The sequence below is a fragment of the Pleurodeles waltl genome, chromosome 3_1 (assembly GCF_031143425.1).
Source record: "Pleurodeles waltl isolate 20211129_DDA chromosome 3_1, aPleWal1.hap1.20221129, whole genome shotgun sequence".
Taxonomy (NCBI): domain Eukaryota; kingdom Metazoa; phylum Chordata; class Amphibia; order Caudata; family Salamandridae; genus Pleurodeles; species Pleurodeles waltl.
Window position 1 is genome coordinate 189,821,912 of NC_090440.1, and position 144,179 is coordinate 189,966,090.

Sequence of the window (144,179 nt, forward strand, 5' to 3'; positions counted from 1 at the left end):
TAAAATGGGCTTAGGGAAAGGAGTATGATTGCTGTCCAGCCAGTCAACATAATAGAATCCTAGGTGGTCCAGGAAAAAGATCTGCCAAATCTAGTGGGTCTAAAAAAAAAGCATAGCATGAATTATGTATTATGACCATCCTTTCCCTGGTGTGTTAAGGCATCTGTTACTTGTCTTTCCCTATTTGTGATTTTATATTTATAGTGGCATGATAATGGGTCGACTGTGTGTTGACTGCATGTACTCATGCACTACAGATTGTTGTTGATGTCTGATGAGGACTGTGTTGGGTAGGAGCAAGGCTGGAGTCTCTCTGAATCCCAGAATGCAGAAGAAGATCTACCTGGGAACCCAAGGGCTTTTTCCCAGCAGTCAAATGAATATCTCATGTTAATAAGAAGGAAGACATTGGAGTGGGCATGGGCCTTGTGTCTAACAGACTGACTAATGGCATTTTATGTGCAGCACCAACCCTTTGCTGCCTGAATGGTTCACAGCAGTACAGTTCTGCTTGAGCAGAAATGACACCTTCAGAGTTTTTGCACTGATTTAAACCCAGGAGCATATTTTTGGATTGGTTTGCGTCGCTCTTGCATCACGCAACGTGGTGCAAGAGCGACGCAAACCTTAAGTGAGATTTATGAAGCCCCACAAGGCCATCTTCGGCCAGATGTAGCAAAGGGTTTTACCTATTCTGTGTCTTTGGGAAAATGTGTTCGTACATATGGCCCCTTGAGTGGCCCTGCGTTGCTTCATAAATCTCGAGTAATGTAACGCAACGCAAATTGCTGCGTTACATTACTCTGCACCAGGGAGGTGTTTCCACAGGTGTTGCACAGGTGTTCCCATGCAATGTCCATGGATTTTGACACATTCCCAGATTTACAAGAACAAGCAAACCTGGGAATGCACTAAAAATATACGCCTCGCCAGGAGAAGCGCAACGGAGAGAAATATTTTTATTTCTCCTCGTTTTTCCTCTTCCTATGTGTGTTGCATTTTGCAGTACACTTAGAAAAATGGAAAAGCCTCTCATGATTGTTTTTGTCAAGGAAGGTCCCCCACCCTGCACAAAAACAATCCTGCATGCAACAGAAGCACACAGTGCAAGGGTGCCTGCGTTGGTGCTAGGCTACCAAAAGGGCACCAGCACAGAAGGAAACAATGGGAATGCGCAATAATGGATGACCATTGCGCATCCCTGCCCTTTCCCTGTGACTTGCTGCGTTGTCTTGCACCACAAAGCCCATACACATGGGCCCCAGTGTCTCCACTACTCCAGCGCAGGCTCCACCTCTTTCTCTCACTGCTGAACACTACCTGGTGATCTGATGCAAACATAGACCTCTGTTTAGTCATTTACAGAAAGGCTCATTATTTTAATTAATCTGGCATGTTTCCACAGTCTGTGCAGATCAGCAGCAGGGTCGTGCCAACGCTGTAACTAACCACATTGTAAACTGTAGCTAATCCTCTCAGCAGAGTTGGCTGTCGAATTAGACGTGACAAAAATGTTAGTGAAATATGTAGTACCAGTATGATCCTTTGATTGAACCCCGAAACGATTTGTGAGAATTGATGTGCTTTCTGCACGTGCAGTTCGGTCACAGAATGGAGAAACAAAGGTCTGGTTTTACAGAATCTTGTGTTGCTGCGTTCGCCACTCGTGCATTGAACAGTTATATCCCCTAATTTGGCACCTCATTGAGCTAGACGAGAGCTGATGCTCTACCAGGTCCTCTGGCCCCTCCAGTTCTGCTTTTTTAGGTCGAGAGCGCAAGTGCTTTGACCTGTAGTAAGCATTGTGGGCTTTTATGGGAAGCCGTTCACGTCAAAATTACAGCTCCCCATATTGGACACCTCCTGAAATGCATAAAGTGCTGCAAAATGAATATGACACACACCAGAATGAATGTACTATGTGTCAAAATAGTTATGAAACCTGGCAGAGTGAATCTGAATTGAACCAAAACAAATATGAAACCTGGCAGAATGAATATGCTACTTAGTGATTAATATGAATAACACACACCAAATTGAATAAGAAATATACTGAAATATATATAAATCACACTGAAATTAATATGGCCCTCACTGTAAAGAATAAAGCAATCACTGAAACAAATACAATATTCACCAAAAAGAATGGGGCACTTCTTGAAATGATTGACTTATGCCAAGAGAAATATGACATACATTGAAATTAATATGGCAGATTGAAAACAATATAAAGCATTGAAACAAATATATTATATTCTGAAAATAAAACAATGCACATTGAAACTAATACAATGTACATTGAAATAAACATTAAACATGTTGCAATGAATTTGAATAGTGTTGAAATAGTTATTTCCAAGATGGCAATGAATATGAGATACACAGAAATGAATAGGAGATGATTGAAAATGAATACAGCTTGTATTGAAATTAATGCAACTCCACTGAATTGAAGTTGACATGTCTTCAAATGAGTATCAACACAGCTGAAATTCACATGAGATTTGTTCAAATGAATATGGCACGCCTTGAAATTAACATGACACATATTCAAACTAATATGATACATATTCAAATTAATATGACATATGTTAAAATTGATAAATTGCATCTTAAAATTAATATGACAAGTGTTACTATGAATATGACATCCATTGAAATACACTTAACATTGATTGAAAAGAATATAACACATGTTAAAATGAATATGACCTTCATTGAAATTAATTTGGCATGTTTTAAAATTAATACGAGTAACGTTAAAATGATCGTGCCATTTATCACAATGAATATGGGTTGCATTGAAAGTGATATGATATCCATTGACATGATTACAATATATGTTGCAATGGATATGATTCATGTTAAAATTGAGATGTGTTAATATGAATGAAGCATCCATTGAAAGAAATATGACACATGCTAAGATAAATATGACATACATTGAAACAAATATGAGCTTCACCGAAATGAATTCAACATGTCTTAAACTGAATATGACCAATGCTGAAATTAAAATGAAACTTGTCAAAATGAATATGTTGTGCTTTGAAATTGATATGATACATAGCAAAGTAAATACTGCATATATTGAAATGAATATGACCTATGTTGAAATGGATACGACCCGTGTTAACATTATTATGACAGGTGTTAAGGTGAATATGACATCCATTGAAATGAATGACATTCACAGAAAGGAACATGACACATGTTAAGATGAAAATGAGCCACTTTGAAATGAATATGACACCTGATGAAATTAATATGGCCCACATCAAAAGTTATATGACATTCTGTAACATGAATATCACACTTTTTAAAATGAAAATAAAACTGTGAGATAAATGTAACATGCTTTGAAATTAATTAGGCAAATACTGAAAGGAACACAACCCTTGTTTAAATGAATATGACTACTGTTTAAATGAATATGGCTTGCTCTGAACTTATGTGGATTTGCTTTAAAATTAATATTACATACTAATGTTACATATTCTCAAAGGGTTGCATTACGAGTTTGGCAGTTTGTGCACCACCATGGCGGCGGTGTGACCGCCATCTGCTTGGCAGTCAGACCACAGTATCATGATGCTGGCAGTCCCATAGGGAAAGGCTGCCATAGTCCTGCCAGCACCACCAGGCAGCGCAGACCACCGCGGTGGCGAGGCAGGCCAAAAAGGCCGACGGAGCCAGTGTTTCAGATGGAAACATTATGATGTTGCCTACAGCCACCGTGACTGTGGCATTCCAACCACCACACCCCAGCAGGTGGAAACGGAAAGCATAAAGGAAGCAACTCACCTGCAGGCAGTGTTACATGACCTGTGCCGCCATGGAGCCTATCACACACACGTGCTGCCGCAGGTGCTGCTCATCGATGGACCCACACAGCACCCACATTGCAACACAATGGAAGGTCAATGGGATGCACAATAGGTTGTGAAACGAATATCCAAAGCTCACAATGCAAACAATACCTGCATAATAGTGATAGCGACATCAGGAGCATTCATGGACACATTTCACTTTTCATATGCCCCTAAAACAGCATTTGCATAGGAACTGACCCTTCATGTATCTCAGGGACAAACAATATTTGAGCCAATTGAAATGCCTAGCTGCCAAATGTGTAAGTGCAAGTCAAGAAAGCACATACAACGGCAACAGCATTGTCCAGACATCTAGATGATGTAGATGCAAGGTACACACATCAAAGTGGATACATGGTCAGTCAAATCCAAAGGAAGCTACCACAATTTAACACCCTCCATGTGTGGACAAACAAAACTCTAGCTCCCGCACATGAAACGAAAGTACAATCTATATCAGGGGACAAAGCTACACCATACATGCTGACATTGACCAACACAAGATTAAGGGCCAGATGTACGAAAAACTGATTTTGCGAGTTGCAAAATCGGATGCAGGATGGTGTCCCTGACACCATCTGCGAATCGCAAGGGGGTCGCAAAGACCCACTTCATTAATATTAATGAGGTGGGTCGCAATGTGCGACCACCTTGCGATTCGCAGAACTCACAGGGATGGTGGCCTGCTGGAGACAGCAGACCACCATGTCTGTGACTGCTTTTTTAATAAAGCAGTTTTTTTTTTTTGTATTGCAGCCCGTTTTCCTTAAAGGAAAACGAGTTGTAATACAATCGAAAAAATGAAACGTTTTTGTTTCATTTCTTCAGAGCCATTCACAAAGGGGAAGGGTGCTAACTGTCAATTGCTTTGCGGCCGCGTTCGCATTCAAAAAGCAATGATACATCGCGATGCGAATCGCAAATAGGAAGGGGAAGACCCCTTCCTAGTTGCGAGTCGCATTCCCATTTTGCGAGTTGGTAACCAGGTTACCGACTCGCAAAATGGGAATGAGCATCGCGATGTGCGTTTTGCATGGAGCAAACAGCAAAATTTGCTGTTTGAACCATGCAAAACGCTTTCTACATTTGGCCCTAAATACTTACCCTAGCAAGCATAACACAATGCAATGACACCCCAATTGGATCAACACCCACATATCCATACATCTACCCTTGTGTTGGGTGACCAACACTTCCTACAAAGTCAGATATTCAAAAACAACAGCAAATGTGGTGGATGTGTCTGTGGGTGTTGTGGTGGTGTCTGGGTGTCTGGGGGTATGGTGACTGAGGTGTGTGGGGCTATGGGTTGTGAGCTGTTGTAGGAGGCTGGCCTGGCTTGTAGTGGGTACCTTGGGCACTTACACCTTATACCAGGTCCAGTTATCCCTTATTAGTGAAATGTAGTAGTGTTCTAGCAGCTTAGGCTGATAGAGGTAGCTGTAGCAGAGCAGCTTAGGCTGAACTGGGAGACATGCAAAGCTCCTGCAATACCACTTATAGTTACACAGTACTTATACACAATAAAATACAATACTCAGTGTTACCAAAAATAAAGGTACTTTATTTTAGTGGCACAAGACCAAAATTATTTTAGAGGCAATACTCCTTCTGGAGATAAGTATTATATACACGAGGCACCAAAATTAGGTAAGTAAATAGTCATAGGATAGTGCAAACAATATAAAATACCATAGAATGCAATAGGAAGAAATAGGCCTTGGGGCAAGACAAACCATATACTAAGAAAGTGGAATGCAAATCACGAATTCCCCCCTAGGCAAGTGTAGTGTATAGAGGGGCAAGGGGAGTGTACTAAAACCACAAAGGTTGGTAAAATACCCCACCCCAGAACCCAGGAAAGTAGGAGTAAAGTACTGCAGGTTTCCTTAGAACACACTAAAAGTCGTGAATAGAATTATTGCAAGAACCAAGCAAGACTGCGAGCAACAAATGGTGGATTCCTGGACCTGAAGACCTGTAAAGAGAGGAGACCAAGTCCAGAAGTCACAGAAGATTACAGGAAGGACAGGAGCCCCTGCCAACCTAGAAGATGGTGCAGAAGAGGATTCTCCGGTTGGAAGAAGTCTGCAGAAGAGAACCAAAAAAGATGGCTGTGGGTTCCTGCATGATGCAAAGTATGTCCCACATGGAGAAGTTGGATGCAGGCGAGTTGTAGCGCTGGATTAGTTCAACAAGCCTTGGTTCAAGCAATGCCACGGATTGTGTCAAAATGGCACTGCCTGGACCCAGGAGGGACCTGGGGGCCTCTACTCAGACTGAGGAGACAGAGGGGGCTCCCAACACTGGAGGGAACCCACAGATGACCAGGCAGCACCCACATAGGTCCCAGGACACGGGGACAAAGAAGGTGCAAATTCCGGTTGCTGCAACACTACAAAGAAGGTTCCACGCCGCCGGAGAACAACTCAGAGAGTTGAGCATCACAAGATAGAGTGCTGGGGACCTGGGCCAGGCTGTGCATGAAGGATTCTTGCAAATAATGCACAGAGGCCTCAGGAGGTGAAGATGTCGTGGTGCACAGGGGTACTGTCACAAACGGGGAAGGCAAGCTCTTACCTCCTCCAAATTTGGACAGCTGGATCTTAGGACAGTCTATGTCAAAGGGGTCCACCATCTGTGTTCCAAGGAGCACGCACGTCATCAGGAGAGGGGTCCAAGAGAACCTGTCGTCTTAGAAGGTGCCCGCTGGAGCAGGGAAGTGACTGTCACTCCACAGGAGATTTCTTTGGTCCTTCTGGTGCAGGGTGAAGACAGGGAGTCCCCAGAGTGTGCACACCATGGAAACTGTTGCAGTTGCTGGCTGGAGCTGAAGTTGTAGAGTCACAGTAGCCTTTCTGGATACTTTGTTGCAGTTACAGCGGTTCCTGGAGCAGTATGCGCTTCATCCGAGGTCAGAGGATGAAGCAGGAGTTGCAGAGGATTCCTGGTGGAAACTTGCAAGCCAAATCTGAAAAGGAACCCACAGGAGAGACCCTAAGTAGCCCTGAGAGGGGGATAGTCTACCTACCCAGGTATGCACCTATCAGGAGGGGTCTCTGACGGCACCTGTTGGCACTGGCCACTCAGAGATTTCCAGAGTGTCCCCACACCTTGGAAAACAAGATGGCTAACGCAAGGGACACAATGCAGGAGCTCTGGGCACCACCCCTGGAGTGGTGATTGACAGGGGTGTGGTCACTCCCCTTCCCTTTGTCCAGTATTGCGCCAGAGCAGGAACAGGGGGTCCCTGAGCTGGTGTAGACTGGCTTATGCGAGGAGGGCACCATCTGTGCCCTGTAAAGCATTTCCAGAGGCTCTGGAAGGCTACCCCTCCCAAGCCTGTAACACCTATTTCCAAAGGAAGAGGTGTAACACCCTCCTCCCAAAGGAAATGCTCTGTTCTGCCTTCCTGGGACTGGGCTTCTCAGACCCCAGGAGGGCAGAACCCTGTCTGTGAGGTGGCAGCAGGTGTAGCTGCAGTGCAAGCCTTAAAGAGCTGGTTTGGCAGTACTGGGGGTCCATGGTGGAGCCCACAGGATGCATGGGATTGCCCCCCCCATACCAGTTTTGGAATGGGGGGACAATTTCATGATCCTAGACACCTTACATGGCCGTATTCTGACTTACCATTGTGAAATTACACATAGGTATTGACCTATATGTAGTGCACGTGTGTAATGGTGGTCCCGCACTCACGAAGTCTGGGTATTTGGCCCTGGACTGTGAGGGGGCACCTTTGCTAGTGCAAGGGTGCCCTCAGACTTAGTAACTTTGCAGTAAATGAAGGGTAGACGTATAGGTGACTTATAAGTTACTTAGGTGCAGTGAAAATGGCTGTGAAATATTGTGTGCACTATTTCATTCAGGCTGCAGTGGCAGTCCTGTGAAATGGTTTGTCTGAGCTCCTTATGGGTGGCAAAAGAAATGCTGCTGCCCATAAGTACCTCCTGGAACCCCAATGCCATGGGGGCCCAGGTACCGTCTACTAGGGACTTATAAAGGGGTGTCCAGTGTGCCAATTGGAATTGGCGTATGAAGTCACTAAACTATAGTGACTAATTTGGAAGCAGAGAGGGCATAAGCACAGAAGTTCTGGTTAGCAGAACTTCAGTGACACAGTTAAGCACTAGTGACAACACACACAGTAGGCCACAAGCTATGGGCACTGGGGTCTTGGCTAGCAGGATCCCAGTGAGACAGTAAAAACACACTGACATACACTCACAAACAAGCCAAAAGTGGGGATAACCATGCTACAAATAGGCTACTTTCTCACAGGTGTTGCCTGGTGTATGGTGGGTGTGATGGATGTGTCACTGGGTGTTGTGGTGGTGTCTGTGGGAATGGTGGATGTGGTGTGTGGGTCAGTGGGAGTGTCTGTTGAAATGGTGGCTGATGTGGTGTTTGTGGGTGAATGTTGAGTGCCTGCATGCCGGCGTGCCTGGTAGAGTTTGTGTCGCTGTGTGCTGCTTGTGTGTCTTGAGGTTGGTGCATGCATATGTGTCTGTGTGCTTAGGACAAGCAGGGGAATAGGGAATTTGGCTAGGGAAGAGAGAGGATGTGGGAGGGAGGATTGGGGATAGATTGCTGTCATCATTGAGGAGGCCGGAGCCTGAAAAGATTTCTGTAGGCCAGACACCATCGAAATCATGAACACCATCCACTCTGGCTCTCCATATGACCCCTGCACTCACCACATCCTCAACAAAGCAAGCTCCGTCATCGCACCCCACCTACGGAAGATCATCAACAGCTCCTTCGAATCTGCCACCTTCCCGGAGAGCTGGAAACACGCCGAGATCAACACCCTCCTCAAAAAATCCAAGGCGGACCGAAAAGGCCTCAAGAACTTCCGGCCTATTGCCCTGCTTCCCTTCCCGGCAAAATTAATAGAGAAGGCAGACGACATCAGAACCATACTGTACAAAGGAGAAACCGCGGCCCTCATGATCCTGGACCTCTCGGCCACGTTCGACACCATCTGCCACCACACCCTAAGCTCACGCCCCAGCAGGAATCCGCGACAGAGCCCTGGACTGGGTCACCTCCTTTCTCACCGGCGGTGACCCAGGCAGTCCACCTCCCCCCATTCCGCTCGGAGGCCACCAAAATCATCTGCATCGTACCCCAGGGTTCGTCCCTCAGCCCGACCCTCTTCAACGTCTACATGGCCCTGCTAGCTAACATCACCTGATCTCACAACCTCAACATCATCTCATACGCCAACGACACCCAGCTGATCCTATCTCTCACCAAGGACTCCGCCAAGACCACCCACCACGAAGGAATGAAGGCCATCACTGAATGGATGCCTCAAACTCAATTCCGACAAGACGGAAGTCCTCATCTTTGGCTCCACCCCCTCCACATGGGATGACTTCTGGTGCCCTGCCACTCTCTGAGCTGCTCCGACTCCCACTAACAACGCACACAACCCAGGATTCATCTTGGACTCCCCATTATCCATGTCCCAACAAGTCAACCCCGTCTCCTCCTCCTGCTTCAACACCCTCTGCATGCTCCGAAAGATCTACAAATGGATACCCACCGAAACCAGAAGAACAGCCACCCAAGCCCTAGTAAACAGCAAACTGGACTACGGCAATGCCCTCTATGCAGGAACCACAGCCAAACTCCAGAAGAGGCTGCACTTCATCCAGAATGCCTCTGCATGCCTCATCTTGGACATCCCCCGCCACTGCCACATCACAGACCACCTGAAAAACCTGAACTGGCTCCCAGTCAACAAAAGAATCACCTTCAAACTCCTCACCCACGCTCACAAAGCACTGCACAACACCGGACCAGAATACCTCAACAGTCGGCTCTACTTCTAAACCCCGACCTGGCATCTCCGCTCCGCTGACCTCGCCCTCGCAAGCGTCTCACGCATCCGCAGAACTACAACCAGCGGTAGATCATTCTCGCACCTCGCCACCAAAATGTGGAACACTCTTCCAACCCACCTGCGCCAGACCAAAGACCTCCTTTCCTTCTGGAAACTTCTAAAGACCTGGCTGTTTGAGCAGTAGGAACACTTCCCCTTTCTCTCCCCTCCTTAGCGCCTTGAGACCCTCATGGGTGAGTAGTGCACTTTACAAATTCCTGATTGATTGTTTGACATATCACTATGAATGTCTTCCAGGAAAGCATTTGTCTGAAGTTGGCTTACCAACCCCTGGATGGTATTCACAATGGCAGTGTGCCCCACAGAAGGCTATTGACCTCCTGATACTCCTCAGGAGGTCAATAGCCTTCTCACTCAGGACACCAGGATAACAGGGGCCGGCACTGAGGTACCTAGGGCAAAGGAGATGCCCACCCTCTTAGGTGAGTGGGCATGGCCAATTGGGTGGGGAGCAAAGAGGAAGGGCGCTGCTAGTACTGGGGGTGGCGGACAAGGATGGTACAGGAACAGGCCCTGATGGGTCCCCCACCACTAGGGAGTGGCCACTGGAGGTATAATCTAAAGATGATGAGGTTGATCCTGTGTCCTCGGTGGCACTCCCCTTCCGGGCCACTGGGTCCCTCCGTGTCTGTGGTGTCATGACTGGATGTACCGTGCCCAGATGCTTCCCCACTTGGTTTCGTCCTGTCTTCTTCACTTGCCTGGGATGATGCTCCAAATACAAAGGTGAAAAGGGTCTCCACATGTTCCTGATCACACCTGAACAAAAGCTTTACAAACAGTACCATGACGTCAAGTAGGCCCCAGCAACAAACTACTTCAAGGTGACTCCTACATGAATCATACATATGCATTAATGTCAAATGAACTGTCAGGTCTCAGATCTCCAATTGCATGGGTGAAGTTGTGCAATCATAATAACCATTGAACAAGTAGAAGACCATATCACTTTCAATGCTTTGCGTCATGGAGCATACCTGTTACCTGTTGTGAAACAATAGAAGGCCAACATGAAGTTCATTCCAACAGATCCCACACAAGGTCATGCAGACATCTATTTGTCACATACTCAATAACACAACAATAAGAAATGATGCTCCAAATCCTGCCATGTTGCTGACAGCAGTGGAGTATCCTGAAGAAGGTGACATGGAAATACTCACGTCACAATGGAAACATGTCAACAATGCACACTTCACCATGTGTAAATTGTCCTAATTGAGTCATGGAGGTAGTACTAATGTTGCTCAGATATACTACATATTTGGCAAGGAAATGTAAACTGTAGTCAAAATGTGCAAATTGACAGGGAGATGTGTTGCTGAAATACATAGCACAATGAAACAGCTAGCCCCCGGAAAATCACCACTACTATATGGCACCCCTTACAATGACAAATTCTGATTGCATCAGTAGAAGCCATTAGTTCTTTGTATATTGGAGAGGCCCAGGGATTTACAAGAACTTGTAGAAGGCCCTGGACATGTTGCCCAATGGGAAGCTACATCACTGTCTCCATTTTGGTCCTGCAAACCCAGATGTCCGTGGATGAATGGTTCTACCCAACCACATGTGATTCCAACAAAACTGCAAGTCACTCCATGATGTGTGGCAACAGTCAGGCAACAAATCTTTCCCATTTAACATGTGCAGTGCACTTTGCCACTTGATGCAACATCAATGACATGGAAATGGACATTGTGTGTAAAAAATCTAGTCCTACATGTCATATCTCTCATTGCTACTGAAGTTGTACATGCCAAATGACATGCAATGACGGTGAAAGTATGTGTGAGCCAACAATCAATGGTGACACAATTCTGTCTGTGGCACCACATAAAATGTAGCCGCATAGTATATGTCCAATTCCAAAGACAGGTTGACATGCAACTATATGTGATGGAATACAGAAATCTTCCTGTGAACACAGGTAGACGAAGCATGAAACAGCAGTGTACACATTTTGTTAAAAGAGAATGGGACAAATGCTAACATGTCAGCACAAGGAATTTTGGCAACAGTGAAACAGGGACATAAATCATGTCAATGGACATTCACCACTTACCAAGGGAAAGTTTTGATCTGTAGATGCACCCAAAGAACAATGTATGCTCTGTCACATGTGTGATGCCACCTTCACATGTTAGACAGTAGTGAGGCACCAGCACTCATCACACACTGAAAACAAGCGGCCTCTTGGGAGCAGATGCCAATATACTCACTTAACCAGACACATGGCTGAGGACAATGATCCATCACTTCTTTTTCTTTGGACTGTAACACTGAGAAGTAGTGGTCTGTTGCATAGAATTTAGACCCACTACAACAACAAACCTTCCTTGATTGATCACTGTACAAAGCAATGTGTTGTCCTCTGAGAGCAATTGTTTTGTGGATTGTACTCAGTTCTGATCTAGGTCCCTGGGCTACTAGGCAAGGCACATCAATATGCACCAAATTACATATCTACACAAACAGTTACTCATCTTGTGTGTCACACATGGTCCATCCCCAGTCATCAGGAGGAGATGTCAGAATCTAACACATTAACTTTACTGTGTGACAGGCAGTAATATGTCCTGTACTCATTTTGGTTGCTGTGCTCCTTGCAAATGCCTATCAAGGTCCGGGTATGCTACTGCCAGAATGTGGGCCCTTAGGGGGGTCATGCTTCGAGGTGTGCCCGCCCACGTTGGGAGGAAAGCCCTATCTGAATCTCTGAGAACTTCTGGCCCAGCACCTCAGGTCCTTCCACCTCTTGCAACTGTGGGCACTTTGCCGGCTATGGAACCCCAGGGTCTGCACCTCCTGTGCGATGGCTCTCCAAATCTCCTTCTTTTGATGGGTGTTTACCTATATGGATGCAGGAGACAAATCAAGCGATTAAAAACACAAGTTTTTGCTCAAATGATTGTGTCACACACGTCAGAAACACCAAGCAACAAATGCGCAATTTGTCAACACACCACAAGTGTGAAGCACATGCCAATAAGTACAGGGACATGACTACACACTTTTGGATTCATTTGCAGACTAATCCACTACCCTGCTCAAGGCCTACAATGACTAAGCAAGCCTAATGACATCAGGTATTCGATGCTCCAGCAACATGTACTGTGATGTGAGCCACAATGAAACACCACACAGCAATGTGGTTTCTGAAGGGTAAACTCGTTAGGCCTGACTGGATAAACACATTTACACTCTGCAACACTGACTCAATGCATACAGTCCCTACAGGCAACTATCATAGTACAGACTTCACCCTTACACTTGAGTGACAATCAAAGGGCTGGCATGGTGGGCACGGAAAGTATCTTCCCTGTGCATGTGTGGACATGTGGCCTAGCAAATGCAGACTAATGTCACTTCAGGGTAGGTTTCGTGGTATGTACCTGTACCACAAAACACTCCTTTAAACATATGTTTCTAACCTACAAAGAGAACAACTCAGCGAGTTGAGCGTCACAGGATGGAGTGCTGGGGACCTGGGCCAGTCTGTGCACAAAGGAATTCTGCAAATAGTGCACAGAGGCCTCAGGAGGTGAAGAAGATGCAGTACACAGGGGTACTGTCACTCTCAGGGAAGGCAAGGTCCTACCTCCTCCAAATTGCATCAGCAGGACCTCAGGATAGCCTATGTCGATGGGGTCCACCCTCTGTGTCCTTAGGAGCACGCTCGTCGCTGTGAGAGGAGTCCAAGGGTACCGGTCATCGTCTTGGAAGGTGCCTGCGTGAGCAGGGGAGTGACTCTGTCATCCCACAGGAGATTTCTTTGGTACTTCTGGTGCAGGATGAAGACAGGAAGTCCCCAAAGCGTGCACACCATGGAAACTGTTGCAGTTGCTGGCTGGAGATGAAGTTGCAGAAGAAAAGTATCCCTTGTGGATACTTTGTTGCTGTTACAGCGGTTCCGGGAGCAGACTGCATTTGATCTGAGGTCAGAGAATCTGAAGAGAACCCACAGGAGAGACCATAAATAGCCATGAGAGGGGGATTGGCTACCTCATCAAGTAAGGACCTATCAGGAGGGGTCTCTGATGTCACCTGCTGGCATTGGATACTCAGAGCCCTACAGAGTGCCCTCACACCTTGCAAAGCAAGATGGCTGAAGTCTGGGACACACTGGAGGAGCTCCGGGTGCCACCCCTGGGGTGGTGATGGACAGGGGAGTAGTCACTCCCCTTTCCTTTGTCCAGTTTTGCACCAGAGCAGGGGACAAGGGGTCCCTGATCCGGTGTAAACTGGTTTATGCAAGGAGGGCACCATCTGTGCCCTTCAAAGCATTTTCAGAGGCTGGGGGAGGCTACCCCTCCCCAGCCTGTAACACCTATTTCCAAAGGGAGAGGTTGTAACACCATGCTCTCAGAGGAAATGCTTTGTTGTGCCTTCCTGGGACTGAGCTGCTCAGATCCCAGGAGGGCAGAACCCTGCCTGTGAGGTGGCAGCAGCTGTAGCTGCACTGCAAGCCTCAGAGAGCTGGTTTGGTAGTACTGGGGGTCCATGCTGGAACCCCCAGAATACATGGAATTTGCTCCCCAATACCAGATTTCCTAACTGCGGGTCGCAGTGCAGTGCCAGATTGCTTTGTGACCGCGAACGCGGTCGCAAAGCAATCGCAGTTTGCACCCATTTGAAATGGGTGGTAACCCATTTGCAAAAGGGAAGGGGTCCCCAGGGAGCCCCTTCCCCTTTGTGAATGGAACTGCAAACATTTTTGCAGAGCAGGCAGTGGTCCTGCTCTTGAAAAATGAAACAAAAGCGTTTCATTTTTTAGTTTTGTAATGCATCTTGTTTACCTTTAAGGAAAAGGGGCTGCATTACAAAAAAAAAAAAACTGCTTAATTTAAAAGCAGTCACAGACATGGTGGTCTGCTGTCTCCAGCAGGCCACCATCTTTGTGAGTGCTGCGAGTCTCAAGGGGGTCGCAAATTGTGACCCACTTCATTAATATTAATGAGGTGGGCCTTTGCGACCCCCTTGCGAGTCGCAGATGGTGTCAGGGGCACCATTCTACATTCCAATTTGCGACTGTCGCTCTGACTCGCAATTTGCAAGTCGCAAATTGGAATATACCTACATCTGACCCTTGGTACTTTCCTACAGCAGTATTTCATTATCATGCAAACATGTAAAATAGCCCAGTATATGTCCTACCTTTTAAATACACTGCACCCTGCCCATGGGACTGCCTTGGGCCTACCTTAGGGGTACCTTACATGTAGTAAAAGGGAAGGTTTGGGCCTGGCAAGTGGGTGCACTTGCCAGGTTGAAATGGCAGTTTAAAACTGCACACACAGACACTGCAGTAGCAGGTCTGAAACATGTTTACAGGGCTACTAATGTTGGTGGCTCAATCAGTGCTGCAGGCCCAATAGTAGCATTTGATTTACAGGTCCTGGGCACACATGTTGCACTATACTAGGGACTTACGTGTAAAACAACTATGCCAATCATGGATAAACCAATCATCAGGTCAATTTAGACAGAGAGCACTTGCACTTTATCACTGGTCAGCAGTGGTAAAGTGCTCAGAGTCCAAAAGCCAGCAAAAACCGAATGTAGTACGTAGTCTAAAACATATATTTATTCTAGTTAATTAATTTGTGTTCATATCATGTCCTTTAAGAATATGTCATATTAATTTCAATATGTATTGTTAATTTTAAAGCAAATCAACATCGATTCCAGTCAAGCCATATTTAAACAGTGAGCATTCTAATTTACACATGGCTTGTGTTCATTTCATTAGGTGCTTTATTCATTTCAAAGCATGCTATATTTATCTAATATATAGTTTCATATCCATTTCAATAAGTGTCATATTAATTTTAATGAATGTCATATTAATTTTGATATGGCTCATATCAACTTCATCAGATATCATATTCATTTGAAAATGGTTCATATAAATCTTAACATGTGTCATGTTGCTTTAAATGAATGGCATATTTGTGTCAGTGGATGTCATATTCATCTTAACTCTGACATTATAATTTTAATATGGGTCATATCCATTTCAACATAGGTCAAATTCATTTCCATATATGCAATATTCATGTTGCTGTGTATCATATTGATTTCAAAGCATAACATTCATTTTGACAAGTTTCATTTTAATGGCAGCATGGGTCATATTCAGTTTAAGGCATGTTGAATTAATTTCAAAAGGGCTCATATTCATTTCATGTCATATTCATCTTAATATGTGTCATATTCCTTTCAATAGATTTCTCATTCATATTAACGCATGATATTGATTTTAACATGACTCATACCAATTGCAACACATATTATTATAATCATGTCAATGTATATCATATTACTTTCAATGCAAACCATATTCATTTTTTTATAAATGTAATGTTCATTGCACATTATATTCCTTTCAGAATAATGCATTTTCATTTCAGTACCTTATATTCATTTCAAGCTGTCATATTCATTCCAATGTGTGTCATATTCCTCTTGGCATATGTCTGTCATTTCAAGAAATGTCTCATTCCTTTTGACAAATATTGTATGTGTTTCAGTGATTGCTTTATTATTTACAGTGCGGGCCATATTTATTTCAATATGATTGATATATATTTCAGTATATCTCTTATTCAATTCTGAGTGTGAGTTATTCAGAATGATCACTAAGTAGCATATTCACTTTGCCTGGATTCATATTTGTTTTGGTTCAAGTCAGATTCACTCTGCCAGGTATCATATTTATTTTGCACATAGTGCATTCATTCTGGTGTATGTCATATTTGTTTTGCAACACGCTATGCATTCCAGGAGGTGTCCTATATAGGGAGCTGTAATTTTGACATTAACGGCTTCCCATAGGCTTTTAACCACGCCCGCCACACGCCCATCACTTTCACTCGTTCATTGGCTTGTTCTGTGCTTCTCCCATTCCCATTATAAAGACACACCCCGACGAAGCAGCTGAATTTATCTCTCTCTATATTTGTGTGGTTCCTATAGAGCTTGCATACGAAGCGCTTTACAAAATGACTGAGAGCGATACAGACATGGTGACATTTTAAATCGAGCAGACACAAAAAATTACATAGATGGCGTGATACACACTAGCCTAAAGAAATCTAGATATAACTATGAAGAAACAACATAGCAGGAAGGCGTGAAGTACGGTTGTCAGTACGAGGTAAGGCGGGCCAGCAGGGTGTGATATTTACTGGCGGCGGTAAACACCCAAGGGCATATTTATGTGCTTGTTTTGCCCTGAAATTGCGTCATTTTTGTTTTACGTAAATTCGGTAAAAAAACTAACTAACACGTGGAAACCTACTTTGCATCAATGAGATGACTCTATGGCCTTTGCGCCATATTTATCCCTTGTGTTAAAATCACGCACAGGGGGAGGAGGGGTCAAATAATGGCGCAAAGCTTGCTTTGCACCATTATTTAACGCCTGGGTCAGGGTAGGCATTAGGGGACCTGTGGTCCTATTTCCATGGTGGACCGCCATGGAATTAGCCCACAGGTGCCCTCCCCAAGCCCTAGGGACACCCCCACCCACACCAGACGGACAGCGGAGGATGGAGGACCTCATCCCAGGTAAGTATAGGTAAGTAGTGGCACTGGGTGCAATGGCCACGGCCAGAGGACTCTGGTCCCCTGTGCTGGCCATTGGGGTGGTGGGCATGACTCCTGTCTTTTCTAAGACAGGAGTCATGTGGTATGGATGGTTTTGCGTCAGTAAATGACGCTAGGCTGGTTAGTCATTTTATTTAACTCTAACCTGCCTAACGTCATTTTTTGGTGCAAAACACGATTCTTCCATACCACCAGCCCCACCCGGATAGCCTACCCTTTGCACCGGCTTGCACCATTCCTTAAATATGGTGCCTGGCTGGTGCTCAGAAATGGTGCAAGCTGGTGCTAAACTTTTTGGTGCAAAACTGCGTTGATGCAGTTTTGCACCAAAAAGTATAAATCAGGGCCCTAGTATTCTGAGCTTTTCTCTGGAAAAAAATAAATCCCATGTTTAACACGGTGAATTTTGTACCACATTGCACATGTATTTTAATATGCTGCATGTTTTCACTCAGTAAATTTCGGCAGGTTTGACCTGCTGAAATTCATCAGGGTAAAATTGAGTGGAGGCTGTGAAAATTAAAGGGCCATATTTATAGGCCCCTAGCGCCACAAGAGCGTCACAGCACCACAGGAGCGTCACTTGTGATGCTACTGTGGTGCAAAGCACCGCGCGGTATTTACAAGGTGGCGTTAAGCCAATTTTTGTGGCTTAACGCCACCTTGTAAATACGGCCCCTTCCCACACAGCACTGTGCGTGGAAGGGGCGTGCAATGGGTGTTGCTGTGGGCGTGCCACAGCAACACCCATTGCATTTTGACGCTGCCTCTGATTTATGAAATTTTTTAAACCTGAGGCAGCGCCAAAATCTAACGCCACCCCCAGGGGTGGCGTTAGCTGGGTGCAGTGAGGAGGAATACTTTTATTCCTCCTCGTTTTTTGCTTTTTCTATGCGTGCTGTATTCTTCCGCACGCATTGAAAAAACAAAATGCCAGAAATGATTGTTTATGTGCGGGAAGGCATTGTGCCTCCAATCGAAGACACTCAGGCTGAGGATGGTGAATAGACCCAGCCTGCACCATAACTTTATGGTAGAAAGGAGGAGAAGGGCAGATGGAAAGCTAAGACATCGGCCTAGGAGTGTCTCCTTGTAAGTTTATTTATCAAGGTTCTGACGCGCTAACAGTTTTTGGTAGCAGAGGTAATGGTTTGGCCCTTTGGGGATCCAGTGCAAAAGATCACGGTTTGATAACCGTCTTGTAGCAGTCTGGTAGGAATTGAGGAATTGAGGAGCGTAGTTTGGAAGTAAGCAAGGTGTACCAGAAAATTGGGTTTTGGAAAAATTGTTCTTTTAAAATGATACAAATTGGAAAGATGATGTGTCTCTAAGTCCCGAATGACTTTCCCGGAATCTTGGTGCCTGCTGAGGTGAGTTGAGTATGTTCTCGGCGTTCTAGTGATAGTGTGAATGAAGAAGGGTTTGCGCTTGCACAGCCTATGCATATCGCAGGTGAATTGTGAGGTTTGTGAGAATTCTAGGCCAGGTAATGTTTTAGTAGGAGTGTGCGTACTCCGCAGTATGAGAGTAGGGAAGTCGGCGAACTTCATGTGAGTGTAGCGCTTTGCGCTCCAAAATTGTCCACGTGGTTGTAGGTGATGTACGGACCCTGCGTGGTCTAAGACTCCGGAGTATATTGATAAGTGTATGAGACACTCGGTTTATGTTGTAATTTGCGCAGTTTAATAGGTCGATTGTGATATCGACGAGTTGAGTTTGAGTCAAAGTGAGTGAATGAAAACTTAGATGGAGATTTAGTGAGTTCTAAAGTGCATTAGAACAACCCATTGACAAGTCGAGAGTAAAATTTGCGGGTCAAATTTTGCTTGCGATTGCAGGATCTGAGAAGGAGAGAGTAGCGGGCGAGGCTAAGCAAAATCTCTGTAAAGTTCTGAAGCGATTGTGTTACCCTTTCCTGTAGTAAACCGGCAAATTTGAGTTCTGTTGGTGCTTGCAATATACATTGCATTAGCTTTGTGTGAATAGAGAGTGAGGAAGACAAGCCGCAAGACTTTGTCAGCCACAGTGTGTGTGAGTGTAACTTCATTGGAGCCACGCTGGGATAGGTCGGTTAGCGAGAAGGGTCGCACACGGATTGGCAGCCGTCTGTGAGAGGCAATTGGTTGAGAAGGTAGGCGGAGAGAGTTCTGGGAAATAAAGTCACTTCCTGATTCGATTGTGAACAAAATAAAAGACACAAAATGAAAATTTTCAAGGCTTTGAAGAGTGCTTTGAGGGGAGATACATATATTACCGCGAGTGTAGGGGAGGTTACACCGCCAGAGGATACACCGGCTTATGCCTTAATGGAGGAAAGGGGAGTCGCGCCATGTCTTTGGCTAAAGCAATGGTGCAAAGCGACAGAGAAAGAAGGGTGCTTGGTGTTTCCAGAGCACGGAACGTTCAACATAGGAATTTTGGAAAATTTGCAGAGGGTGTTAAATGAGCTAAAGCCATCTCCGAGGCCAGCACAGTTTGAGGCGCTAGCAATTTGGGAACTGGTGGCAATGCGACAACAGCAACAGAAATTTGAGAGGAGGAGGAGGAAAGCAGAAAAGGCGCTAGCGGAGGCTAGGTGGGATAGTGCACAGAGGGTTTGGAGGAGAGAAACAATAGATGGAGTTAGGATGTTTCCAGTAATAGCTCAAGAATGTGAAGACAAAGGAGGGAAAGCTACTTGTAAGACTGACAGAAGTTCTTCTAAAGACAATGAGGCTAAGAAGCCCTGGTCAGAGATGGATGACTCAGACGATGATGAGTTCTTTAATCAGTTACTGAACGACCAACCACCGCCATATGCAATAGATGACAACAGACCGAGTACTAGTACAGGTCCTGTAAGCTTTGATTCAGAGCAAGGTGACAGTGAATCCAATACAGGTTAGTCCTGTCTCGACACCAGTTCCAGTGCAGAATAGTATTAGTATGTCCACTGCTCCAGAGATGCAATCTCAACTGCAGCCACTGCAGGTTCAGAGACTTTACCCTGATGTCCCAATATTAGAGACTATCACAAATGTAATGGTGCCGTCAGATCCGACATATACAAGACCAAAGCTGATACAGACCGAGCCAACTACACCTTTACTGCCCCAGGAACAGCAACAGATGGTTCCAAATTACACTTCGGTCGCAGGACCGCAGTCAACCATGGCACCAGTAATAAACCAGAATATGGAAGTTAATGCTCCACAGGTTTTGGGAAACAGGCAGACGCAGGCTGCCATATCCTTGCCCATTATAGTTGGTCCACCAGTACCATTGTATGCACAGGCGAAGCCTAGTGTATGTGATCAGGGATTAATGACCCAAGAGATGACAAGAGGAGGGTTCGTAGGGAGCTCTCAAAGGATGACTCCAGTGGAACCGACATTCGAAAGGTCCAGGGGTTTGTTAGACTTCAGTCCGATTGGGGCTCCTCCAGATGCCATGAGACAATAGAGTTTGGGACTGCTGACTCTGCAGATCTCGAGTACAAACATACCACAAACACCGATAGTGCAGGCTGGGAATATCTCCTTGCAAGGTTTAACTGCGCAACAATTGAACGATTGGTTAGACAAGTTGAATTCACCCCAGACTACTCCTGCAGCGGCAGGAAGGTCAGAAGGGGAAGAGTACCTGAATTTTGTGAGGTTGGGCATGGAGGAAAATGAACTAGTTGAAGGGAGCATGGGAGAGAACAGGCTAGAATCATACACGGAGGCAGAATTGAGGTATTTGTGTCCAAAAATAACCAAAGAAGTGAGCAGGGTGCACCAGAGGTTGGCAAATCTGGCAGATAAATATGGAAAAGACTTAGAAAGTACTAAACATCTGAATAGAAGATACAGATTGGACTTTGAGCCTAAAGATTTTGAACATATGAGGTCTACTGGGATGAAGGCACACCTTAAAGAAATACTGCAGAGTGCACATGTTTCGGGAGCCTTAGAGAAATGGGAAGGCAGATGGGCGAAGAAAAGAGACAAGAGGAAAAGTGACTGCATAGAGCAGCCAGCCAAAGCCTCACAGGATGTAGGTGCGGTGAAAATGTTTCCGATGAGAGAGACGGGTGGAGGAGTTATTGTCCATGTGCCGTGGACCAGAGGTGATATCCTGTCATTTACAAATGACTTTCCCAGGTTGGGGGAAAAACCAATAGAGTGGTATCAGCAGACGGATAGGTTTGTGAAGCTTGCAAAATGTCTCTGGGAAGCCCTGAATACTCTCTTTGAGATCATAGTTCCGGCCGATTTGTGGCTTGAGTGCAAGAGGTGTGTGGATTGGCCGACCGCGGAACCAGCAAGGGATAGAGTCACAGGGGCACCATCTCCTGAGGTGATGAGATACTACTATAAGGTGATTGAGTTCTTGAAGCAGAGAGTTTCGCTGCACAATGTTGATTGGCAAAAAATTGACCGGACATCACAGGAACCCAAAGAGTCGATACATGCCTATCATGAGAGGTTTTTGAAAGCGTTCAAGAACTACAGCGGTACAGAGGTTGTTGAGGCGAAGGACATGAATCACCTTGTGTTCAGATTTGTTGAGGGATTGAGACCGGAGATTAGCCAGATGATTAAGAATCATTTGATCTGTTGGCAAGCAAAGCCGATTGACGAGGTGTTGCAGTATGCGAAGTACTGTAGTGACGAGATTGAGTTGAAGCAGAGAAAGTTGAAGAAGAAAGCGATGGTAATGCAAATTGAGGCAGCACAGTCAGGGAGGTTGTCTACAACAGATGGTGCAACAGCCGCAAGGAAATGGGATGTTTCAGGCGCAAGTGAGAGGCAGAGGTCGAGGAGGTTTTGTGAACAGAAGCACAGACTTGAATACCATAGTAGTTCAGAACGATGTGCAGGGGATGAAGCAGATGTTACCTTGTCATGCTTGCAGAGGGTTGGACATTGGAAGCGGGAGTGCCCGATCATGGTGCAGGAGGGTGTTGTTCAACAAAGCAATGATGTCAGTGCATTTCAAAATGTGAAGGGACCGAGGATAAGAGGTCCTAATCCGAACTTTCAGAATAACATGATTCAGATGCAGAGTCTTCAACCCATGCAGCAGGGGCAGATGCCACATGTACAACCGATGCAGATGCAGCAAATACAACAGCAGGTTCCCATGGTACCTAGACAGCAAATGCAATTGCCGTTAGCGCCAATGAAACAGCAACAGGTTATGCTTCCTCAACAGGTCACAGGTCAAAGAATGAGTCCAAGTAACACAGTACAACAGTTCCCATTACATGGTGAGAATGGAATAAACGATGAATGGTCGGATGAGAGTTCAGATAGTGAGGAGTGTAGGCTTGCAGCATCCCTAGAAGTAGATCAGAAAGGGCCCTATGTTCAGGGGAAGGTAATGGTTCACAAGGTCTCATTCTTGGTTGACACAGGAGCTACACGCTCTACAATCAGAAGCACGTAGGTTCCGAAACTGCCTCTTTCAGGACGTACAGTCAAAGTAGTGGCAAACCAGCTCCTGACTAACCCGATCACAGATCCGGCTCAGTTTGAGCTTGGCACCTTCCAGGGGTTGCACAGGTTTGTGGTTTGTGTTTCGAGTGCGGTGTCCCTACTGGGAAGGGACTTGCTTTGCAAAACAAGGTGTTCGATCACCTGTTCCAGTGAGGGGATTGAGGTTCAGACAAACAGTGATGATGAAGGAGATGAGGAGCAGGTTTCTGAGACTGAGACAACAGACGAGGAGTATCCTCTGATTAACTTCTTCCCAATGTTCACAGTGACTGATCTCCCGGCAGACTTGCAGGGGACAGTCCAAGAGAAAGTGTGGGATCTGACAAGAAAGGAAGTAGGACTGATAAAAGGAGTAGAACCAGTTAAAGTCAGCGTGAAGCCAAATGCTGCGTTCCCACAGGTACAGCAGTACCATATAGTGCAAGATGTCCTTATGAAGGTGGCGCAGTTAATTGCAGACTTTGTGAAACAGGGAGTCTTACAAGAAGTAATGAGCAGTCTGTGTAACTCACCAATAATGGGGCTGAGAAAGACCTGTGGGAAAGTTTGAATTGTCCAAGATTTGAGAAAGATTAACAACGTAGTTGTGAAATGTTGCCCTGTGGTGCCAAATCCAGATGTGATCATGTTCCAGGTTCCATGTGATGCAGAGTGGTTCACAGTGGTTGATTTGTCCCAAGCGTTCTTTTCTGTGCCTCTTCCTGAGGACAGCCAATTTCTTTTCAGTTTCAAATTCCTGGATAAGGTTTACAATTGGAGGGTTTTTGGAATCACCTTCCATATTCAATCAGATACTGAAGAAGGATTTGGAGTCATTGGAATTGCCTTTTCAATCGCCTCTAGTGCAGTACATTGATGATCTGTTGATTGCATCCAAAACGAGGGATGAGTGCAAGTATGATTTGATTGCCTTACTGATCCACTTGGGAAAGAACGGACACCAAGTGTCCCCAAAGAAGGTGCAATATTGCCAGAGAGAGGTGAAATACTTAGGTCATCAAATTGAGAAAGGGTCGAGGAAGTTATCCAGGGAGAGGGTGACTGCCCTGTTACAGATGAATCCCTCAACGACACGGAGAGATGTTAGGATGTTTTTGGGTATGGTGGGCTACTGTCGTCAGTGGATCCCAAATTTTTCACTCATCTCCAAGCCACTGGTGAGACTGACGGTCAAGGAAGGGCCAGATGTCATAGTGTTGTCAGAAAAGGAAATGAAGGCGTTTACTGGACTGAGGGAGAGCATGTGCAGGGCTCCAGCTTTAGGTATGCCTGATTACACAAAGACTTTTGTTCTGTTTTGTCATGAACATGATGCATGTTCTTTGTCTGTCTTGACCCAGGTCCATGGAGGTGTAAACTGACCAGTAGCATATTTTTCAGCTACTTTGAACCCAGTTGCTGCAGCCTTACCGGGTTGTCTGCGTGCAGTAGCAGCAGTTGGTCAAAGCCTCACACAGTGTGAAGGCATAGTGATGGGGCATCCTTTCACAGTCATGGTCCCTCACTCAGTTGATATCCTGTTAACCTGTACCAAAACACAACACATGACAAATGCAAGACTGACAAAATATGAAACAATTATATTGGGGTCACCAAATGTAACGCTGAAAAGATGTACAGTGTTGAACCCAGCAACGTTGCTTCCAAATGAAAACACAGAAGTCGAAGATGTTGAAGATGTAGAATATGATTGTCTTGAGGTAACCGAAATGTGCACCAAACCGAGATCAGACATTAAAGATACCCAATTGGAAGAAAATGACCACATTATCTTTGTTGATGGCTCATGCTTGAGAGACTCAGTAGGAGTGCTGAGAGCCGGATACGCTTTATGTACGATCTCTGGTATCCTGGAACCGTCTTGGCTTGAGAAAGTATATTCTGCTCAGGTGGCTGAATTGGTTGCTCTTACTAGAGCATGCCATGCTTCTGCCCAGCTGAAGGTGACTATCTATACTGATAGGAGATACAGATTTGGAATTGTTCATGATTTTGGCCAACTATGGTCACAGAGCGGATTCCTGACCTCTTCTGGTTCTCCAGTTAAAAATGGTGAAAGAATTAAGGAGTTGTTGCACCGGATTCAGTTACCTCATGAAATTGCTGTGGTGAAATGCAGTGCTCATTTGAAATCACAAGACTTTGTTTCAATGGGAAATGGATATGCGGATCAAGTCGCAAGGTTTTGCGTATTGAACTGTATATTGTTTAAGGATCAGTGGGAATTGTTACCGAAAGAGAAAATGAGACATGCACAGGTTACGCATTAAGAGTGATTGACACGCTAGAAGAATTAAGATTGTTGCAGGGACGTGCCAGCAAAGATAAGAAGCGTTCTTGGGTTAGGATGCAAAGTGTACAAAGACCAGATGATTTGTGGGTTTCAGATGAAGGGAGAATGGTTTTGCTGAACAGTCTCCTGTCACAGTTTGCAAGGTTTTACCATGGTCAAGCACATATTGGGAGGGATGCCATGATCAGGTTGTTCAAAATTGACTGGTTTAACCCGAAGTTCAAACAAGCTGCAGAAGCGATTTGTCACAGGTGCATCATCTGTCAACAGATGAATGCGGGGAAAGGGACAGTGGTGAATTTGAGCCACATCGGGAGAGCAGGAGGTCCATTTAGCAGAATGCAATTGGATTTTATTGAGATGCCTGTGTGTGGAGGTTTGAGATACGTGTTGGTGATTGTGTGTATCTTAAGCCACTGGATTGAAGCATACCCTACACGTAGGAATGACAGTCTCACAGTAGCGAAGTTGCTGCTTAGGGAATTGATGCCACGTTTCCGGTTTCCGATCTCTTTAGAATCAGATAGGGGAAGTCACTTCAACAACAAGGTGGTTAAGTTATTGTATGCAGCATTGAACATTGAACAGAAGTTGCATTGTAGTTACCGCCCTGAAGCATCAGAACTAGTGGAGCAGATGAATGGTACCCTGATGTCGAGAATGGCAAAGATTTGTGCAGCCACGAATTTGAAATGGCCCGATGCGTTGCCTTTGGTGCTAATGTCAATGAGAAATACACCTAACAAGAAAACAGGACTATCTCCTCATGAAATGCTCATGGGCCGAGCTATGAGACTGCCCGCAGTGCCTGCAAATGCTCTTGTGAATATCACGGATGATATGGTGTTGGACTACTGCAACGGTCTGGCTGACGTGGTCCGCTCTTCCTCTCACCAGGTGGAAGCTACCACCCTGCCACCGATAAATGATCCAGGGCACAATCTGAAGGCTGGTGACTGGGTTGTCATCAATAAACACCTAAGGAAGTTGTGTTTGGAGCCACGTTGGAAGGGGCCACATCAAGTAATACTGACGACAACTGCTGTGAAGTGTGCGGGAATTCCAAACTGGATCCATGCCAGTCACACATAAAAACAACTGATGAGGAAGTTGAGTTGTTGAAAGTACCAATAACTGAGAAGGAAGTCTCAGGGCTGGAGAGTGATCAAAGGGGAACTGAGACAGAAGGAGAGCCCGTTGAGGACGGCTTAGTCACTCCAGTAAGAGACGAAGGAGAAGAGACCCAGAGGGGTGACGGTGAGCCTCTCTCAACTGAGGCACCAGGAGAGCCAAGTCAGATGGAGGTTCTCCCAGAAGCAGACGAATATGGAAATGAGCTAGAGCCCCTGACAGACCCAGAAGGTGAAGGAGTTGAGGCGGAAGAGAGTCAGAGTGTACCGACTCCTCCTGAGCAAATTGCAGGTCCATCAAGAGAAAACACCATAGAGTCAGAGGAGGGCGAAGGGTTGCCACAGGAAAGATCAAAGGCCAGAGAGACACTGAAAGGAGATAACTTGCCGGAATTGCAAGTGAAGAAAAAGAAAGTGGTCGTCGAAGATTCAATAGAGGAAGAGGTTGATACGATAAGGAGAGAAGATCTGAGTGAAGGAGAGTTGCAAGGTGATCGCAAATTGAAAAGAAAGAGAGTAGTGAACAGAAGGTACGCAGGTCCTGAATGGGCGTATGCAACGTCAGCTGAATGGCAACAAGAGTTCTTGGTGTTTTGCTTTGATCGAGAAGTCCCAGGTAAGTACTTTGGCACCTGAGTCTGGCCAAAGAGACTGCGTTGGCATGAGAATTGAGTTAAAGAAGAAAATTGAGAAAAGAGACTTATAACTTTCTGGATGTGACACTGTTAACCTGAATTGACTTTTGGAAAACGATTTTGACAAGCTGCTAACATGAATTGACAAGGATCCTGGGAGTGAAACTGATCGCTGTAAATAATTGCTGAAGAGAGACTTTCGCTTGCTTTAACTGAGTAGAAAAAAAAAGAGAGTTTTAACCATCCTCTGTTGGTTGTTGTTTGAACTAATAATCCTTCACTTTCTGATTCTTTACAGATCATGGCTAACATTAGAGATGATAATAGGGGAAGTAGGCACTGTAAATGTTTGGGTGTTGGTTTGGGTGTTGTATGTGTGATATTCATCATAGTTGTGATTGTGGGTATGCCATTAGTGGGTAAGAGTGGAACTAACAATGCTACAATTCCTGAGACCGCCACTGCACTAACAGCTTGGGAGAGGTTTGAGCAGGATACGAAATATTTGCAAGAGGGGAGTAACGCAAAAGGGGAATTATCAACTAATGTTTTCTATCGCTTGTTGAGTGAGTATGTTGACACAATGGATGCAAAAGATTGTTATGTGTGTACACAGATTCCTGTTTCGGTACAAGAAGGGGTTACCTATCACAGTCTGCCATTAATATATGGGATAAGTTGTAGTCTGTTACTATCAAGATTCTATAACCAGGAAGAGATTCAATATTTTTATTCGAACTGTGACCTTGTGTTTTCTTATGTGCCTAATATAGAGGATTTGAGTAGTGTTGCTAAATACTATAGCATAAAGTTAGTTAAGGGATTCTTTGAGGCACCATTAACAATTAGTACATCCTATGCACACCGTAATATTTTGACATGTTTGCTTGCACCCGAAGAGAAAAGCTTTTTCGATCACACGGAAGATAGAAGAAGGGCATTGAAGGGTAAAATAGAGAAAGGATTGCAGCAGCGAGCTTTTGCTAGTAGTGAGAGTTACAGTGCGGTTAGAGAACAGGGGAAGTTAGCCTTAGATGCATTACACGTAGGCAAGCTTTGCATATTTAGACCAAAGTCATATTATGACAATGTGTTTGTGGGAATGAGTGAAGGTAAGCATGTGTTTTTGTTTCAGAACAAGTGGACGTTCATGTTAAATGGACAGGAACCAGCGATCCCTCTGATCTATTATATATGTGGACTTAATGCTTACTACCATCTTCCAAAGGGATGGTATGGGATATGTTATTTGGGGATAGTTTTCTCAAAGATATATCATCTAGAGGACTTGAAAAGGTTTCCGAAATTGTCTGAATTACATCGTACTAGACAAAGGAGAGAGACTGCTGCTGGTGTAGTAGGAGACATATTTGGGGCAATAATTCCTTCAGTGGACGTTATCTTAAACTCCATAAAGATTTGAAAGTTGTCTACTATTGTGGATAACATGCTGACAAATTTCACAGGGGCTATACTCCTGATGGATACTGAACTTGCAGCAGAGAGGGCTATGGCTCTTCAAAACAGGCTTGCTTTAGACATTCTTTTAGCGAAAAATGGCGGAGTTTGTAAGATGCTTAGTGAGCGTCATTGTTGTGCTTACATACATGACAATAGTAATGAGATTAGAAGTATGCTTACTAACTTAACTAGGGATAGCACAGATTTGAAGGAACTGAAAGAACAAGGTGTTTGGTAAAAGGTTAGAAAAGGACTTGCTTCAGTGGGGAGTTGGTTTAGTAGTATTTGGCATGGGAAATTGGCGAAAATAATACAGGGAATATTAATTGTTATAGCTTGCTTATTTGGATTGTGGCTGTCATGTAAAATTAGTAAAAGAATTAAATTGAAAATGTTGAAAAATAATAAGAGGAGGGAAGAAAAACAAAGGGAAAAATTGTTTAGGGCAAAATCACAGGGGGAACGATTAAGAGAAGAAATTGAAATTAAGGAATTCTAGAATGTAAAATGTAAGGGGAAAGGTTTGTGTGATGACAAGAGTCATCAGAGGAGGGATTGTTGGAGTGTGACTTTTAAAAACAATATTAACGTGAAAAGCTTGCAATATATTCTGTAATGAAGCTGCATAGGAAATGTGTTAACGTAGGAAATAATGCACACGTCTGAAATGTGCCCACAGGGAGTGGCCACAAATGTATACGTAGACTAATGAAAGTTATCAATGATGCATAAATCATGTACTAACGTTTTGAATTTGTATTAGCATATTATGATTAAAGTCATGTATTGGGGTTTTGCTAAATAAATCACTAGGCCTCAGTTTAGCGAGGGTCTGGGCCTAGCTGCCTGGTCTCATATTAAACTGTGTTTTTCTAACGTGCAATGCGCTATCTTCCTGAAGGACACAAAGCTGTACTTTTCCAGAAGCTAGAGATATGTGTGTGTGTAACAGTAGTAAATTCTTTCTCATGGGACACGACTTGCTCAAGGAGACATTCTTGCCGAATGCAACAGTGTAATTCGTAACAGGTGCAAGGCTGCCTAGACTAGGAGAAGACAATGGGACTACTGACTGGAGCGTAAAGTGTAACTTTTCTTACTTGACATTCCTACCGATGAAGACATCAACATCATGGGCCAATCAATTGCATGAGAACTGTGTTTTGTGGAAAATTCTAGTAAGGTGCGTGGAGAATTATTGGACAGAGATGATGATGCACCAAAATTGATCCAATGGGGAATTAAGGACTAGTTCGACAGTTTTATATAACTGCATGCCCCTAAGAGAAATCAGCCATTATTGGGACACTTTTTGCCATTATTCATTGAGACTTTGCTGTTCTGATATCTTAACCATCCTCTATTATTGAATCCTTTTCTGATACTTACTTCTCCTCCTTATGAGGGAAGTGCCTTACTCTTAACTATGCCATTTTTAGACTTTCCCTGTCCTGTTCTTCCTGAATGCTGAATCGAGTGTTGTCCTGAGGACAAAGACTGGCGCTGATTGCTGATTCGTTGGAGGGGTAACTTTCTGATGAAAATTGTAATTATCTGTTTGCCTTTTCTTTCTAGGTACCAACTGCTCTTTTGATAGGGGCCATAGTTAGATGTTTTCCAAATTTGTGTTTGCTAAATTGTTTTGCATGAAGCCCAACATGCTAATGCTAATTCGAGGTTAGTTAAGGTGTTCACAAATATCTGACGCAAATAGACAAATGACTGAGTTCTTGCTTTGTTGAATCTTGTACTCTGAGACTTTACTAAGCTGCTTCTTATTAATGATGTATTAATACTTAAATGAATATTCTCTACCTGTTGATTAACTGTGTTCAAATTATGTATCTGGAAAGTAACTAATGAGATTCAATGTTAATGAGAAGATGACTATTAGATTGTAAATCAATAGGGAATAAATATCCTAACTCTTAACTAGATTTGTGTGGTTATTCATGACTGAAATGTCATGGTGTGTTTGCTTTATTGATCTTTATTGAATGTTATTGACTAACTTGTTGATTAGGTATTGCGAATATTGATTGACTTATTGTCATATTGATTGTGATGTCAAAAAGATATCTTGTTCTGGGAAGTCTACGAACGTGGTCAAAAGGTTCATCGGTCTAGGCGTGTCTCCTTGTAAGTTTACTTATCAAGGTTCTGACGCGCTAACAGGCACATGAAGGTATTTGGAAAAGGAGTACTCTATGACTATATACCACTCGGAGAAACAAAAGTTTAAACCTGAAAATTACCTTTATATTACATTTACAAATGTACAAATGTTGAAAAAGAATTTCAACAGGAAGTGGTATCTCAGTTTTGTGAAAAAATCACATAAGTGACATTTTGTGGACCAATTTATAGTGCAAGTTGCTTGCCCAAAGTGCTTCAAAATAATTACATTTGTGTAACTCAATCATTTTAATCAAACATTCTTTGAAATAACAAAAGCTGCTGAAACTTTTGTGAATTCCATGGCAGTTGGAAAAGCACCTTAAAAATAGGAGGAAATCTACAGGAGAAAACTTCTGACAGGTTTTTACGAATCGGCTGGTGGTAACCACAACACCTTGAGAGAGACTAAGCGCAGAAACATGGTCCCATTCTACCACCACACGACCAGGGGTGAACAGCAGGCAACCAGTGTCCCAAAAGGCATAGACGAATCACCTATCACTGCCTACAATCGAAGACACTCAGGCTGAGGATGGTGAATAGACCCAGCCTGCACCATAACTCTATGGTAGAGAGGAAGAGAAGGGCAGGTGCAAAGCTAAGACACCATGACTGATGGACTACATACCTCTGTAATAGGACAGCTTGGGATGGAAAGCAAAGACACCATGACTGATGGAATAAATACTGTGGCACCACCACTAGCGTCCATCCAAGTCCCTATGTTTGAATTCCTATCAGGCTGGTGGAATGTGTTATTGGGTGCTGGGGGAGCGACACACCGGTGGGTCGCAGCGCCCTACGCCTACACTTACCTTACAGCGGCTGACTTGCCAGTGTTGCCACCCCTCTTTTTCTGGCCGGAAGGGGGCTGTCCATTAAGGATGCTATTAGTGTCTCCATTTTTCACAGCCTTCTTTTTCCCAGAGTTCCCTGGCGAGGAACTCTGGGCTTAAATTTTGCCCAATTCAACATAGCAGACCCTGAATAGGAATGATGTGCTCTTTCCCAGTTCAAGATGGGTTCCTATGAACTTCCTGTTTTCTGGGCTTATATGTGGAAGCAAATCCAGTCCATGCCTTGTGTCCCAATGCTTCAAGCTTCCTGTCCTAATATTCATTGCTCCTGACCCTCCTGGTTGCTTTCCTGCAAATTAAGTCACATTCCTGAAGTCCTGCATTCCTTCCGTTCCAGTATTCCCTATTGTGTAATCCTCTTGGGTCTTCACCTTGAATCCTCCTTGCAGAATTTCACTGCCATCTTGGAATTTATTTGCCCTCTGGCTTTTTCCTCTATTGGAATTCCTTCTGGAGGGCACTTTTGTGCTTGGATGTATCATGTATTGGCATGAACGTGGCTACCTGAAAGAGTCACCCTTACCTCAAGCAGACCAAAACAGCCAAGACCTGGAATCTTCCATCTGCTCATGGCAAGAAATCCTCGACTAGGCATCTCTTTTTTTACAAAATGCCCCTGTAATAGGAGAACTTGAGATAGAAAACAAAGACACCACGACTGATGAATACCTCTGTAATATAACAACTTGAGATGGAAAACAAAGACACCATGAATGATGAACTATAAATACCTCTGTAACAGGACAACTTGAGATGGAAAGCAAAGGCACCGTGACTAGTAGATTAAAAACATCTGTAATAGGACAACTTGAGACCTCAGAGTTGCCATACCTCAGTTGTACAGCTGGCCATGGCAACTACAAGACATATGTTTGCGACTGGGTCTTGGTTTAGTTTTTAGGAATTTTCTCCACCCTTTCCCTCTTTGGACATAGGTCCTGTACTGTTTCTCAAAGCTGTAATCAAGCAACAGTAGCCTGGGAAACAAAAGTAGCCCAGGAAAGTGTTATAATACCAACCCATAATGCTCCAAGCAAGCAAGCACAGCAAACAAGCATGACTCTCTCTCCAGGAGAGTTTGGTGTTGGCAGAGGTTCTTCTCCCAAGATTATTTTCATTATAGAGCACACTTTTTTAAATACACTGCCTAAAAAACTGTAGATTTTAAAAATAGTTCTTAAGAGAAGCTCATGAAATATACTAATACTGGTGAGTATGGCGCCGTGCCCATGTTTATGCAGCAACAAATAATATATTTACCTGTATGAAAATATTGTGCTGGTCCAGCAGGTTGCTTTGCATACATTTACTACCAGCTAAAGCACATATATCATTTATGGTGGTTTCATCGCCACACAATACTTCAGGCTAATATTTGATGAACAATGTAAATGCCTCCTCACAACGGCCACAGACCATCTGTCCCCTTTGAAATGTTGCTGTTTGAAGTCACTAGCGATTATCTATAGAAAGCTTGATTTAAAGCTTAAATGTAACTATGACGTCTAAAGAGTGAAGGGCCCTTCAGGCTTTGCTCAAATCTCATTCACGTAGCTAAAGCTGAACTAACTACTGGCTTGAAGAGCAGTGGTGAAGTGATGCTAGAGGCTAGCTATTATTCCACAGTTGTTGATAGTGGCAGGTGGACTAAAGTTAGTTTGAAAACTTTGCAACCTCTAAAGCATCCTACTGTACCTTTTTCTACAATTGTCCTAATCAAACTTTGACATTTTACAGTACTCAGTCAAAAGTTATTCTTTATGAAAGACTAGTCAAAATGTATTCTTTATGAAAGACTAGTCAAAAGGTATTCTTTATGAAAGACTAAGTCGAGAGTGAATGGCTGACGTCGTCTGCAAACGTTAATGCTCAGTATGACTTTCAGCAAAGGACGGAGGATAGATACGCATTTGAAGCATTGAAGATCGTGTTCTGCCTAGCTGCTCTATTGTAATTGTATTTATATAGCGCTTACTATCCCTATTGTCCATGAACTGGCTTCAGTTTTTGCCCTCTTACTAGAGGAGGTGATTATTAATTCTCCTAGGAATTCAACTGTGCCTGTGTCAATTACTGGAGCTAGGATTGCTCCTAAATTTAACAAGCATTTGCAATGCAATGGGACTCGCATATTTCGAACAAGCTAATTGTCATCTTTTGACAACAGCTCCCACAAGCAAAAGCAAAAAAAGAAAAAAAAAAAAAAAAGAAGGAAAGCTGAAAAAAGACGACAACAAAATAAAGTTAGCTTTAGAAAATAAAACTTTGCAAGTCCTGCTGGGCACGTTTTTGCCAGTCACAAGCCTTCTGTTTGAGGGGTACTGGAAGTTAGAACAAAATAGTACCTCAATCACTATGGGAGCATTGTGGGCACTAATTAAGTTGAAATCAATTAGTGCTTGATCCCTGCTCCACACAGAGGAACCGAAATGATGGCAGACGTGCCTTGACGAATTACGAGGCTGTAAAGAAGAGTGCAATGCAAACCAACAAATGGTGAGCGACAGGCAGGCTAAACGCCCTTCACTGAACACAACAGCATCTCGCATACGAGACGCATGCGCAAGCGCATACACTCGCGGGCCCGATCCTTAAAAGTCGAACATGTACCATATTCTCTTTCGAGGCTACTGTGCAATTTTTAACACTTTCTTCCCACTTAAGAAAAGAAAGTGGCAGCAATTCAGTTGCAGGTCTTTCTGGAACAGTGCACTGCCCCGTGTTGTCATCCGAGAGCAGGCAGAGGTAATGAGACTTGTCAAGAAGAGAAAGAAAGAGACGTTAGATGATGTGAGGTGGGATGATGAGGCTGCTGTGTGCACTCTGTGAACTTTCTGTCAGCCTTTAATGGGCTCCACCAGTGTATCCGTGAACTGTGATAGGAGGAGGTGGAGGCCTGTCTGGATCTGCCAGGGAGTGCTTTGCATCATGTCTTCCTTCATGATGTCACATTTGAGAGGTTCTTAGCAGAATGTTTTCCTGTATTTTGTGGAGGGAGGGGCAGGGGTGAAGAAGAGGGTACCGCAATGGGCATGGCTCATTATCTTTGATGTTCATTATATTTGTACTGCACCTCCATGAGTGACCGTGGCTGAGTCGTGAGCGTCTACACACATGCAAATGAGGCAATGATAACCCTCTCCGTTAACTTGTCCCACTGTCATCTTCTGGACAGTGACCTCCAAGCTTGGGTGAAGGACAGGTAGCTTCGTTCAAATGCAGGGAAAGATGGCTTTTCTGTTTCTGAGCTGCTAGCGATCTTCAATGTCTGCTTAGAGCCTATATTATCAGTGGAATAACAGGCACAAGCATGCGATCTGCACTTTGTTTATTGAAAGCTTTCCAGGAACATCACACATCTGTTATGGGAGAATCAACCAGTGAATGTTTCCCGGGTGATTACAGAGTTTTGAAACAATCTGCATCCAGGAGTATCGCAGCATCAGGTTGTCTGCCTAAATGTCATACAAAATTAACTCCATCCCTCCATCTGTAAAGACGAACCTCTCCTATGAGAACTTCAATAAAGATGTCCAGGAGCTACTCTCCCACCGCTGCTTCTAATTCTGACAAGTGACTTCACTGCCGGCATGCCTGACCCCAGCGAGTGGAGTAAGAAGACACTCCCCCTTAACTGCTGAGAACCACGTGTTACTACTGCTGCCGCCTACTTCTGCGAGGGCACTCCCGAGCCCTTCTGCTGCACATAGCTTGGAATTACTTTGTAGGGTAATTCTGCTCGCCACTAGAGAGCTTGTAACGCACACAATACTGGATTACTATGTAACTTATTTTCTGCCCTCCACTGTGGACCTGTGCCATATCTGCTTTGTTTTCTTTTGTGAAGATATATACTCCTTTGTACAGCGCTGTGCTACCCTAATGGGTCGGGTTTGCACTATAGGACTACACAAGTGAAACAACATAATATGTTAAGCGCCACGGACATTGTTCCGGTATGTTATCTCCATTATAATGCCAGAATCCAGATATGTACAACGCCACTGTCATAATGGAAACCAAACTGCCCTGCGATGTAAGGCCCGTCTCGGTCCCCAGCTCCCTTAATCGTCCATCCTCCGTCTCCGTCCTCTCCTCGCCTCTTATTCTCAGGTCCTACTGTGCGGCAGCTGCCGCCAGGGGCTGCAGAGAAGGAGGCGCTGTCCAGCCTCATCCCCTGCGCGGGAGATGCTCCTTGGGCTCCTGCAGACACCGATGGCGTCTACGCTCCCGTTTTCTCCTCTGCGGGGAGTGGGTAAAGGAGGCCTTTTGTTCCTGCTTCTGCCGAGATGGAACATTTCTGCAGCACCTTTTTACCGTTCCCTTGCTTGTTTCAGTAAGTTATGTGCTGGCATCGGCAGGTGGATGTGGCTAGAATGCCTCAGTTTCACAATCCTATGCCAAGGCTCACACATCCATGAACAGCTTCACATGGCCAGCTGTTACCGTCGTATCCTGTACAGATTCTTCACCACATGCCTACCTAAATACACTATAGTAACCGTAGGTATAGGATTCACCACCGACATTAGGACACATCAAGCTATTCTCTTGCCCATAATCCTCCTCGTTCTGAAAAAGTCTGGGTTAAATTGAAACGCTGAATTATCTGCCATGGACGTCCACTTGAGTCATGCAAGGCGCTCGTGCTATTGTGGAGTAGGTATGTCCTTGGCGTTTGTGCGAATGTTATCGGCCTGGCACTTTTTCTTTCTGCCTGGCACTAGTCATTTCTGGTCATCTACGGTTTTGCTTCATGTGACGTTTCACTTTTGTGTTCTATCAACTTCACATATGTTAGAGTTTATTTAAGTTCTTCATCGTGCTCTATGACATGTTAAATCTTCATAGGTACGGGATTTGGCATTCCACAGTATAGTACAGTGTATTCAGTGCAGGAGAACAAAACTGGTCTATTTTGTGGGTTATTAGCATTTCAGCGTACCGTTCGTTCTGCCACGAATATAACGTTAACATTATAATACAGATAAATATGTATCAAGGCAAATAGTTTATGGCTGCCGCAGAGGTGATGGGACGGGAAGCAGTTGACAATGATCTTTTTGCACCTCCTGATGTGACAGAGATAGTCCAGACTGGAAGAGAGGACACAGAATTACAAAGGCTTGAAAATGGAATATATAGACCCCAGTGCTTAATTTGTCAATAAAAACGTGCGGGTACCCAAAGCTCTCCTTTGAAAAGCGCGGCTGCTGAAATTACATCTGTGAGCACAGAATAGTGAGGCAATGTAACAACAACAACAATCTTTATTGCGTGATCACTTAAAATCTTTGCAGAATGAACACATAATGTACCAATTTACAAACGTCAGCTAAAAATACAAATAGTAAGCCACTGTTGAAACAATAATCGAGCTTCTTGGTTTGTAAAGTCAGTTAAAATTGAGGCCTAATGTAGGTAAAGGAACTTAAAAGGTGTAGCAGTAGATATCAGGGCTTTGTATATTCCTTGCCATACTTTAAAATAAGATATTAGTTCATATCAGTTAAACAGTTTAAAAGTTAAATCAGTTCGATGTGCAGTTTTCATTTAATTTTGCTTGCAGTTGTGAAATATATTTCCCAAATTTGGCCAGCTCTACTGGCTCTTTTAGAGTGAATACCAAAGTTCTAACCTCAGAGCAAGATCTTATGCGGTAGTGGAGGAAGAGAGGTCTTAGTAAAGTGCATCGTGCAATCAACAGTGCCGGACAGCAGCATAATAAATGGATAAATGTCTCTGTTTTATAGCCACAAATTCTACAACAGTTTATACTGGTAAGGGAGCGTCAGTTTGGATTAATTTCCTTTATTTTTAGGCCAAGCAGTCTGGCAAAGGCAATTTTTGGCACAGTGGCCTTCCTGATTGTGTAAGCTGAGTAGGGCTGGGGTGCCAAATGCTGTGTATACTTCTTATAAGATGCCGCCCTTTGTACCGCTCTTTGTACTGCTGTGTTATTCAGTTTACCCAGATCACATGCGCAGGAAAGGATTTTTGTCTGTCTTTTCAGGATCACCTTGATGGATATTTGTGACCGTGCTAGTTTTGTCAGTACGGCTTGATCAATTTGTAGGCCTGTTAATGCTGGGGTTAAGTATTGTGACTATGGGTTTGACTTTCTTTCAAAGATGTAACGAAGAAATGATTTCAGAGTATTAGTAGGTGCCATAATTAAATTGTAGTAGTACTTCAGGAAAGCCCCCATATGTGCCCAGTTTTGACCTTCCAGCCCAAATTCTAATCTTATCAGGTTACTCCTTAGATACTGAGGAGTTTGAATTTTCTTCAATATTTTCACTTGAAGCTTTTCTATCAGAGCTGTAAGGTGACCTGCGTATGCTTCATGGACATAATTTAATGCTGGTAAGAAAGAAGCTTTCAGTACTTGAAGGATTAGTCTGGCGGTTGGGCATTCCATGGTTTTGTTTAACTGGCAGAATCTAGTTATTATGAAATTTGTTTTTGCCTTCAAATGATGAAGATGAGCTTTGGGCTTTCAACTGGCCGATAGCCAGACACACAGATAGTTGTAGGTATCTGTGCTGCAGATTTTAAGTTGCCCCATTTTCCAGTTGAGGTGCTGGTGATTCTGCGGCCCACCAAAGATCATTACTTTAGTTTTTGAGGGATTCACCATCATTTTGCTTGCGATGTTATAGCCATACAGAGCTGTGAGTGCTTTTTGTAGGCCAGTTTTTGAGTGGTCCAGCAAGACGATGTCATCTGCATATTGCGGGAGAGTGAGTCTGAGGTTCCCAATTTTTGGTGGTATCAAGTTTGCATGTTTTAGTGTTTGTGACATGTCTGCTGTGTAGAGATTGAATAGAAGAGGCGCGAGCATACAACTTTGCTTTAGCCCGCTGGTGGTGGCGATTTTCTTACTAATGGCAGTGTTCGATAGCTTAACTCTTGCCCAGGTTGATGAGTATAGTAGAACTATTGCCCTTAGTAGTTTGCTTGGAACTCCCCAGTTTTGGAGCTTTCTCCAAAGCTGGTTATGGACCACCGCGTCAAATGCTGCAGAATAATCTAGAAAGCACGCAAATAATGGAGGAGTCTTTTTGGTAGCTGCTTTGTGTATCAGAAATGAGAGAGTCACTATGTTATCTATGGTCGTGGATTTTGCCCTAAAGCCGGTTTGGCAGAGAGGTACTACCCCAGGGTCCACTGCCTAGTTTTGTAGTTCATCCAGGAGGACAAAGGCAAAGCCTTTTGCTTCAATGTCTAATAAGGCCATAAGGCGATAGTTAGCAGGGTCGTGTCTGTCCCCTTTTTAAAAATTGGGTGCAGTATGGAGCCTCTCCAGGCTGGGGGTATTTCCTCTGATTCCAGACACGAACAGTAGTGTGCCAATAAAACCGGGGACCAAAGCTCTTTGTTTTCCTTGAAGATTTGTGCGGGATGCCATTTGGACCAGGGGCCCTTGATGATCTCATATTTGCAAGATGTTGGAAACTTCCTTTGATGCAGGTGCAAAGTCCCGTGCCATCGGGGTATCATATGTTCCTGGTTTAAGCAGCTGATGGTCGGAAATCGGTGGGTTAACTGTGCACAATTTCTTGACATGTTTTATCCATTCTGTTTGGTTTATTGCATTAATTCGGGAATTTCTCTGTCCCAGCTTGTTTTTAATGTACCTCCATAAATCAGTGTGATAGTGCTTCCCCATCAAGGAATCGATATGGACGGCCTCCTTTTCCACATTTTTGTGTATTAACAGCCAGATCAGCTGTTTATGTTGTTTACCATATTCCAGTAGTTTTATGGTTAGCACCAGTTTCTCTACAGCATTACTAGTTTTGTTGCATTGTGCTCTCAATCTACTAAGTCTCCATTTGTTTTCCATTATGGGTAGTTGGGGGAGAGTTTTACTAAGGCTCTGTTGTGGGATGTGTGATGATCCTGCATGTTGCAAGAGATTGTCGGTGATGTCCGACCAATTAGCCTGAAGTGTATCACCAGCCGTTGTCAGCATTGTGGGGCCATTTAATTTCTTCCATGAGCTGTATAGCCGGGTTGCCACTGGACCCCATTTTATTGGCCTAGTTAGTTGTGATTCTTCCTCTCCTCGCGAAGAGCATACGAACATTTGGGTTTCCATGCATTTTATATCTGTTTTGATGTTCGCTATGAGTGGGAGATGATTGCTGGCGTTGAATTGTAAAATTTCAAAAGAGGCCAGGCGGTTAATGGTTGCCTCTGAGGCGAAGATATAATCTAAGGTTCTTTTACCCTGAAAGGGTTTTGGAAATGACTGTGTGTGAAAACTTGTATTTTTCGAGTGCTGAAAGTTGAAGAGACTATGGCCCTCATTCTGACCCTGGCGGTCGGCGGAGAGACGGCGGTCGGACCGCGAACAGACCGGCGGTATTAAAAATGGCATTCTGACCGCGGCGGTCCCCGCCGCGACCGACCGCTACTTCTCCACTCCGACCGCCACGGCGGTCATGACCGCGGGGCTGGATTTTGCGCACTCCGGCCCGGCGGTCGTCCCAAGACCGCCAAGGGTATTATGACCCTGCCTACCGCCGCGGTTTCTTGCGGGCGGGAACCGCCGTGCGAACCATGGCGGTAAGCACTATCGGGGCCAGGGAATTCCTTCCCTGGCACTGATAGGGGTCTCCCCCACCCCCCACTACCCACCCGAGTCCTCCCCCCACACCCTCCACCCCCCTGCCACCCCCCAGAGGTGGTACGAACCCCCTCCCCACCCCCACCCCGACATGCACATACATGTACCCCGACATGCACACACCCCCAACATGCACATATACACACCCCCTACACACACATACACAACGGGGACACATACCCGCACACATACATGCCGACACGCGCACCTGCCGAACAGCACACATTACCCATAGACACAGCAGCACCCCCCGCCCGCATACACGCACTCACACACCCCCTCTACACACTCACACGCACACCCCCATGCACGCCCACATCACACAACACCCCCCCACCCCCTCCCCTCACGGACGATCAACTTACCTTGTGCGTTGGTCCTCCGGGAGGTGACGGGAGCCATAGGGACGTGACCGCCAACAGAAGACCGCCAACAGAAGACCGCCACACAGAAATGTGGGTCGTAATTCTGTGGGCGGTGTTCTGCTGGCGTGGCGGTGGAGGTTGACCAGTCTCCACTTTCCCGCCGACCGCCAGTGTGGCTGCTGGCGGTTTTCCGGCGGAACGCTCCCAGCGGTCAGAATGCGCACAGCGGCACACCGCCGCGGTCGGCGGTCTTCACCGCGGCGGTAACTCAGCGGTCTTGCGAAAAGACCGCCAAGGTCAGAATGAGGGCCTATGTTTACTGAGAAAATTATGGCATTATTGAGTAGCCCTGCATACTGGTTGTTCAGTAGTTGGCCTCGCTCCCAGGGACCTAAGGTTAAAGTCTCCGCAGATTAAAACGTTTTAGCTGATGTGATCACAAAGTATTCTGTCCAGAATATCTACTAGGTGGGCCATATTTTCTGCTCTATCATAACCAAATTTATTAAAATAAATATTAACTATTAAAAATTTAGATTTTGGGTGTTTTGGCATCGAAGTTTCTAGCCTAATTATCTGTAACATTTCATTTTGTGTGGGAACCACTCGGACTGTGGAGTCAAAATTGACATTTAGATATATTGAGAGGCTGCCAGACGGTCTGTGAAATATGTATGTATTTTTTTGCAACTTTTTGTATTTCTTGAAAGCCCGGGACTGTCAATGGCGAAATTAGCCATGTTTCTTGTAGGCATATTACATCAGCTTTTTTTAAGAGCTGTTGTGCCTGGTCATGCTTCATAAGTCTAGTCAGGCCTGCCACATTCCACAAGACAAGTGTCAGATGGCGCTTTCGTTGTTAGATATATTGCTGGCTGATACGCTGGGAGAATGGGGGGCTTCCGTTGGTGTTGGTTTCAATTCCTCACGCTTGGAGTACTTTTCCAGTGCTGCTCATTGGAGTTGAATAGGTGCAAAGTATGGAGAAATTGGTGTGCTGCCCTGATACCTTGGAGTAGCCTGTCCCTTTTAGGATGCTGTTGGTGTTGTTTTCTTGCTGCTGTGTCTCACTGGGTTCTTTTTTGAAAGGCATGGGGTATTTGGTCTGGCCAGGCGTTACTACTTTAATGCCCCATTCTTCAAGGACCGGCTTGTTTGCCATTATCTGATCAGCCAATGTCGGGGGGCTTAAAGTTTTTATATTTGATTCTCGGTAATTGTTGTGTTCGGGTAGTACTTTAAACGCCACCTTTAAAATAGTATAAGAGTTGATAGTGAACTCTTCTGGTAATGCCTTAAATAACCTCAGTAGATTCGACCGGTTCAGGATATTGTAGCTCCCTTCTGAGCAGTAATGAGGTGTGAGAACTAAATCAGCACTGTTTCTTTGAGCTTTTGTCACTTTGTTCGTTCCTTCTCTAGCTTTTAATTGTACCAGAGTATTTCTTCTCGTCGTAGATTGTGGTGAGTTATTAGAGCTTTGTGTTTTGGGTTTATGTAGTAAAGACACAATGTTTAAGGAGGCAGGCAGAGGAGGGTTAACATTTCCGAGATAGAGTGTGGATCCGGTCGAAAGTAACTGGTCGTCGTGCTCGAATACTGTTGTACTCGGTCTGCTGTTGTTGTGTTTACAGTTCCAATGTGGTGTCGGTATGGGCTGGTTATCCGCCGTCTTTCTATCATCATCGTGCTTCTGATTTTTTTGATCAATCTTCGTGCCCTTGGAGATAGGGTACATGCTAAGATCGTCTGGTGGTGCTGTCTTACTTTCCTTGTTTTGCTGTGCCTGTGGTGAGGCCTTATTTGTTTTGAGCATTGCCTTTTTTAATCTCTTTTTCACTTTCTTCGATAAGCCTCTTGTCCAGTGTGGCATTCTACTGTTCCGATCGTCAGGTATGTCTACATTTCTGCATATCTCTGCTTCAGTGTCGCTTTGAGTCAGTGAGAGAGGTTTGTGGAGGGTGTGAGTCTCATCTGTTTGTACATTTTTCCTTACGACTTTGAAATAGGGCTGGTTAAGATGATTGTCCTGCTGGTGTGCCAGAGCCGGGGGTGAGGTGGTAGATTGGGAAGTATGCACCACTTCGGTTGATGCTTCAGTTGGTGCTTTTGTTAGAGCCTGGTCTGTGGAATTAGCTTGTGCTGTGTCTAGCGTTGATGGCCTGGCTATGCCAGCACTTTGCAGTCAATCAATCAACAAAATGTGTAGTGCGCGCTACTCACCCGTGAGGGTCTCAAGGCGCTGGGGGAGGGGAAACAAGGGGGGGCAGGGAGGGTCACTGATCAAACAACCATGTCTTGAGATACTTTCTGAAGACCAGTAGGTCCTTGGTTTTGCGAAGGTCGGTGGGGAGTTCCATGTTTCGGGGGCGAGGTAGGAGAAAGACCTGCCTCCTGTGGTGGTGCGTTGGATGCGGGGGACTGTGGCTAGAGCGAGGTCAGCTGATCCGAGGTTGCGTGTGGGAGTGTGGAAGTTAACTCTTTCATTGAGGTAGGTTGGGCCGGTGTTGTGGAGGGATTTGTGTGCGTGGATGAGGATCTTGAATGTGATTCTCTTGTCTATGGGGAGCCAGTGAAGGGATTTGAGGTGTGGTGAGATTCGTTCGAGCCGGGGGAGGCCAAGGACGAGGCGTGCAGCTGTGTTCTGGATTCTCTGGAGTTTACGTTTGAGTATGAGTGTGGTGCCGGCGTAGAGGGCGTTACCATAGTCCAGTCTGCTGCTGATGAGTGCATGGGTGACTGTCTTTCTGGTTTCTGGGGGAATCCATTTGAAGGATTTTTTTGGGAGTGCGGAGTGTGTGGAAGCAGGAGGAGGTTAGAGCATTGATTTGCTGTGTCATGGAGAGGGAGGGGTCGAGGATGATGCAGAGGTTGCGTTCGTGGGTTGCGGGGGTGGGTGCGGGACCTAGGGCGGTGGGCCACCAGGAGTCGTTCCATGTGGTTTTGTTGAGGCCGAAGATGACGATCTCGGTTTTGTTTGAGTTGAGCTTGAGGTGGTTAGTGGTCATCCAGTTGGCGGTGTCGAGGAGAGCGGCGTGTAGGTTGGTTTTGGAGGTGGTGGGGTTGCGGGTGAGGGAGAGGATGAGTTGGGTGTCATCTGCATAGGAGAGGATAGTGATTTTGTGTGCTCGCAGGATGTTGGCTAGGGGGATCATGTAGATGTTGAAGAGTGTGGGGCTGGGGAGGACCCTTGGGGGACTCCGCAGGTGATCTTGGTAGTGTTGGAGTGGAAGGGCGGAAGGCGGACTCTCTGGGTCCGGTCGGTGAGGAAGGAGGTGAGCCAGTCTAAGGCTTTGTGGCGAATTCCTATGTTGTGGAGGTGTGTGCGGAGTGTGTGGTGGCAGACGGTGTCAAAGGCTGCGGAGAGGTCTAGGAGGATGAGTGCGACGGTCTCGCCTTTGTCGACTTTGGTCCTGATATCGTCAGAGCATGCGATGAGGGCGGTTTCTGTGCTGTGGTTCTTGCGGAACCCAGATTGTGAGGGGTCAAGAGTGTTGTTTGCTTTGAGGAAGTGGGATAGGCGAGTGTTGACTAATTTCTCTGCAAACTTGGCGGGGAAAGGGAGGAGGGAGATGGGGCGGTAGTTGGAGAGGATCTCTGGGACGGCTTGTTTTTTTTTTAGGAGAGCAGTGATTTCCACGTGCTTCCAGGGGTCTGGGTAGGTGGCAGAGTCGAAAGAGGAGTTGATTATGTTGTAGAGTATGGGGGCGATGGTAGGGCTAGCTTTGATGTAGATGCGGTGTGGACAGGGGTCGGAGGGGGAACCGGAGTGGATGGAGTTCATGTTTTTTTCGGTTTCTTCGTGTGTGGTGGGGGTCCATGTGGAGAGTGTGGTGGGGGGGGTCCTGAGTGGGGGTTGGGTTGGGTGAGTGAGGGGTGTGTGTGGTGTGTGTGTGTGTGGTATGAAGCTGCTGTGGATGTCCAGGATTTTGTGGAGGAAGTGGTTGGAAAGGGCGTCACATAGGGGCTGGGCTGTGTGTGTGTGGGGTCTATGTTGCTGGCTTTGGGTTTGGCAAGTTCATTGATGATGGTGAAGAGTTCTTTGCTGTTTTAAGAGTTGTTGTCAAGGCGTGTCTTGTAGTGATCTCTTTTGGCGGTGCGTATGAGTTGGTGATGGGTGCGAATGGTGGTTTTGAGGGTGGAGAAGTTGGTTGTGGAAGGTTCTAGTCTCCATATTTTCTCAGCTTGGTGGCATTTGCGCTTGGAGTCTTGGAGTTCAGGGCTGAACCATGGGGCGTTCTTGATGTTGCGGGTGGCGATGTGTTTTCTGAGGGGGGATGGTGTGTCTGCGCAGGTAGTGACCCAGTGGAGAGGTTGTGTGCTCCTGTGTTGGGGTTGTTGGTGTAGGGGGGTTATGGGCAAGTTGGGAGTTTAGTCGTTCTGTGGGGACCTTGTCCCACATGCGGTAGGGTGTGGTGTGTTGATGGTAGTGTGTGGGGGGTTTGGTGAAGGAGAAGTGGACGCAGCGGTGGTCAGTCCAGAGGAGTTCTGTGGTGTGGGTGTAGGCTATGTGTTGGCTTGAGGTGAAAATCGCGTTGAGCGTGTGTCCTGCTGAGTGGGTGGGTGCAGTGACCAGTTGTTTGAGTCCGAGGTTGGTGAGGTTGTCTATGAGGGAGGTAGTGTTGTGGTCTTGTGGGTTGAAAGTTGAAATCCCCGTGGATGATGTAGTCTGTGGAGGTGAGGTTGTGCGAGCTGATGCTATCGGCGATGGTGTCGCAGAAGGCGGGCGTGGTCCGGGTGGTCTGTAGATTAGTGTACCTCTGAGGGTGGAGTTGTTATTAATGTGGATGAGGAAGTGGATGTCTTCAGTGTTGTCGATAGTGTCTTGGGAGCTGGTGGTGACTTTGATGGTGTCTCTGTGTAGGATGGCGATGCCACCGCCTGGCCTGTTGAGGCGGTCTTTGTGTTGGAGTTTGTATCCCTTAGGGGTGGCTATGGCTATGTCGGGTTCTGAGGAGGGGTTGGTCCAGGTTTCTGTGAGGAAGGCGATGCCAGGTGAGTGTGATGTGATGAGGTCCCAGAGTTCTATGGCATGTTTGTGAAGGGAGCGGATGTTGAGGAGCAGGCAGTTAAGGTAGTTGGGGTGGGTGGCCTTGGTGTGGTGCATGAGGGTGTTGTTGCGGGGTGTGTTGTGGTTGTGGGCTGGTGTGCTGCAGGGTTGGTTGGTGGGGGCAGGGTGGGTGAGTCTTGTGTTGGCGGTGTTGTGTTTGTTGAAAGGTGGGGTCGCTTTGGTTTGTGTGTGGTGTGAGGGATGATGAGCAGGAGAAGTGGCAGGTGTAGCAGGTGAAGGGGCCATGAGTGTGTGTGGGGCTAGATGTGGTGCATGTGGGGCAGGGCCTGGGTTGAGAGAGTGGAGGGTGAGGGGGGAGTAGGTGTGTCTGAGAGGGCCAGGGGTTCTGGCGCTGGGCACGGTCCAGGGGCGGACGGGCGCAGACGGGCTTGCCTTTGGCGCCGCAGCTGCCATAAGAGGAGGGGAGGGTGGGAGGGGCAGCTGGGAGGCGGGAGGGCCTGTCGAATGAGAGGGCTGGGGGTGGGACCGCAGGGGACGCAGCGGGTGGGAAATTGACAAAGGAAGCGGTGAGGAGGAGGGGGAGGCGGGAGGGGCCGCAGGGGACGCAACGGCGGGGAAATTGACAAAAAGGAACGGGAAGGAGGAGGGGGGAGGCGGGAGGGGCCGCAGGGGACGCAACGGCGGGGAAATTGACAAAAAGGAACGGGAAGGAGGAGGGGGGAGGTGGGAGGGGCCGCAGTGGACGCAGTGGCGGGGAAATTGACAAAGGAAGCGGTGAGGAGGAGGGGGAAGGCGGGAGTGGCCGCAGGGGACACAGCGGCGGGGAAATTGACAAAAAGGAACGGGAAGGAGGTGGCGCGGAAGGCGGAGCGGGGAGTGACCTGCCTGCAGAAGCAGGGTCAAAGGTTGCTCCCTGCTATCGCGCCGCGGCTGCCATAAGAGGAGGGGAGGGTGGGAGTGGCAGCTGGGAGGCAGGAGGGCCTGTCAAATGAGATGGCTGGGGGGTGGGGCCACAGGGGATGCAGCGGTGGGGAAATTGACAAAGGAAGCGGTGAGGAGGAGGGGGGAGGCGGGAAGGGCCGCAGGGGACTCAGCGGCGGGGAAATTGACAAAGGACGCGGTGAGGAGGAGGGGGAGGTGGGAGGGACCGCAGGGGACGCTGCGGCGGGGAAATTGACAAAGGACACGGTGAGGAGGAGGGGGGAGGCAGGAGAGGCCGCAGGGGACGCAGCGGCGGGGAAATTGACAAAAAGGAACGGGAAGGAGGTGGCGCGGAAGGCGGAGCGGGAAGCGACCTGCCTGCAGAAGCAGGGTTAAAGGTTGCAGGGCTGTTTTCCATTCAATAACCATGGAGGACAGAACTTCTGGTAGAGATGACAATTTGTCCACAATCGCCATGCAGGCACATGCGCTTGTAGATGAAGTGTTGCCCAATGTTACGGAGTCGCCCTCTTTGTTCTAAGGCTGTGAATTTTGATTCCAGTTTATTAATGGATTTGGCTAAATCATGTATGAGATCCAGTTGCATTTCAACCTTATCCGATTGCCAAGTGGGCGCGTTTATTGCGGTTGTCAGAGTGGTGTTGATTGATCATCACACAGAAAGGACAAGGAATGTAGTCAAGTTCCAGACCCGACTAATTCAAAAATCAACAATATTTAGAAAAAACTGCCCTCACCCACAAATTGTGGCATGCTTCATCATAGGGCCCTGCTAACACACTCCAAAAATATAAATCCCCTTGGAGTGGAGCAGTAAGGGTGGGGGAGCATATATGCGGCCTTTGTCAGGACCTTCGCCCTGTCCCCGTATTGTAAGGAAAAGCCCTACCTGTCCTATGATCAGGAGGCTAGTTAACTCGTGCTGCTAGATGCTCTTTAATTCACATTCAAGGGTCTCATCGCCGAACCGGGCAGAGGCATATTGGCGGCAGCATTGGACCCTTGATGAAGCATGCCACAATTTGTGGGTGAGGGCCGTTTTTTCAAAATATTGTTGATTTTTGAATTAGTCGGGTCTGGAACTTGACTCCATTCCTTGTCCTTTCTGTGTGATGACTTATTGGTTTAGGGAGGTCGGACAGGGAACTCCTCTCACCTCTTCATAGTGTATTGATGGTGTTGATTGATGCCAGCAAACCTGATTGGTAGCTATTCGAAATTCCAAGATGCTTGTTCTTTCCTGGGTGTTTGGTGGATCCATCTGGCTGAGGGTCTAGAGCGAGTAGTGTTGGTTATTGTAGGAATCTATGTACCTCTTTTCGTTGCTGAACCTCAGCCTGCCATCTCGCTCAATAGTGGGTTCGTGCTCGGAGTTAGGTTGTCCTGTCTGTCCTGGCCTGGGGTAACAAGTTGGCCTTCCTAGTTGGCAGGTATCTCCCGATGAAGTCTGTGATGGTTGAACGGTGCAGGACGCAGGGGTGCAAGTGCTGTATTCCTGTGTTTTTTGAGCTGGCAGAAGGGTTTCCTCATTTGGGGTCCTGGACAGGGTGGCCATGGTGCATCCATGGTCGAATTGATACTCATGGCATAGGTAATCCTTTATTACCGGTGGGGTGCTATCTATAATACTGTTGGACGATATTTTGATGATTGTGTCGTCCTTCAGCTGGACAGACCCATTGTATGATGGAACTTGGGGTTCCTTTATGCACTGTTCAACCCCTATCTTGGCACAAGAATTGCTTTTGCAAGGAGGATAGTCATCAGCAGAAGGGAGGTTTTTTGGGGCCCTATTGAAAAAATCAAAAACTGATCTTTGAGCTAGTCTGCACTGTTTTGTTGTTACTGTCTTGGTGCTGTTCCTAATCAGGCGATTTTCCCTTTGTTGAATATTGGTTGTGCGCCTTTATGCTTTGATGATGATTAAGCAGTTCCATTTTGTGTATGTTCTGGTCTGCGAGCATCTGCAGCCCAGGTGCCCTGGGCCTCCATGGCTGTGTACTGATTGAGCATGAAACTCCTGGGGTTGCCTCCCGGAACTTCCTTCTGGGAGTTATTGACAGTCTCAAGTGTGGCCTCAGATTGAAAGTCGGGTTGGAAAAATGTGTTGCCATTGAATACCTTGCTTTCAGATCAGTTCGGCGTCGGAAGGATATTTTCCAGGTGCGTAGTGGCAGGTGCGGCATTTTAAGTTGGCATGAGAGCCTTTCTGGGCTCGTCCTAATGCCCCTGGGTTTGCCCCTAGTTTTACGCAAGGTGAACAAGGGGGGCACGGTGGACACTGCTCAGCTGTCGCATTATTTTGGGGCAGAGATTTGAGATTTTGAAATTTGAATTGGGGAGCTACGTGGCAGTTGAGGAAAAATGTATGAAAAGTTCTCAGCAGAGTTTGCGTGGTCGTTATGATTATGTACAGCTAGTTGTGCTGCTAGTTGTCCAGCTATCTAGCAGTGTGTTGAATGCCCTGGGCGAATCCAAGGAGAGTCCAGGGTCCAGAGGGCCAGGAGAGACCGACTAGGTGGCTGACTAGGTGGAGATAGAACAGGTGGGTGCTCTGCTGGTGCAGCGAGTGAGGCTCACCAGCCCCTCAGCAAGGTGCACCCAGCGCTAGCTTGGCCGCCTCCGCTGGGTTCTGGGGGTAAAGGCTTAGCCATGGCTGACTACAGCCTCAGTGCTCCACGAACCACTCACTCTAGGATGCCCACAACACCCAACTCCCCGCTCACCTTGCCTCGCTTTGCCTCTGTCTTTCTCTGTCTCTCTGTAGTCCAGTGCTCCGCTGCTCCACTTCTCCTCCAACCGCCCTCACACCAGATTTTTAATCCGCAGTCCGCAGGCGGGTGGGTAGGTCTCTGGAGAGGTCCGCGGGTAGTGCAGTGATACGTTTTTAGGTGGGTCTTGGGATCTCTGGGGGGCCTGCCTGGTGAAATTTCGCAGGGGGCTGTAAGACGGGCACTGTGGTGTCACTGGGTCCCGGCAGGAATTACATGCAGACTGTGTACCTGCATGCCAGAAACAAGGGTCCAGCCCGGCCTGATTGCGATGGCCACCCGGTGAGGAGGGTTTCTTAGTGTCGGCAGAGCAGAGGTGATGCAGGCACCGGTCAAGGCTTCAAGTCACGAGCAGCCCGCACCCCACGACCCGGCCGCGATCAGCAACGCAGCCTGCTGTATGGCTGTGATCAGCAACGCCTCTCTCTGTCTCATTCCATCACTGCCTCGCGCTCATTCTCGTGAGTGCCGTGAGCCACCCGGCACTAGCATCTCTCTCCGCCTTCATCCATGCCGGCAGGTATGCCGAGCTCTATTACAGGTCACCACCAGAAGAGGCTGAAGAAAAAGAAGAGCAATACCTTAGGCAGTGTAATCCTAAAGTCATCTCGAGTCTCTCCTATTCATTTACATCCACTCTCTGCCCCTTCAGCTCACTCTTGCAACTTTCTGCTTTCTCCCTTTATGACGCTTTTTCATTTTTCTCTTCCTCCGTCTTTCCCATATGTGTATTTTGCTTGCATTAAATGCCTAATGCCCCAAAATAAGTGCTAGCCCTCAAAAATAAGTGACAGTACCCCCCACCGGAAACCAACGGCTCAAATTATATCTATTAGACCCCAATTACGAGTCAGTGGGATTTAGGTATGTGAATGTCATGCTAGAAATAACGCATCCACCAGGTTAGTACCTCTAAATCCAGCTATTCCGAGTTAATTCCAGTGAAATGGGGATAACCCCGCAGAACACGGTTTTAAAGGAATTCACCATTCTGAGTGGATTAATGATCACTTGTACAACCTGATCAAAGTGTCATATAAAATCAGGGGTGTGTGTGGAGCGAAGGGCAGGGCAAGATGGGCTGGAGAAGATTTCAGGGGAGAGGGCTGTAATTCTTCCTCCTTACCATAGGTAGTGGGTGGTAGAGTTTAGTGGCCTGGGCTGTACTTTTTCACATTTATTTATTAATCTTCTAATTATAACAACAGTGTGTGAGTGAGAGGTCACCCACAGTCGAACAGAGGTCTCTGGAGAGGTCCGAGGGTAGTGCAGTGATAAGTTTTTAGGTGGATCTTGGGATCTCTGGGGGGCCTGCCCGGTGAAATTTCACAGGGGGCTGTAAGAAGGGCACCGTGGTGTCACTGGGTTCCGGCAGGAATTACATGCAGACTGTGTACCTGCACGCCAGAAACAAGGGTCCAGCCCGGCCTGATTGCGATGGCCACCTGGTGAGGAGGGTCTCTTAGTGTCGGCACAGGTGATGCAGGCACCGGTCAAGGCTTCAAGTCACGAGCAGCCCGCAGCCCGCGACCCGGCCGCGTTCAGCAACGCAGCCTGCTGTACGGCTGTGATCAGAAACGCCTCTCTCCGTCTCCCTCCATCACTGCCTCGCGCTCATGCTCGTGAGTGCCGTGAGCCACCCGGCACTAGCGTCTCTCTCCATCTACATCCATGCCGGCAGGTATGCCGAGCATTATTACAGGTCACCACCAGAAGAGGCTGAAGAAAAAGAAGAGCAATACCTTAGGCACTGTAATCCTAAAGTCATCTCGAGTCTTCCTTATTCATTTACATCCACTCTCTGCCTTTTCAGCTCACTCTTGCAACTTTCTGCTTTCTCCCTTTATGACGCTTTTTCGTTTTTCTCTTCCTCCGTCTTTCCCATATGTGTATTTTGCTTGCATTAAATGCCTAATGCCCCAAAATAAGTGCCAGCCCTCAAAAATAAGTGACAGTACCCCCCACTGGAAACCACTGGCTCAAATTATATCTATTAGACCCCAATTACGAGTCATCAGGATTTAGGTATGTGCATGTCATGCTAGAAATAACGCATCCACCAGGTTAGTACCTCTAAATCCAGCTATTCCGAGTTAATTCCAGTGAAATGGGGATAACCCCGCAGAACACGGTTTTAAAGGAATTCACCATTCTGAGTGGATTAATGATCACTTGTACAACCTGATCAAAGTGTCATATAAAATCAGGGGTGTATGTGGAGCGAAGGGCAGGGCAAGATGGGCTGGAGAAGATTTCAGGGGAAAGGGCTGCAATTCTTCCTCCTTACCATAGGTAGTGGGTGGTAGAGTTCAGTGGCCTGGGCTGTTCTTTTGTCACATTTATTTATTAATCTTCTAATTATAACAACAGTGTGTGAGAGAGAGGTCACCCACAGTCGAACAGAAAAAAAAAACTCTTAACAGTAGAGATACAGATCCTTGTCAGAAACCACTTTTCATATCATGTTGTAATAGGGCTTGGCCATGTCTTATTTGAGCTGAAAGAATTGAGGAGTACATCATAGGTGATACGTGATCAAACAACCCTTTGTTAACACATGCAGTACATCATAAGAACGTGTAAAACAATTAATATGCAGTAAGAGAGTCTACAGCTGTCTTATGTCTTCCAGAGACTCTAACTTCCACTTCCTGTCCAGCAGGCTCATCCCAGTGCTTTGTTCATCTCCGGGTCACTTTTCTTTTGGATTTTGAGGTGGAAGGATCCCTCTTTTTGTTTACTATTCCTGCTACATATATACAATTGGATTTTAAAGACTTTGTTTTCGTGTTATCACAAGTAAGTTGAAAAACTTATGCATAAGGATTTTGTTTTTTTGATAGAAGGCATGCAACAGAATTTATTTGTACCTTTATTAAATTTTGAATTACATTTGCTTGTGGTTGTAGTGTGTAGCCTGGAGTTTCAGTATGGGCCTAGTTATTATTTTGCATTTAATTTTTTTTATCTTTGGAAAGGGAAAAAGGTTGCACATTTCCGTACATTTTCTCCATGCTTGATAAATTTGCACTATTTATTTATTTTACTATGTCGCCTAGTCTGCCCACGGCCATCCTTCCAGTACTGAAAATCTTCAAGTGGCTTCCCATCAACACAAGAAAGACAATATTGTATGTCCTCATAACCAGCCGACTGGACTACTGCAACATACTCTATGCAGGCACCAACGCCAAACTCATGAAAAGGCTCCAATAAATACAGAATGCAGCCACCAGACTGATCCTCAACCTGCCCAAGACAGCCCACATCACCCAGCACCTGAAATACCTCCACTGGCTCCTGGTCCACAAGCGATGCCAACTCAAGCTCCTAACCCATGCCTACAAAGCCCTCCACGACCAAGGACCCGCTTACTTGAACCAGTGCCTGCACTTCAGTGCCCCAGCAGGAACCTCTGCTCCACACACCTAGCCCTCACACAGATCCCTCGCACACGCTGCTGCCACTCCAGAGATCGATCCTTCTCCCATATTGCCCCCAAGGCTTTGAACACCCTCCACCTCCACCTCAGCGCCTCCCCCTCGCTGACCAAATTCAGGAAGGGGCTCAAGACCTGGCTGTTCGAATGAGACCTACTTCAAGCATCTGGATACCCTCGCGGGTGGCAAGCAGCGCTTTATAAATACTTTATTGGTTGATTGACTAGTCATGGGTACATGAAACAACTGTTTCGATTGTATATGTTGTTTTAAAACATCAAGTAGACCAGGGATGGCATTGGATTGAATTGCAAATGTGGCTTCTTTGTATGCTAAAAGTGTATTTTGTTTGGGTAATATTTGATTCCTTGGAAGGATGTGTGTTGTTGAAACAGCAAGATACCCTTGCTCAATGTGGCACTTAATTCAAGCTAGCCTGACTGATGAGGAGTAATACCCCAAAACCATTCCCAGGAGGCCTTTTTCTAGTCTAGGAAGGACATGGCCTAACTGTTCGGGCAGGACTCTTCCCATGGGGAGCAGGGTCAAGGCTGATTTGCACACGGCTGGGTCCAAGCTGGGGTGGTATGGTAAGCAAACGATCAATGGATTTAACCCAGATCTGTGACTGGGGGTGAGTGTTTGAAAAGTTTCAACACTCTGTCCATCATCTTGTTGTGTTGCTGTAAACTTTCTATAGCTCAGTTAATTTTAGTTTTTGGCACGGCTGAATTAATGGTAGTGTTTTCTTCTTTGTTACCCTGTCTCCCTTTTCTGGCCGGTGTGTGTATGTGTGTTTGCCATAGGTCACCATTTGTCTTTGTTCTCCATGCCATGTGGCTGGGGGCCATGTGCAGCCAGTGTCCATAGACACCTACCACACATCAGCATTAATTTCTTAATGATTGTCATTACTCATATTCCCCTTGACCCCCTGCCTGCCATAAGCACACAGCCGGACACACACCAGCATTCATTTTTTAAGGATTCCTCCATTTTCTCCTGGCACACCTGCCTGCCATAGGTGCACACCAGCATACATTTTTTAAGCATTATTCCATTTACCCATGGACCCCATGCCTGCCATAGGCACACAGTAGCATTAATTTTTTAAGGATTATTTTTATTTTCCCCTGGATCCCATGCCTGTCATAGGCAGGATTATTGCATTTTCCCCTGTTCCCCCTGCCTGCCCTAGGCACACATCAGCATTCATTTTTTAAGGATAATTCCATTTTCTCCTGGACCCCCTGCTTGCCACAGGTGTCTCCCCTTAGATGCACCTAAAGCAAACAGTTACATCTGTATGTTGTTATCCTGATTGAAAATGGAATATTATGTTATGGTGGTGTTGGTTGACTTTGGAATAAATACGCTTTTGTTGTTAATTATTTAAGATAACAAGTAACCACACTGAATTATATTGTCTGTACTATAAATAATTCAAAGTGCAAAAATGGCACGTTCCACTTAATGTTTTTTTGCTTGTTTGTTTTTGTTTGTTTTTAGGTGCACAAGAGACATGACAGAAGGCCAACACAACAAGACATGACCACAACATGTGAGACCTCCAGTCTCTTCCGCTTGTGCTGCTAAGTGCTACTGTCAACTAACAGAACTTGAAGATGGCCCCAAAGAATGGTGCTGCCAAGAAAGTGGCCAGTGAGGTGGAGAAAAAAAGCAAATTCCCAACACTGGTGTGGCCCCCTAGACCTTTTTCAGGAAGAGGAAGCATGTGCCTGCCACACCATCCTCTGGGCAGCAGCCTGGGAGCAGTACTCCAGCACAAACAGTACCAATCCAACCTGAGCCCAAGTCCATGGCTCTCAGTGAGGCAGCCACTAAAATTATGGCAACAAGCAGTGAGTCTGAATTGGATTTGTCTCAGTCGCAAACTAGTACCCAATAATCGAAGGAAATTGAGCAAAATGGACAACAGGAGGCACAGCGAGCAATAGTAGATCTTCCTGAATTTGGAGCAGAACAGGAGTTTGAGCTTCCTGCTGAGCAAGATGTACCTTTTCTTGAACCATTGGCTTACCGATCTCCAGCAAGAAAAAGGAAGGGGACTCAATTCTCTTCTCCAAGCCCCCCTTCTCATGATCTCGACATGGATTGGACCCCGGCTGAGTCCGAGACCCGCAACGATAGACAAGGGAAACAGAATGTTCCTGAAAGCCTTACAATTATGGAAGGGGATGAGGAGGACGAGCCAGTCATTGTCATGGAAGCTGGCTCAGAGGATCACCAACATTACTCTTACTATTCAACCTGCTCAGAGGGATGTGGCACTGGTACTGCAAATGCCAGCTTCCATATTTGTAAGTCCCCTGGTTAGATCTCAGGGAAGGTCTATCCCCAGACCTTTTGCCTTTACCTCCTGTTGTGTTGCTGCATCCTTTTGTTGGCCTTAGGACTCTGAGCAATTTACTACTATTGATCAGTGATAAAGTGCATGTGCTTCTCTTCTGGAACATGGTAACATTGGTGTATCCACAACTGGCATATTTAATTTACCTGTAAGTCCCTTGCTGAGTGGTGTCCCATATACCCAGGGCCTTTAAATTAAAGGCTACTGGTGGGCCTGCAGCAGTAATTATGCCACCCACTTTAGTAGCCCTTTATACATGTCTCAGGCCAGCCACCACAGAGCCTGTGTGCGCAGTCTAACTGCTACACTGACTTGGCATTTAGTATCTCTGCAATGCCTTAATCCCCTCTTTTCTTTCATTTAACTCATCCTAAGGTAGGCCCTAGGTCGTCCATAGGGCAAGGTGCCATGTAAGCAAAAGGAAGGACATATACATTTAAGTTGTCATGTCCTGGTAATCAAAAACCCTCCAAATTCATTTTTTCTTTGCAAGTGAGGCCTTCTCCTCTCATAAGCCAGCATTGGTAATTCCTTATATTGCCTTTAAGCTTTAATTCCTGACCTGGGAGGAGCAGTTGCATAATGTTTATTACCATTGGAATGGTAATGAGAAATCCTCTCTCTTGGTAAGGCTGGATTGAATATTACTATTTTAGAAATGCCACTTTAAGAAAACTGGCATTTGTCTGCACTCACTGACCTGTGTGCCCAAGGCCTATCTCCAATACGTCTGTCTTGGGTTAGGTGACAGCTACACTTGTGCATTTCCTTCAGACACCCACAACACAGGATACTCAACTGCATCTGCGTGCATCAGCATACTGATGGGTTTTCCTGGAGAGGAGCTTGGGAAGGGCTCTCACTCAGAGGTAGTGTCTGGGGTCCCCACAAAGGGACTGATTACCTCCCACTGACAGTCTGGAGCCAAGACTGAAGTGACACGGGGACCAGTGCACTTGACCCATTACTCTTTGTAGTCATGTCACACATCAAAGGTACTTTTTGATATATGTATTGGGCCCATGACCCACTCCAGAAAGTATCCTTCTGGTCTCAAAACAGACTGCATGAGTAAGGACTGATGTGTGCCAGGATTGCCACTCTGCCAGGACTGACTGCTCTCAGGACCTGCTGACCGGCTTGGTTGAGCCGCCCTGCTGCCTGCTGATCTCTGCCCAGTAACCCAAGACTCAACCTGCAAGCCCAGAGTGACTCCGAACGGTCCTGCTTTCCCCTCACCGCTCGCCTTGTAACTCTTTGACTTCACCCGAGCGGCTTCTGACCTGCTTTGCTGCTTGAATTGCAACAACTTCATCTGAGTGACCTCTGACCTGCTTTGCCACTCGCATCGCATCAACCTCACCTGAGCGGCCCCTGCCTTGCTTTGCCACTCGCATTCCATCAACCTCACCCGAGCAGCCTCTTCCTTGCTTTGCTGCTCACATTGCATCAACCTCACCCGAGCAGCCTCTGCCTTGCTTTGCCACTAGCATCACATCAACCTCACCTGAGCGGCTCCCACCCTGCTTTGCCGCTCTCATTGCATTGACTTTCACACTAGCAGCTTCTTCCCTGCCTTGCTGCTGTCATTTAATGACGTCAATCGAGCTGCTCTTGCCCGGCTGTGCCGCTCTTATCACAACAAGCTAACCCAAGCAGCTTCTGCTCTGCTTTGTCGCTCTTGTCTCTTCAGCTTCACCTGAGCGGCCTGTGCTCGCCCCTCACCCTTTATCAACTTCACTTCAGCAGTCCCTGCACAGCTCCGTCACTCGCACCCCCTCAACTTCAACCCGAGTGGTTCTGGGCCTGTATAGCTGCATCCTGCTCCTGGTAAGAGCACAACCATTGACATTGGACACCTGTGCCGAGGAGTCCCCGGCATCATCGTTTTGACCTTTTACTCTTTTCTTGCACATTGATCTTACTACCTACAGCCTTCCGAGCTATATATGTCAGAACTGTATTGAACTTAAAAGTATCTTGATGAACAAGCTTTATTTTCCTATTTGAAGTCTTTTTCTGTGGTGCACTTCATACGATTATTGTGTGTGTAGCACATGTACTTTACATGTTGCCTCCAAAGTTAGGGTACCTGCTTTGTGCCAAGCTACCAGAGGGTTAGCACAGTCTAATTTATGAAGTGTCATTGACTTGCCCTGACTAGAGCTGTGGTCCTTATTTGGACAGGGTGCATAATTCTGCAAGCTAGAGACCCAGGGCAACATTTAAGAAAAGTGGTGTTACATTACATGTAGCGCCACTTTTCTTGTGACCCCTTGCGCCCCCTGCCGCCACCATGAGTGCGCCGTATTTAAAATATGGCACACCATGACGCAGGATAGGGGGCAATAGCATCAGTATTTCTGACGCTATTGATGTACTGTTCAGGGTTAGCCCCAAAAGTCTGTTGCTAACCCTGAACAATAAATAGGGGCCCACTGAAGACAATGGCATAGCCCTTTTAACCCCTACTCTGAGCAGGCATTAAAAATGCTAAAAAACAAAATGATGCAAAGACATTTTTTTGATTTCTTTGTGCCATTTTTTCACATCCCCTTATGGGGGAATGCCCCACTTGCATACATTATGCCTGGCGCAGGCATAATATGGCACAAGAGGTTACAAAGTGGCGCAATTCATGGATTGCGCCACTTTGTAAATATGGTGTCGCGATTTTGGCCTTGTTGGGCCACATTAGCATTAAAAAATGATGCTAATGTGGTGCAAGGAGACGCTAGGAGTCTTTAAATATGCCGCCCAGTTTGTAACACCCCTGCTGAGACCTACATCCACCACTACTTCAATTGAAGTACGCACTGCAGAGACACAATCCTCGACACACCCACCAACCGCAGTGGCACCAGTGGGCTACTAAAAAAGTTCTCCCCAATTTGGGACTTCTTTATGATTAGTAAGCAGGCGGATTACATTTCAGTAATCTCCATTTGCCATGCAAGTGTTTGTCGAGGTAAGCCTGGTTCACAATATGGCAAAGGAGGCCAAACGACCCATATGAATAAACAGCATCATGGAGGGAGGTGAAGGTGATGAGGAAGAAAAGGGTGACAGGTTTACTCAAAGCAGCCCTGTCCCAAGCAGTGCACCAGAATCACCCACCTCATCAACCTCGAAATGGCATACAGGGACTGCCTCAAGACACACATTCCGTCTACCACCTCCTACATTTCATCGAAAGTTGCCTGCATCAGTGGCACCAGAAAATAAAAAAGTCCAGGCTACTATTACAGGTATGGTTAGGCAGGAGCAGCCCTACAAATTCAACCACTCAAAGGCACGTTTGTACAACAGGAAGCTGGATATTATAGTAGCACTGGACCTCCTCACGTTTTCATTTGTGGAAGGAGTGGGGTCTTTAGAATTTGTGGGGGCCATCTGCCTGAAATGGAAGGTTCCCAGCTGGACCAGAGTTGATGTTCCAGTGCTCCATTGTGATGTGCTGCAATTAGATAAGTTTTGTAGCAAAGTGATGTTCACACTATCCACCTGACAACAGACATGTGGACCAGTAGCCAAGCAACTCATTACATGTGTATCAGTGTGCACTGGATCTCTTTTGTGGGGGTTAGGCAACAGTTATCTACAGGTCTCAGTGCTGAAGAAACTATTAAGGGTGTTCAGTGGCATGCAACAGTAGCCATGTTAACCATGGAGAAATCTCACACAGCTGCAAACATCTTGGAAGACTTTAACAGCAAGGTGTGTTTGAATGTCTGTGACCAAGAGGTCTCCGAATTGGGTTTGGTGTCACGGACAATGGCAGTAATATAGTTAAGGCCATGGTAGATGGTGGCTATTTCAGGGTCCTGTGTTTGGTGCATTGCATCAACCTGTTTATGCAGGACTTTCTCAAAAAAGAAGACATAAGCAGCAAAATACTGACCACCTGCAGATGAATCTGCACTAGTTTCAGCCATTCTTTTAAAGCCCAGAAGCAGTTGAGGATCATTCAGTGTGCTAATAGAGTACCAGTTGAAGCCCTCACACAGGAGATGCCAGCATGTTGGAACTTGACCTATCACATATCACAGCGACTGTTTGAGCAATACAAACCAATCAATGACTATGTCATTCCAAGAGGAGAGGATACAACTGGGAAATACTTGACTATGGAGGAAGATAAATAGAGCCTAGTCAAATGTCTGATGCAGATGCTATTTCTTTTTGAGGTTTTCACATGGGAAGTCAGCAAGGAGGACATTACGATGAACCAAGATATCCTGTTGTTGCATCTGCTACAGAACCAGTTAAAAAAGTTGTCGCAAGGTTTGACAGTGTGAATGGCAAAAGATGAGGGCATTAGTTGCTTGAGAGCTTAATCGTTTGCTTGGCTGTTAATCCAAGGCTGCAAAGAGTCATCATGCAGTTCAAGGTGCACATCTGTGCCACAATATATAACCCACAGTACAAAGAAATACTGGCCTCTTTAATTCCTTTTTCAGAAGGGTATGTTTCACTATACAAGATGTAGATTGATGTCAAGCAATAGACATGGAAGAAGAATGGTTGAAAATTAGAGTCCCAGGCAGAAGTTCTTGTGTGCATCCTTCAACCTCCAGAGAAGACAGTGCTGTTGTCTCACAGCAGCCAACACCAGCAACAACAACAGCAACCAAATAATCTGACCCAACCTCTGTAATGGCTTAGTTTCAAGCAGCAGGGCTTAAGCCAAGTGCAGAGCCAAGGCAAAAGAGGTCGAACAAGTGGCAACGCCAATGACCATTCAGAAGATGTTCCAGGATTATCTGGATGACCCAAAAGAGGTCTACATTGCTCAAAATCCTTTGGTTTATTGATATGGGAATATGTGCCAATGGCCATAGCTCAGTAGGATGGAAATATGTATCTGGCTTGTCCAGTAGCCAGTGTTTCTGCTGAGCGTGTGTTCAGTGCAGCTGGCACATTTGTCACAGTCTCATTTGACACAGTCTCTCGCCACAAAATTTCAAGAGATGTACAGTGATTTAAATGAATAAACACTTCATACCACACAATTACACTGTTCCTTAATCACCAAAGGCGGAAGAGGAAGATTTTGGCAATTGGTCAGACTCAAGTGCATTAGCCCAAGTCTGAACCACCTGGATTTGAGGTAGAACTCTATTTCCCTGAATAGGCCACCATAAAACTTTCAGATGATTGTTGAACTGCTTTCCCAAAAAATGGATATTGCTAGAGAAACATTTAGGGGGACCCCGGCGGTCGGCAGTAATATGGCGGTAAGTACTGCCAACAGGCTGGCGGTACTTAAAAATTTTATGACATTGGCGGGTTGGCTGAAGCCAACCAGCCACTGTACCACTACGACTGCCATGGCGGTAACAGCCACCGGGCTGGAGATATCCATCTCCAGCCCAGCGGCCATCAATGTACCGCCTGCAGGATTATGACCCCACCTACCGCCATGGTTTTCGAGGCTTCCTTACTGCCACGAAAACCAATGCGGTAGGCACTATCAGTGACAGGGAATTCCTTCCCTGTCACTGATAGGGATCTCCCCCCTCCCGAACCAGTTACCCACCCCCCTGCCTCACCAAAGCCCTCCAACCCCCCTACATTCACAACCCCCTTCACACACACACGCATACACGCACCCTTTTCCCACAAACATCCACACATGCACACATCCACTCACACACACTGCACACACTTTCATAAATACACGCACACACGCAATCACAAAACACAACATACACGCACTCATACCTCCACACATACACACTCGCATCCAACACGCAACACACACCCACATCCATGCACACACATACACCCACACCCCCACACAAACAACACCCCCCTGCCCCCCTCCCCTGTCGGAGACCCGACTTACCTGTTTTCAGGGGGTCCTCCGGCAGGAGATGGGACGGGGCACTACTGCCACCAGCAGTGTCCGCCAGCAGAATTATGGGTCACAATATGGCTGGCGGCGATCTACTGCCGTGGCGCTGCTGGTGGCAGCAGCGCCACCTTACCGCCATCCGCTGGCATGGCCACAGCCGGATTTCCGCCATCCTTCTGGTGGAAATCAGGCTGAGGTCATAATACGGGGGACTTCTGGTAGCCGCGATGATGGTCTTTTGGCGGCCGTTGCTGCAGCGGTAGGCAGTTTTTACCACCATTGTCAAAATGAGAGCCTATGTATTTTGTTTGTGTCTGACTTATACAGCCCCACAATTTTAGGCAAATGTATGGCCGGATTGAAGTTGGACCAGTGTGCAGTGAAGAAGTCTCCCCATTCCCTTTAAAGACACTGGAGGCAATGCCTGCCTCCATCCCATGTCTGTCCTGTTTTTTACATTCCCCAGTAGGGCCGGGCCATTAAAAGTATTTTGATTTACAAGACTGCCAAATTGCCAATGTGTTGCTTCCATCAGAAGAGGAGATATAATTGTGCACCTCCGTGCTTGGATTGGAACAGGTAATTATTGCATCAATGAGTGATATATAACTGAGTGATTGTGAGTAATGATTGATGATTCATATGGTGGCGGAAGTGACGGAGGGGGTTCAACTTATTTGCAACTTGATTTAGATGATTTGCAATGTTTGGGGCCTGATGGGTGATTTGTCTGAAGGTGATTGGCTTTTTCACACTTAGCAGATTTACGTACAGGGTCCACTCCTTGCTTTAGTTTTTTTCTGGTTCTTCAGAGACCAGACCAGTTAGTTTAGTTAACAAACACATATCTGCACAAAATGATCAAATTATTTTTCTCTTCTTTTTTATCAACAGCAGTGATCTACAGGTCTATCTTTCTCAATCTCATTTTGGTCAGAATGGAGTCGGAATGATTTGTTACTCAGAGTCAGGACTCGAGGAGGGAAGGAAGAAAGTTATCAACTTCAAAGGGAAACCAACATGATAATGACTCTAAAAGGCCAACTTAGCTCTCTGGACTAGAGAGAGCTGCCCTGATTTGAGAAATGCTGCTGAGTAGTGTATGTGCTGGCTCAAATGTGAATCTTCTCTATTATGTGGTTGTGGTTGGAGGGCTATAACTGGAGACAGACATGTTGTGGCATTTCGTGATCACATGATGGACACACCTGCCTAAATGTTATGATGATAGTTGTGAGACTGATCAGCCTGGTACAATGAGCAACGTCCGTGGGATTGGTTGTAAAATTGCTCTCACTACTCAGTTATTTGCACATTAATCATAATGAATGATTGCCGTAGCCTATGCTCTTGCTCTGCCTCTTGGTACACTCCTGATGAAGCTTATCTTCTGTTCTTCTCCTTGACTCTACAATATTGTTTCTGTTTTACAATCTGCAGGTCTTCTTTTCTCCTGCACGAAAGGTTAAACCTCCGTAACACTCCTACTTACTTTACCAGACCGGTTCAGACAGGCACCCAATAAGACAGACATTCTGAGAAGAATTCAGATTCACTTCCCCATTTGGCATTTATATACAGTATCGTTTTTCTTATCACCATCATAATTTTCAGAACTGTGTGGGTTCACGTCTCCATAAATTTGTATTTTTGAAATCTAGATGACAGAATATTTAGATATATAATAACTTGGGGCTCTGGGGTTGAATGACTGTTATGAACAAATTGAATTGAACTGTCATGCTTCCATTTCTTTCCACAACAGATTTTAATGATGATGATGTGCTGCTCATCTACCTGATGAATATTGTTGTTTTCTAGTGTTTGTCTTTATCACACCTTTCCCCAACTACCCATTCCCATCCATTCATCAGTCCTCTAACCTTCATCGCCCAGGCTGTGTGATATATATTTAAGTGTTACTTCTGAATTTACATCATAAATGTATCATACACTTGGTGGATTGGATGTGGTGAAAGTGACACCAACTCACTGTAGGATCTTTTATTACCTGAACAATAGCCCACACCAGCCCCACTTGCGCACCCGTGAATAAAAGGGATCCATAATAACATCATTCATCAACATCATCAAGCAGGCCTTGTGTTAAGCAGACACTTAACCTTGTCCTGAGTACACTTCTCCTGACTTGAGGGTTCTGTAAGTTTAGTTTTAATTGTTTTAATAAATTAAATACTGACTCCCTGTTGCTCAGAAAAAGTTACTACTGCAATATCAGGTATTTGTGTCATGGTGGTAATCTGGTCTCATTCTCTTATAAATTATTATATAAATAAATAATCCACTAACTTTGCATTTTCTTTCTAGTTGCCTGTGATGGATAATACTTCTGTTTAATCCTATAATTGGAGTTCACCTAGGTGGGAGTGGAACCTTGCTTGTGTTGTCTTCCCTGTTAGCGCGCTAGCCTGCTACTACTACCAGCACCATTAAGAAGGCACATTGGGGAACCCTGCAATAATGGAAGATTAAGAGAGGTAGCAGCTATCACTTCATCTATTCAAGTAGGAGACTATGGAGTAAAGTGAACTAGTTTAGTTAGTAACTAACTTCTACTATAGATTAAGATATTTAAAATAGGTTGTTGAAGGCAATATAGACATAGGCATACCCCTGTAGTGGTCAATAATAGTTACAGAGGGTAGTAGGGCAAGGGTATAGCTAACTGGTAGACAGGTTGATAAGTGAATCAAAAGAAGACAGGCTGCTAAAAGGCAGCAATACAAAGTAAAACTCAAAAGACAGATTTCCACCATAAACAATTTCCCCTTAATGTTTAAAATAAAAGCCCCAACCTCTCTACCCAAAACAGGCCCATCCCTCTTCCCAAACAAAAAACATTGCCCCAACCAATGTCCAACAAAGTCCACAACAAAGTCCAAAAGTACCCCAACTGTCCCACCGAGATGGTGGACCAGCAGGAGTAGCTAGATCAAGAACGAATAACATAAAAAGACAAATTGTAAATAATGCTCATTGCATAGTAGCACAGTAGCAGTACGTTGCTGGTCCCCTACGGCCATTGGAATCTTTGAGGTGATTAATCAAAATGGCAAGTTTTTCCCACACATGCATCACATAAAAGCTTTGACTGGCTGCATGGAATTAAGCCAGAATAGCACCAGATTAAACCTAAGTGATTTTTTTCTTTTGAAGGATTTCCTTGTAAAACAACTAAACAGACACTTTGTGCGTAAAAATAAAAATAAATCACTTCTCATTAAAGCGTAAGGTATTATGCAGCACAATTAATAGTATTCTTGTTGTGCAACATTAATTGAGGCATGCTAGTGTTGTGTCGTATTTGACTACTCTCTGCAGTTGGACAATTTATAATCTTACTTTAATTCCAATGGCCCTACTCTTCTCTGACTGCCTTTCAATTATACTCTGAATCCAAAGAGGCAGATGAGTAATAATAATACTACATCACACGTCATGTATAAAACGCGGATATCCTGTCCGTCATACGTAGACAGTGAAAAAAACAATGCACTGCAATACATGGAAACGTACAGGATATACATTTTATTTGGCACATTATTCACAGAATATCCCATCTGCCAACCTCTAAAATCAGGCACTTAGTACCACTTTACTCCCTAGCCTCGCCTTCCACCACAAATTATTGTCAACAAATACCTTTGCTTAGCAGTATGGAAAGTTACTATACTACAAGATTAAATTAGAGGGATTAGGCTAAGTAGAGGTTTTCCTATAGAATAGTGGGGTGCCACTGATCATCATGTGCTAAGTTTTCGATTAGTCAGTCACTATAGTTGATGAATGATGAAAGGGACAGAACCTAGGAAAGAATAATGGAGTGAAGTACTAGTAGGAGGTAACTGAGTGGGTACTAGGAAACACACATTGCTTTCAGTTTGTAATGCGTTAATACCATGTAAAGCAGCATTAACTGCAGCGGATGCACATTGCACAGCCAACACTGGAGAGCCAAACTGAACCATGCTGCAGTTAGGTAATGGGTGGTGAAATGCCATGGGAAGGGAGGTAATGAATGTTAATGGACCCGGGTGGGATCTCTGCCTTGCTTAACAAATACAGTATACTTAATTTGCCAATAACCAAGCTATGTGACTTACCACCAATCATTCCTGATGCAGCTGGGACTCCCACTCCAACCACCTCCTGGGATGCACTGGTGCTGCTGAGTCTGCCAGCCCCGGCACTGTTGGTCTGTGTGGCTAGAAACATATTACACATTTTAGATGCCAGATTCACTTCCTAGGTAATTATTATTATTTTTAAACAACAGCAATACCTCACTACAGTTCAGTTCCCAGTATCTTCTATCAAAACTATCACTTTGGGAGGTTTGTTGATTGACAATGTAAGAAGTCAAGTCAACCAAAAACTTTTCATAATGGAGGGGCAGAGCTATGTTGACGCTGAGTCATTGAAGTGCAATGAAGCGGTGGAATAGTCAATGAAGGACGTATGGTTTTGGTTGGCAAATGTAATGGTACCTCATACTTTCCTGCCATGCTGTACTGTCATGAAAACTGCTGGTATACTGTACAAATTGATAATATAACATTGGGGGTGTCCATGACCATGGACACCTTCTAGTTGACTGGTTGAGCATAAGCAACAAAACCTTCTAAAAAAACATGCATGGTGAATATTAGCTTACTTGGGTCTGCAATCTTCACAGTACCATAAATCATTTATCTTATTCTCGCAGTACAACAAGATATATAAGATGAGAGGGAAAAATTAGTAACAAAGCAGAAGAAAGCTAGAGTGCAGACAGGAGGAAGTCATCTACAGAAATATGAAATATAGAAAAATAGGATGATGCAAGGATAACAAGAATTTATTGACAAACATTAGAGAGGAGTGGAGAAAAAGGATACAGCATAACAAAAATAAACAAGGCAAAATGATTCTAATAGTAGGGTGAAGTAAAAGTTAGGGAATTCATAATAATATTTACAGGACTTACTAGGGCAAACAGATCCATCAGCTGCGGCCGTGGCGCTGGTGGTTCCACCTGCCATGACACTGGTGGTGGCAGCCTCTTCACTCATCTGTGATACCCTCTTGCCCTTGGGTGCTAGTGTAAGAAATAAAGAAGATAAAAACTGATTAGTGGTACAATCTCCCCAAAACTATTTTGACAGACAGACACAGTGACATTTTATTTTTCTAAATGAGATCGCCTATAGTACTAATATCCCAAACCTAAACTACATTTTGAACTACTAATGCATTGCAAATTTACAACAAATGATCTTTGCTTCATAACCCCCCTTGATGGGCAAGCTCAGTCTCCCGTTTCAATACATAGATACTGCACATCACTGGGAGATTGTAACTGTATGAGCTACATAAAGAAAGGCACAGAGAAGAGAACTCAAGGTCACTGTGATACTACTGTGATACTACCACAATCTTAGTGATAGGACAGAGGAGTCTGCGTGACTTTTTAAATAATCAGCCCAATCAAGCGCTGATGAGTATGAGTACTTAGCACTGAGCACCCGGCTAGCTCAAGGTGGATCAGATATTATTTATAACGTAATTCATAACATAAACTTTACTTACCTCTGAGTGTGGGCAGCATGCTATGAAAGAAATGAGCATTTTAGAAAACAAAAAATAAATACCTACTCACCAAGCCCCCCAATCTCGACACCCGGTAGGTCAAGCAGGTCCTTTTTCCGGGCATGTGGTGTTGTTCGTGCTGATTTTTCAGTGCCGAATACGCTATTGTCCTGCAAAAGCAGTGCAAATTGGTGGACAAGCATACTTTGGCCCATTCGTCGAGTTCCGCAGAATCTCGTGGAGTTTGTTTTGGATCTCTGTGGAATGCCATGGAGCAAAACTCTGCGAGTTCCACCCAGGCCATCTTTTAAGCAGATTGTTTTGAAAAATGTTCTGTTTGACCCTACTGTTGGCCTTGTTTGCTTCGCTAGTTCACTGCTCGCTGGTATTCAGAGCAGGTTCTGTGCCCCACCACTTTCAAAGTTCATCACAACAGTAAGTGGGAGAGGGCACACACAGTGAGAGAGATACAGAGTTAAGGAGAACGATATGGCTGGAGGAGTGATTGGAAAATTGTAGAGAGTTGAAATGCTAATGGCTAAATAATAGGGGTGGGTGGAATTTGCAGAGTCTGATTCAGCTGAATCATGTGGAATTACATCGAAATTCCATCAGATTATGTGGAATCCACAATGGGATGGAATGGGCATTTGGTGCTATGTTCTTAGCTCAAAATGTAGCCTCACATCCAAACGTGGATGTATTTTGCCTAAGAAATAGTAGTGGACGTCCTTACATACTCTACTGTGATTACAACCTTTAATCACTGGAAAGAATCAAAGGACGCTGAGTGATTTGGAATGGTTTCTTTTTTTTACTTCAATTGTTTATTGAGTTTTGCATGGCTGTAACCAGAATGATACATTGAAAATAAATACACAGTCAAATCACCTCACAGATCGAGGAACGCAGCAAGGTAGAATGCACACCCATGAACAATCTGCATACCAGGCCTCTGTAGGGGGACCTATAAAAAAAAAAAAGAAATACCAGGAACAGTAGAATATAGATCTCGGCGAACAGGAGCAGGATATGGGCAAATAGGTAGCAACTACTAGTTAAGTAACTTAAACAGGGGAGAAAAGGGGAAACACAAAAATCAAGGGGGAAAAGGAGGAACAATCCCCCACAGTGGGAAGAAGAGGGAAGGGAAACCCCACGTTTGAACCCATCTACATGTAGCGCCTCAACAAGAGAAATTGAAGTACAAAAAAAAAATAGATGTCTGGCTGTCCTCAGCGTCATCAAAGTCAATTCACAGTGGTCCATCCTGACCAGGTAATGGCAGATGAACCCCCAAAAACGAAAGTGAACAACAATAGGGACCTAAGTCAGGCAAACTTCTGGAAGGAAGGGCCGCGAATGAAACATAGGTGTGTACATAGAACATGGAGCAAGCGGAGGTACTAAACAGGCCCCCTGGTGTGTGGCTGTATATGTCTCTTCAGTCTTTAAGAAAATATCTACAATTTATCATTTAGCTTATAAGTAATGCGCGCAAAGCATGCCATGTCGTACATGTTGTGCAACCAGGTTTGTAAGGTGGGAGTCAGACTCACATTCCAGTGTCTCAGAATTGCCAATTTGGCCACCCCTAGGACTGTGGGAAGCCATCTATTAACATGTTGGGCCACTGGGGGAAGGTCGGAAGTGGAGTCCCAAACCTGCGACTAAAAGGCCCTCAGACGGTCACACTTCCATACAATATGGACTGTATTGTAGTCTGGTAAGCCACATCTCCAACAGTGGGAATCCATGCTAAGATTGGCACTATGTAAGTTTGGTGGGGACCAGTGCAGAGGTAGTGGATCTTAAAAAATATATACTTAAGGCTTGCTTCCTCTAATCCCTCATTATAATCCGCCAGAAGGGTATCCCAGTCATCATCAAAGATTTGCATGTTTAGACGAGTTTCCCATCATGCATGCAGTGCTATGGAAGTGTGAGAGGAGAAACAATGATCCAGCAGTGCAGCATACAAACCTGCAATAGTCCCCCCACAGTTTTTCCAAGTGTGAATATATTGAAAAATGGGTAAACTAGGGAGATCAATATGTGCTTTCCGCAAGACATCTGATTGGACATTGAAAAATTGATTCTATCTCCATAACTAGGAGCACAGAATCACAAAGTCCCATCTTAGGTCGGGGAATGACTTGACGGAGCCATTAAAGACAAGGTCATCAATGTGGTGAATACCATGAGCAATCCAGATGGACCAGTGAATCTCCTCCCCACGACTACGAGGGCCCGGTTATGCCACCACGGGGCTTTAAAGTTAATACGGCTCAGAACTCACACCAGATGATGAGCCCTATGAATGTATGAGTGATCTGGTTGAACGTAGAGGCACGGCTCCCTCTTCCTTGTTTAGAAACCACTGCATACCACTTGGCACTCTTGCATACTCTGCAGTGAATAAAACATTACTCACTTTAATCACTGCACAGTACGTGAGGGCACCGATGGGTATACTATGCACCAGTTTCTAAACATGATGGGAAGAGGGAGCAGTCCCTCTATGTTTAAACACCACTGCATAATTTAAACTTAATTCTGTCAGCAGAGCTTCAGAATCCATTCGTAATTCTGCATTACAGTAGTGGCGTGGAATTACCAAATTCTTCTGATTCCACAGCAGAATTAAAATATCTCCCCAGGCCTAATAAATACTTTAAATGACTAACCTGCCCCTTCTCACTGAAGAGTTCAGTAATTAGGGGCAACTCTTCTCCCATGTCGCCACGCTTTAGAAAACCATAGCTGTAAAATGTGGAGTTTACTTTTCCAGTCGCTAATGCCATGCAGTACACCAAAGGCCATCAATCTGTGGGGCGCGACCCCCAGGGGGTGCTGTGAAGTCACGGGAAAAGGGGGTGCGCATTCCTCAGCCTGGCTTCTGCCTGGCATCCAAAACATTTACTCTTTGTTTTGGAAAAAGACAACCTCCCTGGGCGGTCCGATAGTTAAAGTGCTTCAGCTCGAGTGTGATATGCTGTGAAACCAAATCAAAAAACAGCTAAAGCAGCATTCCTGCCAGGGTGCCTGCTTGCCTGAAAGAAATGCAAATGTGTGTTTCGATGTAATATACAAATGTAAACGATGCTTGGGAGCTGGAACTGGCTTTAATTGGTCGAATTAATCAAAGCTTTGTGATGAAAAATATTTATTCTTTTTGAGTGGTAATGGAAATAGTTAACAACTCATCTGTGAAGTGTGTGCTTTTAATTGTAATTGTATTTACATAGCACTTAGTACAGATGAGGGGATGTTGAAGGACCAGTTATGTAAAAAATTGCATTATGTATAGCCTGGGTATTACTAAAATCTATATTTTGGAAGCACCATTTTATCTTAAAATGTTTTGTGCATTGTGTAGCAGTCTATTTTATATTGTGTGTAATGCAAGTATAAAATAATGACTTACACATTCACAGTGCTTTCACTATTCTCAAATGCACCAACCAAGATTTCATTCTATGTCTCTCTGGTTACACACACAGCTCTGCAGTGCATTAACTAATAGAGGTTTCATAATCTACTATAGTGCATTTCCCATCGAGTACCAACGTTTTTTATTTATTTTTCATTTAAGCTGCCTGTTATTTCATATGTAGCTACCTGACAGTGAACGAGAGATGTTATCATCCAAATAAACTTTGTCAAATTATGGGGGTAGTTACCGCCACATTATGACATTGGCGGGTTGGCTGAAGCCAACCCGTCAATGTACCACTCCGACCGCAATGGTGGTAGCAGCCGCCGGGCTGTAGATAACCATCTTCACCCCGGCGGCCGCCATTGTGCTGCCTGCGGGATTATTACCCCGCCTACCGCCATGGTTTTCACCATGAAAACGATGGTGGTAAGCCCTATCAGTGACAGGGAATTCCTTCCCTGTCACTGATAGGAGGCCCCCACCCCCCCACCTCTCCAAACAGCCCCACTCCCCTCCCACCTCTCTAAACACCCCCACCCCCTTCATCCACGCCCCCATTCACACACAAACACACACACACGCAGACACACTCATTCACACATACATACAAGCATGCATACATCCAATCACACACACATCCGCACACACTTCAAAACATACATGCAGACACGCATTCCGATTTCTATACATACACACACTCACACTTCCATACATGCACGCATGCAATCAACACTAAACACACACCTGCAATCACGCACACACTCACACATACATGCACACCCCCCCACACACCCACTCCCCTGTCGGAGACCCAACTTACATGGATCCAGGGGGTCCTCTGGCAGGAGACAGGATGGTGCGCTGCTACTGCCAGGCTGTATTATTTATCATAATATGGCTGGCCGGGGTCTACTGGTGTGGCGCTGCTGGTGGTAGCAGCGCCACCTTACCGCCATCCACCAGTGTGGCCACAGCCGGATTTCCACCCTTCTTGTGGCGGAAATCCAGCTGTGGTCATAATATGGCTGATGACTGGTAGCCGCGGCGATGGTCTTTTGGCGGCCATATCCACAGCAGTAGGTGGTTTTTACCGCCAATGTTATAATGAGGACCTGTTTGGTTTGTGAAAAATAAAGTACCATTGTGCATTTTTTAGTAATTCTTTTTGAAGACTTTTTGTTCAACCTGTATGGTAAGCCTCTGACGTCGAACCACAGTCAGTCCCAAACCTTTGGTTTGTTAAATACTGTCTAATAATATTTCCCCACCGTAAAAATAATTTGCTGTAAGAATTGGGGTTGTTAATGGTTGTCGAGGATGAGGAGTACCAGGTTCTAAAACTTTTTGTCATGAGGGGGTCCTTACACCTAAAAGAATTTGACAGTTGGGTCTCGGCATCAAAATGTTTCAAGACCACTGCACTACACTGAGTCAGATTTTACACAGTGACAGCATAGACGTGCTAATACTTATATCTTTCAAGCTGATGTCACTTGAATATAATTCAGTACATACTAATGATGGCATTTAGCCTACATTGAGATGGAGAACTATTGACAAACTCTATTTTATAGTATGTGAAATAGTATTAAATTAATAATACCCATGTACTATAAAATACTGTAAATACTATAAAATACTCTTCACAATCCTATGTGCGTCTTTTCTATGCAGAGATCTCCACCAACATTGTGGAAATCTCCACTCACACAAGTATACAATCTAGGTGTAAATGTGGGAGAGACAATCTAAACTATTAGTTAACATTAATATCAGAATATATTATTACTTTAAAAACTAAAAGTTAAATTATTTAGTAGAAACATTAAATTATATATTTTAAATTTTAGTAAAAATAAAAAATACTTTATGTTAAACACATGATTTTTAAATAAATGTTCTAAAATTAATTAAACATAATGCTAGTGACAGTGTATTTTTATTTTGTGTAAAAAATATAATTTACAAAATATTTTAATATACTTAAATTATTTACTTATTTTATCAACATTTATTTTGAAGAATTTTGCTATTTTTGATTAGTCCTAGTTTAAAAATAGTTATTGTAAACTATTGTACAACTATACTCCACATTACATTATTGTTACCTTTTATAGAAAAAGTATAATACATTTAATTAATTTCCCCTAAAGATTACAATAGAAGACCTTGGCACGATGAGAGTGATCTCCACGTATGTGTGAAAAGTTACTAGTCTAACTTTACAGGCATAAATGTTGTTGTAGAAGTCTTCAGGTGGAGAAATGTAAATCTACACTAGGAAATGGTGAATAGCAAGCAAGTATGATGACACATAGGTGTAGCAGTTAATATAATTATGAATAAACGTGCACATAATTATCTTTGTGAATGGGCTACAAAATGAATTAAGAAGGTGAATTAGACCTTTCTCCATTAGACACACAATGTTTGGTTTTCAAGATATATTTATTACACTTATTTGATTACTCTATTTCTGTTCAAGAGAAATTTCTATTTAATGGTATGATTTTAAACTTTACTGTATAAAGGAGAACCAGTCAATGATGCTCTTATCGCCCCAATTCTATCTGCTTTGTTGTTGAAGTAATTTTATATTAATTGACAAAAGATGACATGCTATAAGGTTTGGAATATGGGGATGTTTCTTATAAAGTACTTGCATGTGCAACTGATGCTTTACTTTGCTTTCTAGCCCAAAGATATCACATGCCCATACCCCGAGCATAGTGAAATTGTAAAAAAGAATTTCTGGACTGGACACATTATTCCACTGAGCCAGCAGACGGGTCATCACTGAAGCAGTGCCTAATACCATGTCCCATTATGACTACACCAGAAATTGGCTATTGCCATTCTCATTCACTGCTCATTTCCCCTGTTCTCCCCAGTCAATGTGATTTATCTCTCACCACTGGGCCTTCCATTCAGCAGGCTAAGAGGCACGCATATACAGTATTACAGTGTGACAGTAAGCATTGTAACTATCAGTTATTTTATTTGAATATTTAAAAAATACTGCCTCGATTATGGGGTCAGAGGATGAGGCACCGCATGGTCTCTTTCCTCTCTGCTCATGATTGAGTCCTGAAGTCAATCCACCTTATCCACTCATCTAGTTTACCCTTGTAATCCTCATTATGAATATCCGGGATTTAGGGGAGGGCTATCGGGGACCCTAATTTCTGATTCCGGCTGGTATCCCTGCACTTAAATCCGGATTATCCATGTTACTCATCCCAGAATGGGGAGTACTGTGTGGATCCGATTTTATCAAGACAAAAATTGAATAAAGATCTGTGTTCTGGAACAATGAAAGGTAATATTACTCTGGTCAGTTGTTGAATTGTGATGAGGAATTCAGTGTGGGTTGCAGGCTGGGGTGCAGAGATTGTGGTGTGGTGAGGGGAGGGAGTGGCCTGGATGGGGATGATGCTCCTCCATGAATTTGCAGGTGTCACGTGGCGGTCGGGCTGTGCTGATGTTCCGGGTGGGGTCTGCACCTAGCAAAACTGGGCCAGTGTTCCTTCATTCTGGATTACTGGGAGCAAATAAAATCGTACCTGTAACCTATGGTGCAGGAACACTGGGCATCTCGGAATCACATGAAGCGGTATCCCCTTTAGTGGTACCACTCTGAGTGAGACCTATTAATGAAGCCCCTCATGCCTTCAGTCTGGCAAACAGGCATTACCACACTCCCACCTTAGCGTGTGATCATGGAATCAGGCTGCTAGTGAAACATTCAGAAGGCATTAGATTAATGATAGCCATTGTGTTCTTGATAACATGGAGACATCCAGACAGACACATATTAAAACAAAAATCAAGTGATTCCGTTTTGGATGTCAGCTGACAGTCCCGTCTTATTTTATCTTTCAGATTAGAGACAAAATATAATCGTATCTGTTACTCTTCAAAACACTGGCCTGCTCCAGTGCCTTTCTACTGCAAACACATTTGACTGCATTCAGATGTAAAGTGACTAGTCACATATTTACAACCCATCATCATTTTAAAAATACCCAAAGATACTTTTACAGGGGAAAAGTACGTTGCATATTCCAATCATTTCTGACAGCAATTTCAGACACACCCCAGGTCGTGATCGCACGGGATAATTTTACTTTTTATACACAATACACATATTTTATTTGGTAATTATGTGTGTATCATTTGCTGTTTTTATGGTGCTTGCCATCATAGATTTTCCTCTTTTGGAGCACTCTAAATGCTCGATTCGTAACTAAACTTAATGGCCTTCCTTTCATTCGACTCTCTGAACAGTAAAGGATGAAAGTTTGAGCTGGACTTCCGGGATTTCCACCTGTGGGCAATAGGTTATACAAAAGTGCCTCTAGCACACATAGTAACACACATAGGCATTTTAATTGCAATTGATAGCCGAGACCTGCAAGGTTGAGACATTATGGTATTTTATTGATGTATTTTGGCCACTGAGCAACTACAAAGGGCTAATATTTGGTGCTTAAGCAGTATTTGCTGGGTGCGTTTGTCGAGATGGATTAAAATCTGATGCTGTGAGTGAATTTACTTATATATTGATTGTATCAAATACAATACAATGAAAGAAATATACGATGTGGCAGGACTGTATTTTGTTTTCATTACCACATCAGCCCAGACACATTTGATTATCCCTGACAGCAGCCTGTGCTGTGACTTGCTTACTGCTTTTGTCACTGTCAAACCTTTTTTGCTTTTTGATAGGACTACTGCCCTCTCCGTTCCCTTCTCACCTCCTAAATTCTTAGATGATAAATGGAGGCTTGGCTCAGTATCATACCTCGTTCATCACCCTCCAACCTCATAATCCACCCTTCCACGTTAAATTCCCACACTCCTAAGGGCATCCAGCCTAGATGTCCAGGTAAAGGGTGACTTGATGTAGCGAATTCCCTATTTGAGCCTTTAGGGCCAGGAAAGAGACTTGGGCCCTCATTCCAACATTGACGGCGGCGGCGGAGGCCGCCCGTCAATGTTGCGTGTCAGGAATACCGCTCCGCGGTCCAGAGACCGCGGAGGGTATTCCAAGTTTTCCCCTGGGCTGGCGGGCGGCCGCCGAAAGGCCGCCCGCCAGCCCAGGGGGAAAACGACCTTCCCACCATGAAGCCGGCTCGTAATCGAGCCGGCGGAGTGGGAAGGTGCGACGGGTGCTGTTGCACCTGTCGCGTATTTCACTGTCTGCAAGGCAGACAGTGAAATACATTTTGGGGCCCTCTTACGGGGGCCCCGCGACTCCCCCTCCCGCCATCCGGTTCCCGGCGGGAGAACCGCCAGGAACTGGATGGCGGGAGGGGGAGTCGGAATCCCCAAGCCGGCGCAGCTTGGAGGATTCCTTGGGGGCAGCGGGAAACAGGCGGGAGACCGCCGGTTTCCCTTCTCTGACCGCGGCTAAGCCGCCGCGGTCAGAATGCCCCGCGGGGCACCGCCGGCCTGTCGGCGGTGCCACCGCGTCCCGCGGCCCTGGCGGAAGTAATCCGCCAGGGTCGTAATGACCACCTTGGACCTGAAACGCTTCCTCATGTTATTCCAACTCCATCTGACAGTTACACTATTAACCACCACGGCTCAGGTTTGTGAAAAGTGGTGCTGCACTTATTGCAGTGCCACTTTTCTTGCGCCCCTTAGTGCCCCCCTAACACCAACATGTGTGCACCGTATTTCAAATACGGCACACCACGGCGGTAGTCAGGGGGATTAGCATCATCATTATTTACTCTAGTCCGGCGCTTTGCAGGACTAGCATCAACAATTTTGACGCTAATCCTTCAATGCACTCAGAGGCCCTTTGAACACAACAGGAGCCTCTTTTCAACGCCTGCAATTAGCAGGTGTTAAAAAATGCAGATAAAAATGGCGCAAAGGAATCTCATAGATTATTTTGCGCCATTCTTACAGCCCTCCTAGCCCTGGAACTCCCTCTTGCATACATTATGCCTGGCGCAGGCATAATGTGGCGCAGGGGGTTACAAAGTGGCACAATGCAAGCTTTGCTCCACTTTGTAAATATGGCACAGTGTTTTTGCCCTTCCAACGCCACATTAGCATAAAAAAATAATGCTAATGTGGCGTTAAAATGGCGCTAGGTCACCATAAATCTGGGCCTACATCCTTAATGCCCACTCAGTGTTACTGCCTTTTGTAAATATCTCCTTGAGACTTTCTCACTCACAATGTAAAGACAATTTACCGCTCTGTAACCCCTTCCATTTACCGGTGACCATTATGATTGCACTATAACTCTACTCCTGTGTACACCCTGCAAGCATGCACAAGCTAGCTAGTGTTTGATATCATATTTATTCAAAAAATTCTCTACTCTGCTACTGGGTAATCTTCTGAGCAATTCATACATTCTATTTGACAGCCTATAATGTGTGATTCACTCTCCGTAAGCATAGTGCTTTCAGTCTGCTCTTGGGTTGCTCTCAAAACCACACACACCAATTTGCAACCAATACTGTGGTCTCTGCTTCCCAGAGGGGTACTACCTCATCTTCCGGGTAGGACCAAAGGTGCCATATCTCAGCTCTCAGGTAGGACTCACGGAGTCTCACACATACTAGTTAACAGTGAAATCTGCTGGCATCCTATTTATCCCAAGGTGCCCTATTTCTGCTCCTAAGAGATCCAAACATAGCAGAAAGTGAAGCAACTATGCACTGTATACACAATACTCACTAAACACCAATTCCCCCACACAATATCCACCCATAAGTGCTTACTATACCATACTACAAATCCCATCCTCACTCAGGGCCTGATTGCAAGTTTGGCGGTCGCACTGCCAGCCCGCAGTGGGGGCGGTCGGAAAACGGAGGCAAGCCGACAGCATCTAAACCACCGGATTACGAGATTCCTGTGGGGCTGGCGGTGTGTCGGTGAGGCAGTGAAGGCGGTGGCATGCCTCGGCTCTAGGAGAGAGCCTGAAGCCAATGCCGGATACACTACTGCACCACCAGCAAGTAGGGCGCACTGTTTCCATCCACCATGCAGTGCATGGCAAACAGTGCGCACCGACTTTGCAGGCATGGGGGGGGGGACAACACGGGCCCTGGTCCCAATCTACATGGGCTTCTTTGCCCTGGGGCCCTTTTTTGTGGTCTTTTACCTACCTTTCTGCCAACATTTTCAGTGTCTGCTATGAAAAGGTCAGAGGAAAGGTAGGTTATAATACACATGGCGTTGTTGACACCATTGACTGCTGCTGTCTCTACCACAGCTGCCTCAGCAGCTCAAATGTTGGCGATGGCGGTGGTCTTGTGGTGGTCCGACTGCACTGATCGTAATCAAGCGGGTGGACCGCTGAGGAGGCGGCAGTCGGACTGCTGCTATGGCAGCCCCTGTACCACCAAACTTGTAGTCAGACCCTCAGTCTTTCCCAATCAAAAACATTTCGTATTTTCACTCCCTCCAAAATACTTTTCGCTATGAGATGAATATATCTTCAGGTTTTGCCTTTGGCGCATGCACTGTCAGCGAAAGCTATTGTTCTTTTAAAAAACAGCTTAAAAAATGCTTGGTTGGCTCCTACATCACTCATTTTCTTGCTTTTTAGGCAACCTCCACCCTCATCATTCTCTTTAACCCACTCACCCCTCAGCCTTTGTTTTCCACCCTCCTCCCTCTTGTTGATTTTTGTTTACAGGTTCATATAGCACAAACCCAAACCTACTGGAGCGATTTACATGAGCAACTGTTACATTACACAAGGACACATTAATTTTTGTTTTACTTCACAAGAACACATTCATTTTTGTTTCATTTCACCAGGACACAATCATTTTTTAGGTCACAGCCTAGCTGTCTGGTTTGCTAAAGACATCCTGGGGACATTCAGAAAGTTGACCTGCCCGTTGAGCTGCCTATTGCTTGCCATTGGCTCTGTGGTTTGTGACTCACATTTTCTTGCTTTCCATTTCCTAGCTTTATTTGTTTTAGGCTTGCCAGCTTGAATTTGGCCCTTCCTTTGCCAAAACCTTAATCACATAATGCTTACTAGTTCTCCCTTTCCGTAAATAGGACTGTAAATATTGTTCTTATCTGCTTACATTTGCTGTGCAGTTGAAGACCTAGGTCAAATGCAAGGCGTTGTCTTTAAAGAGAACTTGTTTACTTTCTTTCTTCATCTTCAAACTGAGAGGATTTATGTGACAGTTTTGCTGGATAGTGGGGGTATGAAAGAGATTTTTTCAAGCACATGACAACATTTAAATGAACTGTGTAGTATTGCAGAATATATCAGAATCATGAGTGCACAAATGAAGTAAATTTATTGTTATTTTTGAAGCGTGTTGGAAACAAATACTTTAAAATGATCAAAACAAATAATTAAAGTAGGTGATGCTATTACTACACATTTTTGTCTGTGTGCTGTATAGTTTAATTAGTAAAACTGTATGGCTGTGCAAATGTAATTTTAATTGAAAATGTGTTGTCTGTAATGTTGATGCGCTACCAAACCATGAATACTCTACTCTAAGCCACTCCAATCTACTCTGCACCACCCCACACCACTGCACTCTACTCTGCACTACTCCACTCTACACTACTGCACTCAACACCACTCTACTCTATGGCAATGCATTTTTTGACACTGCACTTTTCGCCACTGCACTCTACAGCACTCCAGTCTAGGCCACACCAATCTACTGTGCACAACTCCACTGTTCTCTATGATACTCTACGACACTCTATGACGCTCTGCAACACTGCACCCTATGCCAGTGCACTTTACTATGTAATGCTCTACGATATGCTCTGCACTCCATGGCAATCCACTGTACGTCATTCTAATCTGCTCTGCACCACTGCACTATACTTCACTTTACTCTACACAACTGCACTCTAGGCTGCTACACTCCACTGTACACTACTTCACTCTACTCTGAAACAATCTACTCTATGCCACTGCGCTCTTTGCCACTCTGCTCCACTCTATGCTACTGCACTCTATCACACACTATTCTTAACCGCTGCACTCTATGCCAATGCACTCTCCACAACTGGACTCTGTCACTGCACTCTATGCCACTGCACTCTAGTACATATCACTGTACTCAACGCCACTGCTGTCTATACAACTTTGTTCCACTCTTCTCCACTGTACTCTGACAAGCTGACACTGAACTTTAAGCCACTCTAATCTGCACTATGCCACTCTACGCTACTCCAATCTACACCATTGCACTGTATGGAGCTATATTCTGTACCACTTCATGCTAATCTACTCTGCACCACTCTACACCACAGCACTCTATGCAACTCAACTCTACTCTGCACTCTACACCACTGCACTCAATGCCACTCAACTCTACTCTGTGCCACTCCACTCTGCATCACTCTATGCCACAGCTCTCTACACCACAGCACTCTGAACCACTGCCTCTGTGCCACTGCACTCTGCACCACTCCACAGTGCTACATTGCATGCTGCTGAATTAAATTCCACTGCACTCAATGACACTGCACTCTGTGCCACTATACTCTGCAATACTCTAGGCCAATGCGTTCTACACCAGTCCACTCCACTCTATACCACTGTAGTGTATGCTACTCTACAAGACTCCCCACTATGCCATTCCAATATATGACACTCTCTGCCACTCCACTCTACAACACTCTACTTCACTCTTAGCCATTCCACTCTTTGACACTCCACCCTACTCATCTCTATGTCGCTAACTTTTAGCCATGCTGAACAGCAGCCATCCTGGTGTACAACGTGGCTAAAACACATTGGCAAAGCCAAGAGCTCTTGCATAAGCAAGACCTATTGGCTTTGCCAATGCTTGTGTTTTTTAGATACCATGAGATTAAGTGATTTGCCCCGGATCACAGGATATTGAGCCCACGCTGAAACTCAAACATAGTTCAGCTGAAACCAACCACAGCCGAAACCGCCCTCATCGACCCCACTGACGACATCAGGACCCTACTTGACAATGATGAAACCACAGCCCTCATCCTCCTGGACCTCTCGACCGCCTTCAACACCATCTGCCACCACACCCTACACACACACCTCAATGACACAGGGATCCGTGACAGAGCCCTGGACTGGATCACATCCTTCCTCACCGGCAGAACCCAGAGAATCTGCCTCCCTCCATTTTGCTCTGAAGTCACCAAGATCATCTGCGGCGTACCCCAGGGGTCGTCCCTCAGCCCGACCCTCTTTAACATTTACATGGCTCCTCTCACAAACAGCATCCGATCATACAAGTGCAACATCATCTCATATGCCGATGACACCCAGCTGATCCGCTCCCTCACCAAGGACTCCGCCAACACCAAAACCAAAACCAACCTCCACGGAGGAATGAAGGCCATCACTGGATGGATAAAGAACAGCTGCCTGAAACTGAATTCTGACAAAACTGAGGTCCTCATCCTCAGCTCCACCCCCTCCGCCTGGGATGACTCCTGGTGGCCTGCCACACTCGGAACCGCATCGACACCCAACGACCATGCACACAGCCTGGGGTTCATCCTGGACTCATCGCTATCAATGACCCAGCAAGTCAACACCGTTTCTTCCTCCTGCTTCAACACCCTCCGCATGTTTTGGAAAATCTGCAAATGGATCCCCACTGGAACCAGAAGGACGGCCACCCAAGCCCTCGTTAGCAGCAGACTGGATTATGGCAATGCCCTCTATGCAGGAACCACGGCCAAGTTCCAGAAAAGACTGCAACACATACAGAATGCCTCCGCACACCTCATCCTGGACTTCCCCCACCACAGCCACATCACAGCCCACCTGAAAGACCTGCACTGGCTCCCCGTCAACAAGAGAATCCAGTTCAAACTCCTCACCCACACTCACAAAGCACTGCACAACACCGGACCAGAATACCTCAACAGACGGCTTTCCTTCTACACCCCGACCTGACAGCTTCGCTCCGCTGACCTTGCCATTGCCACCGTCCCATGCATCCACAGAACGATCGCCGGTGGCAGATTGTTCTCCCACCTCACCGCCAATACTTGGAACAGTCTTCCTATCCACCTGCGACACAGAATCTACTAACCTTCAGAAGACTCCTCAAGACATGGGTGTTTGAGCAGGAGCAGCACCTCCCCCCACACACCCTCCCCACAGTGCCATGAGACCCTCACAGCTGAGTAGTGTGCTTTACAAATGCTTTGATTGATTGAACTTCGGCAGCTTTGCCCTTTGCGCCACATCCTCTTTTAATGTTAAGCAGCCTCGTTGTGATGAATTAAAAACAATTCTTTGGAAAAGTGACCTACTGAAGTATTTATACGCCACCACACTGTAAACCCACTGCACACATACACATGATCACTGAGCAGCATCAGACCAGTCTAACTTGGCTGCTACTTGGTTTTGTTAATGACTTAAAGCCAACAAAAACAAATGCTATGAGGTGGCCAACACTGGCACACCATAATGCTTTGTTTTTTTTTGCTTTATGCCATGCTGCACAGCAGCTCGCACATCTGTGCAACATCATTAAGACGCCCATACGTCTTGAATGGGAGAAACTTGTCAATACTTGTTTTCCTTCCAACTACCTCAACACTCACAGATTGCTACATTCTGTCTACTTGGTTCACATCATTAGGATCTGAAACTGGCTAGCTGCTTACCCCACCCTTTTCCAAACCCCACAACTATTACCTAGATTTCAGTCACGATAGAAAAGGCTCACATTTCTTCCAGCTCCATTCTATTTCTTCTCAACCACCTTTTCTCAGCTCCATCCCCTCCTATCTTTACACACGACTTAAAAACTCAAAATCTCTCCCCCCCATCACACCACATACCACCCTCCCATCAACCCTCCTCTCTTTTTGAGAAAGAAATTTCATCAACTCCAACTCCAGACATTGAACAGACTGGTATGGTCGCCTTGTCTCCAGTACTAACTCACCCTCTCTTTCTGCTCAAACTCTCGCAAATCTTCTACATTGCCCATTACCTTCTGCCTCGCTAATAAGTCAATTACAAGCACGGAAAAAGCTAACAATAGTAGCTCCGAAACATCACACCCACCAATTACATCTTAAAGGTCTGAGTTTTTCAAAGCACATAACACAACATCAACATTTTAAATAACGCCTATAGTTGTTTACGGAGCTTTTAAGCCACATCCAATCATTCATCCACTGCCAATAATGCATAGGCCCAGATTTATACTCTATTTGCGCTCAATTCGCATCATTTTCTTTTACGCTAATTCAGTGCAAACTCAGCGCCATATTTATATTTTGACACTAGACCCGTCTAGTGTCAAAATATAGGTGTTAATGTCATTTTTTGGATGTGTGAAACCTCCTTGCGTCAATGAGATGCAAGGTAGGCGTTCCCATCCAAAAAATGACTCAAACACCCTAGCGCTGTATTTATCCATCCGGGCAAAAAAGACACATGGGTGGTAGATGGACCCAAAAAATGACGTTAAAACTGATTTGCATCAACATTTAACGCCTTGCACCCATATCAACTACATCTCATCAACACATACCTGACTAACCTGTAGTGTGCAGAGACATCTGCCCGACGCATTGGCTCACCCACATAGGAATACAATATCAATGCCCATCACATACCATGTGCCATATGTGTGATAAGTGGTACCACACCTACTGTAGTGCCGCCTCACATGCAACACTCACTGACTCACTGACTCACAACACCATAATGTCTGTACCAGATACAATAGATGGCTCAACATGGGGCCGAGTCACTGCCAGACAGTGCAGATCATGGCATATAACCATTTCATAATGACTTGAAGCCACATTGTAAGTTGGTCACCCTCCCGTGCTGTATGTAGTGTGGAAGAGGTGTGCAATGTATGTCACTGTAGGTCTGTCACCACAAGATACATAGCATGATGATGCTGACTCACATGTAACTGTCACCTAAAACTTGAGGAAGTGCCAACAACAAACACCACCCCAGGGGTGCTGTATGCAGGTTGCAACAAAGAAGTAGACTGTGCTTTGAACTCAGATGATTGTGCCACCAATGCATGCTGCATACTGCTGAACATGCAGAAAAAGCCAATTGGCCATCAAAACAGCATATGTATATGGCGGTGTACCTTCCTGCACAGATACATCCACCTCCACAAGGCGGCTAGCCAAGAACCCTGGTGCAGGGTATGTAGTGTCAGTGCACGGCTGAATATGAGCAACTGTCGCAGGGGACAACAAAGGCTTGCCAAGTAACATGTCACACATGGGGCATTCTTGCATAGTCGAAACATTGCAGGACAGTGCAGATGATTTTGGATACGTGTTGTGCATTCTCACTTACCAATTTCAAAGGCCCTAAGTGTCACACATTATCTGCAATGACACATGTCAAAAGGGATGGGATGTCCAGGCTCTGTAGTTCTACCATGTTGCCACCACATCTGACCACATTGTGTTGTGAGGATAAGTCATGTCCCCACTAGTGATGGCACACTGAGAAACAGGTGCTCTACACAACACATGGTTCATACATAATGACCATCAGTTTGGAATCCAAATCATATGTCCCTGGTCCTTGAGCCAAACACAAGATTGTCATGTCCAACAACCCAGTGCTGAGGAGACATTACACAAGGATAGGAACTCACACCATACCACAAATACATATGAGTCACAACCAGCTCAAAATATCAACTGCCATGCAACATGACATACCTGTTGCAAGCCCTAACAACAACTTACTCCTTTAATCATTTGCAGCGGATCAGGGTTATGGCATACATACATTTCCCAACCCAAGAACAGCAGCAGACCCTGTGTATAATGAGGGACATCCGAGGACACGGACTATTGTGGGGAGGACATTTGGCATCCTGAAGTCCAGATTCAGGTGCCTGGACATCACAGGAGGCAGATATTCATGACATGTGCCATCCTGCACAACATATGTGTGTGGACGAACGTCCCCTTATATGAGCAGGTTGCTGGCGTACCTGAGGAGGTGGAGGAGGATGGTGGAGAAGAAAATGAGGGATACAGCAAAACACAGCTGCTGGGATACGCCGCAGACTGCACATCGTTGAAAACGTCTTCACTTAATATTCATGTAACTCACCTTGTACATATTTCACCTTGTCAATAAACACCTCACTTATTCATAAAGTCCGGCTTTGGTCTATTTAATCTGCATAATATATACCACAGGATTCTGAGTATAACCTCAGGGAGCATGTCACAAACACTAATCTGATGAGTACAGTAGCAACATCACATGTGATGTGTAAGATAGAACTACTACCATCACTCATTTACCAAATAGCCTCATCACTTGAATGTGACAACTGAAGGACACAATCTATGGACCACAACATATTATTTACATCCATGTTGACAACTTGTACAACAACAGCTTATCACACACAACCACAACATGTCCAAATAGGAGGTAAACAAGAGGCCCACACATGAGGCAGTGGATGTCAAATCATGGTGAGATTGTAATGTTTGAACAGACCACTGACACACCTCAGTGTGAGAGTTGCAATGGCTGCATTGAGCATGTGTGACAAGGGGGGAACATCATTGGTGACAAGGGTCATCATGATTAGCCCAAATGTGACAAGCAATGGGAGAAATTGAGCCTGCGCAGTACATCCATGGAAAACAGTCCTGACACTGCCATGGGGCCCAATCCTGTCACAGGGTACACATGACCTCACACTTTGGACGGACACGTCTGTGGAATGCACATCAGAATGGATGAGAACATATGCAGCATGATATGGTTGGAATGTAGGCAGAGTGTGTCAATCACAGTATGTACCAAATATGTACACATGTCAGTCATATATGTAGTCCACACACAAGCCACCACATACTCAAGATCAACATATGGAGACAGTTGGCAGGTAACTGCTGGAGATAGCATTCACCAGCCATCATCAACAATGCCCGAGCTGTGTATGTCGTCCGAAATGTGATGCTCTGTAAGACAACTGCACACATCACATAAGTAAACACAATTCACAATCACATTCCATTACTCTTGTGTAGTACTGACTGCCATACATATGTGGATACACTGTTGTCACACATACATACATATGCATGACGTGAATACATTTGCATGCTGTTGATTCTGTAACACGCACATTGGTGTAACAGACCAATCACACCCAAATCACATTGTTGTATGGACTACCACATGTGGCCATACACAAAATGCCACACTGCAGCCCAGCCTATTCAATGTATATGTTGATACAGGGTACATCCATTGGCAATGAACAAAATCACGCAATCAGGAATAGAGTAAAAAAATCTGCAAACGCAAAGTATATGACCCATGGGCATTAGCGTGATTTCCACCTTTGCACGCCTCTCAATGATGATTTACTGTTAAATCGACACATACAGGTAATGCGTCAATAAAAAAAGATGCACGTTGGTCATGCGTCAGAAATATTCATGCAAATATTAGATGCGTCAAATAAATACATGCATTACAGAAAACATGACGCTTGGGGACAGGAGGTGATGTAATAGGAAATCCTGTTTACAGGCATGGTACAGTGGGTGTACTTTCACTTTTACTTTACAGCTTGTGCCTTTTTTGACTGTGTGGTTGTGTCTTGGAGTTGGTGGTGTGCTATTGCTCTGTATTGTATCTTGCGGTGTCCCTCCTGTTGTGTTTTCTGCAGTATTTGACTGTACTTTGTCCCACTGTTAGTGAATTTGTGTGTTTTTTGTATTTTTCCCTGTACTTGTACTGTGGGGTGTCTGTCCAGGATAGTTGTTAAGTTGGGATTTTTATTTTTGGGCTTTAAGTTTCCTTTATTTAATTTTGATTTCTATTTTGTTTTCTGTCTGCTTTGCAGACAGTGAAAAGCACGACAGGTGCAACTGCACCCGTCGCACGGCCGCAACACCGCCGGCTCCATGTGGAGCCGGCTCCTATGTTGCGGCCGTGATCCCCGCTGGGCCGGCGGGCGGAAACCAGGTTTCCGCAGGCTGGCCCAGCGGGGATCTCCAAATGGCCGCGGCGGGGTGCGGCTGCATTGGCGGCCGCACGGCGGTCAGATCTTGGCGGGCGGGTGATGCCGCCTGCCAAGGTCGTAATGACCCCCAAAGAGACTCCACTTCATCAAGAGGAAACTGAAGAGGGCCAATCTGTGAATGGCATAATGACTCTCACCCCCAGTGCAGTCCCCTCTCTCTCATTTGTTTTAATGCTGTTTAGTGGGATTTAGGGGGTTAGTGTCAGGTTAGATTAGGTTAGTAGTTTAGTTAGGATAAGTAGGTTTGGGGGTGGGTTTTCTACTTTTTACATTTTACTATGTGAGTAGGTGGGTGGGTGGTGATTGTCATATATATATATATATATATATATATATATATATATATATATATATATATATATATATATATATATATATATATATATATATATATATATATATATATATATATATATATATATATATATATATATATATATATCATTATTTAAAAAAAATACCCAAAAATATATATTTGTTTAGTAATAGGTAGTATATGTGTAGTTTAGTATATTTTGTCCTGCCTGTCTCTCGTGATATATGGGATGTTGGGGGGCCTATGTTTAGAGTGTGTCATTAAATGTGTTAGGTAAGTATAGCATAGAGTATGTAGGGTCTGTTGTTGGTTATGTATAGTTAGGATGGGTTAGGCTAGGATAGTTTTTTTTAGCTTATTTAAATTCTAATTAAAATAGTTTGGGTGCTCCCTTCCTTCGTGTGTCTTAATCTTGGGTCTCAGGGTCTTCCCATGGGTGTACCGTGGAAACTGTGTGTTGTCCTAGGGATTCCGTCCTGCCTCTGGATCCCTCTCTTGACATGTTCATCACCTTCTTACAACTGAGCTGTCACATTGGCAGCTAAAACACATCTATTTGTCTGTGCATCTGCCATCCAGTGTACCCACCACTCAAGGTGACTATGTTGACCATGTATAGGACAGGTAGGTGGGGTAATTCAGCTATCATTGTATGGGTCCTGTGTCGGAATGTTGGGCAATGTGGGACATCTGACAACAGCCTACATTTCATTTCTTTCCTGCTGAACGGACCAGTGGCAATTACAGATCAGGTTGAGTCCCTCTGTTTCACACCAATGTATTCTACTGGTACTCTTAGCTGATGATATTTCCAGAGATCTGTTTCACAGCCATTCCTGCCATATGTAGTGATGTACCATACATGTGTTCAACATTTTTGACATACTCAGTCAATTGCTTGTAGGGCATGAGACCTGCATTGATGTTCATCAAGTAGGTACCATGTGCGTAGATATGTGACTGCATATTCTTGCACTCTTGTACTGATACTCTGTGACTAAAGACATGTTACACACATCACAATTCCTAAGCGTAGTAAACGTGTCACAACATATAAAGATATGCTGTTTGTGTAGGTGGTGTTTAATAACAAGTGTTGAAGTGCAATATTTACAAAGTCCAGGTCTGTGACCCCATTAGTGGAATCCATCCAGTTGTGACACAACACAAGCCCAGGGTTGAGGGACATGTCATGGAACATGCTTGGGTAAAGTGTCTTTCAGTGCAAAGGAACCTAAGTTGCCAATTGAAAAGTTAGAGACAATTGCAGTCCATAGCAGAAAGGTCAACAGTGTGTCAGTGACGAGTGCATATCTGCAACAGTTCTAACACTGGCATGATGTCAAGCACAGGACAAAGGAAAACACTGCACATGTGTCATGGGCTTGTGCTGCCGGGAACTCCTATGGGTGAAGATAATCTGTTCCACATCTTCATCCTCCGATGTGTGTGGTGTCTCCTCTACCCTTGATGGTGATAGAGGGGAGAGAGAGGGGGCACACACACTTCAGTGGTTGGAGATGTGGACTCCCAATTCCCGGCAGCTGCCATCTGTGGTACTACATATGGCATCACTGCAGCAAGGAGCAGCTGCTCATTTTTTAGTATAGCAGCACATCCCTATGGTAGGCAGCCATGTCTGCCCTGAGGGAGACCATTTCCCGGTGCATGGAGTCCATCTTGTCCTCAAGCACACTGATGGCAGTTTGGGAGGGCAGTTGTTGTGGCCTCTCCCTCATGGCAGCAGCTATGTCCCTCAGACAATCCGGGGCTGCATGCATTGGGAAGTGTGTGCGTCGGTTGACTACAGTCTGTTCAGTAGTTGTAACCATGCCTGTCCGCATCCTCTCCAGGCTGGCTGCCATAGTTTACATCCCCACCCGCACTCCTTGGCCAGCTCCCACTGGACTCCCACCACTGTCCTCTCAAAGCTGGTCCATGGGTTCTAGGTGTCCTCAGCTGTGTCGGTGCTGGCAGGTCATACTATTGGGGTACTAAGTGGGGCCTGTGGGTTGTCTGCTACATCAATACTCCTCCTTGAGACTGGAGGTGGTGTCTGGAGGTTTACAAGGACTTCTTGGAGGGTCTCTTGGCTGATAGTTGCCAGCTGGTCATCCAGATTATCAGGGTACTCCAGGACAGGCAGATCCGCAGGAGAGCCATCATCCTCTGCAATGAGATGGTGTAAAATCAGTCTATCTGTGTTGTGGCAGTTGATGTGTCACGTCACTGACTTGATATTTGAGATTCATTGTCATCTTATGCCGGATTTTTGGAAAAGTGGTGCAGCGCGGTGCTGCGCTGAAATTGTCAGTGCCACACTACATCACATTGGTAACACAAGGATGCGCCGTTTGTCAGTGAATACGGCGCATCCCTGTGTTGTCCCCCGCGCTGGTGCAAACTTCAGCTGCCAGCACAAACGCAGACATCCTTGCATCATCGGGCAAGGATGTATGCATTGAGGGGTATGATTGTTTATGTGCATGAAGGTGTCCCTTCCTGCACATTAACAATCACTAATGGTGCTTTGGCTCTTCTGTGTGAGCTGTAGAATGCAGCACACACAGAAGTGCCAAAGTGTAATTTTAAAATGATTGTTTATGTGCAGGAAGGGACACTTTCCTGCACATAAACAATCATTTCTGGCAATTTGCTCTTCCTATGCATGCATCAAAATGCAGCACACATTGGAAAAGCAAAAAACAAGGTGATATAAATGTATTCCTCCTCATTGCAGGCTGCCAATGCCACCACTGGGGCCAGCATAAGATGTTGGCGCTGCCTCAGGCTTACTAAATTACATTAATCTGAGGCAGCATCAAAACACTGTGGGTGTTGCTGTGGCACGCCCACAGCTAAACCCATTACACGTCCCTTCCACGCACAGTTATGCGTGGGAAGGGGCCGTATTTACAAGGTGTTGTTAAGCCACAAAACTGCTTAGTGCCACAGGACTGTCATTAAAAGTGACCCTCCTGTGGTGCTAGGGGCCTATGATGCGCCGCTTAGTTCCAAAGGATTGTTCCTGTACATCATGGCTGCAGTCTACAGCCTTATGCCCCACCTGCATGTCACAGGAAGGAAAGCCCAGTTGGCACAATTGGCTAGGTCATATCTTCTGAGGGTGATGTCTATACCTTTTGTGCCTCGACACCATCTTTTCGTTATCTACCCTCCCTATGCATCCATTTGCATTGTGTGTTGCTGTGCTCATGCCACAGCACCAAACATGGCAGTTTTCACCTGTAACAGTCTTACATGTTGCACCCCAGGGATGGTATTGCCAGGACACTATGCTTGTTACCATTGATTGCTCCTTATGTTGTTGTTTGTGTTTGTGTGCTAAATTGCATGACACTCATGGACCTAGCAGAGTTCAGTTTCATCTTCTGTCTGTGCAGGTGTGTTTGCCTTACTGACACCTATGTCCTCCCCCTCAATGCAGCCATCCTTGCACTATGGTACATGAGTGCAGCATGGTGACAGTACAGCTCATTTGACACAAGCACAGGGTTAGACCCAGGGATGGGCAGCTTGGGTATGACATTTCTGCTGTGTACTTAATTCTGTATGTGACAGTGCTTGATGGTAAATGAGTCTATGGACATAGCCAGTTAACAGGAGTTGTACTTAGGTCAGGGCCTGAAGCAAGTTAGAGGTGATTCTGCAGGTAGTCATACTGGTCCCTCATTTCAAGTGCGTCAGTCCTATGGGCACCTGACTGCCATTGTGTATTTGACCGCCCCCAACAGCACAGGTGGTAATGGCAACTGTTATCAATGTGGAATGCCCCATGGGCCAATGGCCTGGACATGGCAGGTTTCCAGCAGATTACGGACTGGCTATGCCATCTGTCCTGTGACACCAGACCAGTATTACCTTCAACACTACCCTCCAGGTCTGTTTCCCCATTTCCACCAGCCTTTGCATGCGGGTGAAAACCCCGTGCAGTGGTTGTTGGTTATATGGTGTGGTGTGGCCCTGGGTGCCCCGGCACAGTCTATGCACTTGGCATGGGCAGTGCAGGGGGTCCCATGCCCTGGCCCTTTGCCCTTTCCACTGCCTGATTTGCAGGGCTGAGTGCAGCGTGTTCTGTTACACCCAATGGAGCACAAAAGAAGCACTGAGTCAATTTGATCTATCAAAAATGTTGTGGTAAGTGCCCCACAGAGCTACCATGAGCAGACAGATTTCCAGCCGCCATCCCAACATGTGACTCATAGTGCCAAGCTTAAAGGGTACACTGCACTGGCAGTCTCACCAACACCAGACTTGCCCATGCACCATCCCCCACCTGTTGATGTAGAATTATACGCCATTATGTTCACAGTCATACACCATGTGTTGTATGTGTGCGTTTATTTCCCCATTCCCATGTGTCTGACATGGTTGTGTCAGAGTAGTTGTGGGCTCAGCCTGTGACTGTTGTGACCTACTGTTTGCTATCTGTGGTACACATTTTCTGTAGTGGCACATTTCAGTTCAGCATCAAGATGTGTGGTTCAACACTACTTCAGTTTGGTTGGTCTGGGTAGTGGCATGTTACCAATGATACAGGTTCAGCTTGCTATTCCCCCAACGCCTGTTCAGTTCATTGTTCCATGCACCCAAGTGACACCCTGACTGCATGATGGAGGGATGGCTCCCTCATGTGGATGTGTTGTCTATGTGCGGTGTGGTGGTGCTACCGGCACATGCCTGGGTACTGTTGGGACAATTGCAATGACTTGTGTGCTATGAGATGTAGCATACATGCGTTCGGGCAATGAGGCAAGGCAGTTGAAAGGTATTACTGCAAGGGACACCACTATGACCAGGAATTGTATTGACTGAATACCTGGTTTCTGAGGTCTTGGTCATGTTGGTGGTGTTGATATGACTACATGCAAGGGATATTGTGATATCACAACCAGTGGCACAGTGATTATACATGCCATCCATCCCATGTGCTGCATATCTACATGTAGGTATTTAGACCTGCTGTTCAACGTATGTCCAGGTTGTGTATGTGTCATGGTGCATGGCACTAATGAGGCGTAGGTACATGTGTAGCTTACGTCGGCATGGTGCAACTGCTTAATGTGGATTGTGTCCCTCTGCGCTCCTTTGACATGCATTATGTGAGTCCTATGTGCCTCCCCCTTCTTGCACTTGACATTTTAACTTAAGTTTCCCCCATGCAACTTACCCTGCATTTGTGGTATTTCCTGGTAGTCTGCACTGTCCTGTCCTGCGATTCCTGTGACGATTTCCTCCGGGATGACCGCTGCAAACATCTCCTCCATCTCGTCCAAGTCGTCTTGTGGTACTGGACTCCCACCCCCAGTTTGCAGTGCTGCCTTCCTGTTCCGTGCCATTTTTTCCTTTTTTCTTTGTTTGCAGTCATGCCAGCGTTTCTTGCACTCAGTTACAGTTCTCCTGACCTCTGCCACACTGTTGATCTTATCCACTATCTGTTGCCAGATTGCCCCTGTCCTTCCAATTGGCAATTTCGAGGTGACGAAGAGTTGATTTTGATGCTCTGTCACCTCTCTCACCAGTATTTCATGCTCCTCTGCCCTGAAACAACACTTTCTCTTTTTCTTCTCCCTCCCCTGGGTCTTGTCTGTGTCCTCCTGGCTGGTTCCTGGTTGAATGGGGCCTCCCGGGGCTCTTTCCCAGCTTCCTGGCTCCATTTTGGATCTCCTTTGCACTGTTTTCTTGGTTAGCGTCTGTTTTTGATGCTATTGCGGGCAAAGATGGTGCATTTCCGTTTTGCGACATGCTTGCATGTCATAAACCGGATTAGAGTCTTTTTTCCTCCGTTAACATAATTTTGCCTTACGACAAGGCGCAATGTTTAACGCCAGAATAAATTACTCTAACCTATTTTTAGCACCCAGCATCATAGTATAAATATGACGCTGGGGTGGCATTAAAAAATGGCACTAGTCAGCGCTAACCTTTTTGACACGAAACTGCGTTAGCGCAGTTTTGCATCAAAAAGTATAAATCTGGCCCATAGTCTATCCACAAACAGGAGGAATAAAAACACAGCATATGACAACCATTAGGCGTGTCTCCACAGGGTCCATTTTGCGGTCTCAACACCTCTTAGGTCTTACCTCTGTGGGTGTTCACACTTTTCTCAGTGTTGGTGGAGTTGGTGCTCCCGTTGCACGTGGGGGTACTGATTCATAAAAAGGTGCCACAACCTAACAGCCTTGTTCAGTTTTCTTCAGACTAGAAGAGAGAAGGGAGCTATTGCTTTTTGTTGCAGGCATTTTGAGTGTTGTGCGGGCATGGTCCTGTGTTTTTCTGGACTTGTAGTTTGTGGACCCTCCCACAATCATCCTGAACCATGGATAGCACCTTCTGCAACGCAGAAAATATAACTTATTCAGATGGTCCTTTTAGGGCGTTTTTTATTTATTTGTTTGGCGTTCACCTGAAAACATGCCATAGGGAAATGAAGGCTGCACACTGAATATTTTTAGTACCAAAAGGGAAGTGATTACCTAAAGCTGCCCCAGTGCTGAGCAGAAGATCAGACAATCACAGTCATCCTGAATGATAACTGCGGGAATACTCATGTTTTTAAATGTTTGCTAAATATCATCAAGTTGTTTTGGCATCTTAGATGGTATGGGTGCAGATTCTGTTTTGTGGTTACCTGGTCCCACCATCACCCTTCTCACAAACCATTTAAATAATTGCTATTTCCTTGTCATTACAGTCAAGAAAAATAAAAGTAGAATATGTAGCGAAAAATTAAACACACCAAAAGAAGCAGTCAGTAATTTTTGCAAAAATGTATTAGAGTTTACAGCAAGTGTGGTTTAAAATGCTGTACCTCATATTGTGTAGAAACACACAGAGAATGTTGCCTTTATCAAGAGACATTGTGACATACTATTGAGCACCGCATCATTTTGTTTTCAGTGCAGGTGACTGAAGATATCACAAGTCACCAGTAGTAAGGAAATCAGAGACAAGCTGTTATATAGAGATTACAGGCTCCCATGTACTAACATTGTATTTGATACTTGACACTTGATATTGGTATTGTACTTGATACTTGATATTTGATACTTGCATTTGATAATTGATTGGATATTTGACAAACTGTTTGAAAATTCATTCTATTTCCAGCTCCTGTCATATCAATTGAGGTATGTAGTACCCCATACACAACTAACTATATGACAGTGCTTGTCATAGATGATAGGAGAGAGCAGAAGAGGAAGAAAGGAACGTCCACAGATGATGTGACTTGTAGTTAACACACAGAGCCAGTTGACAGCTGCTGGCTCTGTAAGAGGATGAAGTCATAAGCAATATGACAACAATATATAATCTTTTTGTATAAGAAATTGCATCATATACTTGTACAAGAAGAATAAGAAGACTAATAAACTGACAAATGCGAGATTAAAAAAATGACACATTGTAACCACTGAGCAGGACCTAACCTTTAACACATAGGGGGTCATTCTAACCCTGGCGGTCGGTGTTAAAGCGGCGGCCAACCCGCCAACAGGCTGGCGGTAAAAAATATGGAATTCTGACCCTGGCGGGAACCGCCAACACAGACAGCCACTTTAACACTCTGCCCGCCACGGCGGTACAAACAAACAGCGCGGCGGTCACCGCCAACAGCCAGGCGGCAGACAATGTACCGCCCACACTATCACAACTCACCAATCCGCCACCATTTCCGGGGCGGGAGCACCGCCGATAAAAACACAGCGGAAACAGACTACGAACGGGAAAACGCTCACCACTACGCACTCCAGGAGGAAGGAGGACAGCATGGAACCCGAATTAAACATCCTACCTGCTCTCGTCTACCTTCTCATCTACCACGAGTACGAAGTCCGGCGCAGACGACAACGGTGAGTACTGCACCTACGACACACGGGAGGGGGGAGGACGAAAGGTTACGGGCACACACATATGCGACCCCCCCCCCCAACTATGTACACACCAATGCAGAGCAACAAGTCACAGTGACACCACCCAAACATCCCAGAAAAATGCTAGGACATAATCAAATTTGGAATAAATATTTATGTACCAAAAAGGTCCTGAAAAATATCGTACAACCATGAAAGATATTCACAAGAAAACAAATGACATACACATCAGTGTATAACTGAAGTAACAAGTCCTGCACATCCTACGAATTCATCATGTCCGTGGGCCAAAGTTTTGAGAAACAAGGGCAAAGCCCACACAGGAGACCTGAGTCCTTTGGAGAGAACACTGCAGGGGCATCAGATGTTAAAACTACAGGCACCTCAGGGGGAAGGGAAGGGGTGGGCACCACAGCCACATGAGTCCACGACGCCAGATCCACGAGGAGCCACCATGCCCACTGTACCATCCTGGGGAGTGCAAAGCCACAGTCTCTCAATGTCTCTACAGTGGGTGGGCTGCCCACTGGACCATCCTGGGGAGTGCAAAGCCACAGTCTCTCAATGTCTCTACAGTGGGTGGGCTGCCCACTGGACCATCCTGGGGAGTGCAAAGCCACAGTCTCTCAATGTCTCTACAGTGGGTGGGCTGCCCACTGTACCATCCTGGGGAGTGCAAAGCCACAGTCCATCAGGTGGATGACAGTCTCCACTGGTCAAGTAGGAGGCATGGTGGGCACAGTGAACCATAAACAGTGATTGAGACGGCGGTGCCCAGCGGAGCGGTGCTTGAGAGGAAGGGCCCAGCGGAGCGGTGCTTGAGAGGAAGGGCCCAGCGGAGCGGTGCTTGAGACGGCGGTGCCCAGCGGAGCGGTGCTTGAGAAGAAGGGCCCAGCGGAGCGGTGCTTGAGATGAAGGGCCCAGCGGAGCGGTGCTTGAGAGGAAGGGCCCAGCGGAGCGGTGCTTGAGAGGAAGGGCCCAGTGGAGCGGTGCTTGAGACGGCGGTGCCCAGCGGAGCGGTGCTTGAGAAGAAGGGCCCAGCGGAGCAGTGTTTGAGAAGAAGGGCCCAGCGGAGCGGTGCTTGAGATGAAGGGCCCAGCGGAGCGGTGCTTGAGATGAAGGGCCCAGCGGAGCGGTGCTTGAGACGGCGGTGCCCAGCGGAGCGGTGCTTGAGAAGAAGGGCCCAGCGGAGCGGTGCTTGAGATGAAGGGCCCAGCGGAGCGGTGCTTGAGAGGAAGGGCCCAGCGGAGCGGTGCTTGAGAAGAAGGGCCCTGTTCAGCGGTGCTCTTCTTCACGGCGGGCCCTGTTCAGCGGTGCTCTTCTTCACCGCGGGCCCTGTTCAGCGGTGCTCTTCTTCACGGCGGGCCCTGTTCAGCGGTGCTCTTCTTCACCGCGGGCCCTGTTCAGCGGTGCTCTTCTCCACGGCGGGCCCTGTTCAGCGGTGCTCTTCTTCACGGCGGGCCCTGTTCAGCGGTGCTCTTCTTCACCGCGGGCCCTGTTCAGCGGTGCTCTTCTTCACCGCGGGCCCTGTTCAGCGGTGCTCTTCTCCACGGCGGGCCCTGTTCAGCGGTGCTCTTCTCCACGGCGGGCCCTGTTCAGCGGTGCTCTTCTTCACGGCGGGCCCTGTTCAGCGGTGCTCTTCTCCACGGCGGGCCCTGTTCAGCGGTGCTCTTCTCCACGGCGGGCCCTGTTCAGCGGTGCTCTTCTCCACGGCGGGCCCTGTTCAGCGGTGCTCTTCTTCACCGCGGGCCCTGTTCAGCGGTGCTCTTCTTCACCGCGGGCCCTGTTCAGCGGTGCTCTTCTCCACGGCGGGCCCTATTCAGCGGTGCTCTTCTTCACCGCGGGCCCTGTTCAGCGGTGCTCTTCTCCACGGCGGGCCCTGTTCAGCGGTGCTCTTCTCCACGGCGGGCCCTGTTCAGCGGTGCTCTTCTTCACCGCGGGCCCTGTTCAGCGGTGCTCTTCTCCACGGCGGGCCCTGTTCAGCGGTGCTCTTCTCCACGGCGGGCCCTGTTCAGCGGTGCTCTTCTCCACGGCGGGCCCTGTTCAGCGGTGCTCTTCTTCACCGCGGGCCCTGTTCAGCGGTGCTCTTCTTCACCGCGGGCCCTGTTCAGCGGTGCTCTTCTTCACCGCGGGCCCTGTTCAGCGGTGCTCTTCTTCACCGCGGGCCCTGTTCAGCGGTGCTCTTCTCCACGGCGGGCCCTGTTCAGCGGTGCTCATCCAGCAGGTCAAGGGAGCCAGACCTGGCCTGGACTCCCTGCTCAGTCGCCCTCGGACCGTGACGTTTCTGGACCCTTCGGGGACGGACTCCTGGCCTCCTTAGTGTCCTCCTTCCCAGCTGGGATGTGGCATGTGGGGTCCACCTTCTCCGCGCTCCTGCTGCCCTTCCGCTCCTTTGATGGGGCTCTCGGGCCCTTGCCTCCCCTAGATGGTGTGGGTGGTGAAGTGGCCGCACATTGCACCTTGGGGGCAGCCCTGTCGGTCCTCGCACGGCGGCCCTTGTTTTTGCGGGTCCTCTTGCCGGGGGGGGGCTGGACGTGTCCTTGCTGCTGATCGATGTGTCACTGCTGGCAAAGGGTGGGCTCCAGAACCCATGCACAACAGTGACACCCGAAGCTGGGCTGGTGGTGGCTGCGGTGCTCTTGGGACTCTTTGAAGATGGATGGGGGAGCTCATCGGGGGGAAAGAGGTCAAGGTTAGCCATGAAAAGTTTTTTAGGGCCAAGGTAAAGGGTAGGAGAAGTGGAGATGGAAGTGGAGGTAGAGGAGGTGGTTGTAGGAGAGTCAGGTGTGCTGTCATTGGGTGAAGGTGCTGGTGCTGTAGGCTGTCGTGAGGTGGATGGCTGTTGGGTGGGTGGCTGCCTGCGTTTGTGTGTCTTGGAAGAGGGGGTGACAGACACAGTGGGAGAGGACACAGGGGACGTGTAAATGGCAGTGGGGGTGGTGACTGCACGAGTGTGGACTGTACTGGAGGGTGAGGTGGTGATGGAAGCACTGGCTGATGTTGGGGTGCATGCAGGTGTGAGTGTAGACGTCACAGGGAGGGAGGAGGGAGACGAGGAGGAGGGGGACACAGGGGTGGCAGTGGCTGTTGGCATGTCTGCATCTGGGTGTTGCTTGGGTGAGTGTTTGTGGGATCTGTGGTGCCTGTGTTTGGATGAGCTGCTCTTGGGTGTTGAGGTGTGTGCAGGCTGGTCTGATGGTGTGGATGGGATAGGCTGAGGAACAGGAGACAGAGAAAGGCTGGAGGCAGTAAGAAGAGGGAGGCTGGAAACAGGGACAATGGCTGCCGTCACTGCTGAGGCCAGAGCAGTGAACGCTCGTTGATGGGCAGCCTGACCCGAATGAATGCCCTCCAGGTACGCATTGCTCTGTTGCACCTCCCTTTGCACACCCTGGATGGCATTCAAAAGGGTCGTCTGCCCAACAATGAGCGTCCTTACCAGGTCAATGAGCTCCGCACTGAGGGCAGCAGGGCCAACAGGGGCAGGGGCTGAGGTGCCTGGGGCGAAGGAGACGCGCGCCTTCCTGGGCGAACGGGCACGGAGCGAAGACTGAGGGGCTGCTGGGAGGGCGGGGCTGGGGCGCTGGGTGGCGGCTGTACCTGTAGAGGCGGGGGGCACGGATGTTGCCGCCACCCCTAGGGAGCTCCCATCCGAGGACGTGTCGCTTTTGCTGCTCTCACCAGCGGTCCCCGTCGTGGTGCTCCCCTCGCCCTCCGGATCACTGGTGCCCTCGGTGTCTGTTCCTGGGCCCACCGGGGCCTTGTGTCCTGCAGCTCCCTCGTGCTCCGATGCCAAATCTCCTCCGCCTGATAATGCTAATGCACACATGCACAAGAAGATGAAGAGAAAGGGTGGGGGGAGAAAAAAGAAGACCAGGTTGAGTGCATGCAATGTCAACACCGTTGGCGGAGAGGACAGACACAGGTGCCTAATGCACTAAGCCGCGCATTCGGGGTACACTACTCAGTACTACTGACTAAGACAACAGGCCAAGAGACGTCAAACGCGCACATGGGAGATGCTGGACCTTCAATGGCTGTACTTGTCACCCTACCGAGGTGGGGGCCGGGGGCACAGGGCCATGCCTAAGGGAGAGGACTACACTACAGAAAGCGCCCTGGCCTAATGTCACCCACAGCCCTCCTCCCCCACCCATACGCCTCCACTGCGCAGAAAGATAGGAGAATGTGCTGATACTCACCCCCTTGTGTCTGCTGTGATGTCTTAAAGCGCCCATCCAATTCAGGGTAGGCCACCGCCAGGATCCGGGACATCAGGGGGGTCATGGTGCGACTGGCACCCCTCCTAGGTTGGGAGGCCATCCCCAGCAGTGTTTCTGCGGTCTTCCTTGTTCCGCGGCGGATGTCCTCCCACCTCTTGCGGCAGTGGGTGCCCCGTCTGTTGTGGACCCCCAAGTTCCGGACTTCCTTGGCGATGGCACGCCAAATCTCGATCTTCTGATGGGCGCTGACCTATTTGACATGTACAGGGTGGAAAGGAGGAAATCATCAATGACCTGCATGTTAGATGTAATTGGCCCCCCCCACAAACTTTGCCATATGGCACATGCTCTCATCTGTCGGGCGTTGCACTCCTCATTCGCCCCCCACCCCACCAACTTACATCCACCCCAATCCACACAGGCATAGCCCATTCCATGTGCACCCGGTGTACTCACTTGTTGGTCTGGAGGACCGTAGAGTAGCGCATACTGGGGGAGGACCCCATCCACGAGCTTCTCCAACTCTTCAGACGTGAAGGCAGGGGCCCTTTCCCCAGTCGCAGCAGCCATTGTATCTTCCAGACCGAGGTCACAGCAGCACTTGCAGTATAGGTCCTCTCCTGTGGATGATCAGGTCTCGAGTGATTAAGCAGATAGAAAATGGCGGTCACGCCCGCGGCGGTGCGTACCGCGGCGGTGCGTACCGCGACCGCCGGCGCACTTCGTCATTGGCTCCTGAAACCCATAGGCTTCAATGTTAACCAATGCGGCATTGCGCCGCGGTCTTCGACCGCCTACCGCCACGGTGTGCCCCGCCAGCGCATTGACCTCACATCCCATTGTCCCACTTCACAGGTCAGGCAGCCGCCATTTCAAGGGCCTACATGGCTTAATTTTGACTGCGACACACAGGCCTAGGCCTTGCATTGCCACACATACACGCCTTTCAACCCATTGCCATTCTTTAACTGTGCAAGCTGTCTGTACGTACCTGTGGTTTGGCTGACTCTGTGCTCCATGTTGTCCTTCCTAGGCACCGTCCGCTGGGACTTGCGATGAGAAGGAGGAATCCTCGCGTGTACCGACCGCTGGTGGACCTGTCGACAATGGAAGAACGCCATATAATACTTCGATACAGACTTGACCGTGCCACTATCCATGAACTGTGTGCCCAGCTGGAGCCAGACCTGATGTCCCCCATCCGCCAACCCACAGGGATTCCCCCTCTGGTGCAGGTTTTGTCAGTCCTCCATTTTTTGGCAAGTGGGTCATTCCAGACCACAGTGGCCATGTCATCTGGAATGTCTCAGCCTATGTTTTCTAAGATTTTGAGCAGAGTGTTGTCTGCCCTGATGAAACTCATGCGGAGCTACATCATTTTCCCAGAGGAGGGTGACTTGCCTACAGTGAAGGGTGATTTCTATGCCCTTGGACATATCCCCAACATCATTGGTGCCATTGATGGGACCCATGTGGCTTTGGTACCCCCAAAAGACGATGAGCAGGTGTACCGAAACAGAAAAAGTTATCATTCGATGAATGTCCAGGTGGTCTGTTTGGCTGACCAGTACATCTCCCATGTAAATGCCAAGTTCCCAGGGTCAGTGCATGACGCGTATGTGATGCGAAATAGCAGCATCCCCTATGTGATGGAGCAGCTACAGAGACAACGTGTGTGGCTAATAGGTGACTCTGGTTACCCCAACCTGCCGTGGCTACTGACCCCAGTGAGGAATCCCCGGACAAGGGCAGAGGAACGCTACAATGAGGCCCATGGGCGTCCTAGGAGGGTGATTGAGCGAACCTTTGGCCTCCTGAAGGCCAGGTTTAGGTGCCTGCATATGACCGGTGGATCCCTAATGTACTCACCAAAGAAGGTGTGCCATATCATCGTGGCGTGCTGTATGCTTCACAACCTGGCTTTGCGACGCCAGGTGCCTTTCCTGCAGGAGGATGGTCCAGATGGTGGTGTTGTAGAAGCCGTGGAGCCTGTGGAGAGTGAAGAGGAGGAAGACTCAGAGGACGACACAGACAATAGGGACAGAGTGATACAACAGTATTTCCAGTAACACCCAGGTAAGAATCACCCACGCCATTTTACAATTGCTTATAGCCTCCTGCATCTGTACTTTCTGTAGTTCCCACCAGATCTTTTTGGGTAATTTTTGTTTTTCCCTTCCCTTCTCAGTGCTGTATGACTCAGTGCCTGACTTCTGCTTGGTTTGCCCATGAACTACAGCGTATTGACATTGGTATGTTGTCATCACTAATTGACAGAACAGATATTGAACAGTAATATGTAATACATTTGCTAATAATACAGCATGACTCCAAACTGATTTGTGTGCAATATGTGATTTATTTACAGTGCTAGATATTGGTACATGTGATTATAAGGGTGATGGGTGGGGGTGGAGTAATGTCCATGGCAGAGTCCAGTTCTCAGTCTCACAGGTGCATTGTCCTTTTGCCTGTGGAAGGATGGAGCAGAGGCAGTTCATGGTTGGACAGGGTGGCAATGTGGGACAGTGGGAAGAGTTCAGGGGGTATGTCCTGCTGGCGGGGGTCTTGACATCCTACTCTGTCTTTTTTTTGGATCTCAGGCTCCTCTTACGGGGTGGTTGTTCTTCAGCAGGAGGTGGGGTTCTGGTGGCCTGTCGTGGTGTTGGGGCCTCCTGTCCACTAGCGCCGGCGGAGGTGGTAGGCTGTTCCTGGTCCGGGCTAGTGACAGGGGCCCTGTGTGGTGCCACATGGTCCCGCAACGCGTCTTCTATCCTGTTGAGGGCCAGGACGATGGTCCCCATTGCGGTCCCGATGATTCTCAGCTCCTCCCTGAACCCCATGTTGCGTTCCTCCTGCTGTGCCTGGATCTCCGTGAACCTGGCCAGTACCGTCGCCATCGTCTCTTGGGAGTGGTGGTAGGCCCCCATGATGGTGGTGAGGGCCTCTTGGAGAGTGGGTTCCCTGGGCCTCTCCTCCCCCCCCTGTCGCACAGCAGCCCTCCGAGCTGCCCGGTTTCCCCCGGCCTCTGTCTCCTGGACGGTGTGCCCGCTCCCACTGCCCCCAGGCCCCTGTTGTTGTTGGGGTGTTGGGTTAGCCTGGGTGCCCTGTAGTGGCAGACACACCGCTGATTGACGTGTCCTAGAGACAGAGGCATGGGCCCGCTGGGTGGGAGCTGTGCTGGTGTTGGCAGAGGGGGTCGGGTCTGGTGTGGCCTGTGGCTGCCTGAGGGGAACCGACTGCCCAGAGGTCCCCGATGGTCCGGGCTGGTCATCAGGTTCAGTGTCGACAGAGCTGCTGTCCTCACTGTGGGCCTGTTCCGGGGGTGGGATGGACATTTCTGGACCCTCCTGGCTGGTGTGTTGGCATTCGGGTCCTGCATGGGGTAAGAGAGTTTGGTTATTGTTTCTGTGTGTGCAATGGCGTGCGTGTTATGGGTGCCCCCCTCCCCCAGTGCAGGCATTCCCTTGAGGGAGGTGTTGTGAGGGTAGTTAGTGGGGGGGGGGGGGTAAGTGCAGTGGTCATGCTTGGGTGATGGGTGTCCATGGATTGTGTTGGCATGCAGGAGTTGGTGTTGGGATGGGTGGGTTGTGCTGGTGAGACATTGTCAGGGAGGATGTGTGCTGGGGGGTTGGGGGTGAGGGTGGAGGTGTGGGTTGGCATGCTGGTGGGGTGGGGGGGATATAGTAGTTGAGATTGGACTTACCAGAGTCCATTCCTCCGGCTACTCCTGCGAGGCCCTGAGGATGCAGGATGTTGAAGACCTCTTGCTCCCATGATGTAAATTTGGGAGGGGTGGGTGTCCGCCGCCAGTCTTCTGGACCGCGATGTTGTGCCTGGAGACCATCGATCGGACCTTCCCCCGTAGGTCGTTCCATCGTTTGCGGATGTCCTCCCTATTCCTGGGATGCTGTCCCACCGCGTTGACCCTGTCCACGATCCGCTGCCATAGCTCCGCCTTCCTAGTTATACTGGTGTGCTGCACCTGTGAGCCGAAGAGCTGGGGTTCCACTCTTAGGATTTCCTCCACCATGACCCGGAGTCCTTGGTCCGAAAAGCGTGGGTGCCTTTGGGGTGCCATGGGGTGGTGTGGGTGAGGTGTGGGGTGGTGTATGTGATGATGAGTATGTTGGTGTGTGGTGCTTTGTGCTACTATGTGGTGTGTGTGATGGTGTAGTGTGCCTCAGTGTGTATTGCTATGGATTGTCTGCTGTGTCTCTCTCTCCTTCTCTCAGTAATTGTGGTCGTAGGGGTTTGTGGGTGATGTGGGGGTGTGTTTTATAGTTGATTGATTGTGTGGGAGTGGGTTGTGTATGTGTATCAGGTGTGTGTATTTGTAATTGTCCAATGTGCCTGTGTTTTGGTGCTGTGTGTGTATTTTGACCGCGGCGGTGTGTACCGCCAATGGAATACCGCGTTGGAAAGCCCGCCGCGTTGATTCGTGGGTCGAAATGGCATGGGCGTATTTCTGTTAGCGTGACGGTGGAGGTTTGGTCATCTCCAGTTTATCGCTGCCCGCTGATGTGGCGGCCTGCAGTGGAGGTCGGATTTTTGGAGGTTTGGCCGTTGTGGGTCAGAATGACCGTGGCGGCTTTCCGCGGCCGCGGCGGTGTTATGGCGGTCTTCTGACCGGCGGTAAGCGCCTTTTACCGCCGAGGTCAGAATGACCCCCATAGTGCCAGCGTAGCAACATGCTAAGTGTTTCAGCATCTCCGCAGGGGTAGCAAGCAGTATATTATACCATCCCACACACATTGATTCCTGCTGCCAGTGAAATAACTTATGCCTTGATTTAGTAACGATCCTCTAAATTGTAAACCCGGGCCTTTAGAATTTTATTTGGATTAAAACCTGTGAAATTTAAATGTGATACATATCTTAGCTGTAGGCACATTTACCCCTGAAGCTATCTGTAGCGTCGTGCCCAATGGCACAACTGGAGCGCCGAAGCTACCAACAGAGTCGAGAGCGCAGGGTGGTGAAGTAAACCCACCGCTCTAATGTGTGGACATAATCTTGGCCCAGAGGCCACATGACTAAATTAATAAATGGGGGTGTGCCCGCTAGGCAGGAAGCAAGAGTAACGCGCGACTTGCCAGCGGCGCACACCGAAATGTAATTACTGTGTCCTGACTTGTATTATTCCTTGCGCTGCAGAATATCCAGCCTTACCATCCATGAAGACACAACACTGGTGATGAGGGGCAGGATCCAGAGCCCCCCTCACCAGTGAAGACCACACAAACAGAGATGCCCGTGTGCCTTCCACAACAAGAAACGCCTGTTCGCTCCGATGGACTGCTTCTGAGGAAAGAGGCGTGGCCGACTGCCCCCAGGACTAGCTGGGGAAATCCCTGCCTGCAGCCACCACGTGGTGCTGGTGAGATCACTGCCCCCAAGATACCCGGGCTGCACAGGCCCGTCCACGTTTAAAGCCTGTAACGTCCCTGAGGCAGAAGCAGATTTAACACAAAAATAATAATAATAATAATAATACCCTCCCTATGGCAAAAGCAAATTCAACAAAAACAAAAGGGAGGCAAATAGACAGCACAAAGACAAAAAAAAATACAAGGAAAAGCTGTGTCTCACTCACCAACAGTGTTCACCGCTCTCACACATAGGGGGTCATTACGACCTCGGCGGTCTTTTCGCAAGACTGCCGAGGTACCGCCGTGCTGAAGCCCGCCAGTGGTGGCGGTCTTCCGCACCGCGTATTATGACCGCTGGCAGGCCGCCGTCCTTTTTCGTACGGAAAGCCGCCAGCAGCCATACTGGCGGACGGCGGGAAAGTGGAGGTTGCTCAACCTCCACCGCCACGTCAACAGAACACCGCCCACTGAATCACGTCCCATGATTCGGTGTGGTGGTGTTCTGGTGGCGGAGCAGCCCCCATGGATCCCGTCCCCTCCCGGACAATCAACGGCCAAGGTAAGTTGACCATCCGTTAGGGAAGGGGGCGGGGGGGTGTTGTGTGTTGTGTGCGTGCATGGGATTGTGCGTGTGAGAGTGTAGAGGGGGTGAGTGAGTGTATGCGTGCGGGGGTGCTGTGTGTATGGTAAATGTGTGCGGGTCGGACGGTGTGCATGTCTGTTTGTATGTGTGCGGGAATGTGTTGTCGGGGTGTATGTGTGCGTGTAGGGGTGTGTATATGTGCATGTTGGGGGTGTGTGCGTGTAGGGGTGTGTATATGTGCATGTTCGGGGTCGGGCTGGGGAGGGGGGGTTGTGCCACCTTTGGGGGGTGGCACGGGGGTGGGGGGTGCTGGGGGAGGATTCGTGGGGGTAGCTGGGGGTGGGGGGGCCATGGCGGTCGGAATGGTGAAGTGGCGGATGCGCGGTCATAATTCAATTATTTTCCGCCGGCCTGTTTGCGGTCTTACCGCCGCTTTACCATCGACCGCCAAGGTCATAATGAGGGCCATAATGGCCACCACATCAGCCGTTGAGCCTTTCATCATCGAAAGCGCGCCATCGGCCCAGACATCCAGATAGAAGGACTGGGTGGGAAGAGTATTGTTATTTTTAGAGGCCACGAAAGTAGAGAATGCGCAGACAAGAGCAATGATCCCGCACCTCGGGGGAAAAGACATAAACTGAATTTCCAAAACAATCCATGAAGCCACCCCAAAAACCCACCTCCCGCTGATCGCCGCCCTAAACGCTCATTTTGAACCTATGACCAATACCGATTATAAGCGTTTTGTGTTTTAGCTAGGTGCGACAACAAGCAGAGGAGTTAGTAGACTCATTCTACATGCAACTGAAAAAACTGGCCAGCACATGCCAGTTCACTGATGAGGATGAAGAAATCAGAGGGCAATTATACAGGGATGTGTCTCTGCAAAACTGCGGGAATGAATCCTGGAAGAGTCAGGAAGGTCGCTGGCTGACATACTCACTATGGGGAGAACTAAAGAATTGTTCAAGGCCCGAGCGTCACACATGGAAGCCGCGCTATAAGGGCAAGTGAAAGTAAAAGGAGTGAATGCAGTCACGTCCACATCCAACAGACCCATGTTCAAGTGGAACCAACCCACACCCAAGACCTGTGGATACTGCGGAGGACCCGATCATTGTCCTGCTGAGTGCCCGGCAAGAGGAAAGTAGTGCGCAGGGTGCTAGAAGGTGAACCACTTCCTGAAGGCCTGCCAGTCAACGAAAGGAAGGACCCCAAGTGCAGCGGCAAATTCTGTTTTTTAAACCTCGTCCTGAAGCAGCGACATGGAGCACTCAGCACATTCCATTTTCACCATTGGCACAGCCTCCTGCATCGCAAAATAACTAGCCAAGCGTTGCACACACATAGGAAATCACCAGACCCCGGCAGTGATAGACACCAGAGCTTCAATAAACATCATTTGTCCAAGATGTATGAGAGCATGCAACCACCACCAAACATGACGACTATGACCGTCAAGGTGTTTGCATATGGACAGTCCACACCGCTAGCCATAAGAGTGAAATTCAAGATGAAGTTAACATATGGAGCCCATTCAGTCGAACAACAACTTTGTGTTGCTGAGGATGGGCATGGCATGATGCTGGGGTGTAGAGCAGCTGAAGCCCTTGGCATAGTTGCCTTCACGTTCTATGAAGAGTCTGTAGTGTAGCCATTTTTAATATAGCTTTATTCACGTTAGTTTATCATATTAGGCCGCTGTGCACTTTGCCCTAGATATATTTTATTCAGCTTCGCACTATTATTTTACAGTAACCAGTTTTATAGTCTTGTTTTAATTTCTTCTATCACACTGTTTAGCTTAGTTCAGCACTGTGTTCTCAAATAATGCATTCTTGAGCGCCCTGTGCTTCAGTCAAGGCTACAGTCTGGTACATTGCCGGTAAACGTGGTAAAAGTTTAGTTCTCCAGTGTTTGTAGAAAATACACATCCTTACGTAGGGTCATTTTCTTAGAACATCTGTTTGTTAGTTATAAAAACACTTCCTAGTCCTAGTATACGTCAAGAGGGAGATTCCGGCCAGGAACCTACAACTAGATGCTGAATGCCCTGTTACAGGTGCTGATGCAGATTACAGGCCTTTGCTCATGTATGAGGGTTGATGTCCTCCCAGGGGAACCTGAAAGGCAGGCTTAGAGCTTCACATGCTGTGCTCGAAAAATAACTTAGAGAGAAAATAATCTAGCGGCACTATGATAGCCTTATTCTTGTGCTTCACTCTCACTGTTACTATTTTAATCCTACTGTGTTGTGTTGTTCTGGTTATTGCAGCTCACGCTTTGCTATCTAAAATGCAGTTGTTTTATTAAACCAATCTTTAAAACTTAAACTGCCTTTGTCATTTATATATGAGACCGTACTGTGTATGAGAGAACCGGTTGTAACCTGAGTGACCACGACTTCCCTGGGAAGTGCTAAGATGTCATGCGCTTGGCTGCCCAATTGTATCTTTCATTTGGGAGAGATGAGGCACTGCCAGTTAGCCAGAGCAAAACCCGGATTTAGAGTGACAAGGGTCCTCCACCGTGGGCCAGACTTAGGGGGTCATTCTGACCCTGGCGGTAATTACCGCCATGGCGGAGGTCGGCGGTAGCACCGCCAACAGGCTGGCGGTGCTCCGCCGGGCATTCTGACCGCGGCGGTACAGCCGCGGCCAGAAGCGGAAAGCCGGCGGTGTACCGCCGACTTTCCGCTGCCCATGGAAATCCGCCATGGCGGCGCAGCTTGCTGCGCCGCCATGGGGATTCTGACAGCCCATACCGCCATCCTGTTCCTGGCGGTTCACCCGCCAGGAACAGGATGGCGGTATGGGGTGTCGTGGGGCCCCCGTAAGAGGGCCCCACAAAGAATTTCAGTGTCTGCTTTGCAGACACTGAAATTCGCGACGGGTGCAACTGCACCCCTCGCACCTTCCCACTCCGCCGGCTCAATTCTGAGCCGGCTTCCTCGTGGGAAGGGTGTTTCCCGCTGGGCTGGCGGGCGGACTTTCGGCGGTCGCCCGCCAGCCCAGTGGGAAAGCCAGAATGACCGCCGCGGTCTTTTGACCGCGGAGCGGTCTTTCGGCGGGAACCGCTTGGCGGGCGGCGACCGCCGTCCGCCGCGGTCAGAATCACCCCCTTAGTCCCCCACACTGTGAACGATCTTGCTGCTCAAAATCCAGTAGTCTCATTAGGATAATGAGAGCCTACGTGACAAATCCATAACCAACATGCTAAAGGAGTTCCCAGGCATATTTGACGGCATTGGCTGCCCAAAAGGAAGAAAGATCAAACTACACATCGACAAAATAGTCCAACTCATTGCCTTGGGCCATTGTCAAATTGCCTTCCAAGTTGAAAAGAAACTTGACAACCTCGAAGCAGCTGGCATCATTGAAAAAGTGACGGGGCCCACACCATGGGTGTCTCCCATTATAATTGCCAGAAAGCACAAGCAGCCCCGTGAATTGAGGAACTGCATCGATATGAGGTTTCCCAATGCCGCCATCAAGAGGGACAGACACCTCACCCCCCACCATCGACGACCTAACCAGCGAACTGAGCAGAGCATTTTGGTTCTCAAAGCTAGATTTAAGGTCAGGGTACCATCAGCTAGTCTTAGCAGAAGAATTCCGGTATATACCAACATTTTCGATATATGTGGGACTGAGTTGATATCGCAGGTTGAACTTTGGCATCTCCAGCGCTGCTGAAGTGCTCCAGAATATAATACCTGACGTTTTGTCTGACCTCCCTGGAGTCATAAATGTCAGCGATGACATTCTCGTACAGGTCCACACCCTGCCAGAACATCACGCATGCCTCTTGAAAGTCCTGCAACAGATCCAAGAGTCTGGGCTGACCCTCCATCGCAGTAAGTGCGAATTCCTCAAAAGAAAGCTCCATTTCTTTGGCTACGTGTTGTCAGCTGAAGGCGTTGCTCCTGACCTGGCCAAAGTCCGAGACATCAAGGAAGCAACCCCCCCCAACAACCGTGATAGAAGTCCACAGCTTCCTAGGGATGGTCAACTACTGCAGTAGGATCATCAAGATCCTCTCCCTGCTAACGCAACCTCTGAGAGACCTCACAAAAGCAGCTGTACCGTGGGAGTGAGAGCTCGAACAAGCCACTGCCTTCCAAGCCACCAAGGATGCACTGTCCGCCGACACAATAGGAGGTATTTTGACACCTCCAAAGACACCACCATAGCGGTAAATGCAAGAGGTTTGGGAGCCGTGCTACTGCAACGGAAAAGTCACGAAGACTGGACCCCAGTTGCATATGCCAGTCGATCCCTCACCAACACTGAGCAGAGATACTTGCAAATAGGAAAGTAGGCCATTGTAATAAACTGGGGATGCAAGCAATTCCAGCTCTGTGTAAATAGACGACCGTTCACAGTCCTGATGGATCACAAGCCCCTGATCCCCCTTTTTCGAGGAACTGCATCAAAACCGTCTCCTGGAATCGAGAAGTGAATGCTCCAACTCTAGGAGTACAACTGCCAGGTTAAATACCGCCCAGGGTCTACCAATCTGGCAGACTATCTATCATGTCATCCAAGAGCCGCCACTGATGAAGAAGAAAACGAAGCACAAGAGACGGAGGAGTACGTGAGGTATGTGACAGAAAGATTTAGACTGCTTCCAATCGCTCATGACACGCTTCACCAAGCCACTCTGCAGGACGAATGCATTTCCCACGGAAGCAAATCCTTCGCCATCCTGTTCCCAAACTCCTGCTTCTTTCAGCTCTTTCAAATCAGCACTATCATTAGTCAGATTGCTAATCAAGCTTCTCATTTCTTTACTATTATCAGGAATATATGAGCAACAATGCTTTGAATTCAACATTTTGCAAACTCCGCCATCTTTTGCTAAAAGAATGTCTAATGCAAGGCGGTTCTGAAGAGTCATAGCCCTTACCGCAGCCATTTCTGTATCCATTAGGGTCATGGCTCCTGAAAAATTTGTCAGCATGTTATCCACAATAGTAGAAAACTTTCAAATTTTCAATGAATTCAGAACAACTCCTACTGAAAGAATGATTGCTCCAAATATGTCTCCAACTATGCCAGAATATGATTCTCACTTTTGTCTAACATGATGTAAATCAGTCATTTTAGGTAATTTACTCAAGCTCTCTACCTGAAATATCTTTGGGAAAACTTTCCCCAAGTAACATGTGCCATACCATCCTCTTGGAAGACGGTAATACACATATGGTCTACAGATGTAATAAACTCCAGGAATTGCCAAATCATGTCCATTCAACATGAACATCCATTTACTCTGAAACAAAAACACATGTCTACATTCACTCGTTCCCACAAGCAACGTGTCAGTTCTAGATATAGGCCTGTATACACACACACAGCTTTCCTACATGTTGCACATCTAAAGCTAACCTTCCTTGTCTCTTTATTTCACTAAATGCATAATCATTTCTAACTGTCCTTTTCTCTAAGCCCTTTTCCAATGTTTCCTTTAATGCTTTTCTCCTATCATCTGTCTGATCTAAGAAGCTCTTTTCTATGGGTGTAAGCAAGCATGTTAAATTGTTACCGTGTGTGTATGCTGTGCCAAAGGTAAACGTAGGCTCAAAGAATCCTCTCACTAATTCTATAGTGTTCTCCTTAGCTACTCTACTCATGTACTTTATTATAGGGACAAATGAAAACACAACATCATAATTGGAGTAGAAATACTGAATGTACTCCTAGTTATAGAATCTTGTTAGTAACAGACTACAACTTATTCCATAAGTAAGAGGCAAAGTATAATAAATAACTCCTTCCTCGACTGACAAAGGAATCTGTGTGCAAATATAAACACCTCTTGCATCCAACATCTCAACATACTCACTCAATAAGCAATAGAAAACATTAGAAGAAAGTTCTCCTTGAGGATTATCCATGTGCAGATATTTCTTCTCTAATTTAAACTTTTCTGTTTCTGTGAGTGCAGTAGTTGTCTCTAAAGCTCAGGCATGGTTGGCTTTAATATTGTCAAGAACAGTCATACCCACAATCAAAACCAGGCACAATATCATGCATTCAATCGCCAAACCAATACCCGTATATTTACAGCATCTATTCTTCCTACCCTGCTGGCTAAGGTTACTCATGATCTTTAAAGAATCAGAAAGTAGAATAGAAAATTATAACTATGCATCAAAAGCAAAAACAAATCTTCAATCTTCTTTAGCAATTATTTACAGCTTTCAGTCTTATTTCCAGGATCCTTTTTTCAAAATCGGTAAGTTTGTCAAAATCAGTTTAGCAACCGGTAAAATCAGGTTGTCAAAATCTTTTTCCAGTTGCTTTCAATAGTCTCTTTCTTTGCACTTTCTCAGTTTACAGATTTCAAATATTCAGTTCATTTGTTTCCTTCAAGTGCCAAAATATTGACTCATTCTACATGCAACTGAAAAAACTGGCCAGCACATGCCAGTTCACTGATGAGGATGAAGAAATCAGAGGGCAATTATACAGGGATGTGTCTCTGCAAAACTGCGGGAATGAATCCTGGAAGAGTCAGGAAGGTCGCTGGCTGACATACTCACTATGGGGAGAACTAAAGAATTGTTCAAGGCCCGAGCGTCACACATGGAAGCCGCGCTATAAGGGCAAGTGAAAGTAAAAGGAGTGAATGCAGTCACGTCCACATCCAACAGACCCATGTTCAAGTGGAACCAACCCACACCCAAGACCTGTGGATACTGCGGAGGACCCGATCATTGTCCTGCTGAGTGCCCGGCAAGAGGAAAGTAGTGCGCAGGGTGCTAGAAGGTGAACCACTTCCTGAAGGCCTGCCAGTCAACGAAAGGAAGGACCCCAAGTGCAGCGGCAAATTCTGTTTTTTAAACCTCGTCCTGAAGCAGCGACATGGAGCACTCAGCACATTCCATTTTCACCATTGGCACAGCCTCCTGCATCGCAAAATAACTAGCCAAGCGTTGCACACACATAGGAAATCACCAGACCCCGGCAGTGATAGACACCAGAGCTTCAATAAACATCATTTGTCCAAGATGTATGAGAGCATGCAACCACCACCAAACATGACGACTATGACCGTCAAGGTGTTTGCATATGGACAGTCCACACCGCTAGCCATAAGAGTGAAATTCAAGATGAAGTTAACATATGGAGCCCATTCAGTCGAACAACAACTTTGTGTTGCTGAGGATGGGCATGGCATGATGCTGGGGTGTAGAGCAGCTGAAGCCCTTGGCATAGTTGCCTTCACGTTCTATGAAGAGTCTGTAGTGTAGCCATTTTTAATATAGCTTTATTCACGTTAGTTTATCATATTAGGCCGCTGTGCACTTTGCCCTAGATATATTTTATTCAGCTTCGCACTATTATTTTACAGTAACCAGTTTTATAGTCTTGTTTTAATTTCTTCTATCACACTGTTTAGCTTAGTTCAGCACTGTGTTCTCAAATAATGCATTCTTGAGCGCCCTGTGCTTCAGTCAAGGCTACAGTCTGGTACATTGCCGGTAAACGTGGTAAAAGTTTAGTTCTCCAGTGTTTGTAGAAAATACACATCCTTACGTAGGGTCATTTTCTTAGAACATCTGTTTGTTAGTTATAAAAACACTTCCTAGTCCTAGTATACGTCAAGAGGGAGATTCCGGCCAGGAACCTACAACTAGATGCTGAATGCCCTGTTACAGGTGCTGATGCAGATTACAGGCCTTTGCTCATGTATGAGGGTTGATGTCCTCCCAGGGGAACCTGAAAGGCAGGCTTAGAGCTTCACATGCTGTGCTCGAAAAATAACTTAGAGAGAAAATAATCTAGCGGCACTATGATAGCCTTATTCTTGTGCTTCACTCTCACTGTTACTATTTTAATCCTACTGTGTTGTGTTGTTCTGGTTATTGCAGCTCACGCTTTGCTATCTAAAATGCAGTTGTTTTATTAAACCAATCTTTAAAACTTAAACTGCCTTTGTCATTTATATATGAGACCGTACTGTGTATGAGAGAACCGGTTGTAACCTGAGTGACCACGACTTCCCTGGGAAGTGCTAAGATGTCATGCGCTTGGCTGCCCAATTGTATCTTTCATTTGGGAGAGATGAGGCACTGCCAGTTAGCCAGAGCAAAACCCGGATTTAGAGTGACAAGGGTCCTCCACCGTGGGCCAGACTTAGGGGGTCATTCTGACCCTGGCGGTAATTACCGCCATGGCGGAGGTCGGCGGTAGCACCGCCAACAGGCTGGCGGTGCTCCGCCGGGCATTCTGACCGCGGCGGTACAGCCGCGGCCAGAAGCGGAAAGCCGGCGGTGTACCGCCGACTTTCCGCTGCCCATGGAAATCCGCCATGGCGGCGCAGCTTGCTGCGCCGCCATGGGGATTCTGACAGCCCATACCGCCATCCTGTTCCTGGCGGTTCACCCGCCAGGAACAGGATGGCGGTATGGGGTGTCGTGGGGCCCCCGTAAGAGGGCCCCACAAAGAATTTCAGTGTCTGCTTTGCAGACACTGAAATTCGCGACGGGTGCAACTGCACCCCTCGCACCTTCCCACTCCGCCGGCTCAATTCTGAGCCGGCTTCCTCGTGGGAAGGGTGTTTCCCGCTGGGCTGGCGGGCGGACTTTCGGCGGTCGCCCGCCAGCCCAGTGGGAAAGCCAGAATGACCGCCGCGGTCTTTTGACCGCGGAGCGGTCTTTCGGCGGGAACCGCTTGGCGGGCGGCGACCGCCGTCCGCCGCGGTCAGAATCACCCCCTTAGTCCCCCACACTGTGAACGATCTTGCTGCTCAAAATCCAGTAGTCTCATTAGGATAATGAGAGCCTACGTGACAAATCCATAACCAACATGCTAAAGGAGTTCCCAGGCATATTTGACGGCATTGGCTGCCCAAAAGGAAGAAAGATCAAACTACACATCGACAAAATAGTCCAACTCATTGCCTTGGGCCATTGTCAAATTGCCTTCCAAGTTGAAAAGAAACTTGACAACCTCGAAGCAGCTGGCATCATTGAAAAAGTGACGGGGCCCACACCATGGGTGTCTCCCATTATAATTGCCAGAAAGCACAAGCAGCCCCGTGAATTGAGGAACTGCATCGATATGAGGTTTCCCAATGCCGCCATCAAGAGGGACAGACACCTCACCCCCCACCATCGACGACCTAACCAGCGAACTGAGCAGAGCATTTTGGTTCTCAAAGCTAGATTTAAGGTCAGGGTACCATCAGCTAGTCTTAGCAGAAGAATTCCGGTATATACCAACATTTTCGATATATGTGGGACTGAGTTGATATCGCAGGTTGAACTTTGGCATCTCCAGCGCTGCTGAAGTGCTCCAGAATATAATACCTGACGTTTTGTCTGACCTCCCTGGAGTCATAAATGTCAGCGATGACATTCTCGTACAGGTCCACACCCTGCCAGAACATCACGCATGCCTCTTGAAAGTCCTGCAACAGATCCAAGAGTCTGGGCTGACCCTCCATCGCAGTAAGTGCGAATTCCTCAAAAGAAAGCTCCATTTCTTTGGCTACGTGTTGTCAGCTGAAGGCGTTGCTCCTGACCTGGCCAAAGTCCGAGACATCAAGGAAGCAACCCCCCCCAACAACCGTGATAGAAGTCCACAGCTTCCTAGGGATGGTCAACTACTGCAGTAGGATCATCAAGATCCTCTCCCTGCTAACGCAACCTCTGAGAGACCTCACAAAAGCAGCTGTACCGTGGGAGTGAGAGCTCGAACAAGCCACTGCCTTCCAAGCCACCAAGGATGCACTGTCCGCCGACACAATAGGAGGTATTTTGACACCTCCAAAGACACCACCATAGCGGTAAATGCAAGAGGTTTGGGAGCCGTGCTACTGCAACGGAAAAGTCACGAAGACTGGACCCCAGTTGCATATGCCAGTCGATCCCTCACCAACACTGAGCAGAGATACTTGCAAATAGGAAAGTAGGCCATTGTAATAAACTGGGGATGCAAGCAATTCCAGCTCTGTGTAAATAGACGACCGTTCACAGTCCTGATGGATCACAAGCCCCTGATCCCCCTTTTTCGAGGAACTGCATCAAAACCGTCTCCTGGAATCGAGAAGTGAATGCTCCAACTCTAGGAGTACAACTGCCAGGTTAAATACCGCCCAGGGTCTACCAATCTGGCAGACTATCTATCATGTCATCCAAGAGCCGCCACTGATGAAGAAGAAAACGAAGCACAAGAGACGGAGGAGTACGTGAGGTATGTGACAGAAAGATTTAGACTGCTTCCAATCGCTCATGACACGCTTCACCAAGCCACTCTGCAGGACGAATGCATTTCCCACGGAAGCAAATCCTTCGCCATCCTGTTCCCAAACTCCTGCTTCTTTCAGCTCTTTCAAATCAGCACTATCATTAGTCAGATTGCTAATCAAGCTTCTCATTTCTTTACTATTATCAGGAATATATGAGCAACAATGCTTTGAATTCAACATTTTGCAAACTCCGCCATCTTTTGCTAAAAGAATGTCTAATGCAAGGCGGTTCTGAAGAGTCATAGCCCTTACCGCAGCCATTTCTGTATCCATTAGGGTCATGGCTCCTGAAAAATTTGTCAGCATGTTATCCACAATAGTAGAAAACTTTCAAATTTTCAATGAATTCAGAACAACTCCTACTGAAAGAATGATTGCTCCAAATATGTCTCCAACTATGCCAGAATATGATTCTCACTTTTGTCTAACATGATGTAAATCAGTCATTTTAGGTAATTTACTCAAGCTCTCTACCTGAAATATCTTTGGGAAAACTTTCCCCAAGTAACATGTGCCATACCATCCTCTTGGAAGACGGTAATACACATATGGTCTACAGATGTAATAAACTCCAGGAATTGCCAAATCATGTCCATTCAACATGAACATCCATTTACTCTGAAACAAAAACACATGTCTACATTCACTCGTTCCCACAAGCAACGTGTCAGTTCTAGATATAGGCCTGTATACACACACACAGCTTTCCTACATGTTGCACATCTAAAGCTAACCTTCCTTGTCTCTTTATTTCACTAAATGCATAATCATTTCTAACTGTCCTTTTCTCTAAGCCCTTTTCCAATGTTTCCTTTAATGCTTTTCTCCTATCATCTGTCTGATCTAAGAAGCTCTTTTCTATGGGTGTAAGCAAGCATGTTAAATTGTTACCGTGTGTGTATGCTGTGCCAAAGGTAAACGTAGGCTCAAAGAATCCTCTCACTAATTCTATAGTGTTCTCCTTAGCTACTCTACTCATGTACTTTATTATAGGGACAAATGAAAACACAACATCATAATTGGAGTAGAAATACTGAATGTACTCCTAGTTATAGAATCTTGTTAGTAACAGACTACAACTTATTCCATAAGTAAGAGGCAAAGTATAATAAATAACTCCTTCCTCGACTGACAAAGGAATCTGTGTGCAAATATAAACACCTCTTGCATCCAACATCTCAACATACTCACTCAATAAGCAATAGAAAACATTAGAAGAAAGTTCTCCTTGAGGATTATCCATGTGCAGATATTTCTTCTCTAATTTAAACTTTTCTGTTTCTGTGAGTGCAGTAGTTGTCTCTAAAGCTCAGGCATGGTTGGCTTTAATATTGTCAAGAACAGTCATACCCACAATCAAAACCAGGCACAATATCATGCATTCAATCGCCAAACCAATACCCGTATATTTACAGCATCTATTCTTCCTACCCTGCTGGCTAAGGTTACTCATGATCTTTAAAGAATCAGAAAGTAGAATAGAAAATTATAACTATGCATCAAAAGCAAAAACAAATCTTCAATCTTCTTTAGCAATTATTTACAGCTTTCAGTCTTATTTCCAGGATCCTTTTTTCAAAATCGGTAAGTTTGTCAAAATCAGTTTAGCAACCGGTAAAATCAGGTTGTCAAAATCTTTTTCCAGTTGCTTTCAATAGTCTCTTTCTTTGCACTTTCTCAGTTTACAGATTTCAAATATTCAGTTCATTTGTTTCCTTCAAGTGCCAAAATATTGACGTGGAATGTCTCGATCAAAACAAAAAGACAAATATTCTCTCTGCCATTCACTTGTTGCATATGCCCATTCAGGACCTGCATACCTTTGACTTGCAATTCTCTTTCTTTTCATCTTCGATCTGCGTTTAATTCTGCATCACTCAAATCTTCTCTCCTCGTCATGCCTACTTCCTCCTCAATTTTTGTCCCTGTAATTGCTTCTTTCCTCTTTGCTTGTGACTTCGGCCACTTATTACCTTTCAGTGGACCTTTCATCAATGCTCTTTTCAATGTCGGTCTTGTAATTTTACCTTGTTCTGCTGGATTTTCACTTGATGGACCTGCAACTGGTTCAGGAGGAGTCAGACCACATTGGCTTTGATCTGCCTCAACTCCTTCCCCCTCGGGTCTGTTTGTCTCTCAAGACCGTCTGCTTCTGGGGGAGCCCCCTTCTGACAAGACTCTCCTGCTACTTCAGTTGAGGTTGGTTCACTTTCACTTTCCTGTGGGTCTTCTCCTTTGTCTCTCACAGGAATTTGCAGAACCGCTGACAGTTTACTCAGACTCAGTCTCAGTTTCTCCATCTTCCCTCTCTAGTTCTGGAGTTTGTCTGGACGTTGTTGGTACTCTCAACAACTCCTCTTCATTGTCCAACAGACATGCCACTTTCCTCGTATGGCTGGCCTGCCTCTAATTCGGAACTCCAGTGCACTTTACAGCTGTGGTAGTGATCATCACTACCTGGTAAGGACCCTTCAACTGAAGCTCCAAACATGTCTTCCTCACATGCCTTCTGATCACAACCCAATCACCTGCTCTCAGGTTGTGTCCTTGATCTTGAGATGGTTGCAGTGTGGTAGCTTCCACCTGATGAGAGAAAGAGTGAACCACATCAGCCAGACTTTTGCAGTAGTCCAACACCATATCATCTGTTATGTTCACAATAGCATTTGCAGGAACCTCTGGCAACCTCATTGCCCTACCCATGAGGATCTCATGCGGTGACAGTCCTGTCTTCCTGTCAGGTGTGTCCTCATTGTCTTCAGAACTAACTGTAGTGCATCAGGCCATTTCAGACGCACGCATTTTCACCATTCTTGATTCTAAAGTACCATTCATCTGTTCCACAAGTCCTGACGCTTCAGGGAGGTAGCTACAATGCAACTTCTGTTCAATGTTTAAAGCTGAACATGGTAATTTTATTACTTCATTGTAGAAGTGACTTCCTCTATCTGATTCTATAGAGACCGGAAACTCAAACTGTGGTATCAGTTCCCTAAGCAGTAAGTTCGATACTGTGAGGCTTTCTTCGTGTAGGTTAAGCTTCAATCCAATGGCTAAAAATGCCGACAATCACCAACATGTATCTCAATCCTCCACATACAGGCATCTCAATAAAATCCATCAGCATTCTGCTGAATGGACCGCCTGATCTTCTAATGTGACTCAAATTGACCACTGTCCCTTTGCCTACGTTCATTTGTTGGCAAATGACGCAAGAATGGCAAACTGCTTCGGCAACTTGTCTAAACTTTGGATTGAACCAATTTTGTTTAAACACTTGAATCATAACATCCCTCCCATCATGTGCTTGACCATGATAATATCTAGCCATTTGAGTCAACAAACTATTTGGCAACACAGCTGTCCTTCTTCTAAAACCCATAGTTCATCTTCACACTGGACACATTTCAATTTGACCCATGACTTTTTCTCTTCCCTTTCAACGTTATCCTGCAATGCTTTCAATTCTTCCAAGGTATCTATAATATGCAATGCATAACTTGGACACATCTCGTCTTCATCAGATAACAATTACCATTTATCTTTGAATGATATACAGTTCACTGTGCCAAACCTTGCAACTTGATCAACATATCCATTTCTCATTGACACAAAATCTTGTGATTTCAGTTGTGCACTGCATTTTACCACTGCAATCTTCTCAGGCATTTGAATAGCTTGTAACAATTCATTAATTCTCTCACCATTTCTGATCCGTGAACCAAAGAGGTCAGGAAACCCCTCTGTGACCACAACTGGCCAAAATCATCGACTATTCTAAATCCATACTGGCTTTCCATATAGATGGTAACTTTAAGCTCTGCCAAAACATGGCATGCTCTAATAAGGGCTACCAGCTCCACCACTTATGCCAAATATACTCCTGGAAGCCAGGACGCTTCAAGTATACCAGAAATTGATCACACAGCATATCCTGCTCTCAGTGTTCCCGTGTTGTCTCTTAAACAGGAACAATCAACAAAAAATTATTTGGTCATTTTCATCCAATCGGGTATCTCTAATATCAAGTCTCGGTTTTGTGCACAGATCAGTTACTTCGAGATAATCATGTTCAAAATCTTCCAATTTGTCAATTTCAACATTCTCTTTCGGGAATATGGTTGCTGGCTAAGCATTGTACACCTTTCCAATGACAGATTTGGGGACCCTAGGATGCTCGTCTCGTATTGAGTCAGCCTGTCAGCTGTAAGGTACTGCGTTTTGGTTTGTGTAAGTAAAACTTAAATGGAGTGAGGGGAAATTACTGTCAGGGGGTGTCCCATCACAATACTCTCACTCTGAGTGAGGCGCAGTCCAACCGCAGTGACTGAACGCAGACAGCCTGGTAAAGCTAATGCAACTGTGTCCAAAGAAGCTGAAAAATATGCTAGTGGGTGGTTTACACCCCCACGGACTTGAGTCAAGACAGCCAATGAACACGCATCACGCTCATGACAAAACAACTTGAAGGGTTTTGTGAAGTCAGGCATTCCCAAAGCCGGGGCTTTGCACAGACTTTCTCTCAATTCAGAAAATGCTTTCATACACGCTTGATCTAACACTAAGGTAACTTCTTTGTAAGTCAGCTTCTACAATGGCTTTGAAATGACTGAAAAGTTGGGAACTCACTGGTGGCAATAGCTTACCATTCCCAAAAACATCCTGACATCTCTCTGTGTGGCTGGGGGACTCATCTGTAATATGTCTGTGACCCTCTCTCTGGAGATTTTCCTAATTCCTTTCTCAATTAGGTAACCCATGTATTTCACCTCTTTGTGACAGTACTGTAATTTTTCTGGGGACACTTTGGGGTTCATTACGACCTCTGCGGTCTTTTCGCAAGACAGCCGAGGTACCGCCGTGCTGAAGACCGCCAGTGGTGGCGGTCTTCCGCGCCGCGTATTATGACCGCTGGCAGGCCGCCGTCCTTTTCGTACGGAAAGCCTCCAGCAGCCATACTGGCGGACGGCGGGAAAGTGGAGGTTGCTCAACCTCCACCGCCACGTCAACAGAACACCGCCCACTGAATCACGTCCCATGATTCGGTGTGGCAGTGTTCTGATGACGGTGTTCTGGTGGCGGAGCTGCCCCCATTGATCCTGTCCGCTCCCGGAGGATCAACGGACAAGGTAAGCTGATCGTCCGTTAGGGAAGGGGGTGGCGTGTGTTGTGTGCGTGCATGGGGGTGTGCGTGTGAGAGTGTAGAGGGGGTGAGTGAGTGTATGCGTGTGGGGGGGTGCTGTGTGTATTGGAAATGTGTGCGGGTCGGACGGTGTGCATGTCTGTTCGTATGTGTGCGGGAATGTGTTGTCGGGGTGTATGTGTGCGTGTAGGGGTGTGTATATGTGCATGTTCGGGGTCGGGCTGGGGAGGGGGGGTTGTGCCACCTTTGGGGGGTAGCAGGGGGGTGGGAGTGGCAGGGGGAGGATTTGTGGGGGGTAGCGGGGGTGGGGGAGACCCCTATCAGTGCCAGGGAAGGAATTCCCTGGCACTTATAGTGCCTACCGCCATGGATCTCATGGCGGTTCCCAACCACCCGAGATCCATGGCGGTATGCAGGGTCCTGATACCGTCGACGGTCTAGTGACGACTGCCAGGCTGGAGACCGCAATCTCCAGCCCAGCGGTTCTCACCGCCATGGCGGTCGGAATGGTGAAGTGGCGGATGACCGGGGCGGTTAATTCCATTTTTTTTTCTGACGGCCTCTTTGCGGTCTTACCGTCGCTTTACCACCGACCGCCAAGGTCCTAATGAGGGCCTTTATGTCCATTCTTCCCTAAATGATTGAATAAGGAAATCGTATCATACTTGCATTCTTCTTTTGTTTTGGGTGTAATCAGCAAATCATCAATGTACTGTACCAATGTCGAATGGAAAGGCTTTTCCAGTGACTCCAAGTTCTTTTTCAAGATCTGGTTGAAAATAGAAGGTGATTCTGAAAACCCTTGAGGAATTCAACACCAACAGTAGACTTGATCCAAAAAATTTAAACATAAGAGAAATTGACTATCCTCATGAAGAGGTACAGAAAAGTTCCCACGGGGGTCTCGCAATCCCATTATTGGTGGGTTACATGGACTGCTCAGTACTTCTTTTAGAACGCCTTGGTTCACAAATTCTGCAATTATGGGTGCAATCCCTTCAATTGTGTCCTGTGTCATGTGGTACTGAGGAATCTGGAAAAAAGTCGCATTTGGCTTGACTGAGACCTTAACTGGCTCAACTTCTTTTATTAGACCAATGTCCTTTCCTGTCAAATCCCACACTTTCATCTTAACTGTTCCTTGTAAGTCAGAAGGAAGATCTCTGACTGTGAAAACCAGAAAGGAGCTAATCAAAGGGTACTCCTCATTCACTGTCTCACAATCTGTCTCTGGGGCTGGGTCGTCCTCATCATCACTGTTTGTCTGAATTTCAATTCCATCATTTGAGCAAGTAATTGAACATATCGTTTTACACAACAAGTCCCTTCCCCAGTAAGGATACTGGTCTCGAGTCACAAACTATGAATTTGTGTAATCCTTTAAAGTTGCCAATTTTAACCTGAACTGGTCCTGTAATTGGGTTGGTCAAATACTGATTCGTGACTCATACAATCTGGATGGTTTTCCCTGAATGAGGTAAGTTTGGAACTTCTGCAGTTCTCACTGTAGAGCGTGTACCTACTGTATCAACCAAGAATGAAACTTTGTGACTCATTACTTTTTCCTTTACATATGGACCTTTCTGACCTACTTTTAGGGAAGCTGCAAGCACGCATTCTTCTTCATCCGAACTCTCATTCACCCAATCATCGTTTATTTCATTCCCACTGTGTAATGGGACTTGGTGCACTGTGTTATTACTCTGATTAAACCTTTGACCTGTCACCTGCTGAGGATGCAGAACATGCTGCTGCTCCATTGGGGCTTGAGATATTTGAATTTGCTTTCTAGGTACCATTTGAACTTGCGATTGCATTGGCTGCGACTGAGGCATCTGCAAATGTGGCACTTGCATCTGTTGCACAGGCTGAAAATCTTGCATCTGATTCACATTGCTTTGAAAATTTGGATTATGACCTCTCATTCTGGGTCCTCTCATGTTTTTGAAAGAGTTGATGTTGCTTGTTTGCTGAACAAAACCTTCCTGTACTAACATCGGACACTCCCCTTCCAATGTCCGAGTCCTCCGCAAGCGTCTCTTCATTCCCTGCACATCATTCTGAACCACTACAGTATTCAAATCAGGACTACGGTTTCCATTTCCAATTCCTTCACAACCTCTATCTCTTGCTTGATTCTGAAACACCACATTTCCCTGCTGCTACTGCTGCGGACAATTTCCCTGCATTCCTGTTTGTGCCACTTTAATCTGCATCACCATTGCCTTTTCTTTCAACTTTCTCTGCTTCAACTCAATCTCGTCACTACAGTACTTTGCATGCTGCAATAGGTCATCAATCGGCTTTGCTTGCCAGCAAATCAAATGACTCTCAATCATCTTGCTAATTTCAGGTCTCAATCCTTCAACAAATCTGAACACAAAATGAATCATGTCTTTCGGCTCAATTGTTTCTGTACCACTGTAATGTTTGAACGCCTTCAACAATCTCCCTTATTATGCATGTATTGACTCTTTCGCTTCCTGGGCTGTCCTGTCTAATCTCTGCCACTCAATGTTCTTGGGCCAAATTCTTGTTTTTAAAAATTCAATCACCTTATAGTAATATTTCATTACGTTATGCGATGGTGCACTTGTTGCTGGATCTCTCTGAAGTTCTTGTGTTGGCCAATCTAAGCTCCTTTTACACTCAATCCATAAGTCTGCTGGACATATATCTCTGACAGGGTGTTCAAATTCTCCCACATGCATTTTGCGTGTTTCACAAACCTCTCTGTCTGTTGGTACCATTCTACTGGCTTCTCTTTCAACCTGAGATAATCATTTGTAAATGGCAGAATATCCCTTCTGCTACAAGGGACATGAACAGAATTCCCTCCTGGAATCTCTCTCATGGGTAGAATTTTCACTTGGTCTTCAACCTGCTGCACATTTGTACTAAGATTTGCAGAATCCCTTTTCTTTTTGTCTCTTTTCTTCACCCATCTGCCTTCCCACTTGTCTAATGGCCCCCATGTTTGAATGCTCTGTATTAATTTCCTAAGGTGAATTTTCATTCCTGGTATTCTTATGTTTTCAAAATCTTTCGAGTCGAAATCCAATCTGTAACTCCTCTTCAATTGCTTTGTTTTCTCAACCTCAATGTCATATTTTTCTGCAAGTTCTGCTAATTTCTGATGCACAATTCCTGCTTTAGTAGTAATCAGCTCGCATAGGTAACACAACTCGTCTTCCTTGAATGTATCATTCCTGTCTAACCCCATGGTTCCCTCAATTAAGTCTTCTGCCACTAGTCTAAGTCTGATCAAATTCACGGCACTTCCTCCACTAGAATCTCCCTGAGTGCTACTCAATCTCTCCAACCAGTCAGTCTACTGCTGAGCTGTCAAACCTTGTAATGTAACGTTATTGTGACTCACCCTTGGCACTTGCTGTACTGTTAGATTCATAGTTTCTGGTGTCAGCATGCTTGGATTTGAACCTATGTATGATCTCACTTCGTTATTTGGGGGAGTCCTGAAACGACTCAAATCAATTAACTGACCTGTTCTGTCAAACGTTGGTCTCATGGGAGTTATCATTCTTGCATTCACGTTGTATCTCTCTCTACACTCGGGTTCAGAAACTTCTGCTCACTGTTCTCGTTATTTCCCTGGGTGAACAATGGTATGACCGGACCTATGGTAACTGGTACTGACGCTGCATCTGGGCTTGGTCTGACATTTGGCTCTCATGGGTACACCATTCCTGCATTCTGATTTGTCAAGGTGAACATTTCTGTCTGTGATCCTGTTACAGGGGTGCATCGTGGAACTGTCTGTAACTGTATTGGGGCCATTAAATTCGGGGTGGACTCTATCTGGACCAATGTTGGCTTCTGGTAAATCTGTCCTCTGCACTATCAAGTTTGTTGCAGTATCTACAATGGGTACATCTGGGTAAATTCTTGGAATATCCATTTGTGGCATAGGCCTCTTAACTGTGGAAGTAACAGGAGAATTTTGGCTAACCTGTATCAGGCTCTGAGTGGATTCAACTGTTATCGGGGCTGTAGGATCTACACTGGTGTTTGAACTTCTCTCATGTGCTGCATATGGTGGGGGACAATTTCTCAATAACTGTAAAATTAACTAATCATCATCTGACTCTTCAACATGTGTCAAAGACTTAATTCACTGTAAAGTCTCGGTTCTCCAAAATCTCTGATCACTGTCCCATCTAGCCTCTGCTAGTGTCTTCTCAGCTTTCCTCATTCTTTTCTCAAATTGTAATTGCTGTTGCTGTCTAGCTACTAGTTCCCAAATGGCTAATGCCTCGAACTGTGCTGTTCTCAGAGGAGGTTTCAAATCATACAGTATCAAATTCTCTAGGCTCCTCAACTTAAATATTCCATGGGCAGGAAACGCTAAGCTCCCATCTTTCTCTGTCACTTTCCACCATTGCTTCAGCCATAGACATAGTGCAGCACCCTTCTCTTTGAATACAGTATAGGCGGGTGTACCTTCTGGAGGTGTGATTTCTCCAATACTCGTTGAAATATACGTACCTCCCCCTAGGGCACTCTTTGAAGCTTTGAAAAAATGTCATCTTTGGTTATTTTATACTACTTTCAATCAAATCAGGAAGTGACTTTGAATCCCAAAATCCTTTTCGCTGACCTTCTCAACCAACGGAACTTCACGGTTGTCTGTGCCAATCCGTGCGCGACCCTTCTCACTAACCGACCTATCCCAGCACGGTTCTAATGATGTCACACTCACACGTACAGCAGCTGACAAAGTCTTTCGGTTTGTCCTCCTGAACTTGGACTCATGCAAAAGGAATGCAAAATTATTGCGAGCACTGAACAAAATCAAAACCCAATTTGTCAGTTTACTACAGGTAGGGTAACACAATCGCTTCGGAAACCTTACGGATTTTTCACTGACGGCCTTTCACTCTAGCAGCTACTCTTTCTTTCTCGGTTTCACTGATTCACAAGCAAAATTCGACCCGCAAATTTTTACTCTCAACTGATCAGTGGATCTGTCCTGATGCACACAGGCCTCATCAAATCTCAGTTAAAAAAAACTTTCACACTTTAACACACCCTCTCAAGTTTGTCAACCACGCCCAATTGAATCTATCAAACCAGACAAATGACAACAAAAACCAAGTGTCTCATACACTTTTCAATATACTCTGGAGTCCTTGACCTCGCAGGGCCCGTATACCAACAACCATGTGGACAATTTTTTAGCACAAAGTGCCACACACATATGAAGTTCGACGACTTCCCTACTCTCACACTTCGGAGTACGCGAACTCCTTCAACTACTTAATTTGGAGTACGCAGACTCCCTAAACCCTCACAAATACCACAATTCACCTGCGATTTCCATGAGCTGTGCAAGCGCAAAACCTATTCCATTCACACTATCACTAGAACGCTGAGAAAATCTCCAAACAATCATTGGCAAGCTCCAAGGTTCTGTGTAAGTTATTCCTAAGTCTTACGGAGACATTTTCTCTCCACTTTGTGTCATCAAATCTGAAAATCTGAACTTTCACCAATTTCTCTTACCCAATCTGCAAATTATTTTTTCTTTAGGGGACTAACCATTACCCCACTACAATCTCTGGGGACCAGCTATTTCTTAAAGGGGAAACTTTTGTGATGGTCTCTTAAGGAGACGTAACCATGTTCGGGCCTTTATTATGGGCTCTTAAGGCGACAAACCATCATACTCTGCTACCATCTCTGTTAGCGCATCTGACCTTATTTGGCTTTTTTTCTTTAATTTATAAAGGGACGCGTTAAAGGGTCGATGGACCTTTTGACTACGCGTAGAGGAAATCCCACCATAAGACTTTTTTCTTATGTCAATCAATAACAATAGCAAACAATAGTATCAATAATCTTTGGAGTCAGTAATTCCACACACCATGACCCTTTTAGCCATGAATAACCACACCTTTGGTTAAAAGTTAGAGTGTTTATTTCTCTATGTTAACAATGCTAATATCACATAACTTAGCCTCAAAATCAGATGATAAACATTCAGAAACAACACCGGTTGACCAAATCGCCTAAAGAATCTCAATTTAATCAAAGCATGTATAGTTAAGCATTCTAGAATTTCCGTACAAATCAATAGCAAGAATAACTGTGCAATAGAAATGGCATACATTTAGATTCAGCAAAGAAACTTCATCACTGTTGTTAATAAGTAGCAAACATCCTCTGTGAGTCTCCTAACTAACCTTCTGATTAGAATAGCATGTTTGGGCTTAATGCAAAACTATTTTAGTCAACAAAAATTTGGAAAAACTTCTAGCTATGGCTCTATCAAAATTAGCAGTTGTTACCTAGGAACAAAAGACAAATTACATCAAACAATAACATTTGGTTAGTACCTCTCCTCAGTATGGATCAGCAAACTGTGACTGTTTTTGTCAAATTGGACATCAATTCGGTCAGCATCAGCATCGGACCATGAAAGGAAACGGTTTCGAACAGGGGACTCTAAGCTATCCGAACCATTTGTAAAACACAGTTTGAGGATCAGCATTCAGCATCAACGTCTAAGCAATAACGTTCGAGATAGAATTCTCAAAGTGAAGAATCAAGGTGAGTACACCTCAGTGGTGAAGAAGGAAACGGAAAGTGGCTCCCCTCTTTCAATGCGGTCAGGCTAAGTTAAAAATTCTCTAGAATTCTTCCCACATTGCTATTGTTAAAGAATCATACGTTTACATTTAGTCCAATGAAAGTGGAACTTCAAATCTATGATATAACTGAACTGTCTTTCACATGTCATTGATTGGCTCCTCTTCTCCTGTTCCCATCATCGGACTCGTCAGGTAACAATTTTGTATCTCTCTGTGCTTTAGTCAGTGCATCCATTATTAGCTCCTGGGAACATCGCTTTCACACACACTAAACTTTACAATGTATCGTTAGCTAATACAGCATACTCTAGCAAGCAGTTCTCATGGGAAAGAAAGCACTTACTAGTGTTTGGTTAACGCAGTGGAACAATACAAGTATTCAGTTCTTTAAACAGCCATTTTACGTGAATTATTTAACTAGGGCAACTTAACACGAGGCTGTGCAGCTAGGCCCAAGACCTTGCTAACTTAAGGCCTACAATTTATAAAGCAAATACATAACCATTAATAGAACATACTATTATATTAATCTAAATATGAGCACATCAGATCACATTAATAAGCAATTAATGACACTTCGTGATTACTGACGGCCACTCAAGTAGGCACATTTTCCAAATCGTGCATTCATTTCTATATTAATTCATTTTCTATGCAGATTCAACATTCAGAATACATGAATATTCATTAGTAAAAATTCAGCGTTCACAATGGCGTGCTTTATAAATACACCTAATATGCCATAACATGCAGCCTTATAATTAGATCACCCGTTTGGGACTCAATAGTACTCACTTTGAAAAACTCTCAACATAGACACTGGATATTTAATATATTTTTGACTATGTCTCATTCTCTGGTATGTGTACCTTGATGAGTTACACATTATTCTATTGGTGGATATTAATCATGTTATAGTTTTGTAGTGTTACTACGGTGGGATATCCTGTTTTTGCTTTTCTTAAAATATTTTAGTTTCCCATTATGCAGTTTTAAGGCCCTCTGAGGTTTTTTACAATGTAAAAGGGACGCTGATCGCAAGAAAAAGATAAAATGAAGAGTTTTAAGGGTCACTAGAGGATTAGAAAAGCTAGTGGAGGAGAAAAGAATGGATCATATTGCACTTGCTTAGATTCAGAATTACAAATAATTTTCAGAATATTACTCTGAGTTAGTCCTGTAGTGGAGCAAGGGACCTTGAACTTTTTGATGAGACACTGACTAGTTTATAGAAAAGAGTCTGAACTCTGCACCAGGGTTGCATTGTAGCTATAACATTTCTGTACACATTTCTAAACGCATAGTGAATCATTCCTTGAATTCTTAACTTTCTGCTGATTAGCTAATACCTTTAATTTGGGGGTACCGGTCCATGAAATTATCCCTCATCAGTTAATGATTGACACCAATCTAAGAAAATTCAAAACAAACAACTGTGGGTCATGGGGGACATCGTACTATGGATGAAGTATTTCCAAATGGCCTCGTTCAAGGATTCAAGGAATGTAAAGCATGTAGTAAGTAGACCACTTTGCTATAATGTTTGAAGATGAAAAAACACATCAACAGCCAGTCTATCTCAGGTTAGTAAAAAGATAATATTTGATGAGTGCAGCAACCTGACGAATGATAGATAGTATTTTTAGTTCGAAGGAAATACTAAGGTGGTCATTACAACCCTGGCGGACGGTGTTAAAGCGGCTGTAAGACCGGCAACAGGCCGGCGGTAAAAAAAATTGGAATTACGACTGTGCCGGAAACCGCCAACAAAGACAGCCACTTTAACACTCCGACCGCCACGGCGGTACAGACAAACAGCTTGGCGGTCACCGCCAACAGACAGGCGGAAGACAAAGTACCGCTCACAGTATCACAACCTACCAATCCGCCACCTTTTCCGGGGCGGATTCAACGCGGAAAAATTCACGGCAGAAACAGGACTTCGAAGGGAAAACGCTCACCTCTACACACCCCACGAGGAATCCGGACGCCATGGAACCAGAGCTGCACATTTTTCCAGCCCTCATCTTCTTGCTCCTCTACCAGGAGCACGAACGCCGGCGGCGAAGACAATGGTGAGTCTGCACCTACGACACAGGGGAGGGGGGAGGGAAAAAACAGGGACACACACACGCAACACCACCACCCTCACCCTCACCCACTACAACACACACACAAATACATATTTATTTATACATTATAGTTACACCCCCCAACCCCCCTGGAAGAATGCACAGACAAAAGGAAATTAGTGTAACCATTGTAATATATTAAAAGCAAGTATGCAAAAATATGTATATACACCATAAACAAAATATACACCAATCTTAGTAGTCCAGGTAGTGCGCCAATGAAGTCCGTGGAACACTGGGCCCACACGGTATGGGCGAGGCCCACACAAGATCCCCGACCATGACGGAGAGAACACTGCAGGGGCATCAGAGAGCAAGAAAACAGGCACCTCAAGGGGAGAGAAGGGGGGGGGCACCTCAGCCGGTTGAGTGCACAACGCCAAATCCACGAGGGGGCCACATGCCCACTGTTCAATCCTGGGGAGTGCAAAGCCACAGTCTCTCAAGTCTCTACAGTAGGTGGCTTGCCCACTGTTCCATCCTGGGGAGTGCAAAGCCACAGTCTCTCAAGTCTCTACAGTGGGTGGCTTGCCCACTGTTCAATCCTGGGGAGTGCAAAGCCACAGTCTCTCAAGTCTCTACAGTGGGTGGCTTGCCCACTGTTCCATCCTGGGGAGTGCAAAGCCACAGTCTCTCAAGTGGATAACAGTCTCCACTGATTCTGGAGGGGGCCTGGTGCCCAGAGTGCTTCATCCTGCTAAGGACAGAGGTAGTGGATGTGATACTCCACTGGTTCTGGAGGGGGCCTGGTGCCCAGAGTGCTTCATCCTGCTCGTGACTGACTCGTGACTGAGGGGCTGCTGTGAGGGCGGTGGTGGTAGGGGGGGTGGCCGCCACCACAAGGGAGCTCCCATCAGAGGACGAGTCCGTGTTGCTGGTGTCAGCTCCTGTCCCCGCCGTGGAGCTCCCCTCGCCCTCCGTTCCACTGGTGAACTCCGAGTCCGTAGTTTTGCCTTCCATGGACATGTGCGATGCAGCTTCCTCGTGCTCCGGTGACACTGCTCCTCCGCCTGATGTTGCTAATGCACACAAGGACAGGGAGACCACAAAAAGGGGGGGAACAACAGAAGAAAGACATGTTGAGTGCAAAATGGGGAGGGGTGATGGTGGAGGTATGTCCATGGCAGAGTCCAGTCTATTGGTCTCACAGGTGCATTGCCCAAATGGGCATAGGAAGTGGAGCTGGGGCAGTTTGAGGATGGACAGGGTGACAAGGTGGGACAGAAGGATGACATTCAGGGTGGTCTCATTTCTTGGCGGGGGTCTTGGCATCGTTCTCTGTCTTTGTCCTGGATCTCAGGGACTGTTTGCGGGGTGGTTCTCCCTCTGCAGGGGGTGGGGTGCTGGTGTGGTGGTCCTGTGGCAGTGCCTCCTCTCCACTAGCGCCGGCGGAGGTGGTGGGCAGTCCATCGTTCAGGCTAGTGTCAGGGGCCCCTTGTTGTTCCACAGTGTCCCTCCTGGTGTTGAGTACTTCCTGCAGCACCCCTACGATGGTGCCCAGGGTGGAATTGATGGCTCTGAGTTCCTCCCTGAAGCCCAGATACTGTTCCTCCTGCAGCCGCTGGGTCTCCTGAACCTTGGCCAGTACCGTTGCCATCATCTCCTGGGAGTGGTGGTAGGCTCCCATGATGTTGGAGAGGGCCTCGTGGAGAGTGGGTTCCCTTGGCCTGTCCTCCCCCTGTTGCACAGCAGCCCTCCCAGTTCCCCTGTGTTCCTCTGCCTCTGTCCCCTGGACCGTGTGCCCACTCCCACTGCCCCCAGGTCCCTGTTGTTGTTGGGGTGGTGGGTTAGCCTGGGTTCCCTATAGTGGTGGACACACTGCTGATTGACGTGTCCTGGGGACAGAGGTATGGGCCCGCTGGGTAGGCGCTGTGCTGGTGTTTCCAGAGGGGGGAAGCTCTGTAGTGGCCTGTGACTGGGTCAGGGGAACCGACTATCCCGAGGTCCCCGATGGGCCGGGCTGGTCATCTAGATCCAGTTGGACAGAGCTGCTGTCATCACTGTGGGCCTCTTCTGTTGGTGGTGTGGACATGTGTGGACCCTCCTGTGCGGTGACGTTGGGTAGGGGTCCTGCAGGGGTGTAAAAGCATGATTATTGCATCTGTGTGTGCCATGGTGGTTGACTGTGTACCCCAGTGCTTGCATTCCTGTGTGGAACCTTGTGTGAGGATGGTTTAGGGGGGTGTATGGGTTTGTGCAGTGGGCATGCTTTGGTGTTGGTTGTCCATGCTTTGTTGTTGCATGCAGGGCTTGGTGTTGGGATGTTTGGTTTGTGATATTGGGACATTTGTGAGGAGTTGGAGTGATCGGGGTGAGGGTGGGGGTATGTGATTGCATGCAGGTTGGGTGGGGGATGAAATAGTGAGAGATTTGACTTACCAGAGTCCATTCCTCCACCTACTCCTGCGAGGCCCTCAGGATGCAGAATCGCCAAGACCTGCTCCTCCCATGTTGTTAGTTGTGGGGGAGGACGTGGGGGTCCACTGCCAGTCTGCTGAACCGCAAGGTGGTGTCTGGAGACCACGGAAAGCACCTTCCCCCGTAGGTCATTCCACCTCTTCCTGATGTCATCCCTATTTCTTGGGTGCTGTCCCACTGCATTGACCCTGTCCACTAATCTTCGCCATAGCTCCATCTTCATAGCAATGGAGGTGTGCTGCACCTGTGAACCGAATAGCTGTGGCTGTACCCGGACGATTTCCTCCACCATGGCCTTGAGCTCATCCTCCGAGAACCTGGGGTGTCTTTGCCGTGCCATGGGGTGGTGTGGGTGATGTGTGGGGTGGTGTGTGTGCTGATAAGTGTGCTGATATGTAGTGGTGTGTAGTGTGAGGTGCGTGGAAGTTATGTGGGTGATGGTGTTGTGTGCCTGTGGATGCTAGTTTGTTGATGGTGGTGTCTCTCTCTGGCCTTCTCTTGGTGATTCTGGTCGTAGGGGTTTGTGGGTGATGTGGGTGTGTGTTTTATATAGTAATGGGTGTGTGGGAGTGGTGTGTGTATGTGTATCAGGTGTGTCCAATGTGGATGTGTTTTGTAAATGTGTGTGTATTTTGAGTGCGGCGGTGTGTACCGCCAATGGAATACCGCGGTTGAAAAACCGCTGCGTGGATTCGTGGGTCATGATAGTGTGAGCGTATTTCTGTTGGCGTGACGGTGGAGGTTTTGTTTTCGCCAGTTTATCACTGACCTTTGGTGTGGCGGACTTGTGTGGGTGTCTGAATTTTGGCAGATTCCGTGCTGTGGGTCATAATAGTTGTGGCGGATTTCCGCGGGCGCGGCGGTGTGTTGGCGGTGTTCTACACGGCGGTAAGCAGCTTTTTTACCGCCAATGTTGTAATGACCGCCTAAGTCCCTGAAGAGGATGAGCCTGGTCAACCCATGTGTGCCATCGTTTCTCTAAGGAAATAATTGGAGGTCATGGTATATTTCAGATTTTCTTACACCCTCATAACCAAAGAACAATGTGACAGGTGCTAGGAAAATGGTAATTGAATTGTAATTGCCAAATGTGAGAGTATTTGCATGTCAAGGCGACACAATCAAATGTATTCAATAATTTGTTACTGATGTTAAATTTAAAGACAGGACAACATGGATCAAAATATGTCGCATGTGAGGGAGTTTGTGCCCTGGGGTGGAGAGACCAACAAAGACTACAAAACTCTTTGAGAAAGTTCTAGAAGTGGGTGAATCCAACAGACATGGATATATTTTAGATCTATTTATTGAGTGTTTTTCGTTTTAAATGACAGGTTATGAAAGCTACGAGGTTCTAAACACAGAATCATATCAACAGCTAACTGCATTTGAGAGAGGTGCTATATTTGTCAGTAAGTGTTAGCAGCAGATGTTAGAAGACATGGTCTCTCAAAATAATATCGGAGAAAAAGAATCTGAGAAAAAGAGTAGAGGTTCACCTATAGTTCTCACTACGAAAAGCAATTGGAAACGACAGCTTTCTGTGTAATTAAGAGTAATGAGCAACTGAATTATTATTGACAAGCACCCCCTCACAGATATAAATTAATTGATATTTATGTTAGAAGATGCTTCAGTTTTTTATGTTGGAAAAGGCTTTTCAACCTTTAACTTGACACAGAATCCAAGCCTTTGATTATGTTCATCACGCCTTTTGGATTATTTTGTTTCAAGAGTATGTAGTTTGGCCTTGCTTCAGCTGCCTGTTTTCCAAAGGGCTGGGGTCCACATGGTGACATTCTCCTTTTTACCAAAGATGTTGAGTCGCATTTCCAGTACAAAAGGAATGATGGTCTCATCTGCCAAGCAATGGGTCAGTTCTAAGTGCAAACAAGTGTGCCCTATTTCAAGGTAAGGTAAACTGACTAGGTCTCAAAGGAATATATTGTATTCTGGTTGAAGCCATAAAAATATCACTAGCTCCAAAGAGGCGAACTGTCATTTTCGGGGGTTATGTCAATACTAAAGCAAATTTATAGAAAACTATATAACGAAGTATTAGTGCCTTCGAGGGAGCTGCAATGAAAAAAACATAAATGTGTTTGGGTTGATCGCCTGCAAAAGGCCTAATGAGAGAGTCAATTATTTTAACTCCTACTTTCAAACAAGCATTATCACAGTGGATGACGTCACCTATGGGCTGCGTTTGGTCATGTTCCAAAGTGCTGGTAAGCAGGAGTGGAAAGTAGCCCTTTCATCCACGACGTAGAGTGCAACAGGGTGGAGGTATGTGGGTATAGAGAAGGAACACTGCATGTGAGAGGGCCTTCAACCACCTCGGATATTATGTACGTGGTAAGAGATTCATAGCTGAGCGCTGAGCATCATTTAACTGCGGACTGTTTCTCAAGACATCTGGTGGGCTGCCTCTTTGCACTCCGCAGGTCTAAAAGATCAAGAGATTGATGTAGTAGCTGCTGTTCAGGATGTTGTCTAACCTTCATTCTGGGGAGTGTCTAAGGAGGAATGGCTGGTGAAAATTGCCAAGAAATGTTTACAGGGTGCACGTCCTTCCAGCAAAACTTTGCAAGGCAATTGCTGCTCTCAGAAGTGGTCACCTAGGTCAAATAGGCATGCCATCACTGGTGTTATTTTTTTTGTGGAGTTCTTTCTTACTCCTGGTGGCAGTGTTAGTTTGTGGTCACCTGTGAGCTTCCCAGAATTTTATCATTAGGTCCGGCATTTGGTCCAGATACATGCAGTGGATGAGCACCCATGAAGTGCCCTCATATTTTAACGTGTCCTGATCCTGATCCAATTGAAAAAAAAACATAGGTTTCTCTGCAAAGTTTGTCCGTGGTTGCAAGAATAAGATGGCCACTGCCCTGTCTGTTTTTAAGATGGATACTCTCCAAGAGCTGGAATAAGGGATATTCACCAGAAATTATCCTTTTCTGCAGGACCTCAGGAAAACTGAGCTTCTAGATTGAATAACATTGAGGTCCCTTACACCCGGACCATTGATGGACTGAAGTTTTCATTGCGCAGTGGCCATTTTGTAATGGGCCTCCACGTCTTGATGTTCATGGCAAAACACATAAGGAAATGGAAAGTTTCCATTGATTTCTTGGCAAAAAGAATTGTTATTGGATGTGTGAGAAACTAAAAGCTGGCCCTGACAGAGGTGATGGCAGTGTTGAAGAGCAAGAAGTCACCTTGCCACTTGTATGTGCTATTTCACTTGAACAGGTGCTTGTACTACCTTTTGTGCGGCTCTCAGGATTAGTGAGTTGGAGTAACTAAGGAGAACAGGATGGCAGTAGGGTCATACAGGTAATAAGGATGCTGAATAGAAGATAACAGAATGGTTTCGAGATCTGTAAGAAAAAGATAGATAAGACTAGGCAAAACAAGTTAATAGCTCTGGAAGCCAAACCTTATGGTCTATTGAATCCGACGAGGAATGGCGGGGTGAAATAGCACATACAGATGCCCCCCCTGACAAATCATGAATTCAGCAGTGTCATGAAGGCATCAGTGTGCAAATGAGGTTGGGTGTAGGGAGTATGGTGTGCATTCTTTTAGGATGGCAGCATCATGGAATCCCAAAGAAAATATCATGAAGATTTGATTATGGCACTCTGTGTTTGACAACTGATATATTTGTCCACTCAATAACTGACTGGAGATGTGATATGAGAGGCAAAATGTAATGCAGATATGCCAAAAAGCTAATATGGCAATAAGATAAGCATACCATGAATAATGGGAAACAATATGTCACCCTAATGAATAGGAAAACCTAAGCAGGGATGTGAAGGAAAAGTCGAAAAAGCAGAGATACCTTTTTCAGCCCGAAGTACCTGCTTGTATCCTGTCACTCTCCGACTGGTAAAACCGAGACCACTAATATCCATTTGGAACAGCAGTCTGCGTAGGAATGGCTCCTGTGGCAGGTACAGTGGCAGAAATCGGTAGGAAAGGGAGACATTCAGTTGGGGAGCACCTGGGCATGTGGAGGAGGGAGGAGCCTGGGGTTTAAAGGGGCAGGAAAGAGGTCTTGTGAATCAAAAGACCCATGAGAACGCAAGCTTTTCTTTAAGAGGAGGCTCCAGGTTCTCAGAAGCCTATCCTGGGACAGTCAGCATACGAAGGAGAGGAGGCACATTAAAGAAAGGACTATGTAAGGAGATAGGGAGTAGAGAGGGAGTGGAGGACTACTGGACCAGGAAACTACTCACTGGCCTAATCTATACATGCCTTAGCATGGAGAGAAGGACAAAATAGAGGGTGCTCAGGCATTGTGAGGAGTGTGATCATAACACTAGTAAAGTGCTGATTTGGAAAGCAAAGCAATGGCTGAAAGAATCTGGTGGAGATGTCCCTGTCTACACAGTCACCCTCAAACTTTTTGCCTTTCTCCTCCTACTTTTTTCTGGATTTTTGCTTGTTGGCCTTAGGACTCAGTGCACTTTACCACTGCTAACCAGTGCTAAAGTGCTCGTGCTCTATCCCTAAAACAGATTTGATTGGCATACACCCAATTGGCATATTTAATTTGCGTGTAAGTCCCTTGTAGAGTGGTATACCATATACCCAGAGCCTGTAAATTATATACTGCCAGTGGGCCTGCAGCACTTATTACGTCACCCACTTAAGTAGCACCTTAAAATTTGTCCCAGTCCTACCATTGCAGCCCGAAGGCAGTGTCCCACTGCCATGTTGACTTTGCATTTAAAACCTCTTGCCAAGCCTTAAACTCCCCTTTTATTACATATTGGTCACCCCTAAGGTAGGCCTTAGGTAGCCCATAGGGCAGGTTGCTATTTAATTAAAAGGCAGGTCATGTACTTTATGATTTTACATGCCCTATTAGTGAAAAACCCCTAAATTCATGTTCTCACTATTGAGAGGTCTACCCCTCCCGTAGGGTAACATTGTGGATTCCTTATTAAAAATTAATATGTTTTAATTCCTAAACCAGAGGTGGTAGATATCTCATGTTTGATACCTATGAATTTATAATGATAAACCATCTCTAATGGTAAAGTCCGATTTATCATCACAAGTACAAAAATGCCACTTTTAAAAAGCTGGCCTTTTCCTGCCCTTAGCCTTAAGAGCCCGTAACCTGCCTTAGGTTACATGACTGGGTGTAATTGACGGTTGGAACTTTGTGAATTCACCCCAGACAGTCACACAATGAGGGGATTAGGAGAGCCTGAATGTACCATTAACTGACTCAATGGACGGGGCGGAGCTAAGCACAGCCCTATTTGCAACCGAATAGACTGGGCTCTACCATCACACAATAGGCTTCACGACCCTGCATTGTCAGTGCCGCCAGCTAGGAGCCAGGACAGGGGAGGCAGGAAATTCCTGGAACTTCAGAGAACCTTTCTGGAAACTACTCCCACCTTCTAGGAGCAGGGCACCAGGGTATAAAATTAGGGCTCTCAGACCTGCTCCTCAGTTCATTCCTGGACCCGTGGAAGGCCTCTCAGCGGACTGCCTGTTGTTGTGACATGCTGTGTACTCTGTCAGACTGCTGCTGTACCTGGAAGGACTGTTTTGCTGCCTGGAGCCTGTTTGGGGCTTCAGAGACCAGCCCTGCTGCAGAGCCCTGCATCACCATGTACACCCAGGACTCAAGAAGTGATTCCAAGTGCTAGTTCAACTGGTCTCCTGTTTTGAGCCACAGGGACATAACAGGCTACCATCATCTTAAACCCACTCATTGACCCAGCCTGAGTGAGTCTCCCTCCACTCCTGGACCCTTGGTTGTAGTGCTTAAGGTGCCCAGGTGGACATTTTCGAAAACTGAGGACTTGCTATTTTGAACCTTAAACTTTAAAAAAAACATACCTCTGGTTTTCCTAATTGGATTTTGATGGTTTTGGTGTCAAATAATTTACTAGAATTTTTTCTAAATTCGTTTGGGGTTTTTATTGTGTGGTGTTTTCACTGTGTTGCTGTTTGTGTAATGCATAAATACTTAACACATTGCCTGACAGTTTTTTGTGCCCAGCTACCCAGGGATAAGCACAGGTTATTTTAGTGACATTTAAGATAAGGGGTGTGTGCTGTCCCCCACAACCCTGGCAACCCCCACCTCCCGGGGGCTGAAATAAAATAAGATAGGGGGTCTGTCATGGACCACCTGCTCCGGGGATCACCACCTTCCCAGGGCTAATTGAAACATTGGAGGGGGACCGCACAGCTTTCTCATGGAGCCAGTAATGGCCCTGGGGACCACAACTCCCCAGGGCCAGCTCCTGCTATGTCTCGGGGTGCCCACTCCTGGGACATAGCTGTTTGCTCTGACTTAGCAGGAGCTTTGACAGCTCCCGCCAAGTCAGAGAAAACACTCTGGTTCCAGCAGGCGAGAGCTGTCAAAGTCTTCTCGCCCGCTGGAAGTGAAGGTTTCATATCTTTCCCTGCCCGCATGTCTGTGGGCAGGGAAAGAGATGAAACTATTGCTCTCACACACAGGGGGCTGCATGTTTAGCAGCTCCCTATGTGTGAGAGCAATGCCGGCTTTCACAGGAGGTGGGGAGTCGGCTGGGACCATTGGGGCATCAGGCTCCCCTGAGGTCCCCAATGCTGCTGACTGGGTGCCCTGCAGGTCACCCAGGAGACATGGCCCTACCAAGGAGAATGGAGTCCGCGGGCCATGTAAGAGGCTGGACTGGCTTGTAGTGAGTACCAAGGGGTACTTGCACCTTGCACCAGGCCCAGTTATCCCTTATTAGTGTATAGGGTGTCTAGCAGCTTAGGCTGATAGATAATGGTAGCTTAGCAGAGCAGCCTAGGCTGAACTAGGAGACGTGTGGAGCTACTACAGTACCACTTAGTGTCATATGCACAATATCATAAGAAAACACAATACACAGTTATACTAAAAATAAAGGTACTTTATTTTTATGACAATATGCCAAAGTATCTTAGAGTGTACCCTCAGTGAGAGGATAGGAAATATACACAAGATATATATACACAATAGCAAAAATATGCAGTATAGTCTTAGAAAACAGTGCAAACAATGTATAGTTACAATAGGATGCAATGGGGAAACATAGGGATAGGGGCAACACAAACCATATACTCCAGAAGTGGAATGCGAACCACGAATGGACCCCAAACCTATGTGACCTTGTAGAGGGTCGCTGGGACTATTAGAAAATAGTGAGAGTTAGAAAAATAACCCTCCCCAAGACCCTGAAAAGTGAGTGCAAAGTGCACTAAAGTTCCCCTAAGGACAAAATAGTCGTGTTAGAGGGAAAATGCAAGGAAAACACAAATCAGCAATGCAACAACGATGGATTCCTGACTGAGGGTACCTGTGGAACAAGGGGACCAAGTCCAAAAGTCACAAGCAACTCGGAGATGGGCAGATGCCCAAGAAATGCCAGCGGTTGGTGCAAAGAAGCTCTTATTAGGCTGAAGAACTGTGAATACTGCAGGAACGACAAGGGCTAGAGACTTCCTGTAGGAAGTTGGCTCTGTATGCACTATTTCAAAGTAAGGAATAGTATGCACAGAGTCCAAGGGTTCCCCTTAGAGGTAAGATAGTGGCAAAAAGAGATAATACTAATGCTCTATTTTGTGGTAGTGTGGTCGAGCAGTAGGCTTATCCAAGGAGTAGTGTTAAGCATTTGTTGTACATACACATAGACAATAAATGAGGTACACACACTCAGAGACAAATCCAGCCAATAGGTTTTGTATAGAAAAATATCTTTTCTTAGTTTATTTTAAGAACCACAGGTTCAAATTCTACATGTAATATCTCATTTGAAAGGTATTGCAGGTAAGTACTTTAGGAACTTTAAATCATAAAAATTGCATGTATACTTTTCAAGTTATTGACAAATAGCTGTTTTAAAAGTGGACACAGTGCAATTTTCACAGTTCCTGGGGGAGGTAAGTTTTTGTTAGTTTTACCAGGTAAGTAAGACACTTACAGGGTTCAGTTCTTGGTCCAAGGTAGCCCACCGTTGGGGGTTCAGAGCAACCCCAAAGTCACCACACCAGCAGCTCAGGGCCGGTCAGGTGCAGAGTTCAAAGTGGTGCCCAAAACACATAGGCTAGAATGGAGAGAAGGGGGTGCCCCGGTTCCGGTCTGCTTGCAGGTAAGTACCCGCGTCTTCGGAGGGCAGACCAGGGGGGTTTTGTAGGGCACCGGGGGGGACACAAGCCCACACAGAAATTTCACCCTCAGCAGCGCGGGGGCGGCCGGGTGCAGTGTAGAAACAAGCGTCGGGTTTGTAATGGAAGTCAATGGGAGATCTCGGGATCTCTTCAGCGCTGCAGGCAGGCAAGGGGGGGGTTCCTCGGGGAAACCTCCACTTGGTCAAGGGAGAGGGACTCCTGGGGGTCACTCCTCCAGTGAAAGTCCGGTCCTTCAGGTCCTGGGGGCTGCGGGTGCAGGGTCTCTCCCAGGTGTCGGGACTTAGGATTCAAAGAGTCGCGGTCAGGGGAAGCCTCGGGATTCCCTCTGCAGGCGGCGCTGTGGGGGCTCAGGGGGGACAGGCTTTTGTACTCACAGTCTTAGAGTAGTCCTGGGGTCCCTCCTGAGGTGTTGGATCGCCACCAGCCGAGTCGGGGTCGCCGGGTGCAGTGTTGCAAGTCTCACGCTTCTTGCGGGGAGCTTGCAGGGTTCTTTAAAGCTGCTGGAAACAAAGTTGCAGCTTTTCTTGGAGCAGGTCCGCTGTCCTCGGGAGTTTCTTGTCTTTTCGAAGCAGGGGCAGTCCTCAGAGGATGTCGAGGTCGCTGGTCCCTTTGGAAGGCGTCGCTGGAGCAGGATCTTTGGAAGGCAGGAGACAGGCCGGTGAGTTTCTGGAGCCAAGGCAGTTGTCGTCTTCTGGTCTTCCTCTGCAGGGGTTTTCAGCTAGGCAGTCCTTCTTCTTGTAGTTGCAGGAATCTGATTTTCTAGGGTTCAGGGTAGCCCTTAAATACTAAATTTAAGGGTGTGTTTAGGTCTGGGGGGTTAGTAGCCAATGGCTACTAGCCCTGAGGGTGGGTACACCCTCTTTGTGCCTCCTCCCAAGGGGAGGGGGTCACAATCCTAACCCTATTGGGGGAATCCTCCATCTGCAAGATGGAGGATTTCTAAAAGTTAGAGTCACTTCAGCTCAGGACACCTTAGGGGCTGTCCTGACTGGCCAGTGACTCCTCCTTGTTGCTTTCTTTGTTCCCTCCAGCCTTGCCGCCAAAAGTGGGGGCCGTGGCCGGAGGGGGCGGGCAACTCCACTAAGCTGGAGTGCCCTGCTGGGCTGTGACAAAGGGGTGAGCCTTTGAGGCTCACCGCCAGGTGTTACAGCTCCTGCCTGGGGGAGGTGTTAGCATCTCCACCCAGTGCAGGCTTTGTTACTGGCCTCAGAGTGACAAAGGCACTCTCCCCATGGGGCCAGCAACATGTCTCTGGTGTGGCAGGCTGCTGGAACTAGTCAGCCTACACAGACAGTCGGTTAAGTTTCAGGGGGCACCTCTAAGGTGCCCTCTGGGGTGTATTTTACAATAAAATGTACACTGGCATCAGTGTGCATTTATTGTGCTGAGAAGTTTGATACCAAACTTCCCAGTTTTCAGTGTAGCCATTATGGTGCTGTGGAGTTCGTGTTTGACAGACTCCCAGACCATATACTCTTATGGCTACCCTGCACTTACAATGTCTAAGGTTTTGTTTAGACACTGTAGGGGTACCATGCTCATGCACTGGTACCCTCACCTATGGTATAGTGCACCCTGCCTTAGGGCTGTAAGGCCTGCTAGAGGGGTGTCTTACCTATACTGCATAGGCAGTGAGAGGCTGGCATGGCACCCTGAGGGGAGTGCCATGTCGACTTACTCGTTTTGCCCTCACTAGCACACACAAGCTGGCAAGCAGTGTGTCTGTGCTGAGTGAGAGGTCTCCAGGGTGGCATAAGACATGCTGCAGCCCTTAGAGACCTTCCTTGGCATCAGGGCCCTTGGTACTAGAAGTACCAGTTACAAGGGACTTATCTGGATGCCAGGGTCTGCCAATTGTGGATACAAAAGTACAGGTTAGGGAAAGAACACTGGTGCTGGGGCCTGGTTAGCAGGCCTCAGCACACTTTCAATTGTAAACATAGCATCAGCAAAGGCAAAAAGTCAGGGGGCAACCATGCCAAGGAGGCATTTCCTTACACAACCCCCCCCCAAACGAAAGAGGATGAGACTAACCTTTCCCAAGAGAGTCTTCATTTTCTAAGTGGAAGAACCTGGAAAGGCCATCTGCATTGGCATGGGCAGTCCCAGGTCTGTGTTCGACTATAAAGTCCATTCCCTGTAGGGAGATGGACCACCTCAACAGTTTAGGATTTTCACCTTTCATTTGCATCAGCCATTTGAGAGGTCTGTGGTCAGTTTGAACTAGGAAGTGAGTCCCAAAGAGGTATGGTCTCAGCTTCTTCAGGGACCAAACCACAGCAAAGGCCTCCCTCTCAATGGCACTCCAACGCTGCTCCCTGGGGAGTAACCTCCTGCTAATGAAAGCAACAGGCTGGTCAAGGCCATCATCATTTGTTTGGGACAAAACTGCCCCTATCCCATGTTCAGAGGCATCAGTCTGCACAATGAACTGCTTAGAATAATCTGGAGCTTTTAGAACTGGTGCTGAGCACATTGCTTGCTTCAGGGTGTCAAAGGCCTGTTGGCATTCCACAGTCCAGTTCACTTTCTTGGGCATTTTCTTGGAGGTGAGTTCAGTGAGGGCTGTCACAATGGATCCATATCCCCTCACAAACCTCCTGTAATACCCAGTCAAGCCAAGGAATGCCCTGACTTGAGTCTGGGTTTTTGGAGCTACCCAGTCCAGAATAGTCTGGATCTTGGGTTGGAGTGGCTGAACTTGGCCTCCACCTACAAGGTGGCCCAAGTAAACCACAGTTCCCTGCCCTATCTGGCATTTGGATGCCTTGATAGAGAGGCCTGCAGATTGCAGAGCCTTCAAAACCTTCTTCAGGTGGACCAGGTGATCCTGCCAGGTGGAGCTAAAGACAGCAATATCATCAAGATAAGCTGTGCTAAAGGACTCCAAGCCAGCAAGGACTTGATTCACCAACCTTTGGAAGGTGGCAGGGGCATTCTTTAAACCAAAGGGCATAACAGTAAACTGATAATGCCCATCAGGTGTGGAGAATGCTGTTTTCTCTTTTGCTCCAGGTGCCATTTTTATTTGCCAGTACCCTGCTGTCAAGTCAAAGGTACTTAAGAATTTGGCAGCACCTAATTTGTCTATGAGCTCATCAGCTCTTGGAATTGGATGAGCATCTGTCTTGGTGACAGAATTGAGCCCTCTGTAGTCCACACAAAACCTCATCTCTTTCTTTCCATCTTTGGTGTGAGGTTTGGGGACTAAGACCACTGGGCTAGCCCAGGGGCTGTCAGAGCGCTCAATTACTCCCAATTCCAGCATCTTGTGGACTTCCACCTTGATGCTTTCCTTAACATGGTCAGACTGTCTAAAGATTTTGTTTTTGACAGGCATGCTGTCTCCTGTGTCCACATCATGGGTACACAGGTGTGTCTGACCAGGGGTTAAGGAGAAGAGTTCAGGAAACTGTTGTAGGACTCTCCTACAATCAGCTTGCTGTTGGCCAGAGAGGGTGTCTGAGTAGATCACTCCATCTACTGTGCCATCTTTTGGGTCTGATGACAGAAGATCAGGGAGAGGTTCACTCTCTGCCTCCTGATCCTCATCTGTTACCATTAACAGATTCACATCAGCCCTGTCATGGAAGAGCTTAAGGCGGTTCACATGGATCACCCTCTTGGGGCTCCTGCTTGTGCCCAGGTCCACCAGGTAGGTGACCTGACTCTTCCTCTCTAGCACTGGGTAAGGGCCACTCCATTTGTCCTGGAGTGCCCTGGGAGCCACAGGCTCCAGAACCCAGACTTTCTGCCCTGGTTGGAACTCAACCAGTGCAGCCTTTTGGTCATACCAAAACTTCTGGAGTTGTTGGCTGGCCTCAAGGTTTTTGGTTGCCTTTTCCATGTACTCTGCCATTCTAGAGCGAAGGCCAAGTACATAGTCCACTATGTCTTGTTTAGGCTCATGGAGAGGTCTCTCCCAGCCTTCTTTAACAAGAGCAAGTGGTCCCCTTACAGGATGACCAAACAGAAGTTCAAAGGGTGAGAATCCTACTCCCTTCTGTGGCACCTCTCTGTAAGCGAAAAGCAGGCATGGCAAGAGGACATCCCATCTCCTTTTGAGTTTTTCTGGGAGCCCCATGATCATGCCTTTTAATGTCTTGTTGAATCTCTCAACTAAGCCATTAGTTTGTGGATGGTAGGGTGTAGTGAATTTATAAGTCACTCCACACTCATTCCACATGTGCTTTAGGTATGCTGACATGAAGTTGGTACCTCTGTCAGACACCACCTCCTTAGGGAAACCCACTCTGGTAAAAATACCAATGAGGGCCTTGGCTACTGCAGGGGCAGTAGTCGACCTAAGGGGAATAGCTTCAGGATACCTGGTAGCATGATCCACTACTACCAGGATATACAGATTTCCTGAGGCTGTGGGAGGTTCTAGTGGACCAACTATGTCCACACCCACTCTTTCAAAGGGAACCCCCACCACTGGAAGTGGAATGAGGGGGGCCTTTGGATGCCCACCTGTCTTACCACTGGCTTGACAGGTGGGGCAGGAGAGGCAAAACTCCTTAACCATGTTGGACATATTGGGCCAGTAGAAGTGGTTGACTAACCTCTCCCACGTCTTGGTTTGTCCCAAATGTCCAGCAAGGGGAATGTCATGGGCCAATGTTAGGATGAACTCTCTGAACAGCTGAGGCACTACCACTCTCCTAGTGGCACCAGGTTTGGGGTCTCTGGCCTCAGTGTACAGGAGTCCATCTTCCCAATAGACCCTATGCGTTCCATTTTTCTTGCCTTTGGACTCTTCAGCAGCTTGCTGCCTAAGGCCTTCAAGAGAGGGACAGGTTTCTTGTCCCTTACACAGCTCCTCCCTTGAGGGCCCCCCTGGGCCTAAGAGCTCAACCTGATAAGGTTCAAGCTCCAAAGGCTCAGTTCCCTCAGAGGGCAGAACTTCTTCCTGAGAAGAGAGGTTCCCTTTCTTTTGCTGTGTTGCAGTTGGTTTCCCAACTGACTTTCCTTTCCTCTTGGTAGGCTGGGCCATTCTTCCAGACTCCAGCTCTACTTGTTCACCCTGTGCCTTGCATTGTGCTCTTGTTTTCACACACACCAGTTCAGGGATACCCAGCATTGCTGCATGGGTTTTTAGTTCTACCCCAGCCCATGCTGAGGACTCCAGGTCATTTCCAAGCAGACAGTCCACTGGGATATTTGAGGAGACCACCACCTGTTTCA